Source organism: Stylophora pistillata, chromosome 6, assembly GCF_964205215.1.
Source record: "Stylophora pistillata chromosome 6, jaStyPist1.2, whole genome shotgun sequence".
Classification (NCBI taxonomy): Eukaryota; Metazoa; Cnidaria; class Anthozoa; order Scleractinia; family Pocilloporidae; genus Stylophora; species Stylophora pistillata.
Window position 1 is genome coordinate 29,048,545 of NC_142524.1, and position 140,613 is coordinate 29,189,157.

At 38.9% G+C, this 140,613-nt stretch overlaps 13 protein-coding genes, 1 long non-coding RNA gene and 1 pseudogene across 22 annotated transcripts in view; 8 read left to right on the top strand and 7 right to left on the bottom strand.

Annotated features, from left to right (window-relative positions):
- The first annotated feature begins 8,768 nt into the window (after window positions 1-8,768).
- Window positions 8,769-12,089, top strand: LOC111338237 (uncharacterized). The gene is made up of 4 exons (XM_022944677.2): window positions 8,769-9,512; window positions 9,947-10,045; window positions 10,213-10,718; window positions 10,819-12,089. The coding sequence occupies exons 1-4, from the start codon at window positions 8,807-8,809 to the stop codon at window positions 11,056-11,058; spliced, it is 1,551 nt and encodes a 516-aa protein (XP_022800412.2). The 5' UTR covers window positions 8,769-8,806; the 3' UTR covers window positions 11,059-12,089.
- A 754-nt stretch (window positions 12,090-12,843) lies between these two features.
- On the bottom strand, window positions 12,844-19,437 carry LOC111338238 (uncharacterized). Of its 2 annotated transcripts, none has more exons than XM_088725634.1 (5): window positions 19,287-19,437; window positions 16,979-18,245; window positions 16,458-16,559; window positions 13,934-14,439; window positions 12,844-13,514 (listed from the first exon to the last, which is right to left on the bottom strand). In XM_088725634.1, exons 2-5 carry the CDS (start codon window positions 18,159-18,161, stop codon window positions 13,287-13,289), a joined length of 2,019 nt encoding a protein of 672 aa, XP_088581760.1. In that variant the 5' UTR covers window positions 18,162-18,245; window positions 19,287-19,437; the 3' UTR covers window positions 12,844-13,286. The 2 variants fall into 2 exon arrangements, with proteins under 2 accessions (XP_088581760.1, XP_088581761.1); XM_088725635.1 differs by having other exon boundaries at window positions 13,411-13,514; window positions 13,906-14,439.
- A 2,455-nt stretch (window positions 19,438-21,892) lies between these two features.
- Window positions 21,893-25,210, bottom strand: LOC111338251 (uncharacterized). Of its 2 annotated transcripts, none has more exons than XM_022944691.2 (4): window positions 25,029-25,210; window positions 24,478-24,551; window positions 23,418-23,867; window positions 21,893-22,421 (listed from the first exon to the last, which is right to left on the bottom strand). In XM_022944691.2, the coding sequence occupies exons 1-4, from the start codon at window positions 25,078-25,080 to the stop codon at window positions 22,341-22,343; spliced, it is 657 nt and encodes a 218-aa protein (XP_022800426.2). In that variant the 5' UTR covers window positions 25,081-25,210; the 3' UTR covers window positions 21,893-22,340. The 2 variants fall into 2 exon arrangements, with proteins under 2 accessions (XP_022800426.2, XP_022800425.2); XM_022944690.2 differs by having other exon boundaries at window positions 24,478-24,554; window positions 25,029-25,208.
- A 42-nt stretch (window positions 25,211-25,252) lies between these two features.
- LOC111338258 (uncharacterized) lies at window positions 25,253-34,582 on the top strand. 2 transcript variants are annotated; one of them, XM_022944701.2, is made up of 4 exons: window positions 25,253-25,570; window positions 29,543-29,665; window positions 31,973-32,069; window positions 33,710-34,582. In XM_022944701.2, the coding sequence occupies exons 1-4, from the start codon at window positions 25,284-25,286 to the stop codon at window positions 33,794-33,796; spliced, it is 594 nt and encodes a 197-aa protein (XP_022800436.1). In that variant the 5' UTR covers window positions 25,253-25,283; the 3' UTR covers window positions 33,797-34,582. The 2 variants fall into 2 exon arrangements, with proteins under 2 accessions (XP_022800436.1, XP_022800437.1); XM_022944702.2 differs by lacking the exon at window positions 31,973-32,069.
- Window positions 34,583-34,721: 139 nt separating this feature from the next.
- LOC148729283 (uncharacterized) lies at window positions 34,722-37,262 on the top strand. Its single transcript, XM_088763001.1, has one exon. The coding sequence runs from the start codon at window positions 35,615-35,617 to the stop codon at window positions 37,187-37,189; it is 1,575 nt and encodes a 524-aa protein (XP_088619127.1). The 5' UTR covers window positions 34,722-35,614; the 3' UTR covers window positions 37,190-37,262.
- A 4-nt stretch (window positions 37,263-37,266) lies between these two features.
- On the bottom strand, window positions 37,267-38,727 carry LOC148729284 (uncharacterized). Its single transcript, XM_088763023.1, has 2 exons — window positions 38,261-38,727; window positions 37,267-38,172 (listed from the first exon to the last, which is right to left on the bottom strand). The coding sequence occupies exons 1-2, from the start codon at window positions 38,527-38,529 to the stop codon at window positions 37,851-37,853; spliced, it is 591 nt and encodes a 196-aa protein (XP_088619149.1). The 5' UTR covers window positions 38,530-38,727; the 3' UTR covers window positions 37,267-37,850.
- A 3,817-nt stretch (window positions 38,728-42,544) lies between these two features.
- Window positions 42,545-48,851, top strand: LOC148729285 (uncharacterized). The gene is made up of 4 exons (XM_088763022.1): window positions 42,545-42,905; window positions 46,084-46,206; window positions 46,530-46,626; window positions 47,114-48,851. The coding sequence occupies exons 1-4, from the start codon at window positions 42,619-42,621 to the stop codon at window positions 47,207-47,209; spliced, it is 603 nt and encodes a 200-aa protein (XP_088619148.1). The 5' UTR covers window positions 42,545-42,618; the 3' UTR covers window positions 47,210-48,851.
- On the bottom strand, window positions 48,175-52,003 carry LOC111338257 (transmembrane protein 179B). Of its 2 annotated transcripts, XM_022944700.2 has the most exons (4): window positions 51,715-52,003; window positions 50,750-50,884; window positions 50,255-50,345; window positions 48,175-49,516 (listed from the first exon to the last, which is right to left on the bottom strand). In XM_022944700.2, exons 1-4 carry the CDS (start codon window positions 51,972-51,974, stop codon window positions 49,325-49,327), a joined length of 678 nt encoding a protein of 225 aa, XP_022800435.1. In that variant the 5' UTR covers window positions 51,975-52,003; the 3' UTR covers window positions 48,175-49,324. The 2 variants fall into 2 exon arrangements, with proteins under 2 accessions (XP_022800435.1, XP_088619147.1); XM_088763021.1 differs by lacking the exon at window positions 50,750-50,884.
- A 113-nt stretch (window positions 52,004-52,116) lies between these two features.
- On the top strand, window positions 52,117-60,488 carry LOC111338255 (pre-mRNA-processing factor 39). Of its 2 annotated transcripts, XM_022944696.2 has the most exons (13): window positions 52,117-52,237; window positions 52,408-52,628; window positions 52,926-53,051; window positions 55,082-55,197; window positions 55,667-55,834; window positions 56,147-56,304; window positions 56,664-56,752; window positions 56,934-57,333; window positions 57,803-58,011; window positions 58,539-58,598; window positions 58,843-59,120; window positions 59,551-59,755; window positions 60,235-60,488. In XM_022944696.2, exons 1-13 carry the CDS (start codon window positions 52,168-52,170, stop codon window positions 60,310-60,312), a joined length of 2,178 nt encoding a protein of 725 aa, XP_022800431.2. In that variant the 5' UTR covers window positions 52,117-52,167; the 3' UTR covers window positions 60,313-60,488. The 2 variants fall into 2 exon arrangements, with proteins under 2 accessions (XP_022800431.2, XP_022800433.2); XM_022944698.2 differs by lacking the exons at window positions 52,117-52,237; window positions 52,408-52,628 and adding an exon at window positions 52,690-52,819.
- A 79-nt stretch (window positions 60,489-60,567) lies between these two features.
- On the bottom strand, window positions 60,568-65,252 carry LOC111338256 (glycine N-methyltransferase). The gene is made up of 5 exons (XM_022944699.2): window positions 64,905-65,252; window positions 63,203-63,330; window positions 62,850-63,106; window positions 62,114-62,280; window positions 60,568-61,358 (listed from the first exon to the last, which is right to left on the bottom strand). Exons 1-5 carry the CDS (start codon window positions 65,216-65,218, stop codon window positions 61,163-61,165), a joined length of 1,062 nt encoding a protein of 353 aa, XP_022800434.1. The 5' UTR covers window positions 65,219-65,252; the 3' UTR covers window positions 60,568-61,162.
- Window positions 65,253-68,805: 3,553 nt separating this feature from the next.
- LOC111338252 (trypsin-2) lies at window positions 68,806-71,950 on the top strand. Its single transcript, XM_022944692.2, has 4 exons — window positions 68,806-68,971; window positions 70,272-70,464; window positions 70,828-71,092; window positions 71,322-71,950. Exons 1-4 carry the CDS (start codon window positions 68,857-68,859, stop codon window positions 71,445-71,447), a joined length of 699 nt encoding a protein of 232 aa, XP_022800427.2. The 5' UTR covers window positions 68,806-68,856; the 3' UTR covers window positions 71,448-71,950.
- Window positions 71,951-73,647: 1,697 nt separating this feature from the next.
- LOC111338239 (adenosine receptor A3-like) lies at window positions 73,648-78,695 on the bottom strand. The gene is made up of 2 exons (XM_088724604.1): window positions 77,224-78,695; window positions 73,648-77,127 (listed from the first exon to the last, which is right to left on the bottom strand). The coding sequence occupies exon 2, from the start codon at window positions 76,345-76,347 to the stop codon at window positions 75,439-75,441; it is 909 nt and encodes a 302-aa protein (XP_088580730.1). The 5' UTR covers window positions 76,348-77,127; window positions 77,224-78,695; the 3' UTR covers window positions 73,648-75,438.
- A 34,446-nt stretch (window positions 78,696-113,141) lies between these two features.
- On the bottom strand, window positions 113,142-116,935 carry LOC148729286 (uncharacterized). Its single transcript, XR_015989044.1, has 2 exons — window positions 116,294-116,935; window positions 113,142-113,812 (listed from the first exon to the last, which is right to left on the bottom strand). It is a non-coding gene; the product is annotated as an uncharacterized LOC148729286 (long non-coding RNA).
- A 2,483-nt stretch (window positions 116,936-119,418) lies between these two features.
- Window positions 119,419-123,008, top strand: LOC148729287 (uncharacterized; annotated as a pseudogene).
- Window positions 123,009-136,947: 13,939 nt separating this feature from the next.
- LOC148729288 (TNF receptor-associated factor 5-like) overlaps window positions 136,948-140,613 on the top strand; it is a 12,565-nt gene continuing 8,899 nt past the window's right edge. For 2 of the 4 annotated variants that reach the window (XM_088763014.1, XM_088763015.1), the window contains exons 1-4: window positions 136,949-137,325; window positions 137,871-137,922; window positions 138,453-138,551; window positions 140,001-140,165. In XM_088763014.1, coding sequence (XP_088619140.1) covers window positions 137,156-137,325; window positions 137,871-137,922; window positions 138,453-138,551; window positions 140,001-140,165 — 486 coding nt within the window. In that variant the 5' untranslated portion in view covers window positions 136,949-137,155. Of the gene's footprint in view, window positions 137,326-137,870; window positions 137,923-138,452; window positions 138,552-140,000; window positions 140,166-140,521; window positions 140,600-140,613 lie in introns of all 4 variants that reach the window. The other 2 variants (XM_088763012.1, XM_088763013.1) reach the window with 2 other exon arrangements.

Consider the following 140,613-nt stretch of genomic DNA (forward strand, 5'->3'; position numbering starts at 1 on the left):
AGTTTTACGACGCAAATGAAACATTTAAGCTCTCTTGAACGTTTTTCCTTCAGGCCAATCGCCCTCTGCTTTGGCTTCTTGTTATTATATACTCTTTTTGTAACTCCTTTGATAGACCACCTGATAGACCAACATAACAAAAGCAGAGATGAGCCTTCCATTAGATGGTAAGTAACCTGGGAGAAGTGTTACGGATAATAATTTTAAAGATAACTTTCTATAAATTTGCAGAATACCTGGTTATGCTGCAGTGCATACACGAACCTTCTGTGATGGAATACTAACAAAATTGTTAGTTGTAAATGAATATAAGGACTCAGTCGTGTGGTAATGATAGTTGTCGTCGGAGTGACCAACTGTCTGGAAAGTTATACCGAAAGAGAGTTTCTGTGGAACATTGTTTATTTCAAGAAAATTTGGAGAAAACTGTGAGATTGTGTTAGTGATGACGTAATTAATAGTATGTAGAGGGATTTAGTGAGTTTGTTAAGGATAGTAATGCCTTTAGGAGTCGCTCCTTAGTATGAATATTGCACGTTGTTTAATAACCTAGTTATTAACTCCTTAGGATGAATATTGCACGTTGTTTAATAACTTAGTTATTAACTCCTTAGTATGAATATTGCACGTTGTTTAATAACCTAGTTATTAACTCCTTAGTATGAATATTGCACGTTGTTTAATAACCTAGTTGGGTTTGTTGAAGAAGAGTGTCCTTTCCAGCGGTTTTATTACACCAAAACATTCTTGGATACCCTCCAAATCTGTTGTTTGTAATTCGTCTTCAATCATAATCCCATTCGCTCCCAAGATCACTTCTCCTCACTGGTAAACATACCTTTCTTATAATAGTGGATCTAAAAATTCGGCATTGAACCAAATACCACCCCTTGGTCGATGTTTTTCTTTCCTCTCGATACCGGTTTCCACTCGAAAACATATTGATGCTCCCGGCCCGGGAGTGAAGCATTTCATCTTTCAACAACTTCGTGTATAAGAGAAACTCTCAATCAGTTGTTTCTTTCATCTTTCTTCTGTGCAAACAAACTTCGTTCTCTAGAATCTTGCTCCTCTACATGCAATAACTTGTGGGATGGATTTGGTCGGTGGAGGAATAGCATTTGGGGGCCATACCTTGAAGGAAAGAACTTAATTACCCGTCATTGGCAAAGTTAGTTTAGAAGAACAAGAGAAGACATTTACTTTGCTAGCATTTGTTTGAAATTAGTTTTAATAGCAAAACAATGTTATAATGATAACAATAATAATAGTATAGTCTTTATTTCAGTTCAAAGGATAAAAACACATATCCTGTGTTACAATATATTTAAAACTAAAGTAAACCATACATAAAAATTAACCTATTTACAAACGTGGATTTGAAGCATTGGGTATTGACTTTGGGGCGAAAGCACCCTTTCCTATACGTAGACTGTATGCAATATTTTTCTCTTCAGGAATGATGTGTTTAAGAGCGAGCTCATTAAGATAACCTTATCAAACATTTTTCTGTTCTGTGTCTCTAAAATACTTGAAATAATGAAGTGACAGGAACTATATCCCCGCTCGTAACATTTTTCTAAGAACTGTTGGATTTGTTTAGGATGATTCAGAGGCTCCATACGCCGGAAGGCCATTGGACGTATGACTTGAAGTAAGATTTGGAAGTAAGACTTAGAAGTAAGACTTGGACGCAAAGTGCATGGTAAATAATGAAAGAAATTCCTAGCTTAATTGAATGTTTTCGTACTTACAGAATCATACAACTGGTCCTTACCAGCACTTCTGGCACTTTCTGGGTGTACGGTGATTCACTAGGGGTTCGCTTGCATCAGTCGATCAGCTCTCGAGCCCTTTGCAGGAAGCTGTACTTTAAATGTAAAAACAGTTATAACTGGCTCTAATCAGTCACCAACGAACAAGAAAGCAGGAAGAAAAACGATAGCCTCGACTTCCGCGCTGAGGAGGTCTTAAAGGCCATTCGCGGAGTCCTTAATACGACAGAATTACAGCAATCTTCCAGCGTATTACTTTAAACCTTGAACTTCATTATCAATTTCACAACTTTCTAGAATGTCATCGGAGAGGTTATAAACTTGTTAAAAGAGACACAAGTCGACTCACAGGGCAAAGAAGGTCTAAAGTATAAGGCAAAGATCATTTGGAAATCAACTACAGCTTTATGTAAGCATAATGGAAAGAAATTTAACCCAACAGATGGCAGGTTCCTTACACCGCAGGTTTGTACATGTTGCAGGGCAACCTCTGTAATGATGATTATAAATCTAATGTCATCCTTTTTTTTCAGCGAGTCTAGTTCTCAGCCATGTGTCAAGCGGGTTTTGACATCATAGATGTGTACCCAATGACAGAGTTGTAGCCGGGGGCTACATTGGCCAATAACATAGTACCTTGGAAGCGCTTTTAGAGAAGTATAAAGTAAATAAAAGTCAAAGAATAGGAACAGATGAAAGCAAGAAAAGAATTAGGCGATGTACCGGCTGAAAACAAAAATGACATGTATTTTAAGTCTTTAGCTTGGCTTCGCACTGACGTAAAGGTTTTGAGAAAGGATGAGATTGAGTTGCTTCCAGGCCTGCTCGTGCCCTACATGGCGGTTATTTTCGTCGGCAGAGGTTATATTTGAAGATTTGGCTCGAGTTGTTTGGAGTAGGTTGGTTATTAAGCCTCCATTATATCATAGGGTTTGATAAAGCAAACTTTTCCAATGGACAGTGACTTTTTGCTCAGGAAATCTGTCTTTAACTTGAGCGAAGTTGATTCCTGTTTAAGAGAGACATTGTTGTGGAAAATTCACCAGACGACTGCAACAAGTTTCCCTCCCTAATTCCCTCAACCATTCGATGGGATGACCTGGGAACGAGATTATCCATAAGGTATACCGCAATCATGATATCGTTTTAATCCTCGTTGACCTTCATAAATTTTTGTGAACAGTGTCAAGAGGGCTAAAGGCCAACAGAGGAAGGAAGTTTACTTAATCAAGTGAACCCTTTTAAAGAGAAAGCCTGAGGCCCACTGATCGCGTAAAACCTTGCTTTGGGTTAGACCTCGTGTAAACAACCGGCCCAGAGAGTTTAAGGGTCAAAAGAGCTCTACATTAACGAAAAGGTGATTCCAAAGTGAAACAATCGACCTTTTTATGAAAAAAACTGGTAAAATTGTTCATTCTAATAGTTTGTATTAGGCGTTCAGTTTGTAAAACGGTGAGAAATAGCAAACGACGCGATAGTAGCGGCCAGCGGATGAGCGAAAAACTAAGGGAGGTCTGGGTCGAGTTGCGATAACTTTTTCAGAAATGAATGAATATTCTCTACCAATCTCAGTTTCGAGAACTGCAATAACAAAAGAGAGGTCACCTCGACTTGATTTCCACCGCTCTCTCGAGTCCAGTCTTTTTCGTTCCTCCCGGCTCCCGAACGCGGCTGGTAATCGAACCCTAGGGTCACCCTGCTCAATCTTACCCCATTTCTGCCTGTTCTGTTATTTTATTGGTCACGCGTGTTATTTGATTAACGAGGGGTAATTGTAATTGGCTAGGCTGTATTGATCTCCCTGCCTAAGATAATTAGGCGAAGCGACATGAATAAATTGGTTGACGGTACATTTTGCGGTAGCTGGAAGGATTTTTAGTGTTAAATTAAAAAAAAAAAAAAAAATACATGATAGGTAGAAGCCATGAGTGTATGAATCAATTTGATAATTGATTTTAAACGAAATCGACTCAAAACGATTCTGTGGATGTGGTACATATTTTCTTTTTGATTTTTTTCCATTAAAACAAAAATAAAAATGGAGTACTTACTGAGGACTTCCAGAGGTAGTGCTCGCACTCCCTCTGCTACCTTTAAAATGACTCTTCTAGGTTCTCCCCTACACCTGGTAAATCAGATTCTTCTGGAAAAATTTTTGTGGATTCTTTTGTTCAAATTCGTTCAAGTCCTCAGTTGCACCCTACAGTATAACAAATAATTAATGAAGAGCCGAGAACACGAGAGGAAGTCTCGATCATAAATGCCCCTCTTCGGTGAAAAGAAACAGAGGTTGTATGATGATACTAGAAGGTAGAGCTGCAGAAGATTTGTCTAGCTCACATGCGAAACAGAAAACCTGCCGCATCCCACCTGTAATAAGTGCATAACTTGCACTTATTACAAAAAGCTATACATCGGCGAAACAGGAAGACGACTTGGTGACCAATTCCGTGAACACCTTCGCGACGTAGAAAGGAATGACAAGGACGCATCACAACCAGTCGCTAGACACTTTAATCTACCTAATCATTCTAAGAAACATATAGCAATCTGCCGTCTTTCCTTACATTTAGGTAGCTCGGAAAGCCGCAAAACTCTGGAAAAAAAGTTTATCTTCCAAATCGGCACTCTTAATCCCACAGGTATCAACGAACGCTTTTCATTCTACTAATTTATTCGTTTTTTTCTCGTCGCCATGCTCCCAACAATAGCGTAGCCTCACTTTCTGCATATAAACCCAGACACAACCCACAATTCCTCCATTCGCTCTGACGAAGGGCTAACGCTCGAAACATCAGCTTTTTAACTCTTAGCGGGGGCCAATTTACAATTTCATCTTAGTTGATATTACCAAATTACCTTGTTACATCCACTGACTCAGCACCACAGTTTCTTTAGAAACTTACCCTCTTTATTTATGACTACCCTGTTCCACAAGAGAAAGATGATGATTCAGGACTATAGTGACTAATTGATACTCAACCAATTATTGAATGGTAAAAAAATAATCATACTAACCATAGTGATAATGAAAACAACAAAAATAGTAATTATAATTTATGGAAGCTAGCTCCAGAACCTCACTGTTCCTATATTGGTCTATCCTTTAGGCTCCAATAATGATAAAACTTCTTTTCTTCTAATTGTGGCTATTAATTATAGTTTTTTTCCTTGTTTCATTGCAATTCTATTTTTGTGAGACTTTTGTTTCAGACAACAATGTATTCCGCGTTATAGGATATTTTATTTATTTATTTTCCTAATACTTGCTCTCCATCTATGCGATGATTCTTAGCAAGAGATACCCACCCATCCGACCCCAGGGGAGGACGTCCATCACACAGTAATCTCGTGCGTGGGAAATTAACGTCTCCTACCCCTAGCTGACCATGCAGGAGACGGGACCTCCATTTGTTCGTCTCTATCCGAGAAAACTAGAATATCTAACCATTTCTTGATGTTATAGAAAGGTAGCATATTCTTCTCAATTATTTTAAGACCCTGAGTGTTGGTCCGGCCATCCCATCGGTCACCTGTTAAACTCAAGGTATTATATTTCGAACCTTGCTAATTTCGCAAAATTTTAGCGGCTCCAGTTCGGGCGTAAGTCGCTGATTGAAACGGAAAAATGCTCTCTCTTCGAAGAAAACCCTTTTTATTCAAAGTTTCCATGATGATCAAAACCTACTAAGATATTTCTGGGAGGAAAAAGTCTTGTTTGCAACTGAGTGCCAGAGTCGCCACCGTGAAATTATTTTGAGATTTCAGGAGCTCATTACTTGGAGCGTTCAATACCCATTCTAAGCCTATGTCACGGCATTTTCTTAGAACGGTTCCATAGAGTCACTGTGAACTCAAGGTAACGTATTTCGGACCTTGTTCGCTTCGTAAATTTAGCGGCTCTTTTGAGCATTTGCCGCTGATTGAAATGTTAAAGTGTTCTCTTTTCGAACCGATAAAGTTTTCCTTCAAAGTTTCCACGATGTGCAGGTCAAACCTATTTAGATATTTCTGAGAGACTGAAAGAGTCTTTTCAATTTCGTGCAGACTGACCCCACTGTGAAATTATTTTGGAATGTTCATCATCTTTCTTGTTTTCACGGCAAGAACTGAAAAAACTATATCTTCGGATCTGCCGGGCATAATTCGCTGATTCGAACGGTAAAATACTCTCTCTTCATAGAAGGAATTTTCCCTTTAAGTTTGCACGATGCGCCAATTACACTTTATAAGACATTTCGGCGAGGTAAAGCTGTTTTTTCAAATGCCATCCTGAAAAAATTGAGATACTTATTATTTTCTGAAGTAGTCCGAAACAAACAATAAGTAGCATTGAGAAACCGTATGGTCACGCACCAATTCCGAGTGGCATTCGAAGCGATCGGAAGAAATCGTAAGCAAGCGTTGAACGACCGAAACTGTCCCTAAACAGACGAAAGCCGAGGGCGAGGAATATCGGGTAAAACTCGACAGACTTTGCTGTGGGTGGAGAGGTCGTTCGTATTCTATTGTTACACTAGTACTCACTCTACAGAACAGCATTATGGCTCCGTCTTCATAGGAGGCAGTAGCCATAAAAACTGTTGTCCTCGCTCATTTTCATTAAGTTCGGCACATGCGAAATTCGACGTTTAAGAACGGGCTTTAAGTAGCCCCGGAAACCGGGATTTTATTGTATTTTTGAGACATCAGCTGCACTCTACGAAGAATGGAAGATTGACAAGTAATTTTAATTATCTTAAAGTTCCCCTGAGGTCAAAATTATCGTACATCACTTTTGTCATTTTCGCGTTCACCTACCCTGCCAAATTTCAATCTAGTCCGAGCGCCAGAAGTATCTCTCTTTTTTTTTTTATCAGTTCTCAAAAAAGTTTTATATGTGATTCTCTGTACAGCGAACAAAGAGGGTTGTGACAAAGAAAAACATAAGTTTGTCGAGCCTTTGACGTCATGATGACGGGATTGACTGGAACATGCTTTCAATAGCTTTTTCGTCACCACGCTTTTTACTTGGGCAACGGACTTCGCCGAAAAGGAGGGACTACTTGTAGTGTAACGTAGTTGCCAAGAATAGGGTTGGCAGTTATCATTTGCTGTAGAAAAGTGTGGCGCACTGGAGCATGTGCTCATTAATATCTGTTGTGTCGCCTTAGGCACAGCCGTGATACATAGAAGATTGTTTTCCGAGTTTGTCTCGTTGGTTTCAAGAGAAGCAGGCTGAGTTTCTTGCTTAAGAACATTGCGGTCCATAACAGCATGAGATCAATAACAATGGAAAGAGAATGGCTCCCCATGTGCTAAATCTTGGAAAAAGCTAGAACAGTGTAGAAGAGTGTATGGTGAGTGTTAACGTGTCATTTTGAAAATAAAACGACAACGTAATTTGTTTCTGAGCTGCACACCTTCTCGACATTGTGCAAAATTCCTGACCTGATTTAATGAAATTTATCTGGGAAGTGATCACCACTCTTTACTAGCGAAGTAAGCGGGGCTCGAATAGACTAAATACCTAGCTTTTAAAAACTTTCACCAAAATGCCACTGAGAGGTTCCTTCAAAATTCTAAATAGTAGTCAAGCGATTCCAAAAATCAATTTGTTTTGCCTTTTCTTGTGGGAGACGGACTCAGTGTAGTCCAGGGCTCGACACTAACGGTAGCCAACTATTTTCCCCCAGCCAGTTTGGCTAGGAAACAAACTGAAATTGTCGTAACATCTGGACCGATGGGTCAATGGAGCAATAGTCGACAAGGCTTGGATTTTCAGTATTTTATTGAAAATAATAAGACGATAGTCTGAAGCTGCAATTGCAAATTTAAAGAACGTCGGAAACAAATCTCTTTGTGACGAAAAAACCAGAAAGGACCCCAGGTAAGCAACGAAAATCGATATTTTTCTTTTAATTCTGTCGGTTCGAAGTTCATTAATTCTTATGACTCAGCGTTGCTGAGTAATACCGAGAAATGCTGACAATGTGACTTACACGATGTCTTAGAAGGAAATCAGCATTTTGTTTTTTCCGCCATTATTGCCTTCTTGTCTTAAACTGTATACATGTATGTTGAAGTACAGATCTGTGCGAATATCTCGCAGCACGTTGTTTTGCGTTGTTTTCAAGATGTTAGGAGATGAAAGCTAGAGATACATTTGTACTGAAATATTTGTATATACCCGATTTACTGCTGTATTTCATTTGTGATTCAAATAATATCTACTTATTGACTGAGTGGGAGGGCCGAAAGGGAAATTATTTGGCTCGAGTACGCCAAGTTATATCGGATGTGTTATTTAAAGGGAAAGTACGGTCTAGAAAAAGTTTACTTAGATCAAAATTTCCTTGCTTGAATTGTCCTAAGTGGCTATTCATTTGAGCTAAAAGCGTTTTAGTTGCGAACAATTACGTTCCAAAAATCGGCATTTTCAAATTGAAATCCGCCAGCTTTGTTATGATGTAGCAATAGTCAAACATGCTAAATTATATCTCTTGCTGAAGTAGATTTAAACAAAAACAACAGCTGCGATGGAGGCGCCACCTATTGGATTCTCGACTTGGATTTTAATCTAGTGAGAGGATGTAGTAAATTCTTTGTTTAATGATCCCCAGAAGCTGGCAATTGAGAAAATTCTTTTGCAGAAAAAAGATGTATTGGTAAACCTGTCTACAGGGTTTGGAAAATCCTTGATTGAGGGATCAACGAACGCTTTTCATTCCAGAGACACTGAACACGAAAATGAAAAAAAATGATGTACGAAAATTTTGATCTCAGGGGCACTTTAAGTCGAGTGTGACAAGAGCCAAGTCAGAAATGTTTTTCAGCTGGAATTTTCACCATCAACCGAAAACTTCAATCCCCGTAACGAAGCAACTTGAGACAAACAATTAAACACGAGCAAAAATGACAAAAACAGTACAGAACTAAACAGAAAACAAATCGAAACTAAAAAGTGTATGAGTTACATTAAGACCTATATTTTCTTTGCAGTTTCATCTGGAATTCCTCATTCAATTCAAGAATCAAGTTTTACGCCGCCAATGAAACGTTTAAGTTTTTTTGAAAATTTTTCCTCCAGGCCATTCGTCCTCTGTTTTGGCCTCTTGGTGTTGTATACTCTTGTTTTAACTCCTTTGACAGACCACCTGCCATTTCCCTCTTTAACAAAAACAAGCAAAGCGAATAGAATCAACGATTTTCATCGGGAGTGGCTGCGTCAGCACCGTGCACGCATGGACTGGCAAGCCATAATTAATCCGTGTTATGAAAATATGGCCTGGGGAAAAGTGAAGGATGGTTGGGAAAAACCTAACAGAACTAACGCCTCTACAAGTGACATCATATTTCAGGACATAAGGCCTGCAGGAGAGTACTGTAAGATATTCATCCAATCAAAAACGTCGGATAATAGAAGGAAAGATATTGGTGGAGACACCTGGAGGGTCTACGTACGTGGTCCATCGAGCATTGCGGCGACTGTGTTTGATCACAATAATGGAACTTATGAAGCCCTGTTCCTCATTATGGAGCCTGGTACCTATCAGCTGTTGGTTTACCTGGATTATAGTCTGTGCGATGGTTTCAAGGACCCACCACGTGACTGGTTTATTATGGGGAACGCTCAAGGGAAATTTCAGCGGGAGGGTCTTCTTGGCTTTCTGGATGATTACTTGGTACAGCCCCTTCAGAACGGAACTTATTTCGAGATTAACGTAACAAAAGCAGAGATAAACCTTGCATTAGATGGTTAGTAAACTGGGACCGGGAGAAGTGTTACGTATAATAACTGTAAAGATAACACGTTGTTTAATAAAGTATTTGGGTTTATAGAAGAAGAGTGTTCTTTCTATCGATTGAATTACACCGTAACATTCTTGGACACTCTTCAAATCTGTTGTTGGTACTTCGCCTCCGATCATAATCCCATTCGTTTCCAAGATCTAAAGATCAATTCTCTTCACTGATGGGCATACATTTCTTATAATATTGGATCTAAGAATTCGGCGTCAAATCAAACAACATCCCCGGTCGATATTTCTTTCCTCTCGATACGTTTCCACTCGAACACGTATGGATGCTCCCGGCCCAGGAGTGAGGAAGTGAAACAGTTCATCTTTCAACAACTTTGTGTATAAGAGAAACTCTCAATCAATTATTTATTTCATATTTCTTCTGTACAGACAAACTTCGTTCTTTAGAGTCTTGCCCCTCTACGTGTAATAACTTGTGGGATGGATTTGGTCGGTGGAGGAATGACACATGGCGGCCATACCTTGAAGGTAAGAACTCACCCGTCATTGGCAAAATCAGATTAGAAGAACAAATGAAGACATTTCCTTTGTCAGCATTAGTTTGTAATTAGTTTCAATACTAGTACTTGGAGGAAAAGTGTATTGTAAATAATGAAAAGAATTCCTAACTTTATTGAATGTTTTCCTACCTACAGAATCATACAACTGGTCCTTACCAGCAAACCACAGCTCTTCTGGCACTTTCTGGGTGTACGGTGATTCACTAGGGGTTCGCCTGTATCAGTCAATCAGCTCTCGAGCCCTTTGTAGGAAGCTGTACTCGAAATGCAAAAACAGCTATAACTGGCTCTATCCAGTAATCAACGCAGCAAAGAGCAGAATAGAAAACGATAGCCTCGACTTCCGCGCTGAGGAAGTCTTGAAGGCCATTCGCAGAGTCCTCAGTACGACAGAATTACAGCAATCTTCCAGTATGTTACTTTTAAACCTTGGTCTTCATTATACTGCCAGCGTAAATTTTACAACTTTCCAGAAGGTCATCAGTGAAGTCATAAACTTATTAAAAGAGACACAAGTCGACTCACAGGGCAAAGAAGGTCTAAAGTATAAGGCAAAGATCATTTGGAAGTCAACTACAGCTTTATGTAAGCATCATGGAAAGGAATTTAACCCAACAGATAGCAGGTTCCTTACACCGCAGGTTTGTACATGTTGCAGGGCAACCTCTTTGGCCGCTTGTCCTTGAACTAAGACATTTCATTGTATTTTGACCAAGAAAATCTAATGTTTTTTTTTTTCAGCGAGTTCTTTTGTTCAGCGCCTACGCCATGTCAGCCATGTGTCAAGCGGGTTTTGACGTCATAGACGTGTACCCAATGACAGAGTCGTATCCGGGGGGTACGTTTGCTGATGACGTCGTTCACTATCCAGACAAAGTGTTTAGTGCCTTGGAAACGCTTTTAGAGAAGTATAAAGTAAACAGAATTCAAGGAGTAGGAACAGATGATAGCAAGATAAGAATTAGGCGATGTACCGGCTGAAAACAATAATGACAGGTATTCTAAGTCTTTAGCTTGGCCTCGCAATGACGCAGAGGTTTTGGAAAAGGGTGGGATTGAATTGTTCCCAGGCCCGCTTGTGTTTGACATGGCACACATCTTAGTCGGCAGAGGTTACAGTTGAGGGTTTGGTTCGATTTGTTCGGAGTAGGTCGGTTGTTAAGCCTCCAAAATACCTTGAGGTTTGATAAATCGAACTTTTTCTATGGACAGTGACTATTTGGTCAAGAGAGCTGCTTGGTCAAGAGAGCTGCTTCCTGTTTAAGAAGGACATTGTTGCAGAAAAGCCATCTAACGACTGCAAGAAGTTCCCCCACCCCCAGCCAAAATCTTTTCGCAATCAAAAGGATCCGGTAGGTTATTCAGTATGTGTTCTCTGAATGGCAAGAGATTAAGACTGCAACGATAAGATAAAAGTGATCGAATGTTAGAATTAACGGAACCCTTACACTTTGAGGACGGCCAGAAGTTACACGTCGTCTTGGCAACATGGGTTTCTACCTTTCTTGATAAGTATGGGGCTTCGCTTGGTGCCCCCCGCGAGCTCCGCTATCAGCCGGGGAATGTTTTTTTGGTTTGACGCCAATTTCAAAAGAAAAAAAAATGAAATTTATGCTGATTTAATTAAATAAACTTGTTAGATTCTGGTGGGAACTCGATACGAGTAGTCCAACAGTTGTAAACAGAATGGTATCAACAAAATTCGAAAGCTTCATAGCAATTAGACTAATTTACAATTATTCGCCTCAGGCTCAGTGAGCATTATTCACTGCGTCTTCGGCGAGTGGTTGTCAAATAATATATAGGGCATAAGTTTCTTTAATAATTATTTAGGAAGGTAGAAAACGCACGCTTTTGTGCAATTTCGTAGGAAGACAACTCACAGTTCAGTTTGCGTCAATGGATTGTAAAACGCACGAATCAGCTGAATGACAACATCGCCAAAGCGATGTAACCAGCTTTGCTAAAAAGAAACATTCACCCTCAATGAAATAAAAATACTTTCAGTTAAATTTAAGTCTGTTATTTTTTTTCGAGCAATTTTTCCAAGGGCAATTACTACATTTATGATGTAATGCCCTCAATACCAATTATATTTGAACACAGGAATAAAACAAATTTGATATGAAGCTACATATTTGATATAATTTGAATATATCAACAAAGTTGAAATGGTAAATTGGCCACCGTTACGATTATAAAAGCTGACGTTTTGAGCGTTAGCCCTTCGTCGGAGCGAATAGAGGAATTGTAGGTTGTGTGTGCTTTTAAAGGCAGAAAAAGGAGCTACGTGATTGGTGGGAACATGGCAACGAGAAAAACACGAATAAATTAGTGGAATGAAAAGCGTTCGTTGATACCTGTGGGATTTAGACTGCCGGTAAGACTTAGATTTAGACTTACCGGCAGTCTAAATCCCACAGGTCTCAACGAACGCTTTTCATTCCACTAATTTATTCGTGTTTTTCTCGTTGCCATGTTCCCACCAATTACGTAGCTCCTTTTTCTGCCTTCAAAAGCACACACAACCCACAATTCCTCTATTCGCTCCGACGAAGGGCTAACGCTCGAAACGTCATCTTTTATAATCGTAACGGTGGCCAATTTACCATTTCAACTTTGTTGATATATTCAAATTATTTCGTTACCCCACCGACGCAGCCCCAGTTTCTTTAGAAACTATCAGCCTTTATACATATTTGATGCATATTCAGCAATAGTTTAACTTTCTAAAGTCTTCATATTGTTTAAAATATTCAAAGTCTATTTAAGAATTCTTCTTTGATTTAATTAGTGGCTAGGTTAGGTTTGGTAGTTATGTTTTATTGGCTGGTGACCTAAAGTTCTTAATTTTCATCAGCCGTAGCTGCTGCTCATGCTAGATTTCACGTGAAAGCATTTCTCTATTACGCTAATAGATGTATATAATGGACCTTTCGTCGCTTTTATGACTGAACCAGTTAGCAGTGATCTGAAGACCCCAGTGACACCAAATCCACATTCCATAGCAAACATTTGACTTCTTGTTCATCGGTCTTTGAACCAAAACAAAAACACACCTCTCTTACGTCATTTGATTGATTGACAGAGAAGGCCTGGAAGATAGCGCATAGTCATTTACCCAGTTTCCCAAAAGCTAAGTGGTGGAATCTTGATCACAAAAATAACTATGATCTTTTGTAAGAAACGACACAAAACTTATTTTGCTTTTAACCAATACATCTTTTTATACCACCCTCCCCGACGTTCACTCGCATATTGTTGTTTGCCTTGTATTTCTCCAGCATTGTCTCCATAAGGTTAAAGACTCTGTTAGGATAATGAACCTCATCCAGCATATCCCCTGAATACGAGTCGGTCATTGGATACACATCTATGACGTCAAAACCCGCTTGACACATGGCTGACATAGCGTAGGTGCTGAAGAGAAGAACTCGCTGAATAAAAAAAAAAAAAAAAATAAAAAAAAAAAAGAGAAGAAATTATTGAACATCCTGGTTCAAAAAAAAAAAAATGATGTTACCAGGTAACAGATGTGGGTTTAACATCGCTCATAATCAATTGCCAGGCGCCAGGATTAATTAATATTTTTGTTTTTGCTTATGATTTCGGCATTGAACTGAAAATTTCTTTAAATGGAAGAAGATTTCAATTGTCTTGGCTACCCAGCTAAATAAAACATCGCTTATAATCAATTGCCAGGCGCCAGGATTAATCTTTTTGCCAATGATTTCGACATTGAATTGAACATATTTTTAAATGGAAGAAGATCATGTTGTCTCGGTCATCCAGCTAAATAAAACCTTAAATCCATTGGTCAGAACTCACTTTTTTTGTACAACCTCTATGTGCTTACTTGAGTAGTAAAGAATCTCCAGTTGGTCTTATTTTTGACCTCGGCTTTTTCTTTGTGAATAGCAGTGGATGATTTCCAGATAACCTTTGCAGGGTATTTTGGTACCCTATCTCCCTGTGAGTTAATTCTAGTTTCCTTCAAGACATTTATAAGATCTCCAACCAGCCTCTGGAATGTTGAGAAATTAACACTGATTGGAAAATGAATACCAAGGTTTAAAAGTAGAACACTGTCCCTTCGTTGCATCTCGCGCCTACGCAAAACATCCTTAATGGTCTCGATGACCTTTTCAGATGAGAAGTCTAAATCGTCGTTCTGTTGTTTACTTAAAGCTTCACTTATCACAGGGTATATCCAGTTGTAACTCCGCCCACAGCCCCAGTAAAGACGGGAACAAAGAGCGCGCGACTGAACGGAGCTCACTAGGCGGACAGCAAGAGAATCCCCGTATACCCAAAGGAAACCAGCCGATTGGTACTGCCGTGGCATCGACCAGTGATAGGAATCTGTTTTCAAGTGACAAATAAAAACAAACCATGCATTACATTAAAATCATAGATACATAAAACAGCAAATGCGGAACAAACAGTGTATTTTTTATCCATTCCCAATAATTCCGTGTGAATGTTAACTTGAAGCGGAAGAAGACTATAGAGTGCTTAGAATTCAACGTCGTTCCCAGGGTCTCTCTTCTCTCGCTCCAGGGGGTGGGAAGATGAGAGACCCTGGAAACGAGGTTGCTTGGAATTATTATCCTGGCCTTGAGAAAATATTGTCTGATTCTAAAAAAACTTTCATCTGAATTTAACCTAATGCCTGATTTTAGGCACGAGTGTCCGATTTGAGACACTAACCGATGACTATATTTTGTTTCTCAAATATTGTCATTGTTTTCACTCTTTGCATCCCAACGTCAGTATGCATGCTCTCCGTACTGTTCTTCATTCATTTCCTTAGGTGTTAACAAGAAGAATTTGTTTTAAAAATCAACAGCTTTTTGATTGGTGATCATTTCCTTCGTTCTCGTCACCTTGATATATGATTCAGGGGTGATATTGTAAGGAGAAATTAGATGCCTATCACTCTTAAAGGTCAAATGGTTAATTGATTGGTAAGAAGACTTCGTGTTAAGGCTTTGTTTGTAATAATAGAGAGACTTAGCATCACGTTCGCTTGAAACGGCAAACACCAGCTGGCCCTTTCACGTTTCACGTAAAATATCGTGAACCTTTCTCATAGTGGATTTGAAGGCACCCCTGAATGACTTACAAGGAATAGTTTTGGCGGCCTTTTTCCGGCAATTAACTTCTACCCTGTGAGAGAAATAGTGAAGAAAATCTTATATACACGGCAAGAGCGAAACAGGTTACTTTCTCGTAGAAAGGGCAAAGCGCAACCAGCAAACGTGAAAAATGGCGGGGAAAAAAGATAACTTGGTCACTCTTGCCGTTCACGTTTCACGTAAACGCGGTGCTAAATCTTTCTAATACTCGTAAGTGACAAACTCGGATGACCGCGAAGCCGGTGTCCGATTTTGTTAATCACTCCTATAATTACACAACGGATAGGACTCCACTCAGTCCTATTATCATCACCTGGTGTCCGATTTTAGTCAGTGGTGTCCGATTTTTGGATAGGAGAGTTTGACTGATTTTAAACAATAGTGCGCGATTTTTAACAAGTGTCCAGTTTTAGACACTAGTGTCCAACTAGAATATTAAATTAGAAATCAGTGTCCGGTTTTGGACACCAGCGTCATGTTTTAGATGCTCAGTGTCCGACCTTAGATACAAGTAGTAGTAGTGTCCGATTTTTTGACACAAGTGTACCATTTTGGACACAAAAGTCCGATTTTAGACACTAGTGTCTGAATTTAGATACTAGTTTCCAATTTAAGACACTTGTGTCCGATTTTAGACTCTAGTTTCCAATATTAGACACTTGTGTCTAGTGTCCGATTTAAGGCACTCAACACGAACACTAGTAGTGTTCGTGTCGAAAAACACGGTCTCCTTCCTAATCCGGTTTCCGGTGTCTCTTGTTCTGTTTCCCTGTTCCCGGTTTAAGTAACATCCCTTACATATCCGGCTTAAAGATTGTTAAAGGCTACCGGCATTCCGGTTTGATCGCTGAAGAAATGGTGAGGGTTTTTTCTCAAGTTATCGCCGAGCTTACCAAGGCGAAATAAATGCCGGACCCAATGATTTTCGATACACAATTAGTAATTTCGAGTTTCCAGATGGGATTTGAACCCACGACCCTCCGTGATCTAGTCGGATGCTCTAACCACTGAGCTACAGGAGACTCTATGGTGAGCAAGGGTCAAATAGTGGGTATTGACTGGAACCGCATCACGCGGCTACACAGCCAAACTCAGTGGTTAGAGCATCCGACTAGATCACGGAGGGTCGTGGGTTCAAATCCCATCTGGAAACTCGATTTTTAAAAATTGTTTATTTTCATCTTTACAATTAGTAATTACTCTCTATATATTGCTATTATCTCACTATTGTCATTTTCTTACCATCAAGAAAAGGAATCCACTCATTATTTTCCCATCGGCCAAACCCATCCCATAAGTGATTGCAGGTGTAACTGCATGAGTCCAGATCCCTCCTCAGGTGTTCTTGAAAGAGGGAAAAGAAAAGACGTCACTGTTATCATGATTTTTAGTTTTTGGCTCCTTTAAGTCTCTTTTCCCTGGTGAAGTGAACGGTGTCAAGCACTAAAGTTAATCAGTCGCTGATGGGTAATTTAGATAGCTCAGATTATTCTTTACTTAGAGGTCAGTTCGCAGCGCCTAGGTAGGAAATCGTCGCCAGGGAAATATGAAATAAGAGTTAATAAGTCACACTAAATAGTCCCCATTCATCACTTTTCTAAAGATTTTCTCTTAATGACTGACTTTCACCAGAGCGTTAAAAGTGCCATGCTCGAATCAGCATTCAGTCGAATGAGTGGTGGTAATACGTACTACCCCACTCCTCCCCTACTGGTTCAATCCAGCAAAATCAAACTATAACGTATCCTAAGTTACTTACTAACCTATCAGAGATATGTTGAGCTTTGATTCTGGTACATTTATGATGATAGGATTCCCATTCTGAAAGGGCTGTATCAAGTAGTCGTCCAGGAGTCCTAAGAGGCCATCTTTCTGATACTTCCCCTGAGCGTTCCCTTTTATGAACCAGTCACTTGGTGGGTCCCTGAACCCATCGCATAAACTATAATCCAAGTTAATCATCAACTGATAGATACCTGGTTCCATGATAAGAAACAGAGCCTCATAAGTTCCATTATTGTGATCAAAAAGAGTCGCCGCAATGCTTGATGGCCCACGTAGGTAGACTCTCCAGGTGTCTCCACCAATCATTTTCGTTCTATTATCTGAGGTCTTTGATTGGATGAAAATCTTGCTAAACTCCCTCGCAGGCTTTATGTCCCAAAAAATCACCTCACTGGTAACTGCGTTAGTTCTGTTTCGTTTGCCCCAGTGATTCTTTACTTGTCCCCAGGCCATGTTGTCGACACACGGTTGAATCATTTTCTGCCAGTCTACGCGTGCGCGACGCTGACGCAACCACTGGCGACGGAAATCTTGAATTTGATGAGGAACGAACGAATCCTGAGGACCGCTCTGAATTATCTCCACAAAATCTAGATCAAGACTCTTTTTGTCAGAAATTGGAGCCGTAGTTGAAATATCTTTCACGTTACGTGCAGAATCCCTTTCAAACGGCAAATCAAACGGCCTGGCCTTGAAATAGTCAGTATAGTTTGTTGAATGACTGCTGTAGTTTTCAAACCTAATTGAACCACTTTCTTCCCCGTTTGAGGTAGTGGATAAAACCTTGGCTTTTCCAATGTTCTTCTCGTTTGACTCTCGCCAATTGTAACTTTTCACTATTCCGAAAACACCTGGTCTTAATTTTCGACCCCTAATTTTGTTCTGCAATTTCTCAAATATTTCATTTAGCGAGAATGGAGCTTTTTCAGGCGATAGTGTCTTCAGGGGTCGAGACGCATTTTCGTAGATGATAGCTGCGGGCATAGGTGCACCATAATATCTATCGTCTGTCAAATAATTCCGGAAATAGAAATAGATTATCGCGCAAGCGCAAATATAGCACATAATAAAGCGCGCGAGACTGGGTCCTAAAGCTCGAATGCGCCTCATGGAGACGTTCTGTATATCAGCTCGAAGATTTCTCACGGTACATGTTCCCATGGATGAGAGAGGCTCTTCATCTCAACCAGTTTTAATATCCTTGAGTGAAATAAACTTTCACAACGATTGTAAATTTCTGTGAATCTGTGGAGCAAAGTGAAAATTGCAGTGAAAACCTGTGGTCGGCTAAAGAAGACCGATCATTATTTAGTGCCTGAGGGGGGAGGGGGTCGAGGGATTTTGGTTGTGTCACAATAAAATTTACTTGATCACCCCAAAGACTCTTTACTATTCTAATGATTCCCCTTCATTGACAGTCAATTTTCTGTAGTCCCCCCTTTGATATTCTGTTTGCGACGACCTATCCCCTCCCCTAAAAACCATGTAATCCCCCCAAATCTTACTGACCCCCTCTACCCTGACGATAATTAATGACTGGTCCTTAGGCTTTTAGCTTATTTGAACACGATCACCATATCACCCCCTTTCCTTCTTCCTACCCCCCCCCCACTGCAAGTGCTAACATAACGGTCTCGAAGCTACACACAGAAAAAAAAATTAAGAAACTTGAAGAGTGTTATCTCCACAGACTCTAGAATAAACATCCCTGTTAGTTATGATATCATCAGTTATGTTACCATCCCATGGTAAAATATATGATAAATTCCATCTTGAAATGTGTTGAAGCCGAAAAATGCAAAGATAAAAAATCTTGAGTCTTTAATACAGACGCATGCAGTTAGTTTATTGATCTCGTAATTTGAATACTGTGATGACTTCAGTCTGTCGAGTACAAACTCGTGAACAGCCTATTCCACCCAAAAGTTGCTTCTTAATTAGTCTTCAATTCCGTGTCTATATTTTGGTCTATTTTATTGAGAAAAACATTTATTTCACATCAGAGGAACTCCGAGTATTAGAGATGGCAAAATCGGGAATCAGCTCATTCTGACGTCGCAAAAATAACAAAAACAACAAAACTGTTATCATTGGTGTCTGGGATAAAGACAAAATAGAACTTTAGCTTTGACTAATTCTTTTTGTTACAATGGACTTATTTTTCCAGCCCCATTCGCCCTCATTACAATTGGTTCAAGCCTTCTTCTGCGCCATTGCAGCCACTGAAAATAAGTCAACATGTACACAAACTATAGTCCTATAGCACGCACTGGTAACTTCACTCACCAATCGGTAAATTCCAGTTCTTTCGCCCATAACATAAACTTCTGGAACAAAATATTCTCCGGTCCGTCTTTGACTGTCAACGAAGAAACTTTTTTTTTCCTTTTTTCCTTTCACTTTGATCTTGGTGGACAAAAGCTTGCAGGTAATTAATTCCATTATCTCACACGTGCTTAGTTCCGCTTTCTAAAATAAACTACCTGTTGGAATTTCGCTTTTCCGGGTATTACCAGCTCCCGAGCGCAACACCCGTTTCCGGCTGCGGTGCTTTTGTTGACTTAACATGCAGCTATCCATTAGGTCGCTTTTACCATTAGAAGATAAAGCGATTTTATTTCATGACAGTTTTTCTTGGATCAATCAGTCAGTATTTGAGCAACTGCGTCCCTACCCCTCCCCTGACCCAAAAACAGTCAACTGATGACAAGTTAGGGGAGGGGTAGGTTCGCAGTTGCCCAGCTACTACTGACATTGCTCTGTTTTCTTTAGCAGTGAAGGTTGGAAAAAAATGCCCATGTCGAAAATCTGACATTTCAGCCTTTGTCCAGTATTTCAAGAAAACATGTGACAAATGAAATGCATTTGACAGGCAAGAAGATTTGACAAGATACTTGGCAAGGTAACGACAAAGAGCTGAAGGAAAATTGTAACCAAGAAGTGAAGCCGGAAGGATCTTATGCAACGATCAATTCGAAGCTTCAACATCCCCCCCTGGGCAACCCATGGGCATTTAACCGTCGTCGCTTCTGTGCCTGGGAGGGGTGGAGAATTTAAACCTTGCCTGGAAAAATTTGAATCGCAAGTGGCAAGTCTTCCCAGCGTTAGCGGACTAAAGGTGTTTAATGGTTAACAGTTCACCAGGAATGGCTCAGAAGAAGTGGTCCAAAGGGTCTAAGTTTTTGAAGCTTGAATACTCACCTTAATGGTTGGTCAAGGAGTAGAAAGACACGGTCACTCATCTTGCTTTTTGCAAAAAAGTTTGACCACCAAATCTGGCACTCGGAAAGGTTATTTGAAAACAATTTTTGCCCAGGAGGGTATGAATTTGACCGAACCAATCTGCATTAGTCAGATTATGGGGGTGTGGGGGGGGGGGGGGGGGGGAGATGTTGAAGCTTTGAATTGTTCAACGTGTTACGCGACAAGTTTTAGTTTAAGGTTTTTCTAACTTAAGACGAAGAATCCTTCCTTGACGACTTCACTTACAGGGAAAACTTTCTTGAAAGAGTCTCGACGATAAAGAAGAGTTCACAATTAAAAATAAGACTATTCATGAGAAAAAAACTGAAAGGAAAATCGCTTATAAAATGTCTTACATAAGTATTGTTTAATGGTTTATAGGCCCCGAACCGCTTAAATTAATTTGCCTTTAGAGGAAGCACCCGCCAAATAAGACACCCCCGCGCGCTTTTTGACGCGAAACCCTGGTTGGGCGATACAGTACGATCGACTGCCATGCTGAATCAGATTGTAACACATCCTCTCCTTGGTTGCCTGTCCCTTCGATCCTTGAGTAAAATAAAATTAAAACTGTAACACACCTCTAAACGTGCGAGAGGAGGGGGAGGGGGAGGGTGCACGTTGCCCACGTCTAACAAGGTCAACCCATTTCGTAAATGGAGCAGTATTCAGAATGTCTATCTCAGTTAAGGCGGTTTTTACGGAAAGATCATGAGCTTGTATATTTTTCCTGAGCCAATTGCATGCTGTACTCGTTCTGATGGAGGTGCCTTCCCACGAAAGTTTTTCAAGGGGAAGAGATAGCAATGCAATAACTATAATTTGCATTTCTCTTCTCCCATCTCATTAACTTACATGTCCGATCTTCTCAGTTACAGTATGAAGATTGCTTACAGAGTGAAGATTGCACCATAACCCAAAATTTTTTTTTCGCTTAACGAAATAAGCGTATTTTTTGGAGTATTTCTGTGCAAAAATTTTTTCTATTTGCTCAAATCTTCAATTTTCTGTGCCCAGTCAAAATACGGAAAATCGGCCGCCATCTTGCCCCACGACCGAGTTTAAAGAGGAATGGCTCTAGCGGGTAATGTGACGTCAAATCGAGAACACGAAAGTCTGCATTTCACACATTTTCACTTGTTTGGGAAGGTTGTAGTCGATATTTTCCGAAAATATGCCGACTAAGTGTGTTGTAGAAGGATGTAGCAACGTGCGAAATTTGCAAGAGGGTATCGCGCTTCATACATTCTTCATACAACACACCTAGGCGGCATATTTCGGACAATATCGACGACAACCTTCCTAAAAAAGTGAAAATGTGTGAAATGCAGACTTTCGTGTTCTTGATTTGACGCCACATTACCCGCTGGAGCCATTCCTCTTTAAACTCGGTCATGGGGCAAGATGGCGGCTGACTTTCCGTATTTTGACTGGGCACAGAAAATTAAAGATTTGAGCAAATTAAAAAATTTTTGCACAAGTGAAAAAAAATTTTTGGGTTTAGGTGCACTTTAAGAAATTATAATATGCTGCCATTTTCTAACAACAGCCTTCAGGCATGGTTGAAATATTAAAGACAGGGGAAAGGGATAGAATTGGGCAGAGTAGTTGGAGCTTGGTGGCTGTTTCACAAAAGAATTTTTAACAAGTTTTAGATGCAGTTCTTTTTTTGATGATTATGCTTTAGTTTTATATCTAGTGTCATGAAATTCAGTTCACAACTGTGAGTGACTAGTTACAAAAATATTTGAGTTATTGCAGTTAAAAACTAGCCATAGGATATTGCAATACCAGAGTTTTCATGGGCTCTGAGCAGATAACCTGAGTCTTTGCTAGAAAAATATTAACTGCATGGAAAAAATGACAAGAAATAAACAGTAACAGTAACTTTAAAGGTTGTGCATTGCAAAATCAATAAATACAAATAACAGAGGTATTATCACAGTGGGAAGCGGTAACTTCATATGACCATAGCAACTGGAGATGAGCCTGCAATTGGTGTCCTTTTAACCTTCGCCACTAACTTCCCTTTCGCAGGATACACCAAATATTTACGAAACATTCTGTGCTTTCAAATTTCTTCATAACTGTTGTAATCTAGTCAACAACAAGCTCAACCATTTCTATTTCCTCAAACTGAGATTTCATTTCAGATACCCAGTCGTTATCCTCTAAATCCTAAAAGAGGAAGAAAAATAAACAACCTCTGTTACAAAACAATTGCAATGATCATTGAAGAAGATTTTAGAATGGACCAGGTTCTCACGAGAGGTCAAGATGCAGCTACCACAAGATTAAGTGCTGCCAGTCTATCTCTTTCTATAGGCGGATTCATGCTGACGTCACTGTTTACATTTTTTCTCATTTGCATACGGCTTTGCGTAAAGAAGGAAGCATGTTAGATACAAATTGACTTCAGGCAGCTAAAGAGCAAGAAAACCTTAATACATGGTGAAATTTTTAGCTCTTTGGGTGTAATATTCAAAGAGAAATAGTCCATCAAAAACTGCAAAATTTCTGGGTGGTAAAAGCGCTAATGAGCTCAAACATTCTATGTAAAATTTTGAGTTTTTAAACCTGTGTTGCACAAAAAATATTCAATGCATCAGGCTCGTATTCATTGGCTGAGTTAATCATACTTTGACCTTTCGATATTCAGAACTGATTTATTTTTAGCTCCATAGAAAACTGAATTGCTTACGCTAATGAGACAAATATTGTAAACAAGGATTCCCCTATTTGGTACCATACCTGGGATGTCTAAGCATGACTGCATGCCTCCTAGACCAGACAGGAAAAATTCCTTCCATATACGCAGTGGTCTCTTTTTCAGATGGTAACTCCTCAAATTTATTGCGTGTAGTACCTATAACTGCCTAGAATTGCTTGGCATTCTTGAAAATTCAACAAGTAAAGGGATTGCTCTACCCTTTTGAAAATTTCTTTCACTTGTTGTGTTCTTAAAATAAGGAATTTCACTGGTTATGTATTGCTTGATTTTTGAAAACAGGAGTAGAGGTAGTATCATGCTTTTTATTGCAATTGAACTAAAACAACTTTTAGCCTTTAATCAGCAATTTTTTTTTAATACCACACTATCAAAATAAGTATGCACCACTTTAACACCTAAGCAGTAAACTGGTTAAATAGGAAACCACATAAAATATATCTCACCAAAATTTTGGTTGTTTTCTTTTTCTTTATCTTCTTAGTAGGTTTTTCAATTGGTACATCAAACACTCTGAGGTCAGCTTTCCTTTTTCTTGGAGAAATAGATGTAACTGATGACGAGACAGAAATAGACCCAGGAGACCTAGCAACACATGGAGGAGGCACTTTTGGTTCTCCGACAGGAGAGAAGGGAAGGGGAGATACCAAGTCATCAAACCCATAACATGATGAACTGTACACACTTCTCTCTGGTTGTATGCTTGGTGTGGAATGTTCTTGGTGAAATAAATGTGGATGGGTTTGCAAGAACTGTTGCCCCAAAGGAATGTTTTGATCCACAATCATGGATGGCAAGACACCTTGTTCAGGTTCAGAATCTGCATCATATGGATCGGCATCTTTTTGTTGAAACATGGACCTTGTTTTTCTTGTAGTACTTGCATTTTCTTTGTCCTGAAGAGTATAAAGTCAAAATATCAGACTTCACAGAGAACAAGTAATTCCTCAAAAGGTTAACCTTTAATTCTCTAGATCTGATGTTAATTCTCCCCTCTAGCTACTATACATATCCTTGTAAATTTGTTATGAGAATTTGGCACTTGATCAAGATATCAACTTTTACCAGATAAGTTTGAGTATTCTTGTTACCTATTTGCTGGATAATGGATGGATTTTAGAGAGAGAAATAACACGTTAATCACTTCTGGGAGTCTAATGGTTAACAAGATACAGGGCTCATCACTAACTTTTCAACTTACTAGCCAAGCGGCTAGTGACATCTTAGATGTTACGGCAATTTCAGTTTGTTTACTAGCCAAACTAGATAGCGGAAATCGAAAACCACTAGCCAAAACTAAATTTCTACTAGTCTGTGGCTGGTGGGCTACCGTTAGTGTCAAGCCCTGAAGATGGCAAATATATAATAGCTCTTAAACATTATTTCATCATGTCATAAACCTACTAAATTTAAATACAAGTTGAAACTGGTTAAAATTACTATAATGAAAGTTTCACCATTTCTGAGAACTACAAGATGATGAAAATTCAGATTATATTGACATACTAGTCTTGTTCTTGATAGATGTTGGGCTACTTCATGGGTTTCACTGAGTTTTCCTGATTCTGAAGATTCTGTGTCTTCTGAAAGAAAGATAAATGAATGATACTAACTTATCTGGTCACAAAAAGAATGGTCAGGGCATAGACAAAAATATTTACTAGCCCAATGATGAATGTTCTGATCACACAGTTGCATGTATATGGCCCATGTAATACTGGGTTGTCAATAAGTCGGAAAGATTTCCGTATAACCCCATACCAATCAGAAACAAAGCCGTAATCCCAAAGGTAATCTGTTGTTTTGCCTCTGTTTTCTTTTATCCAAGAATGGTATGCATAATGAAGTATGGGGTTCTACGGAAATACTGCCCTCTTTTTTCTTCATTCACTTGTTTTATGGTTGAAAAGGAGTATCAAGACCAATTTAAATAAGGAGGATTTTGAAAAACCTTCGAAAAGATTCAGTTAATAAGGATGAATTGATACACTAGCTCTATATATAGACGTATTCAGCGTTCAGTGAAGTTGTTTGTACAGCACATTGCTTTATCTCACCTTGTTCGCCCAGGTTTTTTGCTTTCAGTTTTTTCTTCTTCTTCGTGGGCATTTCCTAATATGATATAGCGCTAATACTGACGTTTAACCTCGAAAACTCAAGGATTTACCCCATCGCGAAGGCAGTTGTTTACTTTCAACGCGAACTAAACTTCGAAAAAGCGCGGTTTCGCGTCTGACAAGAAAATTACTGCGCAAGTAGAATCCTGTCTCTCACGGTCAACCTTGCGGCTTGAAGTCAGGTTTTGCCACAAGATGATGAAGAAGAAGACGATCTTCAACATCGTATCTTTATCTCGAAAAATTAATGCTAACGAAACTCTTCTCTTGATCATTTCGATAATTTTGGAGATAACCTCTTCTTCGTTCCTGTATTTTGCGAAGAAAATGTGCGGGGGACAGTGTCTTTTGTTCGCAAAGTTGTACGAGAGAGCTCGAATTCTAAGAGGTTCATCACCCAGTTGGTGCTATTTACCAATAGTTTTCAACTTAGCTGCCATCACAAGCTCAGTGTTTGTACTCAGGTCAAGAAAAGGAAGAAGGTATGGATACGTAAATTGTATCAATGTTACCGTTGTATTATAAGCAAGGGTTTCTTAAAACTTTTGACGATAAAAATCAACGGTAAAACACGACGTTTCGACCGTACTTCGGTCATTGTCAAGTGAATGGAATGAAATACAGTAAATATATGTATATATACTCGTAAGAAATATAAAAAAATTTTTGCAGGTGTAAACAAACAATAAAACTACAAAGAAAGTGCTAGTAAAAAGCTAATTAAAAACCTTAGCACGAATTGAATCAGACTGTACATTGAGAGCAGGTCTTAGCTTGTGAATAAAAAACATCTCATAGACGAGACAGTCAAATTTGTTCGTGCACTTCATTAAGGTGCTAAAGTTCTTTGTAAGATCCTTTGGAGTCCAAGAATGTTTGTCGCGAAAATGTTTGCCAATAGGCCATTTTACAGTTGTGTAATTAGTTGCCAAGCCTTTGATTCAGAGTGAGGCTAAAGATGACCTTGTTGTGATAGAGACCTGTATCTAGTTAGCATGATAACAAAGTGATTTACATTTGAAAGGCAGCAAGGTTTGTATCATAACAAGGTCATCCCTAGCCTCACTCCCATTCAAAGGCTTGGCAACCAAGCACACAACTGTAAAATGGACTATTGACAGAGAGGAGTTTTTATGTTCTTCAATACGTTGGTGTAAATGACGGCGTGTGAAACCAACATAACCTGCATCGCACAGGTCACATTGAAATTCGAGACCTCAAATTGCGAGAAGCTAAGCCGCCGATTGTGAACCAACAGTGCCTTGTTTACAAATTTCAATGTGACCTGTGTGATGCAGGTTATGTTGGTTTCACATGCCGTCATCTACACCAACGTATTGAAGAACATAAAAACTCCTCTTCGTCAATTGGCAAACATTTTCGCGACAAACATTCTTCAACTCCAAAGGATCGTACAAAGAACTTTAGCACCTTAATGAAGTGCACGAACAAATTTGGCTGTCTCGTCTCTGAGATGTTTTTTATTCACAAGCTAAGACCTGCTCTCAATGTACAGTCTGATTCCATTCATGCTAAGGTTTTTAATTAGCTTTTTACTAGCACTTTCTTTGTAGTTTTATTGTTTGTTTACACCTGCAAAAAATTTTTCATATTTCTTACGTATATATATATACATATATTTACTGTATTTCATTCCATTCACTTGACAATGACTGAAGTACGGTCGAAACATCGTGTTTTACCGTTGATTTTTATCGTCAACCATTGTATTAATATTTTAATTAAGCAATGGTACGAATTTGTCGAAGGCTGCAGCCTGGTAGCTGAAATATATCTTATTTTTTCCAAAAGGTGTTTTAACTGGAGAAAAACTTAGTATTAATTTCTGGATTCTCAATGGAATTTTGTACAGCTGTTGCTGTGCCACCTCTATGCGTAATAGTTAATTGAGTACAAAGCCAAAGGCCACGTATCTTTGGCCCGTAGAGTCCCCAATTCAAATCGCATGGGTTGTGTTTTAGCATGTGGGAAGACAACATCTTGGAGGGGCCTGGGCTAGAATCTACAACGTTGTGTAGAAGTTATGGAGCATAGCGATTGTTCGCTGACAGGCTATTCGTTTCGAAAACTAAAACTGACTAACATTTAATAACTAAACTCAATTATCTCTGCACAAAGGCATTCTTTTATTAGCTAAACTGCAGAATACCCTGCCACTCATTTCCATGTTATTGAATAAGAATAGCCTCTATTGTGTTATCTTGAATCGTTCTTCACAATAGAGGCTACTCTTATTCATTGACATGTAAATGAGTGGCAGGGTATTCTGCAGTTACTCTACTAGTCGAAGCGCTTTGACAGCTGTAACACTTACCAGTGACACCTGTGACAGGTGTTATGGGTTATGGGTTCAATTGAAAACCCTGGTATTTTTATTGAAATGCTCACCACTCATCCATTTTTACTAGAAATTCACATGAAAAAATATTCCTTCTTTCTGATTGCCTGAGAGGAATGCGGTTTTTAAATAACACATTGCAGAAAAGAGTTAATAAATATGTGTTACTAACCAAGTGAGAGGTCAAGATGGTTGTATATTGGCTGACTTCTTTTTTTGCGTATTTATGGACCGAGACAAAGTCGAGATCCATAAAAATACGAAAAAAGAATGAGGCTAATATTCGGCCATCTTGACGGAACAAGCTTGGTCAATTAAGGATTTATTATATTGCAAGAAGATTTGGCTTTTTTAAGAGTTAAGAAATGACTTGTGTCCTTTGAGAGCTGGAAAGAAGGCCAGCTGTGTTTGTAGCACAACAAACTCATGAGGGTCGTTTCTGTTTTCTTCGTTTTGACTATCTTCAGCAGCTTTTTGCGTTTCCATTGTCAAAATTGTCCAAGAATTATGAACATAGTTCTAATTCTATTTTTTTCATGCGCAGAATGAATCCGGGCAATTCTAAGCAGGCAAGATGGGCCCATCTTGCCCATTCAGGTAGCCCATCAGAACACGGGATTCACTTCACCTCACCCATGTGCACTGCGTGCGATATAATAACTTGCAATATAGAGATGAATCATTCTTAAAAATGCTATTAACTCTTCAACTGGGCTCTTAACTTTTCTAGGACTCAATAGCTTATAACAAAGATATGCATAAAAATTGTTATTTCGAGGAGATGTAGTTGTTTTGACTGGGTTCACAAGTTTGAATAAATTATTTTTGCAGGTGATTTGCTTTGCCTGTGCATACTTATGAAAAGCTACATGTACCTCAATTTTTTTTCATATAGTACCACCTGAATTACAATGTTGTTTTATTGTATCATAAGTTGTAAACTGTAAAAGATCACAAATTGCAGTAGTCCTACAGGGTTACAAGCTCTTCTTGGTCTATAAAAAAACTACTCATGCTTATAGTATTCAGTAATTAATTTATTCCAAACTGCACTTGAAACCTATAGTGTATTCCAAATAAAAGGCCAGGAACACAGTAAACCAGATCAAGATGGCGGTAAGAACTGTTTTTAATCTGAAAGAAGACCTCGTGTACAATACCAAATATGGAAAACAGGTCTCGTGACACTAGCTTCTATGTAGAACAGGGAACCCAAAAAATAGGGAAAATCTAACAAAACCAGTGACCCAAATTTGCTGCAAATACTTCTTTTAAATTGTAACAAACATTTTTTGGCCTTAAAATACATTGATTATAAAAAATGTTTGTTTCTCATTTTGAACCAGATCTGTGTGGAAAGTGAGTATGGGGCAGTCTATATTTGGGATATTATTTTCCCTTTCAGATCTGGTCCAAAATGATGTTGTATAAACCCTTTCATCAGCATCCATCTTCTCCTTACTCTTCTCTTACACTTTCTTTGATATCGTACGAGAGAATTTGTCTAACGATCAGAGCCTGTTAGGTTGGCAATCATTTCCTTTATTCTCATGATCACAATGAATAATGATAATAATAAATGATAATAAATACATTAATTGAAGCTCCCCTATAGGGGCTTTTCAGCCACAATGTAGGCTAACTAAGTGCTTGAAAATCCCCACTGGCAGGAGGCAGACCAGTGGGCTACTTACAGATTGCAGCCAAGGAGTTGAACTGGGGGAACCGAGAACAAATCCAGTGAGTGGCAGGGTAGAGGACTTGAACCTGGGATACTGGATTACAAGTTCAGCACCCTAACCACTTGGCCATGCCGCCGCCGCCTCCTCCTCTGAATGATTCAGCATTGTTACTGAAAGGAGAAATTAAATGCTGGTTGCTCTTAGGTTTTTAAGGATTAACAAGACTCCTTTCCTTGCAAAAGTTTGATTCGCTCTTACAAAGGGCTACTGCTCGAAACGTCAGCTTTTTAATCCTTTACAGTGGCCAATTTACAATTTCAACTTAGTTTATGTTACCAAATTACCTTGTTACCCCCACCGATGCAGCAACACAGTTTCTTTAGAAACTTACCCTCTTTATCCTTTCCTTGCAGGTCACGTAGCAGTGGTTTAAGAGTTCTTGGTCTTGTATCATTCTCTGCATTTCTTGTTTTTCTATCTTCTTGGATTATTTCTTCTGGATTTCGTGAATTTTGCAGGTCATTTGTCATCAATAAGTAAGTTGACACTTTTTTTTGGTCAAATGTGGTGATGTGGGAGGGGGGGAGGGGGGTTCATGCTGGTTATGAAAAACCTGGAAAGTCAAGGAGAGTGGTGGAAAATGAAACCAGTAGAAATAGAGAAAGAAATGATTGTTGTGGCATCATCTCCTGAATTAACAACTTCTTTATCATTGGTCATGAGGAACTTTAACCCATTAATGGCCGCAGCTTTTGTGGAAAACTGTGTTTTGAAGCTAGTCGAGCAGATTTCGGGTCACTGTTGTGGTTTTAAAAGCTCAAACTTACCAAAAACCCCTTGACAGCTCGAACACTCGACGGCCTTTCGATCCAAATGCAAAATGGCGGCTTGAAAATCTCGGGCACGCGCAGAAAGCAAAATTTCGGTTTTTGGGTTGAAAAGTAATGCCCCACTTACGACTTTTACTTTTCTCTCTTCTCCTGCCCTTTTTTTTCCCTCTCCTTGCCTGAAGTTTCTCCTCACTTGCTGGAAATTTAGTAGGCTTCATTTTGGTGTAGAGATTTTTCAGAAACTACTCATTATTTTCAAACCACATGCTCAGAAAGGTAGGTGGGTAATGGAACACGATTTTCATGCAGATTTTCAGGTCAAAGTTACATGGTTTTTTGGCTATTTCTCCAATCTCCTTCACTCAATTGCACTCATTCTGATATCGTTTGTAAGATATTTTCAACCTGTTCAAGTACGTGCTCAAATTCGTACTCCAGGGTTAAAAGTGATGACGTCACAAGGCGTAGAAAGGGTATGGGTCCCCATGGGCGCATACGGGCGCACTGGACGTCAATAGGTTAATAGGGTCCCGATGGAAGTCACTATAGTCATGGAATTTTATGATTTGAATGAATAAATCGTAATTATATCCAGGAGGACTCCCCACTTCACCAAACACTTTTCACTCTTGCTTTTAATTTTGTTACTAATCCACACTGAAATGGCCTTAACTTTTATTACAAGTTTTCTGGTATTCATGGAGAAGGACAAACTCTGATAATGGGTGATTGCATCATTTCTTGCTATAATCACCTTGTGCTAGGTGATTGTAGTGGGGGTACAAAAATTCAAAATGGCTGTCTTGTGTTTTTGAATAGCACAAAAGATGCTATTATTATGTTTGGCATAATGCTTTTCATAACACAGATAAGAAGTTTTTACTGATTGAATTAATTAAACTGGTTAAATCCTAGTAGAGACTGTCTGCTTATTTCAATATAAGTAATCAGAACAATTGTAACAATGATTTCAATAACAAAACAAATGTACAACAGAATTCTAATCTGTCGGAAGGATTATACTAAATAAAGCAATTATAGGCCTAAGGCTCAGCAAATAATGACAGCGTCAAGGAAAAGCAGAAAATGGTAAAAAATGTGTGTTTTTACTTGCAAGGTTCTTAACCATTCACACTACATGAGTATACATGTTTTCTGTACTATTCTCTTTACAATTCCAAGGTGCTGACAAGAAGAATTTGTTTAATATCAAGAGCTCTTCTTAAGTTGGTGATCATTTCCTTTACGCTTGCAACCGTAATGGGTGTTTCAGGAGCTAATTATTATAGGGAGAGCGTCAATGCTAGTCACTCTTAGAAGTCGAATGGTTAAGTGAGGATAGTCGAGAATAATATTAGAATAAGATATATGTATCTCATCAGACGTTTTGTCGTGTAGTATTGCTGAGTATTTTTACAAGTTGTGCTGTATATATTAATCATCTGGCATGAGGTGATTATAGCAAGAAATGACATGATCCTCCATTATCAGAGCCTGTGCATCTCCATAAATACCAGTCAAAATACTACACAACAAAATGTCTAATAAGTTATTTATTATCCAACATGCCAAATTGTTATTTCAGTGTGGGGGATTTTCGCAGATATTCATTTGTGGGGAGTGCGTGACAGAAGTATGCAAAGTGGAATGGAATTGGCACATTGTTGTGTTGCTGTCCTATATTCTTCAATAAATGATGAAATTTCATTGTCGTCTAACTGCTTTATCTAGTAAACTTGGCTCAACATTCACCAGCCATTCCAACCACTTGTTGTTCAAAAACTGATGGAAATTGTTTGTCATTTTTTTTTTGTAACTTCAATCCAATTAATCACTTGCGCAATGTGAGTAAACCTGTCTAACCGGTTATATGAAGTACAAATGCAGTGTGATATTTGTACTCATCTTGGGTGCTATTTATACTCTACAGAGTGTAGTTGGATAATAATACCTGTTGTTATATTTAGATTACTATTTAAAAAAAAAAAAACTGTTACCATGTCATCTTTGCAGATGCATTCATGAACACATAGATGCAATGGATTGGAAAAATTTCTCTCCCAAGTACAGCAATGGGAGCTCTTCATATCTTTTGTTACTATCAACTGAGGTAGGCATGCCTTTTAAGTGAAGACTCTTAACATGTTGGATATTAGGAAATTCTATGTTTATGTGAAATGTGGCAGAGGGTTAGGTTTAGGATTAGAGAGGCCTGGGTTGGAGAACTGGCTGGGACGGGGTGTTGTGTTAGACTAACAGCTGTCCTTCCTTTCTGGTGAGGTCTGTTGCACGGGGAAAAAAAAAGTCATAGGCTTAGTCCACAGTCCCTGCTTTTTAAGCACCTAACTCATGGAGCCCCTGCGGCACATCAGCAACACTCCAAGAGTTCCCCCCAATGTGCTAACGTCAAATTTTTTCACAGATTGTTTTTTTACTCGCCCTATGGACTTTTCCGAAAAAAGAGGGACTGCTTGTTGTCTAGTGTTGTGTTCTTGGGCAGAATATTTTATTTTTGTCAAGTTTCTCTCCACCCAGGAGAATGCTGGTGGGTTACCTTGTGATGAGCTGGTATCCTATCAAGGGGGGAGAAGTAAATGTAATAGCGGGTAATACCCCTTATTATCCAACTACACTTAGACGAGTACAAATAATGCCATGGACGAGTACAAATATCATGCGGTATTTGTACTCGTCTATTGTAGAGTACCGTTAAACAGGTTTTCTCGCATCGCGCAAGTGAAGAATTGGATTGTAGTTATGAGAAAAAAATAAAGTGGCGGACAATTTGAATCATATTTTCGACAATGAAGAGTCAGAATGGCTGGCAAATATAGGTCAAAGTCTATTAGATGAATCGAACGAAGAAAAACAGCTTGACGACCAGAAAATTTCTTCATTTAATGAAGAAAATAGAAACAGCAACACAACAATGCGCCAATTCCGTTCCGCTTCGCATAATTCTGTCACGCACTCCCCGCAAATAAATATTCGCAAAATTCACCAGTACTGAAATAAAAGTTTGGCGTGTTGGATAATAAACAACTTATTAGATGTTTTGTTGTGTAGTATCGCTGAGTATTTTTACTCATTATTTGTATTTTGCCTCACCCTATGGGCTCGTCAAAATACGGCACAACTCGTAAAAATACTCAGTGATACTACACAACTAAACGTCTAATAAGACATATATATTCCTTAGGTATGGGGCAGAGCCCCCATACCCATGGACTATGGTCAACCTCTTTTCGTTTGGTTGTCACGTGACTGACCGAGCATACGTATGTACGTGCCTAAGGGAGGGGTGACTCAGGCGAGTCTTGGCAAATGCACATCTTTTATGTTGTCATTAATATTTTGAACTTGGGAGCTCTGCTTTTAGGCTTGGTTAAATCTATATATTATGGTATATACCCATGTATTGTGTGTTATTGTACTCCCCATGGCTTCTTGCTTCATGCTGTAGTTATACTGTTCCAGGGCTTTTTCACATGAGGGTGACCATCCTTTTTAAGTGCTAGTTGTCAAGTTATCTGACTAGAACTCTAAGAATCCACTTATAATTATTTTTATTGTTTTTTTGTTGTACAAATGAGAGGGGATGACAGTGAAGTAAAAAGATCCAATTCAAAAGCTTCATCAAGTTTGATCTAATTTTTTTTTTTTTTAGGCGTGTGGCTGGTCTGCCACATGCAAAAAGATCCAATTCATAAGCTTCATCAAGTTTGATCTAATTTTAATGTTTTTTTTTAGGCATGTGGCTGGTCTGCCTGTGTACTTTTATGTGTTTTATGGGTGGCCCATGCTCTGCGATTGTTCACAGGATGGCAGGCGACTTAAACTTTGTAATGAGTACCCCTTTTACAAAGGAGTATATTTCAAAATGAAAAAATTAATCTCAGAAAGAAAGAAACTTTAAAAAAGCACTCTGATGAAACCGCCCTATAATTTGAAAACCCGAAAAATTCAGTTATTTCATTATAATTATATGAATTTTTAGTGATTAATAACGCCTTTTCAATAATAATTTTAGTTGAAAGTCAATTCTAGGGCGAGCAATTACGATTTGAAAACCGTTCCGCCATTAATTTTCGTAATCACGGCCAACTTATCTTCGGTCAGCGGTCACTCCCATTGTGTCGTAGATTACTCAACACACTTTTATACTCTTATATTTATACGGAAACCTCGTGAAATTTAGTGAAATAGTCTTAGTCTTAGTGTTATAAAAAGCAATATATACGATAAACCTACTGGTTTTGAAAATTTGCCACGATCACGGCGCGTCAAATGAGTAATCTACGTCACGGTCCCTCCCATTGTGACGTAGATTACTCAACACACTTTTATATTTATACAAAAACCTCGTGAAATTTACTGAAATAGTCTTAGTTTTAGTGTTATAAAAAGTAATTTAGACGATCAAAATACTGTTTTTGAAAATTAGCCACGGGCATGGCGCGTCAAATGAGTAATCTCCAAACTCGTTCAGTAATTACTGTGTCGATAGAATCGCCAATGCAATATAGGGTGGTATTATTAGCATACATGTAGGTTGTCGCAGTAGTTGTAGCTTCAGGTAAATCACTTGTGTAAAAAGAAAATAAAGTCGAGCCTAGAACGGAACCCTGCGGTATTCCAGCTTTAACAGTGTTAAGATCTGACGCTATACCATTTAAAACAGTACATTGTTTTCTATTGTCAAGGTAACTGCGCAGCCAGTCCAGTAGCACTCCATTAATTCCAAAATTACTTTCTAATTTACGTAATAGCACATTATGGGAGACACAGTCGAACGCTTTCTGGAAATCTACCAGCACTATCGCTATTGGCCCGTCTTCATACCAGTATGATTTCCATCTTAATGATTCTAATGTCCATACAAAGGATACACTCAAAATCCTAGGGGTGGTCCTAGATAGCAAATTAACATTTAAAGCGCACATAAAGCAACAGCTGAATAAGGGATGCGCAAAGGCTTCGGCTTTGCGGAGAATACGTAAGTTTATTTCTAAGGACGTGTTAGTTCGTTTATACAAGGCCTATGTTCTCCCTCATCTTGAGTACTGTAGTCCCCTTTTACTGGGAGTAGGTAACGCGGAGACGACTAAAATAGAGACAACTAATTTCTTTATATTAAGAACTATATTAGGCTTCTCGAAGTCTGTGTCATACGACTTCCTCCTCAAGTTGGCCGGCATTAAGTCCTTGGAGAATCGTAGGCAGATCCTTTGTCCGGTTTGCCTCTTTGAATAATTTAAATCTGCGATTCATTTTGTGCCTAATTGTGTTCTTAATCCACGAAGCGGACACACTTCTCACTTTCACATCCTTAAACGGGGTGTGAGCATTACATATATCTTTAAACAATTGTTCCCATCCCCAGAGCACGTCGTCTTTGTGATGGAAAATTTCCAAGATATAGACCTTATTCATAAATGGCCGCCGCGCGGGAACGGACTGGTTTCGAATGCATGAAAGCGAGGCTTGGTAGGCCAGAAAATTCTTGGAGAGCACATTTGTGACCGTATAATTTCTCAAATAATATTGTTGAAGTAGTCTAAAGGTTTTGAGGATATTGGCAGGAAAAATATTTCTTAGTCACTAAACGGGATATCCCTGAGTTAAAGAAAGATTTCCGCGTGAAGAGCCTTAGAGATGCCGACAAATTGCTGTGTCCCGCTCTGTACGAAGAAGGACAAGCGGGACAAGGAGACGGGTGAAAAAATTTCTTTTTTCCGTTTTCCAGAGGAGGAAAACCTAAAAAAGCGATGGCTTCATGCTATAAGAAGAGATATCGGAGCGAATTTTTCCTTAAATGGGGCAACTAGAGTTTGTTCCAGGCATTTCAGGAAAGAAGATTTGCAGAGAAGTCTTAGTGGAAAAGTTAGCCCCACACCAGGAGCTGTGCCGAGTCAATTCGTGTGGAAGCGAAGTTCGCCTCGTAAACGAGCACCACCGACACCACGCTGTACGGCTACAACAGCGACAAAAAAAAAAGCGCTTGAAGTTAGGGAGGCTGTGGATTCTTCCACCGAATGCAGCGAAATTATCAGTGAGCATGCTACATCAACAAATATGGCGGACTTAACAGTGGAAATGGAAAACACAACACAGGAGCGTGAGTGCAGCACTGATTTTGTCAAGAAATCAGAAAAAGATTCATGCATAGCTGAGCTTAAGGACAAAGTTGCCGCAGCACTAACGAATAATGAAGAACTGGAGAAAGTGGTTTCAAAACTTAAAGAAAAAGTTGTGGATCTTGAGCGGAAATACGAGAAATGTGAGGAGCGGTTGTTTTCCTTTAAAAACATCGCCTCAAATGACTCACTAGTAGCATTTTACACCGGCTTTCCAAACTACCAAACAATGATGGTCCTGTACGAATTTTTGGATCCTGGTGAGCAGGGTGAGAACATTAACTATTGGCTGTCTGGAAAAGGTTTTGATAGCACCCCCAAGTCTGTGAAAAAAGGAAGACCACGGATCTTAAAACCAGTGGACGAGTTCCTTCTCACTTTGTGTAGGTTGAGACAAGGTTTTGCTGAGTTGCATTTAGCCCAATTATTTAATATTTCTCAGCCAACTGTTAGTCGCATCTTTATCTCCTGGATAAACTTTTTGTATTTAAAACTTGGCCATATTAATATCTGGCCATCCAGAGAACTAGTTAATGAGACAATGCCTGATGATTTCAAGGCAAAGTATCCTACCACAAGGGTAATCATTGACTGCACAGAGGTGTGCTGTGAAATGCCTAGTAGCCTCCTTTTAAATAGTGAGCTCTTTAGTTCATATAAGAACCATACCACTTTAAAGGCATTAGTGGGGATTTCACCTAAAGGGGGTTTCACATTTATTGGGCAGCTGTATACTGGAAGCATATCTGACAGGGAAATTGTAGAGCGGAGTGGCTTTTTGAATCTTCCCTTTTCGAAAGGAGACACTGTGATGGCTGACAAAGGCTTCACCATTGATGATATTCTTCCCCTAGGAGTCTCCTTAAACATCCCCCCTTTCTTGGGAATATCTGAGCAGATGTCAGCCGAAGATGTGATTGCAACACAAGAAATTGCTAGCTTGCGAATCCATGTTGAGAGGGCCATTAACAAGGTGAAGAATTTTCGCATATTTGATGGGGTTATTCCATTCACCTATTTTGGGGTAGTAAATCAAATGTGGTGTGTGTGTGCAATGTTGTGCAATATGCATGATCCCCTCATCAGTGCTTGACCTATTAACATAAACTTAATAAATACCCCTCGTTGTTAATAAAAATAAAATTTGTGCTGTTTTTCCTATGCAAGAGATTGGTGTAAACACAACATGTATTTTAATGCCTTTCAACACTTGTATATGTTGTAGTTCAGTTTTATCCTTGGTTCAAATTTTATTTTCCTTTGTTTCCAACTCATTATCATACATAAACATGACTGAGAACAAAGGAAAATAAAATTTGAACCAAGTATAAAATTGAACTACAACATATACATTTCATTTCTTAAGTCCACATAACTTCTTCTTTCAAATTTGTTCCTATTCAATAGTTTAAGGACATTACTTGAGCAAAATTTTTCTGATCATATTTTGTGAGGAAATTTGAACTGTAACTCTTTCCAACCAATCAAGCTCTAATAAAATATTATTATAACAAATTCACCTTCTTAGGTTTATAAGAATATATATACTGGTAGTTGTCATAAATATTTACAGCTGAGAGATTCTATCAAACACGAGTCTACCTTTGAAGATCACTCACTTTCACAATTGAGATTATAAGAAGTTTAGCTGGTAATCACTGTCATAATTGATTGGAGCTTGCAAGTCAGCTGATCTTTGATACAAAATGTGAATATTGGCAAGTTGTATCAAAGTTAGGTGTATGTGAAATACATCAATACATAATTATAAGGTATTCGTCCTTCAGAAATGTTTTTGCCTTCTTTAAATTAGTTGGAATTGAGTGGTGCTCGGCATTTGCAACTCGCTTTCCAGAATTTGCCACGTGCTGGTTCATTTCGGCTCTTGTGAAACACGGCATCCTTTCAAGCGACTTTCCCCATCCATCGCTCGGGTATTTCACACTTGAGGTGACAGGAGAGACATAATCGTTTGGTAGTAAACTCGAAAACCTTGCCTTCCTTTTCGTGTAAATTTTATCTCCATCAGGGTCAACCAGCATTTTATCCCTTCCATTTTCAACATAGTCTTGGACTCTGTAATATAATAAAGCAATAATTCTCAACTGCACGTTTTCGTAAACTCTAAACTCCATGTGATATCACTCACGAACTTAGCTCTCACCGTTTTACGAGCTGTGCTTTCGTCTTAAGACCCTTGAGTGAATCGCCACGACATCTCAACCAAAACTTTAGCTCGTCATTTTTCAGTGAAGAAGGATTTCTACCAGCTAAGGAAGCTCCAGGAATATCGTCTTCTGTGAGTATCACGCGCACAGTTCCATCAGAAGATCTGTGAGAAGCCATTGTGGTTTTGTTTTGATCTGTGAACCTTGGCCTACCAAGCCTCGCTTTCATGCATTCGAAACCAGGCCGTTTCCGCGCGGCGGCCATTTATGAATAAGGTCTATGAAAAGGAATCTTTTCAATATCAGCCTTAAAATTCGTTGCATTAAAATTTTTAAAATTTCTGGTGCGAATAATCTTCGGCGGTGGTCTTTTGCTGCCCAATTTAAGCGTAGCATACACTAGGCAATGGTCGGATATTCCAAGTGGCATTACTCCTGTACATCGCACAACATCCACCTTGGTGGTAACAATAAGGTCAATCAGTAAATTGTGGAATAAGTTATGCGAGTTGGTTCAACAATAACATTTTGCATTTTAAAATCTTCGAAGAGCCTCAGCAAATTCTTCGTTTTAGATGTAATTAAGGTGGAGCCAGGATTGTTTTGGGCTTCCAACATGCAGCAGTTTAAGTCACCAAGGACGAAAATATTGTCTGTTTTCAACCAGGCTTTCTCAAGGACGCCGTAATAGTTTTCAAAAAAGTTCTGAGTTGTGAGTTCAGATCGGTAAACAACTGAGAATAAAGTAGTGTGGGCTGGGAATTTCACCTGTATCCATATGGTCTCAATATCTCTGATTAATAAATCTTTATGGTGTACAGCCGTTAGATGTTCAGCATAGTACAGGGCAACACCTCCTCCTTTGCATTTAGTTCTGTCACGTCGGATAAGTTGGAGACCATCTATTTGCAAGAAGTTATCAGGAACAGAAGAGTCTAGATGGGTCTCAGAAATTCCCAAAATGTCAAATCCACATATTCTCTGTAGGAGTCTTAATTCATCAATGTTATTTGGAAGGCTACAAATGTTCAAGTGTGCAACTCTTAGATCTTTGGATGAATAGTTCAAGATCCTTGAGAGGTTCTCAAGGTAATCTTCAGAATCTGATGTCTGTTGAGAAGCCGGTTCAGTACAAAAGTCATGACCATGAGAAGTGAAGGAGCCATCGCTGGAGTCTAAATAGGCCATTTTACAGTTGTGTGCTTAATTGCCAAGCCTTTGATTCAGAGTGAGGCTAAAGATGACCTTGTTGTGATAGAGACCTTTATCTAGTTAGCATGATAACAAAGTGATTTACATTTGAAAGGCAGCAAGGTTTGTATCATAACAAGGTCATCTCTAGCCTCACTCCCATTCAAAGGCTTGGCAACCAAGCACACACCTGTAAAATGGACTATTGCTCATTTCAGCAAAAGGTAAAGGTTTTAGGGTAGATATACAAGATGGACAAGCCCAGTCGAAATTCTGTATGTTTTGCAATCGTCGGTATTCACGAAGCGAAATTTCGCCGCATTTGATGTGGCACCAATGTTTACACATATCACATTTAATAGCTTGGTTATTACTGCGGACATTCTTCTGACACACGGAGCACAATGTAATAATTTTGTGGTTAATAGCAAGACTAGTATTAGATTAAACGTCACCGCTAGTTGAAATTCTTGTCAGAGTAAAACTGACCTCATGGTTTGGATAGAGCGAAATGCGAGCGGATAGGTATCTTCTTCCACCTGGCTGAAAGGTCCAAGTTGAGAATGAAATATTTCGCTTGGACTTTGAAGGTATCCATAAAAAGTAATTCTGCATTCAAAATCTGTACTAAATTGGCTGTGTGAACTAAAAGAAACCTTGTATAGGCAAAGGAAGATGTAAGCAAACAAGGAAATGGAGGAGCGAAGAAATCTTCGACCGGAAGGCAGTTCTTAATCAAATGCAGTTCTTAATCAAATGCATCCCTGGACGGTGTTATTGTTTTCTATAAAAGGAGTGAAAGTGGATATAAAAGAAATATTTTTATTTTTATTCATTTATTTGGTTATAAGTTTACAGTTTTTGTACATTTTAACAGCCACAGCAGAAAGAAGAGATATCTTTGTTTTGCTGTTTTAGAATTGCAAAGCAGGGAGAGAAAATCATGATTACTAGCTAGCTAGTCCAGTGTAGTTACTGGTTTTAAGGTGGCTGGTACCAGTTTTCATCTTTTTGATGGTTTGTAACTTTGAAAGAATACAGCAAAAAGACTGACCAAGGCCAGTTGAACACTTTTACAGGGTTGAATTTTATAATAATTGGTTATCCAAAAATAGGTGTAATTTCGTCACTAGCAGTTTCCATGGCAACGCTTTCATTGGCTTATTCAGACGCATTTTTTAGCTTGTGGCTTAAATAATTCGAAAACTAACCCGGTGATCCCGTGTTTTTTGTCAGTGATTGCATTTGGCTCTTGTAAAGGAAAATGCACAAAGATTTAAAAAAAATTCTACGTAGCGGAATTTCAGAAAATCTAGAAAAAAAGGCAATTTTCACACCTCGCAAATTTCCTTCCGTAGAATTTTCTAGTTTTTTTTCCTGATGATTCCTTTCGACGTTATTATCATATTGGAACAATAAAAAGAAGGGGTCACCGGACTTGTTTTCATGCCGAATAGCTGTCGTGAGTTTAGCAATTTCCACGCGCGTTCTCGCGCATTTAAAAATCTGGATTCTATAAGATCGACATTTGCTCATGATCTGTTATAGCTACCGCTGACAATTGCGTGTGCTCGTGCGAGCGCCTACGATCTGATATTTACATACGTAAATTCGCCTTTACTGCTAAGAAAATCATTAAACAGCTGTCAAAGACAGCCTCCCGGGCACATCTTAAAAATCCTACACACGACTTCTGGCTACATCATATTATTTTCCTTGAAGTTTCAAAGTCGTCTTTCACTTCAGGTAGATTATCGTTCACTTGAGTTCTTCTTTTTTCGCCGTCGCAAGATTTCAAATCGGTTGAATATTTCTTTTAGATATGAAGTGAAGCAACCCTTACTTCTCCGAAAATCGTCTTCTTTATCTTATTTTCTTTCTCCTGCATTCACAGTGGTGAGAGCGCTCGCCTTCCACGGCGTCATAAGTGGATTGAGTTTGTTGGTTCTCTACTCTGCTCCGAGAGGTTTTTCTCCGGGTACTCCGGTTTTCCCCTCTTCTCAAAAACCATCATCATTTGAATTTATCTAATTTAGAGTTTATTTAGATTTACACACGACCCCACAAGCTGTTCAGCTTTAAACATTATCGTGTCTAAATAAAGGTGTTATTATGATTATTATGATTATTATTATTATTATTATTATTATTATTATGATTATTATTATTATTATCAACACATCAAATACGCGCTCTTAGGTAAACTTTTCCTCGCGCTTCTTTCGCACGTTTCTCTCGCGCGTCACGCAGGAGTGACCTGTTCCCCGCGCGAGGAAACTGGTACCAGCCACCTTAAAGTGGCTGGTACCGGTTTCCTCAATTTTGGATAACCAATGATTATGTAATTCAACCCCGTAAATGTGTTCAACTGGCCTTGGTCAGTCTTTCTGTTGTATTCTTTCAAAGTTACAAACCATCAAAAAGATGAAAACCGGTACGAGCCACCTTAAAGCTACAATTTCTTGTTTAGTGTAATATTAGTGATCTACTCTAATTATATGCTGGGTGTTTTTTTAACCCTTTAACTTCCAAGATCTGATTGTTGATTCTTTCCTCTAGCTGCTACACATTTCTTTGTAAATTAGTTGTGAGAATTTGGTGCTAGATAACAACATCTTCTCATTACCTGTTTGCTGGATAATGTACAGATATTTTAGGGAGAAGCTACATGTTAATCACCTCTGGGATTTAAAGGGTTAGCCTTTTAAACCCCTCATATCTAATAGTTGATTCTCCCTTCTGAGTGCTGAGTGGATTCTTTATCAGGTCATAGAGCCGGCATGTGACTTTTTGTTTTCTGTAACATGATAAAGCCACTTGCCAGCTGTAGGGGTATAAAATCTGATTGTATAGAATGATTATATATCAATGGAAGATTGTCTGATTATATCTGATGAATAGATATTATAATCTGTATATATTGTTTTTCCCTTTTTATAGTGGAATTTCACGAATATCACTCCTTCCTTTTAATAAAGATTAGAGAAATACATGTTTTTATGAAGTCCAAGTTTGATTGCAGTAAGTTTGCGAGAACTAGAACTATTGTTTAGGACCATTAGAAACCAGTCTCCCTCTGTGACTTCATTTCTTTTCATAATTATTATTATGGCGGACTGGTGAGGTTGCCACGATTGTCGGTCGCAAAGGAAAAGTTGGTACAATGGTGCTAAACTTCACGGGACTTTCCAGTCTCAAGTATCAATTTCATCTTAGTGAAGTTGTTCTCTTGCTCTTGTCGATGCTTTTGGGGATTTTATCCTGTCTGTGGCTAGATGAAGTCATCAAATTGTGCGCTGGACAGTGTTTGTTATTCGCGAAGTTATATGAGCGAGCTCGAATTCTACAAGGTTCTTCCCTTTGGTGGTGCTATTTGCCTACATGTTTGCACTTAATAGCGGTTTTATGCTCATTGTGTGTACTCAGCTTCGTTAGAGGAGGAAGATATGGGTAAGTATATTGTTCAAATGCCAGAAATGAGCTTTCAGCAATGAATCGCAAACCTGTGGTTTCGCGAAGGTATCTGGGGTCGGGCAGCAAGTATTTCTAAGTATTTGGCGTAACGATATTTTTACGTCCAAAACACGATTTTGAATATCCACTAAATATATTGTGAAATATAATATTATTATCTAATTGCGCTTCGTAAAGTACAAATAACGCGCTAGACGAGTAGAAGTATCATGCGATATTTGTACTCCAGAAATATCCGCGAAATTCGCTCGCACTGAAATAACAATTTGGCGTGTTGGATAATAAATCTCTTATTAGACGTTTTGTTGTGTAGTATCGCTGAGTATTTTTACTCGTTACGGCACAACTCGTAAAAATGTTCAACAATATATTACACAAAAAAACGTCTAACAAGATTTATAGTTCACCACCAAATTTTCTCAGATTGTTATTGGTTGAAATTGATCACGTGACACAAGAGTGTTCATCCTTGGAGCGACACTGGGGAACTTAAGCAGTCGTGACGGCAACAAATGGCTGCATGTGTTTACCGTCTCACAGGGCACCAGACCTCAAACTCAACACAACGCATAGAAGTAGTGTTGAGTTTCAAATGTAAATTAAAATAATTTTCCGCCGTGGTTTTGGTTTGCAGACGAGGCAAATTTTAGGGATTTCACGTTGTTGTTTTGCAAAGGACGGCTAAGAAATGTACAAAGTTTTAAAACGCACGTGCTGGGCTATTGTTCTGCCAATTAGATCTATTTTTTTTCCACATTCTTGTTGCTGTCACCATCGTGGTTTGCTTAAATTCCCTACTCTCAGCCCATAGTGCCTGTCTGCAGAAAATACCCGGATGGATAGTACTCATTCGTGAAAATTTTTGAATGATTTGACGGCTGCGAAGTTAGGCAGATCGGAAAAACAGTGACTTTCTGACAGGTATAATGTATTATTTAGCCGATTTACAGTTGGGAATTATTGACATTTGCGACAGGCTGTACGCATGAATAAATATTTGTTTGATCTGCATTTAGTGGGGTTTGACTGTTTTTCAACTGGTGCACAGAAGAAAACTTAGTGGTGAACAATAAAGACAATGGAGTGTTTGTCTCGGAACTACCGCTCTGATAGTTGCCCCTTGGAAATTTGATGTTCTTAGAACTAGCATATTTGTTTTAAGGACATCAAATTTCTGCAGGGCAACTATCAGCTGATAGTTCCTCGACTGAAACACTCTATTGTGTAAATAGTTATTATCCAACTGTGACTTAACAGATGATGTACAAATGAGATGAGTACAAATATCATGCAATATTTGTACTCTAGAAATATCTGCGAAGTATCACCCATACTGAAATAACAATTTGGCATGTTAGATAATAAATCTCTTATTCGACATTTTGTTGTGTAGTGTCACTGAGTATTTTTACTCCTTGTTTGTATTTTGATGAGCCCGTAGGGCAAGTCAAAATATGGCACAACTTGTTAAAAATACTCAGTGATACTACACAACAAAACATCTAATAAGATGCATAAACTTATCTCCTTGCTTAAGGGTTATGGTAAAATCGGTGTCATGATCTTGCCACTTATTTCCTTTTAGCAACTTGCAGTGTTTGCCTCGTGGCAATCCCAGAAATCTTTGTGCAAACCTTAGGATCCTTATTTTTTAGCAACTCATTCATTAGCTTGCTTTTTTTGTTGCAAAACTATTTTACATTTGGATGACTTTCTAGTGGTAGGATTTTTTGAGTGAGGACTTATTTCATGTAACTGTTGTCACCAATGACACAGAGATTTTTAGAAGGTATTTCCCAGTAAAGATTTTCCAGGTGAATGCTACCAATTTTGGGGGGTCTGAAACTATTTTCTGAGTAAGGGCCTGTTTACATGGAGGTGGGGGACCCCAGGTAGGTGAGGTAACCCGCCTAGCCGTGGTCGAAAAATGGCCCACTTTTACATGCAAACTTACAACCCTTGGGTCCCGGGGTGATATTACTAGATGTTGTTGCATTTGTTGCCTTGCGCTGCTTATGCTATCCACGGCCGATTAGGCAAAGTAACGTTGTTGACAGTGGATGCTTGGGACTCCATTGGGTCATTTTCACTCTTAATCCCAGAATATGCTTGATTTTTATCGCTCTAGTTGCACGTTACACAGATGAAGCCGGCGAAAAAGCTCGCCAGGTTTGTAAGCGCGGGCGGCCATATTGTTCTGGTTCAAATTTGGCTTGCTTTGGTGTGCTTGCAAACGTAACATGAACTTGACCCTGGCTAGGCAGGTTGCCCCACCTTGAGTTGTTTACATGGCAAAATGCGACCCCGGCTGACAGGGTTACCCTACCTGGCAGACCAGGCAACCCACCTAGGCGGGTTACCCCACCTATCATGTAAACATGATCAAATAAAAATGAGAGATTATATGGAGAGGCGGTTACCCCACCTAGGCAGATTACCTCACCTACCTGGGGTCCCCCACCTCCATGTAAACAGGCCCTAAGTAGGATGTGACAATGGTGTCACATCCTGAGAAATTTAAACCCTGGCTTGGCTTAGGTTGTGAACAAATCTATCTATTTGCTATGCTGTGCTAGACAACATATTCTATAAAATGTCTTTCTTTTATCATCGATATTTTGCCAGCCTAAGCAAACAAGAAACATCCCACTTGGGATGTTGGGAGATCATTGGAAAAACTTAGAAATCACTTGCCTTTGGCTTGTGATTTATATACTTTCCTTTTGTTCTCCCAATATCCCGCATGGCTCTATCATGTTACAGAGTGCGGAATAATGTGTTCTGTTAGTTTCATATTTACATACTACACCCTATCAGGTAACATGACATACCTGGCTCCTGCTTTCTCCTTATGGGATGACTCTGGAGACCAATTTAGTTGTGCAGTTGGACATGGTGATTAAAGTGTTTCTTTGATGGTTTCTCCTAGACTGAGGATTGCCGTGATTAAAGTCTCTGTGATTTTCAACTCTAAAGATTTTCCCTGCCTAATCTTAAACCCCTTCCTCACTGCATCACGAGAGTACTCCAAATGGAATTTAGCATCATTTTCCCCCTTCCTGAAAAGTGTACTTGATGTAACCTTGGAATGAATGCATATATTGTGTTTTACTGAAAGAAAGATTGTGAACAAATCCAAGTCCTCTTTCCTCAGGTCACAGAGCAATTGTTCAAGAGTCCTTGGTCTTATATCATTATCTACAGTTCTTGTATTTATATCATCTTGGATTATTTCCTATGGATTTCGAGAATTTTGCAAGTCCTTTGTCATTAACAGGTTAGTGCACATTCCTGCATGTTGAACCAGTATTATCCCTTTTGCTGCTGAGATCAGAACTGTAATTTTCTTTACTGTTGACCATTCATTTATTATGGATATATCAACAAAGTTGAAGTGGTAAATTGGCCACCGTAACCATTGGAATTGTTACGGTGGCCAATTTACCACTTCAACTTTGTTGATATATCCAAATTATTTCATTACTCCCACCGACGCAGCCCCAAACAGTTTCTTTTGAAACTATCAGCCTTTATTCATTCATTTATTAATTGATAAATTGTCTGTAAAACTTAAGGTCATTTAGCATTTCCTTTCTGTAGATGCAACAGGAATCATATTCACTCAATGGATTGGAAAAATTTCATCCCTAAGTATTGTGATTGTGGGAATTCATATAGATCACTACAAGAAATTGAGGTAGGTTTAACAGTTGAACCAGGTCAAAGGCACCCTCCTGGTTCCTTTGGTCAATTGTTCCACTCAATGAATTTGTTAGTTGTAGCTAACACTCTAATGGGAGGGGGGTCTGAATACACTGCATCCCTTATGAAGGTCTTCTCTGCTCATTATAATTGTAATGGCTTGATCGTTCCCATACTAGTGGTCAACCTTGCAAAGACTACCGGTACATGTTTCAGATTTGTTGTTAAGCCATGATCATAATCTCAGGGGGTACACCTCAATGAATTGATATCAGGAAATTTTTACAGGCTTATTCCATGGCTGCTTTTTTGCAGGGACAAAGTAGATGTGTGAAACTTGAAAATTCAAAATGTCCTTAATTTTTTCAAGTTCTGTTATTTTCAGTCTGTGCAAATTGTCTCTGTGCTAGAGTAGGTGACTTGTGACTTGTTTGAATTCTTCTTCTCACTTTCTTACATACTTACATTTCTTTTCTCATTAGGCATCTAGTTGGGCAGCCTGTTTGTTATTATCTATGTTATGTGTGACTCATATTGTACGATTGTGTGGAGGACTCCAGACGACTTCAAGGCAATGATCATAGATGACTCCACATAAATCAAATAATATATACAAACAATTTATTTGTATTCCATTCCGGAAGTATTTTATGGAAGAGGAGAGGTACTTACTGACTCATCAATGGTTAAATCTGCTTTCTACAGGTTCAAATTAAAGAAAAGTGTCCAGCTAAGTTTTGACCAAAAGGGTACAAAGTGAAGAAGTCCACAGAATGTACACAAAGGCCTGATATTCATGCAAATAAGCAAACATCCTTTGAATTCAGAGAAAGACTTCTTCATTGGGATCATTTTGGCAAGCTCATGCTGACAGATTTTCTCTTGACCCTTTCACTCCCAAGATCTCTTAAGTAATTCTCCATACTGTCTACTATACAATCCCTATGTTATCAGTTTGGAGAAATTGGTATTGGATCAACTAACGATCCCCCATTTGATGTTTTCTTTCTTATCTATTGTCTGATTGATATTGTAAGGAGAAATTCTGGCTTGGTCACTTTTGGGAGTTTAAGTGTTAAGTGTCATTTGGTCTGACATGTATCAGCTCAAGGATCTTATCCTCTAATTAACAATTATTCCACGAGCGCGCGTTGGATATGAGATGACAGATAGCCAACGAGGCCCCTAGCGCCAAGTTGGCTATAATCATCTCATATCCAACAAGCGCGAGTGGAATAATTGTTTTATTAAAAACGTTAAATTAAATTAAATTTTATTCAATTTTTAGCTCCCTTTTAATTTTAATCTGACACGTACGCTTGCCATATTTGTAGATTATGGTATATTGGCTGATATACCATAATGGTTAAGCCAATAAAAAGTCTTGAATTGCATTATCCAATGATCTAGTTTTTAATAAAACAGAATAGACTATATCATTTCTCAGAAGAGAAAAATAGCAATAAAAGTTTATCTATTTCTTAGAATACATAGTGTGCTGCATATGGGCCCTTATGACAGTCTACCAGACAAAGGCTTGTGCTTCATGGAAAGAAAAGAATAAAGTTTATTTTTTGTGTCGTGTGATTATAGTTCAATAAAATTTTATTTATGTTGAATATACGTATCTAACTTAAATAGAATTTATTATTTGCAAAAGCAAGCTGTGCAGGCTACCACCAACTCAGACAATCGAGACCACTCTGCCCCTTTATTCTCCAAACTAGGAATTTTAGATATTTTCCGAGTCAATACGTTTGAAATCGCTAAATTTATGTTTTACTTCAAAAATAACTTATTGCCCCCATTGCTTCTCGATCTTTTTGTAAGGAATAGCCAAATTCACAACTATGGTATCAGAACAGCCAGTAATTATCGAACGGATTTGTGCCGTACTAATGTCAAGCAGTTTACAATTCTCTACCAAGGTCCTAAAATTTGGAACTCTCTCCCTATTTTAGTCACTCGTTCGTCAAACTTTCTCAGCTTTAAAGAGAAATTGCAAGAGTTTTTACTTAAATTATCACTGAATTGGCCAAGCCGCACATTTGCAGCACTTTTTCTTTACTTAATTTGTTATTGTAAGTGAGGTGGCTCTCCCATAAGCCTGGTGGCTTCTTGGGTCTCCTTGCCTTCTAACTGTTATCGCTGTAATTAACTATTTTTTAATTGTTAAAATAAGGCAAATAAAGATGATGATGAATGATTTAACACACATAATTCACTGATGGTTCCTCTTGATTACTTAATAACTTTGTAATCAATCTCTTAGTGACTGGGTCAATTTAGCTGGCCATCTCTGCTTGGCTTGCTGCAAGTTAAGAGTTTTCTCCTTGTGTGAAAAAAGGTTCAATACACCATCCACAAAAGCAGTAAGCAACAAATGAAAATCTGTGAATTATGCTAATGATGAAAGCAAGGATAGCATTCAGTGGGTCACACAGTGTTCTACTTATGTTGGAGTAAATGACACCCTGCGAGGGTTGTATGCTGGTAAGGGGATAGAAAGTGTGGTCTTTTGCTTTTATAAAATAACTATATAGGTTTACCATGCATTAAAAGAAGGTTATTTTATATTGTTAGTAATAATTTAGGATGAGAAACTTCTCATTTGGTTTTCTTACTCAATGAATATCTACATTATCAGTGTTCCAGAAACATTTCTTAACATTTGCCAACTCAGAAGAATCTGTTTAAAGATATCTTGATCCCCTGTCACTTGTAACCTCATAGAAAGGAATTTCTTGGATGGGTGATGAGTATGCCATTCTCTCATCGGTAAGGTAGTTTTCAGAAGCTTTCATCTTGAACAAGTTTTTCTTGAAATTTATACCAGAGAACATTACGATGATAAACCAAATCCCAAGAGCAGAATATGATGCAACCTGATGTAAACAAAAAAATAAGGAATTAACGTTTTTTTTTTAAGATTGTTAGAATAGGACTTTCTGTTATATAGTTGGAATTTTTTCATTGACAGCATACCCTCTCATTGGTTACTTAGAGGTCACATGGTGTGTAACAATAAAACTGTCTTCAGGAAATTCACTCCGACGAAGGGCTAACGCTCGAAACGTCAGCTTTTGTAATCGTTACGGTGGCCAATTTACCATTTCAACTTTGTTGATATATCCAAATTATTTTGTTACCCCCACCAACGCAGCCCCAAACAGTTTCTTTTGAAATTATCAGCCTTTGTCCTCAGGAAAGTCTCTGAGGGAGTAATATTGCCAATTTTTTTAACATTGGAGGGTAAAGGGCACTCACTGATGCTTGTGAATGTTGACTGCTGGGTACTGGTGCAGTTGAACAAAGTATCATGAAGGGTGGTGTGAGATACTGTTAAAATATAAACTATCATTGCGTTTTGTTTACTTTCATGGAATTCTTCTGTCTTTGTTTTGCTATAAAACAAAGCGCTTGATGACTAGTCTCTCAGGTGGTTTGTTTTCTTCAAATTTAAATGTACTTACTAGGAAACCAAATTAACATTTTTTTCAAATGATCAGTCATTATGTGATTTGTCTTACAGCACAAGGAAGACATTGCAAGAATTAGGGACCAATTTTTCAGTGTCCAATGTTAATATTGTCTTGAAATTCATATTCAATGACATCACAAACCTCTGCCATAAAGAGGTGGGTGTAAAAGTTGCTACCATCAATGCTAGCTGGTGTGTAAACAGTCCAATCCCAGTTTTCTGCATTTTTGCACCTGTAGATGAAACAAGCTTTGCATGTGAATAGTCAGAGATCATCATTGTTCAAATAGTTATGATTAGATTAAGAGGGAGGTGATCCAAGGGTGATATTGTGGGGAGAAATTAGATGCTGGTCACCCCTGGGTGCTGAAGGTTTAAATCTTCAAAGCAGGAAGAAGAATCAACAAACTCAGCTTGCATGTGATACATTAATTGCCTGAAGCAGAAATTTAACACACACATCAGTGACAGATGGCAAGTGTTCTCTTCAACATTGCACCATCCTCATCTAAAAAAAAAAAAAAAAAAAATGGCTTGGCTGGTTGAGACCGACAAGCAGCTGGTTTTGAAGGACTACAGGACCGTCTGTTCCACCAAAATAATGCAGCTTGTGAGATAAACTTAAGATTTAACACACCTTTCAATGTTTCCATTGTTGGTTACAGAGTTACACCATTTGTTGAAGCCAGTGACAATAAATATAGTACACACCAGACAGTTGATCCATGCAATTGCTGCCAATATAGTGGCCATGAATTTGAAATACACTACACTGGAAAAGATGGAAGGTTGAAAGAAAAGAAGAGCGGGGCTAATGATACAAATACTGATAATTCCTTGTTAAAGTGTCAAAGTTGACAGTTAGTATGTGTAATAGGACTACATGTTGTCCAATTTGTGAAGTGAAAATCATTCTGAGGAAAGCCAGTCGGAGAAATGTTTTGAATCCAATTGTTTCCAAAATTGGACAAGTCCTCTTCCTTATTAATTCTTTAGTTGTAATAGGGCATTGTTCAGTGAAGCTGTTATTCTTCAGTTTTTTAAAACTGTCCAATTAAGGATTAATTTTGATATTTTCGAACTATCTAAATTAATCCTTAATTGGACAGTTTTAAAAAATCAAACAATAATTATAGCTATGCTGACAATTTTGGATTAGCTACCAGCTATACAATTAGGGGCATAAATATACCTAAGTACCTTGAGAAATTGTCAAGTGTGAGTCAAAAATCGTAATTGAAAACTTAACTAGAACAAAATTTTCAAAAGTTTTCGTATCACCCTGTAAACTTGATAGATCGATAAAGAGTGAAAGTGGGTTAATTAATTAGGAAGCGGTATGTTTAACCTAGCTTTGTTTACTCTTCAACAAATAAATTAGTTCTATGTTTCTGTGCTTCTGTTTTGCAATTTTATATATCACATTTTTAAGGTCTTTGATCAGACGAACGGCAACATGGAATCTATGTTAGAGAGGGAATTGTTAATCTGGAGAAGAGAATTGTAAAGCGAAATATAAATTAATGAATATATGTGACGATTAATAAAACAGCATTTCAATCGTTTAAACTTGCCATCGGTTTCATTTAATTCGCACCTTACCTCCAATTGTAGGTGTGTATATTACAGCAACAGTTGCCCAATCCGAGAAAAATCGCCAAAATAGCGTTACTCAAAGAAGAGAAGAATGTAAGATTACAGTACGCTTGACTTCCCATGAATATAGTGTTTGTTAGAATATCCAGCTTTCCAAAAAGTAAACAATCGCCATTGAAATTAATTTCGTTAAGTCTCAGAGGAACTGAAATGCAACAACCAGCGGCCAGGGCTAGGATATAGAGGAAATTCTCAAACTTCTGCATATTTTGTAAAATACATAATTTCTCTCGATGCAAACACTGGTTTACAAGAACTAAGAGACATCGGTACGCAAACTATTCGAAAAATGCGCTCCGTTGTGTCTTCGGCTCTCTTCGGAAAGCTTCGGGAAACGTTTGTTTCATTCTTTAGTGACCAGTTTCTTCCGCTCTGTTGGTTCAACTAAACCTAGTTAACATGGCGGCTGTCGGGGATGGTTTGACAGGTAACGAGGTTGAATCCAGCGAATATCATTTTCATCCTGATGGTGGGTGTCTTAAGTTCTCTTTCATTGTGAGGCATTATTCTTATTCATTCGTTAGGTGACAACTTACGTTTGAGAATGGTGACAGAAAGGTGGTAGAGTAAATGTTACTTACAACATGCTTTTTCAATGAGCCCAGCTCACTTATTTTCTTTAATGGAATTGAAATACAGGGGCAAAGAATAATGGTGAAAATACGGCAGAGGGTGATAATGATGCAAACATGACTGAAACGAAGGAGAATGGTTCTACTGGTGATGAAAATTCTACAAACGCCCCAGTGGTCGAAGGAGAGGTTGTGAATGAACAAGAATTGAAGTATTGGAAGGCCGTGAAGGAAAACCCCGCGGATTTTACAAGCTGGACGTATCTCTTACAGTTTGTCGAACAAGAGGTATGTACTGAAAATATCCATCGTTCGTTGAACACTTTCATATAGAAGTCTTTGTAAGCTGAACTTCATTTGCTCTGAATGTTATCATTAATTAAAAGTTGGTCGATGATTCTCTTTGTTTAGGATAATTCTAGCCTTTACTTGGAAAAAACCGTGCAAGTCACCGTTTGTAGAACCCACAGTTTGAGGAGGTTTATATTTCTTGTTGCTTTTTCAGCCTGCACTTTGCTTTCACAACCTTTTTGAATTTGATTTGTGCTAATTTAGTTTTTTTTTTTCGTTTGTACTTGGGTGTAGAACAAACTGTCCTCTGCAAGGCAAGCATTTGATGCCTTTTTTAAACGTTACCCTTACTGTTATGGGTACTGGAAGAAATATGCAGATATGGAAAGGAAAAATGGAAACAATGACAGAGCTAGAGAGGTATGTTGTGTGTAAGTGACATGGAAAAAAACCAAGTGAAATTTGCTCTATGGAGTTGGAAATTTAACAGCTGGAAGTTGCAGCTAACAGATGTGTTGAAAGGATTTACTTCTGTTTTTTTTGAAATCTTGCAAATCAACATCAGTACGAGTCTGCTTTAAAGTGCACCTAAACCCAAAAATTTTTTTTTCGCTTAACGAAATAAGCTTATTTTTTGGAGTATTTCTGTGCAAGAATTTTTTAATTTGATTAAATCTTAAATTTTCTGTGCCCAGTCAAAATACGGAAAATCGGCCGCCATCTTGCCCCACGACCGAGTTTAAAGAGGAATGGCTCTAGCGGATAATGTGACGTCAAATCGAGAACATGAAAGTCTGCTTTTCACACATTTTCACTTGTTTGGGAAGGTTGTGGTCGATATTGTCCGAAATATGCCGACCAGGTGTGTTGTATGAGGAATGTATGAAGCGTGATACCCTCTTGCAAATTTCGCACGTTGCTACATCCTCCTACAACACACTTAGTCGGCATATTTTCGGACAAAATTGACTACAACCTTCCCAAACAATCAAAAATGTGTGAAATGCAGACTTTCGTGTTCTCAATTTGACGTCGCATTACCCGCTAGAGCCATTCCTCTTTAAACTCGGCCGTGGGGCAAGATGGCGGCCGATTTTCCGTATTTTGACTAGGCACAGACAATTGAAGACTTGAGCAAATAAAAAAATTTTTGCACAGAAATACTCCAAAAAATACGCTTATTTCGTTAAGCGCAAAAAAATTTTGGGTCTAGGTGCACTTTAAGGGTTTCATTTCCTCTGGCTGCTGCAAGTTTGTTATTCATCAGTGGCCATGTGTCAGGAATCCAGATATGCCAGTTATAACCATAGGCATGCAGGAGTTAATTTTTTGGATATGTGGGTTGAAATGGGAAACTAGGTAACAGATATTTTCTGCATTGGTGCCACGCTTCTTGCAGTCTCCTTCACGACCCAAATTTGGACTTGTCACGCAACATTCTCTCTCCCATGTTGCACAACAAGACTAAACAGTGACCTGCTGTGATAATGCTTACTGACGCTCCTTCGGCAGAGACAGTCTCAATTATTATTCTGGTGGTAAAGGGCCAGAATCAGAAATTCTGTTTGGTTTTTCCTGTGCAGGAAAATAAACAAGAAAAAAATAACTCAGAAAGATGTGTGACAAATTCAACCACAGTGTTGTTCTAATGGACAGAAAATCTATTCAGGCTAAGTTACTGTATGTCCAGTCTCCAAGGTTTTTCTTGACCTCAAATAATTTTGATGGAGTGGACATCTATATTTATACAGGATAGCTCCTTCAGTATAGGGAAACACTGGTATCAACGGGGGTCCTGTTACCCAGCCATCCTATCCCAGGGAAGGACATCCATCACACAGTAATCTTGTGCGTGGGAAATTAACGTCTCCTGCCCTTAACCCTGCAGGAGATGGGACCTCCATTTATTCGTCCCTATCCGAGAAGACTAGAATATCTAACCATTACTTGATGTTATAGAAAGGTAGCATATTCTTCTCAATTATTCTAAGACCTTGAGTGTAGGTCCGGCCGGGGCTCAAATCCCCGACCTCCCGCACTTTATCCATTGAGCCAACCAGGAGGCTCAATGTTTCAGGGAATTCCCTGAAATAGCCAATTGATTTGTGTTGATTCTCACTAGGGGCCCACTTCTCCAAAGTCACTGTAACTTAATGGGCCTGTACAGTTGTTCTGTTTTCATTCAAGATGGGGATTTCAAAATTTTGAAAATGATAGAGTAAAACTATCAACTAAAGAAACAAAAAGCCCTGGTTTGGGTACCAGAACCTGCTTTCTTTTCTCTTAATTTTGATTTTAAAACATGACTTGATGGGTCCATTACGTTACTGGGACTTTTGAGAAACAGACCCCAGGACATGACAAAGCTAGTTATCAGTAAATTAGGCTGTGAAATCCTCAAAAACAAGAATCTTGAGCACACTTTTACATTCTGTTTTTATTTACTTTAGGTATTTGAGGGTGCCATTTCATCCATTCCTCTCAGTGTGGATTTGTGGGTACATTACCTCAACTTTGCTTCTCAAACTACCAAAGGTCAGATTGATGGCCCAGAGGTCATGCGAAGGTAACTTCAGTGTTCATAATGAACCTGAGTACTGACATTGCTGTCTGTTCTCCAGGAAAACTGATCAGCCAAGGCTTGAGGAGGGCATTAACCTTTCCATTGGGGATAATCTGACCACTGTTGATGAGTGTGTGTTTCAAACTTTGAGAGTTCTGTTTTTGAATTTCTGATTTGTTTCAATTTTTGGCAGTTCATCTAACCCCGATGATTTGTTGTGCCATGTATTTCTTATTAGTAACAGTTAGGTTGGTGTTGATAAACAGTTTTGAGTGGGCATCGCAACCCACGCTGGCTTCTTGCGGGTCAATTGGTATTGGGTACTATACTGATGGACAAGGTATTTTAATGCTTCAATCCATTCAGTCCTGTTTTAAGTCCATTTTGCATAGAGAAGTCAGCCAATGCCTTTTTGTCAGACTAATCTTTTACTAAGTTATTTTCCCCTTCTTCCTTTGGTTGATTTTTGTAGTTTATTTGAGAGAGCCGTGTCATCAGCTGGAGAAGAGTTTCGTGCAGACAAACTTTGGGATGCTTATATTGAGTGGGAGAAAAATCAAGGGCAACTGCAAAGAGTAACAGCTTTGTATGACAGAGTCTTCAATGTTCCTACACAGAATTATAGCCAGAACTTTGAAAAGTTAGTAGTTTGGTATTTTGAAAAAGTAATTAATACATGTGCTGCCATGATGTCAAAAAGCATACCAAGTTGAACTTCATGGTTCTTTTAAATCCACTCCACTTAAGACTTGTTCACTTCCACCAAGTTTGGCTGTGGTCATTAGTTGTTGTATCAATTTCATCTTAAATTCTCCCAGCTTATAACTAAGGAGATGTGAAGCAACTTGGAGAAAATTGCAAAGCAGTTCTAGAAAGTGAAAGGGTTGAGAAAAACAATAATGAAAAGTAAAAATACTTCAAAATTCGTTCTTATTTTTATCCTTTTCTTCAGGTTTAAACAGCATATAAACTCTAACCCTATTGCTGCTGTATTGTGTACTGAGGAACTTCTTAAGCTGAGGGCAGAAGTTGCAGCTGCTCCTCCTGGTCTATCGTCAGCAGAGGTGGAACCTCTTATAAGTGTAACTTCTTCCTCGGCTAATCCACCAGGTATGGGCAGTGCATGTTGAGTCTGCAGAATTTTATATGTCTATTTTTATTGTGTTATGCCCCTCGATACTTGCTTTCAAATTTATTATAGTGGTGAAGCATTTGCTGGCATTGAAATTGATAAGGAAAGAGACATCAGAATGTGTTCAGTTTTAGTTTTCTTTTGGTTTGCTATTGACTTTGTTTTGTTATGTTTAGGATAGGTTGAATATTCCTAAAGCAGTGATGTCTGAGAGAAGATAATTATTATTTTTAAGGATTTGTCTATAGTTATACTTGTTTCTCCTACTTCTTTGATACTTTCATTATGAGTTATTGTCAATTGCATATCATAGTTTATTTTTAATTGATTTCTGAAGGTGTTGATGGAGATGCTGATGCCGATGAAGTAGCTCCTGGAACTGAGGACCTTACTGTTCCTGGGGCAGAAAGTTCTGTCACTTCCCAGGTATGGTTTCCTACAACTTCCAAATTGTGTGCTTTAGATAGCCACTTCTGGTGATGATAGAATAAGTATAGAATCAGTGGTAACAACTGCTGTTACAAAAAGCTGTCAAGAGAAAAGAAGGTATATGTTTAGTTGGCCTTGTGTTGTATTGATGCTTATTTCGCACATTCTCTTCACTCAGGATGATGCTGAAACTATTGCAATCAGAGAAAAGGTTATTGCAGCACGGCAACAAGTTTTTGCCGCATTAGGAGAAGAAGTGAGAAAGCGCTGGACATTTGAGGAGGCCATAAAGAGACCGTACTTCCATGTGAAACCACTCGAACGTGTCCAGTTAAAGAATTGGAGAGAATATCTGGATTTTGAAATCGGCAGTGGTGATCATAGAAGGGTTGTGATTCTCTTTGAACGCTGTGTTATTGCATGTGCATTGTACGAGGACTTTTGGCAAAGATTTGCAAGTTACATGGAAGGGCATGATATGGAAGCATGCCGCCATGTATATGAGAGAGCATGTACAATACACCTTCCAAGGAAACCTTCCATTCACCTAGCATGGGCTGCTTTTGAAGAACAGCAAGGTGACTCAATGTTTTTGCACTTGGAGCTAATACAATAACGGTCTACATGTATAATATCATGTTAAGGTGTCAAGTAGGAATTCTTCTCTCTCTACATGGAGAGGATGAGTACCTTGAACCTTGAAGAAATAATGTAAAAATAACTGAAGACTTCACATGTTATGATCAAATTTGCTCAACTTCTAGTTCCAAAATTTTAAACTTCATGTTCTTTTAGTATGCATGTGCTTTACACAGCACACAAATCAGATATCTTTAACAATTCAGTTTCTTATTTATCTTTAAATCCATATATTGTGGATTAAAATTATACAAGGTAGATTAGAAGGTTTGTAAGTAATTTTTTGGCAATTGTGATATTCTGATGTCATTGTTTGTAAGATTATGTCCCAGGTATAACTGCTGTCAGATTTGAAACTCTTATAGACAAAGGGGTTATTGGTATTTATTTATCACTTGTTTTTATCAGGAAATGCTGCAAAGGCATCAGAGATTTTGGCTGAGTTAGACAAGGGTGTTCCTGGTATAATAATGGTCAAACTAAAGAGGGTAAATCTGGAAAGACGAAGGGGTAACTTTGAAGCTACTTGTGCTCTGTATGAAGAGACTATGAATGAGACTAGTGAGCAGGAGTTAGCCACATTCTTTGCCATTAGATACTCGAGATTTTTAGCAAAGGTAAGGAAAATTTTTTTGAATAGCCAAACTTGCATTTATGAGGCATCTCTTTAATGCTCTTACTCCCAAAGGGTACTAACATGTAACTCTTTCTTGCAATATGAAATGTTACAAGAATAGACAAACTTGTCAGTTGAAGGGAATTGTTTCTTAAGGAAATTTTTTGGATGCAATATATTGATTTGTATAGCATCTAGAACGGAAATTCTAGGCAGATCATGGGTTGGGAAATTCTAGGCAGATCATGGGTTGAAAAATTTGAGACACTTTTCTAAGTTGTCCGTCGTAATGGTTTTCGGGTGATAAGTTGGCTTGAGTGGCTCAGAATCTAATGACAAATATGAATTTAAAAAAGTTAACATCTCCTATAAAATTTAAGTTAATCTTATATCGTGCAAAGTAGATTTGATTTTAGGACTGACTCTTGATGTTGCCAGAATTGAACTTCATTCTTTCTTCAGTTAATGTTGCCTGTCTTTGTTCTTGTGTTTGCTCTCCCTGAGTATAATCTTTTTTTCTCTCACTAGGTCATGGGTAATGTGGAAAAAGCAAGGGAGGTGTTGAAAATTGCTCTGGAAAAAGATAAGGTATTTATAAATATTTAATGTATCATTTCAAGAAGGATGAAAAAAGTAGAGAAAAATTAAGTCGTACCAGTTATTTCTTCTCTTGATCCTTAAGCTAGGTTTTTCATTTCAATTTTTAAGTTTTGTTTGGCACTAAGGACACTGAAATTTTCAGAATGGTATTAGAAAAGTGTATTTCTTTGAGTCAAATCATTGATCTGTTGCATTTTTATTGTTGAACGATGTATTTTTTTTCCTTCTCTAGGACAATAAGAGGTTATACCTTCAGCTTTTGGACATGGAGCTTAGTTCATTTCCAATAAAAGAAGGAAAGGTTTTAGAAGTCTTTGATATGGTAAAAGACAGTGAGCTGGACACAGAAGTTAAACAAGGTTTTTCTCAGAGACTAGTTGAATATCTTGAAGATTTCAGTGCTGACATAACCAAAATAATGGCTGCGCAGGAAAATCATACAAGACTATATAAAGGAAAATCAGCTTTGATCCCATTGACTGGAAGTAAAAGGTCACAAGAGGGAGATAGGTAAGAAGAAAAGAAGAAATCAAATTATCAGATGCATTTTTACAATTGCCAAGTTAGATGTCACAATAGGGAGTTGGTGAAAATCTCTTCAAAACAAGAACTGTCACTGAAATATAATGGTGCATGCTGCAAGATGATGAAAACTAACTTGGTAGCGGAGGAGTGGGGCAACCTTTAGCTAGTGGATGTGTCAACTCCATGACCCTTCACTCGTTCCCTGTTGCCAACAAAAAATGCACTTTGCAGAATTTTATTTCTTTGCCATTACTTGCAAGGGAATTGTATGCTACCTGCTATAAGTATCTTCCCTATGATAAAAAGTTGTTGCATAAAAATTCATTGAATTCATCAATATTTTATCTAGCTCAAAAGTGATTAACTGTATTGCACTTCAAAATTATGTTAAAAGGTATTTTTCCCTTTCCACTAGTTCAGACATCAAATCCAAAGTATCTAAAACAGAAGATGGAATAGTGGACAGTAATCAACATGCCACAAGCACTGCACTGACAGGAGCAGAAACATATGATACATCATATCCATCAGCATCTGCTTACTCTGCTGCTGCAGCGTCTGCCTATAACTATTCCACACCTTTACAGAACCAGTGGGCAGCCTATTCAGCAGCACAGCCGGTAAGGTGTCATTCCCTTGAACGTGAACTCCTGGCAACTTTGCTAGTAGACATGTCTGATCAATGATTGTTTGCTCGTTCCCTGTTGCCAATAGTACATTTAATTGTATCATTCTGTTATAAGGAAATCTGTTCTTGTTATGAGCAGATATGAAGCAGATGTACTGACAGTCTATTTTGGATCATAGATTTTGATTTCTTATACTGTTTGATATACATTTTGCAAAGATTATTTAATTTCATTTTAAAACAAGTAGCATTGCTTTTAGCTCTAGGTGATGACAAGTGCTCTATACTTGACTACCTCATGTCCTACCCTTTGTGGTTTTAACTTCAATGCAAAAGCCCTTACTTCCAAAACCTTAGCTGCCCTCAGAAACATATCAGTGTACACTGTGTCCCCCTGAACAGATAACTAAAAAGAAAAACCCTCTATGATCCAGGGGTCAACATTAAACACTTGTTTCCTCATTTGTTCAGAATGCATACAGCTATAGTCAGTGGTATCAGCAGTACGGGGCTGCATATGGACATCCTCACCAAACTGCCACACAATAGAGGACCCAAGTCTACAATGATACATGTACATAGCTTTGTCTTCCAATGAGGACTTGTACTACTTCATAAATAATGTTTAGTGAGCAATTTAAGGTCCTTTCTGTTGTAAAGCAGCTTACTGTGTTCAGTATGTATTTGAGAAATGTTGAAAATATAATGCTTTTAGTTTTGCCTCAGTTGGGTGTTCCAGTGCCTTTTTCGTTTATTAACATAACTAGAGCAAAATTTAATGTACATCAAGGAGAGTTCCACCAACACATTCCAGCATTTTTATTACAGCAAGTTTGAGGATAATTAAATCAAAAAATATAAACATAAGATTTCCTTGTAATATACTTTGTTTAATGTTTGTGTGCCAACCAAGTTATGGCTGATGTAGATGTAAGGCCAGTATGACCACTTGTTAAAACTTTTTACTTTGAGAAAATCAATTATGTCACTTTGTCCCACTATGTACAAATATCACAGAGGTGTTTTAACTGGCTACACAAATCCAAGTGAGGCGTGTACACCTGCCAAAAGAACTAGCAACTTGAACCATAATTATCTAAGTAATAATACTAAGCCACTTCACACAAGGATTAGGAAAAAAACTAAAATTACACACACTATTGTTTGCCATGCCATATCCATATGCTGCTTATCAATTTCACAACTGAAGCAATGACTATACATTTAACTGCAGTGTACACTTTACAAGAAAAAATTTTAAAACATTCCATGTGCCTGTACACTTCCTCTGGATAGAGAGTGACACAGGACATGGACAGTATTACTAAATACAGTGTACAATTAATTCAGATCTACTATTAAATTTGGTTATCTTTGATGTGACAAAAATGCCTAGTGCTCAGTGTTCTTCCACACCATTCACATCTTCACTGGTCTGTTTCCAAATCATGTGGACATAATATGCTGGGCATTCAACTTGTCCCAGAGGTTCAAAGTCACCAAAAACTTCATGCCTTGCAGCTTCACCAAATATGCCTTTCAGGAGATTAGTAAAGGTTCTCAGGCGTAGAGGGCAGTAAGAAAGACGGAACTTGCTGTAGTTAACAAAAATAATGAAAAATTGAGTTAGATGCTTACTGAATGACAAGAATGCAAATTCCAAAATTCTTTTGTGTGAAGAGAAAAAGACTATTTAAACCCACTTCATTTAACCAGTCTTCAACTAAATTTTGTAGGTCAGAAATATCCCAGTTGAATTTCAAGTAAAGCTTGAATGACATCTTAATGGAATGATAATTCAGTGTGACAGATACCTGGACGGGATTGTGCAATTAAACACCCAGACTCCTGAGTTTTTGCTCTAGTTATTTAGCAAAGTCTAGGACATTTAATGGAAAAGGGTTAAAGCCTGGCCATCTAATAATAATAACACCTTTATTTGGACACGATAATGGTTAAAGCTGAACAGCTTGTGGGGTCGTGTATAAATTCAAATGATGGTTTTTGAGGAGAGGGGAAACCCAGAGAAAAACCTCTCGGAGCAGAGTAGAGAACCAACAAACTCAATCCACTTATGATGCAGGGTCTGGGAATCGAACCCAGGACATTGATGGAAGGCGAGTGCTCTCACCACTATGCCAACCCTGCTCCCTGATGATCTATTGGCCCAAGTCATCGTGAGACCATACTTGAAATAAAATATGATTTGTTGAGCCTTTAAAACCTCAATAGCCTCCCCCAAAAAGCCAGTGGGGTGATACATTAAATCATAGACCCCTTCCAATTTTATCACCACTGTATTTCCACTTGATGAAACAAATGACTCAAAATCAAATGTGTGTTGAGATACCTGATGTCTCCCTCAGTTGATTTCCTCTTTTTTGCTGCTGGTTCTTCTCCCTCCTCAGTGAAATCATCTGAAGCCTTTGAAGGGTCAACAGTGTAATCCAATGTTATCATGCTCTCTCTGCCATCCACATAGAGGACTGATGTCTTGATGCTCTCGATACAGTCACTCTGAAGAGAAGTGATTGGCTTTGAGCTGAATTGCTTAATTAAAGGTTGACTCAAATGGCACCATTATTCACTTTACTCCCTGGAATGATCTGTATTGACATTCCCCTCAATTTTAACACATTCTCAAAGTAAATCATGAATTTAGGGAAATACTGTGTGGATAAATCAAAAATGTTTTTGTTAAAATGGGAGAGTTACATGTAGTTTTCTCTTCAGATCTAGGAGTCTGAAAAGGCTTTATTGGATGCTCAATATGGCATGGTATTATGTAAGCCTTCAATGGCTCAAGTTATCTGGGTCAACCCTCTGACTCTGATTGTCAATTCTCCCCTCTGGCTGTCACATAATTCCATGTATATTGGTTACAAGAAGTTGTTGTTAGATCAGGATAACTTCAACCTAATAACTTTGAGTATTCTAATTACCTGTTTGCTAAAGAATATTTGGACTTTATATGGAGAAGTTACATGTTAATCACTTCCAGGAGTTAATGGGTTAAAGATGTGGCCTCATTGGCTAAGGATACACCAAAACAAAACCTACTTTACATTTCGCATGAATTAGCTTACATTGTAGTACAAATTTCGCTGAGGGGCTTTGCCAGTATCAAGAATAGCATCATAATTGCGGTGATCGATAAACAAGACTCCACCAGGCTTTAACATGTCTTTGAAGTTCTGAATTGCCAACTTCTGATTGGTTAAGTCACCTTGGAAATCTGGCAAGTGAGCAAACGAATTTCCAAGACAAATGACTGCATCAAACCCTTGTGGAGGGACATCAATGTTAGCATCTTTTAAAGAAAGCCAGTTGCCTTCCTCAATTTCTGAAATTAAATGACAAAAAATTTTGAATAGTAAAAGTTACAATGATTTGCCACACAAATGCTTGTTTATCTTTTTGGTCATTGGTTACTCCCTACCCCACTTGTCAAAGGCTTGTTCCTTTCGACGTTGCCACCGTATCTTCCACGCCTGTTTTAACATTTTGTCACTGGCATCTGTGCTTGTTACTCTAAAATTGTTTTCCAGCAGCATAATGGAGTCCACTCTGCGAGAAATAAAGATACTCTGGTACATTACTTCATGCAAGAAAAATAATGATTTCCCAGTGGACCTCTCAATGTAACATGCACACAGATGTATTACTCTGATATAGTAATTTAATTGTGATAATGTTATTAGCAGTTATTGATCCTTGGAAATGAAAGATGGTCATTGAATATACTTGTTTGGTTCAGCAAATTTTTGCTAAAAGTTCAAAGCAGACGAAATTTTCAGTCTTTGAGTTCTAAAGAATTTTGTACTTCCATGAGTGTGTTCACAGAGATCAGAAAGATTATGTTAAGTAAGAATTCCAATTGCTTTATCTTCAGATACCATTTGAACAATCTAAGGGGAATGATTAACTGACTAACAGCTTGTTTAGAATTAGGGTGTCACTCCTCTTCAAACAATCTGATTGCCACCAACATTACTTGCTCTTGACTTTTACAATCCTAGCCAGTAGGGATTTTGCAGTGCACGGTCTCCTTAAATGTAAAGTGATCCTACCCTCCCCCCCCCCATCTTCCCTCCAACACTCACACAAACAGGAAGTAAATTTTGATTTCAGTGCACAAGGACAGAATTGGTCAGAATCACTCAAGTAACATTACCTCAACTTTGTGGAATCCTTCCTTTTTTATCAAGTTCTACAGCTTGAAAGGTGAAGGAAGGGCAACCTTTAACTGACAAATGACAATTGAGCGCATGCATGCATCTTGAAGTTCCCCAGGTTTGTAGAAGCATGACCTCAAGTATGTGTGTGTGTGAGGTGTCTTATCTGTAAATAAATATTAACACCAATGGAAGATTTAAAAGAAGCTGACTAATAGAGGAAAAATTTATTCAGAAAATGTGAAAGCTTTGTAACTCCCTCTCCCCCAATTCATACCACCAACAGGCAAAACTTGCTAAGAATAACAGCCTTACTGAGGTTCAGAGCACAACATTTTACTTGATCAAATTCCCAAAGCTCATGAAAGAAAAGCAGGCTCATCGTTGACAGCACTTAGGCGACAGAATTGATCTATTATTAAATTGTAACATCAGGGAATTTGCATTTTCTTTTGTTTTATCCGGCCTTATGCTCGATGCTCTCATCAACATGCTAGCATATTTATCTGACCCTGAGTATATGAGTACAATAAACTTCAGTTGTGGAAAGAGGAATACGATCTTTAAAATTAGCGTAGCATGTGATTGCCTTGTGAATGTGTACTTCAAAACAAAGAGTTAGTCACGTCCGAACTATTCCAAGACAAGAAAAAAACCTGACAAAATCTTGGCGAACCGGCTTCTCAATGAGAGAGTGACAGGTCATATGATAATGAGTGACATAATCTACAATAATCCACGAGGTAAATTTCGAAGACAGCATCAAAACAAATTTGCAAACGTTTTATCCCAACAGATCCCTGTTGGGTACTATTTGGTGATTTATAAACGCTAACTTAAAATGTAAAAACGTTGCATTTTCAAGAGCACAAAATTATCGAAGCTAACATTTCTTTTAATGGATTTTCGATTTCGTGACGTGTCCATTGTCTATTTTGAGTAGTAACTAAAAGCCGTTTTTCTTACCCTGTTCCACAAGCGACATCTAGGATGTGTTTGACACCGTTGTCATTCAAGAGATTACAGAAGAATTCTCGGTAGGATTCTGTTCGTTTCTTGTGTCCGCCGATGTAGTGCTGCCAAACTTTCGCGGCTTTACCATCGGCGTACTGATCTGGAATGCCAGAGACACCGATTCCCAAGGAACGTGTACGGTACACACTATCAACCATGGCGATTTCAGTGTTCTTCAAGTTCTGTATCGCTGTAACCTTTTCTCTACGTCGCAGTGTTAATGAGAGAGATTCGCAAGGTGTGAGTTTGTTACTCCTACCTAACATGAACTCGTACTTGTAGATACGTTGTAAAGCAGCATGACTGGAAAGACTTGTTTTGATTTCCTAATATGGTGTACTTTTGTTTCAAATAAGCTTTTTATGGAGATGATTACCAAATATGGTTAAAGAGAGGTGGGGGTGTGTGCCTTGTCGAAAAAAAGCGCGAGATTCCAGTTTGGCGGGAATAGATTTCCTTCAAGATCCTTCAACACAGCCAAATCAGTCAAATCAAAGAACAGAACATTTGCTTTTTATATATTTTTGTTCGATAAATGGAAATGGGAAAAACTGCTTTTAAAGAAACGTGGAATTTGTATTAGTCAAGAGCTTAATTCAGATGATATCCTCTTGTTGAGACGGCGATCCTTTACTGCCTTGATGGCATCCTTAACCCAATGTCACGTGCGTTTCCAGCTATTTTTAGCTTAAACAGTGCGATCTTCACGCGACAAAAATTTGCGTTATAAGCACTGCAAATATCGTCAATATTCTTGCGATTAGTCACATCTCGGTTAAGTGTGAGGTCAACATATTCAATAAACCAAGCAATTAAGAATAATTGCGATTTATATTTGTGCTGAGGAAAAAGTCTACGTGACAAACTAAATCACTGAAAAAGGTCACCGAAAATCAGGTTTTAAAAACGAAACTTCCTCGCTCGCTCGCTAACAAAGTCTGAAAACATTTCCGTCCTCGTGACGTTTTCAAATGAGGTAAATTTACATAGCGCGAGGCTGCTAAGTTAGCTGGTCATGAATATCAGGCCAGCAATACAATGAGACAATAGCCTCTATTGTCTTATTGTATTGAAAATATGCGAAAATATGCACTGATATTTGACCGCGCACAGTATCCATTCTGAGATGCAAACAGTTTTCCGAGGGCTTCGCTCTCTGAAAACTGTGAGCTTCGCGAAACAGATAAGGCCCAAGGACAAATATAAGAGCATATTTTCGTGCTAAATAGACGCTACTGTGTTTAGTATCGACTTCTATTATTATATAATTTGGATATATCAACAAAGTTGAAATGGTAAATTGGCCACTGTAACAATTACAAAAGCTGACGTTTCGAGCGTTAGCCCTTCGTCGGAGCGAATAGAGGAATTGTGGGTTGTGTGTGCTTTTAAAGGCAGAAAATGGTGGGAACATGGCAACGAGAAAAACAAGAATAAATTAGTGGAATGAAAAGCGTTCGTTGATCCCTGTGGGATTTAGACTGCCGGTTTGAAAGATGAGGTTTTGTTCAAGATTTTTACGGTTTTCCGTGCTACCTAAGTGTAAGGAAAGACCGCAGATTGCCATATGTTGCTTAGAATGATTAGGTAAATTAGAATGCTTAGCGACTGGTTTCGATGTGTCCTTGTCATTCCTTTCCACGTCTCGAAGGTGTTCTCGGAATCGATCACCTAGTCTTCTGCCTGTTTTTATGGACCGAGACGAAGTCGAAGTCCATTAAAACGCAAAAAAAAAAGAAAAGGAACTCGGCTAATACGCAGCCATCTTGACCCCACGCTTGGTCAATAACGCAGACAAAGCGCGCGAAAAAATGTTTACGAACAGCTTACTATTTTCTTTTGAGTGTTCTCTGAAACGGCTTTATGAACAAACACATAATTCCCTTCTTCTGACAACTACAAAACGATCTCTCATCTTGAATTAAATTTCAAACGAAGACTTATCGTAGTGGACGTAACTTTTGAAAATTGGTAACTTTAGCTGAGAAATATTTGGTCACATGATGTAATTTTGATCCTTGCTTCCGAAAAACAACAACAATCCCGTCTGAAATGAATTGAACTCTTCCCTTACGTAGTGATCCCTGTTTGCTGGCCGTGTCGGAGAGGCTCAAACATTGTGTTGGACATGGCCATTCACCGGCATGCAAATTTTTCACCAAAACACTTCGCTTGTCTTTACGTCTATCTTAGTCTCCACGGGGCTGTGACGACTATGAACGTGATCTTCGACTAAAACTAGTACCCTACTGGTGAAATTATTAAATGGAGACACAAGAATGAGACTGCTTCAATGTAAATTCAAAATATGGACTTTTTGATTACACGAATCAAATTAACATAAAATAATAAAAGGAGCGAACCCCTTACACTTTAAGCTACCATGACGCAACCCCGGCAAGCCACTTTTTATGACGAATGCGTGGTGTGCCTTTATTTGTCCTTCTGTCAAATTTACTTCTTTGTAAATGAAAATATTATGACAATATGAGTTAAAACCTTCATGATAATCATCTCCATCTTGTTAATTAAATTTAGTAAAAATTTTATTTAGTAAATTTTCCCATACAAAACCACCAGAGGGCAAACCACTCGCAGTGAAGTTGACAAGTTTTTCTTTTTTTGTTACTCCAGAAAGAGGTATTTATTGAAACTTCCAATATTCCACTCTTCTCCTTCTGTCGGGTTTGCTCTTGTCTTGAATCCTGAAGGTTCTACATCGATTGATTTACTTTCCTATCTTGTTACAAAATACAGTGGTTCTGAGTTTTCTCAGACAATAATGAACGGAACACCCCAACTGTTTTTGGTCTTACTCCTCAGTCCAATGAATGCACTGAGCATCTTTTTCAAGAAAAATGGAATGGTCTCTATCTCCAATCAACAAATATCTTGGTGAATATGTTTTTCCGCGGACGGTATCTGTCCCGAGACGCAAACAGTTTTCCAAAAGAAGTTCGAGGGAAGCTGTGAGCTTCGAGGAACAGATTAATTCCAAGGACAAATATACGAGCATATTTTCGCGTCATATCGAGGCTATTGTGTTCATTATCCTTCAAATATTTTGCAACGCATACAAAAAATGTTTACGAACAGCTTACTGTTTGCTGCATGGGATATTTTCTTTTGGATGTTCTCTGGAACGGCTTTATAAACAAACAAATATTCCCCTTCTTCTGTAACAACAACAAAACGCTCTCTCTCACCTTGAATTAAATTTCAAACGAAGACGTATCACGGTAGTGGACGTAACGTTTGAAAATTGGTAACCCCCAGTTTTTGCAGGGAAATAGTCAGTCAAGTGATACGTTTAGATAAATCACACGCGGGAAAGAATATTATCATAAACGAAAAATATTCAGTGCAGGTGTGCTGTGTCAACGCAATATGTTGATATGAATTAATTGGAAGAAGCATCAAACTTTCAAATTGAGTACAAATAGATGCATTATTTCTTGCGGACTTGTGGACTTACGATTCCATTTGGAGTCACTCGATATTCTTAAAGAACATCTGATACTCTCAAAAATTCTGAGAGAATTTTTCAGTGGAAATTCTGTGAACTGAAATTGTTTGACCGCCGGGCACTGCCAATGTGTATTTTTGTATATGCTAATATTCTCTAATTTTTTGATTTTTGCTTCCGTTCTTTGACAGCGATATTACTTTTAATGTGAACAAAGCTCGTCATGTGGTAATAATAAGAAAGATTCGGTGCGCGTAAGCTTAGAGTAGCTCCTTTACAACCTTTCGGTTGCGATCAAAAATGAAGAAATGCCACATTGGTACGATCTACCTCCCTCACCGTAATTTTTTGGGCGGGTAAGTGGTAGGTACTGCTTCATGTAAGCTTGTTTAAATGTTCGACATATGAATTGGTTCCACGCCTTTCAAATTCATCACGATGGTTCGTCGCAGTGGTAAAAACTGTGGTAGAGCTTTTTCGAAGGTTGGTTTCTTCCTTCTTAAGCTTCTAAGACTTTTTCTTACCATCATGGTCTGTGTAGTCTTTATAGCAGGTAAGCTCTCATACACTTTAAATAGAATATCTTCACGTCCATTCAAATTGCCGTAGTGCCGGACTTGAACAGATCGTAAAGGAACAAACTCAATTGACGAACTTCAGAGTACTCAAAGCAGAGTATATATTATAGAGACTATAGATAATCCAAGCCAAGCGAGTTCACACCAGCGTTACGTTTTCATAAAGAATTTTTGATGTGTTCTGTCGGAGACTATCGTTTTTGTTGTCCTCATCGTGTAGTTAACATTAAAAAAAATGTTTTCGTTCTCGAGAGGCCCACGAAGGTAGTTTCTCCGCTCTTTGCAACCTGTTTCTTTCTGCCTCTATCGTAGATTTGTTCTTGTAAAATGTTTCCTTAAGGGCAACAGTAAGAGCACAAATATGTAAATGCTCCACCAAATCTTAGGAAATCCTACAGAGGGAAACGAGCTGAATCTTATTAGAAAGATTTCTCCTTTGACTCAAATTATAGTACCTTAGCCAAGATCGATGTCTGATCATGCGTAAACTTTCGAATCCATCGCCTTTTCGGAATCTTTTCCCCGTATGTTCTTTTCTGTTGGTCTCTTTTTCGGGCGTAGAAGGCGTATGGATATTTTGGGTGTCGTTGCTTCAAACCCTAGACGACTGGGGCGATTAGTGTATAAAACCGCCGATACTTGGCATGTCCGATATCGGTAATGATCAAATTCGCAGCGAACGGCGGAAACAATTGCGGAGTGTGTCAATGGTTTTGTACACCGTCTTAGATAACAAGTGCGCGATCGCATCAAGCCCCAAAACTCGCCTGGATCCCAAGACTGTAACGGATAATAGTAGTTGGTGTTATTATAACACATTTCTAAACGATAACTTCATCTTACCTGTGTATGTTCAGCTAGTTATTGTATTTTCTGCTAAGAATGTAATCAGTTTTGTATTGCCAGCGCAAGTAACTCGTCTTATAAGTGAAGTAAGAATCGTTCTATAGGTAGAGTACTGTAATGAGGCCTGCTTTGTAAGTAGTGTATGTAGTAATTGTGTTTTTTAAGTTAAAATTATTAAGAAAAAAAATTGTAGTATTTTTCTCGTCTCTAATTGGCTCTGACTTTCTGCAGTTACCACATTAATTCGTGTCCGCGGCCAGCAATAGTTCAAAACAAAGGTTCAAAGTTATATTTTCCAACTAAAATTTAAGGAAAAATGGAGCTGAACGATGGGAGGCTTTGGCGACGAAAATAGTTTTAACCCACTTATAATAATATTTGAGATAATACATCTAACATGTTAAAGATAAATGTACTTTTCGTTTGAAGATGGATGCGGTATTCGCACGCGCTCTCGTATAGTGGGAGGCTACCAAGCTGCACCTCATTCGTGGCCTTGGCAGGTCATGCTTATGACTCCTAACCATGAGCCTTTCTGCGGGGGAACATTATTAGATCAATTTTGGGTTGCCACCGCGAGCCACTGTTTGGACTATTTGAGAGAAGGAGATGTTATAGTTAGGTAAGACAAATTCTATGTCGAATGCTGTGACAAGTAATAAACAACATTCGTTCGATCCAATCCTTTTTTTCGCTCATAAAAAATTATTATTCTTGAAGTGCAAACGAAAAGACGTTTATCGCTTTGCCAAGTTGGTGAAACTTTGAACTTCACTGCTTTAAGAGGATTCATGGTTGACGCATCAAAAATGACGGGCTGAAATACACGCGTTATCGTTTACAATCGTTGTGGTTTCGCAATCGAAATCATTAATATTTGCAACTTTTCACTTTCATACATGAGAATGGTGAAAGAAAGCTATCAATTTTTCTTGGTAGAGGATGATATGAAAAAAATTAGCTACCATAATTATTTGTCATTTAGAGCTGGTATTCACCACCGAACCAAGATAAATAAATGGGTGCAGGACTTACGGGTGCGACGGATTTATCGACACCCGAAGTACAACGATCCCGTTATGTTCGCAAATGATGTGGCCTTGCTCCTGCTGGACCGACCCGCCCAGTTAAACAGCGCAGTCCGCCCAATTTGCTTGCCTGACAAGGATGACAAACCTGGAACAGATTGCACGGTGACCGGTTGGGGTCGCTTGGGTCATTCTGGTACGCATCCAGACTTTCTCATGCAGGTAAACGCACCATTCAAGGTTGAAGATGTATTACTTTTAAAATGTATTAAAAATTTTAGAGATAAACACGGATTTTCGAATGCAATATAACTTTCCTTTTCAGACGAACCAGCAAAGTCTCGAAAAACAGCCTTGCAAGACTCAGTCACACATTTTTAACTGCGGTTTGTCGTTGACCTAAAGATGCGAGTTTTCTTTTCTTTCCTTCTTTTTAAAATCTTTTTGTCAGGTGACCATTCCCATCGTGCCCTATTCTACCTGCCAAAAGATCTACCCAGGAGACGTCCACGAAAGTATGCTGTGTGGAGGACATCTGGAGGGCGGAAAAGATGCTTGTGTTGGTGATAGTGGTTGACCATATGTTTGCGAACACAAAAATCACATTTGGAAACTGGAGGGAATCGTTAGCTGGGGTTACGGTTGTGGATGGGAGAACAACCTGGGTGTTTATACCAATGTCACTCATGTACGTGGGTGGATAAAGAGTGTATCACATATATAATAACATCAGTGAATAGCTAAAAATTAATGATTTTACCGCTTTTGATCGATTGACTCTTATTGACGAAAAACGCCTCCTGTTTGCTCAATATTAGAATAAAATTAAAGATGTTTGTGCTAGTATTTGAAATGCAGCCTATATAAGTGAAAACGTAATTGTTAATAAATATTGATGTGATATCATAATTTCTCTTGGTATGTGGTATTAGGTATGTAGCATTAGGTATTGGACAATTTGTGAGGAAAATTTAAAAGTACGTCATGAAGTTGGTAGACATTTTAAACTCTTAATCAGGTTGTACTTCACTAGAATTGATTAATTATAATTACAGTAAAGTTAAAATTTTTGGGCAGTCATTCCTATTTCAAGATTCATTACTAAATAATTTACTTTGCCCAGCTGTTTCTCACTTTCCTTCCTACTATCAGTATATTATTGAATCCAATATCTTGTTGCATCCGAGAGCCTCTCCTGTCCACACATAAAGATTACTGAGGCTGAAAGGCTTACTAAAGTAAAGAACGAAGCAAGTTATTGGATGCAAATGTTTGTTTGTAAAGCCTCGGAAACCTGACGTATCGAATACGTAAAGTAAACTCGCCAAAAAGAAAAAAATAGCCCAAAACTTGGAATCACTTCATGCTTCAGAATCCTAGTTAACACGCGTTGATTAATTCAAAGCTTCAACTCCCCCCCCCCCCTTCTCCCCTGGTAGGCCCTGAGTAATTGAACTTGTAAAGATCGGTTCGTTCAAATTCTAACCCCCCCCCCCCCCTGGGCTAAAATTGCGTTTAAATGCCCTAAAATCGTATGGTTGTTAGAGTATACTTTCCTTTACAAACAGGGTTTCTCGATCCTTACTGCCGGGATCTGGAAATTTAATTGAATTCCACCGGCCATGCGGGTTTGGCAATGCTTTTGGCTTAAAATCATTATTTTGGAATAACACAAAGGTGTCGGGTCAAAACAGAAATTATGTTTAACAGTAAGAAAAACTGAGGGCATGAGATCGTTCAGATGAGATAATATTTGTAAATTCTTATGGAAGACAGCCAGCTACTACTGTCATCTGCAGCCACAGGAAACTAGAGACTGCCCTCTTATAGCCCGTATATGTGGTCGAGTATGTTAGCGGAGCCTTCTGAAAATCTTCGACTAACAAAAAGTTGAGATCACTAAACACAATGGTATACCGATGTAGTTGTACCATGTTGTAATAAGATCACTCCATTTTGAGATCATTGCAGCGACTGAAAATTGTATCCAAACGATAACACGAGTCAAAGATGTTCGTTTCAGTCACGGATGTTTGCACGAATGTCAGGACTTTTCTATATCGCAGCCCTAACTAAAGGGCGAGGAGCCTTTCTGCGGTAATTGTTTTTAGCGTCAAAAAGATACGGAACCTTATAAATGAACAATAATAAAGCGTAAGATGCTCGACTAACAACAAAAACTCCTGTTTTGGAGTGCAATAGAGACCCCAACTGGAACACAGAGACGGCAAGAGATAGGATCGACGCATGGCTCAGGTTTAACCAGACAGAGAAGCAAGAGTTTGGACAGTGGATTCATGGGAAGATTCGTTTGGAACTGCAACTTAACACTGAAGAATCGGTACGTCCCCCAGGATGCTCCAACTGAGACGAAAGTAATTGAAAAGTAAAGAAAGTAAATTGAAACGGAAAGAAAGGTTAACTACAGGTAGAAATCTCCTGTTAAGTCTGCCGAGCACGAATCGTTTAATTTCTGCCGTGTCACTTCAGTGTAGTGTGATGTTGACATTTCGATGCAATGACTTTACAGATATTTGTTCACGCGTTGTTCACCAGTATCCTTCGATAACTCTAGTTGTCACAATCGAATGACAAATGTTTCATTAATTATTTACCGCAAGTATTCAGTAAATAAAAGCCTTGAAAGACTGATGAAGGGGAGACGCAGACGGAACAATTATCGCCAATTGAAGGATAAAAGAAATCATTTAACTGCAGATGAAGCGAAAATTCAGTGGAATGAAATGACATCTGCCCAGCATGTTCGATCAACACATTTATTTATATTAGACCAATTTTTTATTTCAGTTCGCTTTTACGGTCTTCTTGTTATCAGAAACTTCGTTTATCTGCATGGTTTTCTTTCTTCCACCCATGGCAATAGCTTTGGACATTCATGGTATGAAAATTTTGAGTAACTCATTTGCAATATAGCCGTCCTACTGACCGCAGAATTATCAATTCAGTGGCAATTTGATTTTAGAGTGCAAAAACGCCATACGGTCTAATAAAGAACCAGAGAACGGTAAACTTGAATTAAAATAACTAAAGCATCAACAAAACCCTTTTCCCGAGGACAGAGCTGAATAATGAAATGCTACGTCAGCGGGTATGCGGTCAACTACGCGGGCTCAAGTGTCCTAGGTCTAAAATTTAGCGAAATTAGCGGAAAATAATAAGGGCTGACCTTTAAAACCGAGGAACTCTGTTTTCGTCGAAGGCACTTTCCTATTTCCAAAGGTTGAAAGGAGAAAATTAATTTTTGAAAATTTTTAGGGGGTGTACCAAATTTTTGGAGGTTGTTCTGTAAAAGAAAAGCGGCAAGGAAAACGACGCCTCGGAGCAACAGAATAGGAAATCAACCATGCGAACGACTCAAAATCCGTGTTTCCGCGGGAAAACCTGGCGCATGCGTATACGTTATTCAGCTCTGTCTTTCCCGAGTGATTCTTGAATCAAAACTATGAATCTAGGAGAGATGACAAGTTAAATGATGAAGTAACCGTGTGATGAACTTTCTCGATTTGCATGATAATTTTAAATCCTGCATGAACGAAAATAGTCTTAATATCTTCCTAATATCATAGGATAAGGTAAAGGAAGCAAGCAGTAGTTGTAAAAGCGGTTCGCTTATGGTGTTCGCCATAAGGAGGTAATTATTTTTCACCGTCTCTGCCTATTATAACGAGATTCTCAGCAGCCATTCTTCGTCCGACAATCTGTGACCCTGATCTCTAATGGGTGTGGCCAAAATTTTAAGCACCTATTGTACTCATCCTTCTGAAAGTCCTCAAACCTAAAAGCTACAAGTTGCAGCGGAGACCCTAATATAATCAAAGATGATAGGCTTCGGCAGTTCAACTGACTCTTATTTGATCGTCATCCATCTCTCGGCGTTGTTAGGTTCGTTCTGTGTCCCTGCAGTTCTAGTTCGTTTAGTTCCTCGGTCACGGCAGGTGTTAAACACGAAGGCGCGCTATAAAAAGAGCCTTATGTCCCACTGGACCATTTGTCAATCAACCGTCGTGTGATGTAGAACTCTTAGAGTCAAGTCAGCTTGAGCTACAGCTACTCCAAAGCAGTGAACAGCGGGCGCATTCCTCAAAATTGTTTTATGTCTTCATCACGATACAAGAATTTTTGAGATTTCTATTTCCTTTCTCCAATGGAAAACTGTCTTTATTTGTGGCGGTAAATTTGAGATCGAAGTAGGTGGAAGTAAACAATAGATATCTCATTAGCTCCTTTTGTTCGTCTACCAGCATTTGAATTTGACCCGCACACGTCAACGGGGAGTGACAAATGAGCCTAGGTCTTCCCAGGGAAGACTTCCTTATATAGCGCGCCTTCGTGTTTAAAAGACCCTAGAGCAGCCTCAAGGAATCCATTTCTGTGCATTGTGCCACTTCAGTGTGGAATGCTCGACTGACATATTAATAAATAAAGGCTCATAACCATTCCGCGTCCTTCCTTTCTTCGTAGTTTCCCCCGAGCGATAAAAACAATTGCCGCTTTAAATTGATGCGTAAGATAGCAGAACTATCTTTCCTAATAAATGACATTTTGATTTAGTAGCACAATTTCCTTAATGTGTCCTTCAATGCTTGTCTCACTTCAGCGATCTTCCAGCAATAAAAAATGGGATTTAATGCTGAATTCAAGTAGATTAAAATGATACTGTATTGAGCAGCGAGAAAAACTGATGGTGTGAGATCGTTCAGATTGTATATAATATCAGTAATTTGGTATGGTAGGTAACAAGTTATTAATGCCAATTGCAGCCACAGTGCACTCGCGACTACCCTTTTATATCGCGTGATGTTCAGTGGACTTGTCTCATTTGTCTGCACTTGTGGTTGAGTTTGATGTTGGCGGAGTCTCCAGAAAATCGTTGAGTACGAAAAAGATGACAACACTAAACACAGTGATATTCCAATGTAGCCATACCATGTTGTGATACGGCCGTTCCATCGTGAGATGACTGCAGCGAATGTGGAAAGCACCCAAATGAGAACAAGAATCAAAGATGTTCGCTTTAAAGTGACAACATGTCTGTATCTCAACTTTAACAACAAGGCGAGTAGTCTATCAACGCTGATTGCAGTTAACGTCAGCAAAGACACAGATCCTAGGAGGTAACCCAGGATAAAACGTAGCACTTTAGAATATCGACACAAAGTCCAGTTTTTTACTAAAATTGATATCCAAAAGGCACCACAAATAGGCTGGAAGATCAGTCCAACGCATAGATCACTCGCGGCCAAACCACGGAGCAAGAGTTTGGATGGCGGATAAAGGGAAGACTCGTGATGTAGGGCAACAAGAATCAGCGTATTCCCCAGGATGGTCACAATGGCGAGGAAAATGTTCAAAACCAACAGTATTGTCAATTGCAGTTGTAAACCCTCTTGTAAAATTTCCCAGCATGAATCTGTCAGGTTTTGCTCCGTCGTTTTATTTCTGTTTGATGTTGACATTTTCGTGGTAAGAAAATCCTACTATTTCACTCCAAGGGTTTAATTCTACAGGAATGCTGGTCGGTAATAGTTAACTGTCGGCGCCTGGCCTTAGAATCGGCTTATGTTTCGCTGATCGTCTTTCACTGATATCCAGTGAGTTAAATCGTAGATGCTCTTGCTCATAAAGAAAAACACTGCAGGCTGATCAGTTGTAGCCAATCAATTAATAAGAGAGCCAGTTACTTGACGACAGTTAAACAGAGGGCCCCCCAAGGGATCGCTGGATTATAGTTTTCACTTAAATTGGTTCAAAAAAAGAAAAGTGAACTGAAAGCAGCATGCACCATTTGTAGAGAAATACGTTCGACTAGTCGTTAATTAATCAGTGTCACCAGCTGGAATTATTCTAATTTGCATGCTTTTACAGCTGATCAATTCTATTTCCATATTTGCACACGGAAACAACTACTGCCGAGTCTAAGTACGGTTAAATTGATTATATGAAAATTCTTATTTTCCCAACACGTATGCAGTTAGTACGTCTGTACGTATTTGTGGCAATTTTGGTTTTTTTCTTCGTGTATCTTTTAAGTGCAAATTCACTAGTATAGTTTCGAGAAGAATCTTCTAAAAATGTGGACTGTCATGTAAATTCAAACTGCTGAACTCTTATGATTGGCATGTAAATTAGCGTGAACCTGGTGACGGATAAACATACCTCGCATAATTATTTGTAAAGAAGTAATAAAAAAAAAAAATAAATGGCTCTCGTCGAGGATGGCCGTTTCAAGGTGTCTCCTGTAAATCAAAATAGATAAATCCGTGTGTGTTTCAAAGTCTAGCGACAATTTTAATACAGAAAATCATATCACAAACTCAGTAAACTATACAGACCTGGTACAAAACAATTCTGTTTGCGTTTGATGTTGACATGTTGTACAAAAAAATCTTCCTATCTTCGTACAGGAGTGAAATGCCAAATGATCGTGGTTTGGTAATAGTTGACAGCCAGAGCCTTAGAATCGGTCCTATCCACAAACTCAAAATGCAGATCTCCCTTGGATGAAAGCCTTTCTATGTGTTAACAAATTAGTGGGAAACAGCCGAAATTTCTCGTATTTGCATGCTTTATTTTCATAATGTTACACAACAATGATTTTTCTGATAATCAGGGTCATTACTACCAATTTTTGTTACGTCTAAATTCGTTGTATCTGATACAGAAATTAAAAACCCTTGTTTATCCAGCAGGTGGTTGTTATGTAGTTAGATCTTTTCGTTAGTAAACTTTATAAATTGCTGGCCAATCCGATGGCTGTTGTAAGCTAAAGTGGAAATCGATTTGTATGGGCACGAGAAGAATCAACTTTAAATGTTTTTGACTGTCAAGTAAATTGAACCGGTGAAACTCCGGTTGATTGGCAGTTGAATTAGCGAAACCCTGGCGATAGATGTTCGTGCTTTGAATTATCAATCACTAGAAAAAAAGCTATTGAAGAAAGTCTCTTGGTAAAAAAAAAGTATCAACGCTTCACCTTTGATTCTTAGGCCCTGTTTATACGTCGCATTGGAGACGAATTTAATTCACACGAATTTAATTCTAGCAATTTTCTTCGACGGTAAAGCGACGTCTAAAACGAATTAAATTCGTCTGGCGAATTAAATTCGTCCTAGACGTTTTATCCGTATGCCCCAGACGGATAAAACGTCTGAAATGCGAGTCAGTTTTATACGTCGCTTTTCAGTCGCATCGAAGTAAATGCATACATTATTTTTCGACGACACAATATATTCCACCGGTTAATTTTGAGCCCACGCTCACAGTTTTCACCTGCATGGCATGCGTAAGGGGAGAAGAGTTCCCGCGAAAATAGAAAACATGGCGACTGCTGGAGCCCTTTTCCGAAAAACGTTGAGTCAGACTTGTTGGTCATGCGAGGCTAAATCGAAATACAGTTGTATTTCATGTGACAGACCTGTATGTGTTCGTTTGGAATGTTCTGTGGCTGAACTGGATGAAGACGCGGAGGGATGGGAGCCGGGGAAGCGAGTTGGGTACTGTCTTCCTTGTGCAAGAAATTATACACGAACATCCACTCCTCGGAGCCCAGAAGCATCTATCTTGGTAAATTTGGTAGATGAAACATCTTCGCTATCAAAACAGAATGATCAAGATTCAGATTTAAGCAGTGACAGCGAGGAAAAGAAGCCACAAGTCCCCAACAAAAAACGCAGAAAGCAGCCTAAAGATGGTCATTGCGAGAGCCCCGAGGAAACCGCGGTAAAAGTGAAGAAGCGTGGCAGAAAAGCAACGTGGTTGGAGACCCAGAGAACCTTCTTGGGAAGCTGGTTTTCACGAACACCAAGAAAGCATACAACACTGAGGCTTATCAGTCTGTGCTAAATAAACTGAACGAAAAATATGAAGATTCATTCCCATTCACAGTAGAGTAGATGAGAACCAAGCTTAAATGGTGTGTAACCACATGCAAGAGGATCTGTCTTACCGTGAAGACAGCAACTGGAGTGAAGAGGCTGACTGACGAGAAAGGATATGGGAAGTGGTTCGACGTACTCTACCCTACAGTAAAGTCACGTGATTCATGTCAGCCTGAGCAAGCTCGTGAACCTTCAGCCAATGAGAGTAGTGCCAAAGAAATCATTGAGAATGGGAGCAGTGATTGTAGTACTGTCGAAGGTAGTACAAAGGAGCCTCCTGAGAAGAACATGTTTGTACCAGTTAAGAAGAAAGGTAGAAAACATAAATCAGACCAAATTGCATCAACTGTAGATTTAATAAGATCTGTAATTGAGAATGACCAACAAAACACCTCTTGGAAGGCATTCACGAGGAGATGAAACTAGCAAGAGAATAAGAGAAAAGGTATTTGGACATACTGTTGGGTTCAGGTCACCACCCCTTCCAACAGTATCAACATCATGGCGCATATAGCAGCACACCTATGTTTTCCAACAATGGTGTGCCTGGAAACCAAACTCAGACAGGGATTATGTACCCCCCTGAGACTGCTGATGGTTTCACTCAATACATTTATTGACTCAGGTTTTCTGACATTTGCATGTTTAAGAATGTGTTGAACAAAAAATGCAAGATCCATTTTTGTTGCATTTTCTACTTGGTTTAGGCTTATTTTGATAATAAGCTTCTCATGAAAACAGTGGTTTTGAAAAGAGCGAATACTCCTCAAACAACATTGGAGGTCTTTGTTAATATGTTTCATTTTGTTTCATTAACAAATATCTGTTGCAAATTTAATATTTTAAAGAACTCAAAACAGCTATAAAGCTACAATAAAGTTTGGCTAACATAGTTACCCATGTTTGTTTCCTAAGGCCTTGTCAAATGGTAGACATGTTGTAGGTAAAATCTGTTCTCAGGTTAAACTGGAGTTTCCTTTGTTTCTTATCTCTAATTATTCATGATCGTGAGTAATTAGAGTTAGGAGACAAAGGAAATTCTGAGTCAACCTAGGTTAAAAACGGTTTTACATATGAGAACAGGTTTAACCTACAACAGACACACCATGCCAACTGTCACGATTTTACGGTCATTGCTTTCAGACTTTCAGGCTTGTGAAACCACACAACATTTATACAACAAGGTATAATCTCCCTAACTCAGAAGTCCTTTGGAACAATTCCTCATAGAGGTTGTTAATATCATACTTAGGGGTAGTATGCTTAAAATGTTTGTAGATTATTTCACCCTGAATTGAAAACTCAACTTTCAAAAATACCATAATTTTTTTTTGCCCTTCCACACTTCTGCATGAGCATTGTTTTCAATTTCTTGTGGGACTTTAAACTCTCGCCAGATACTGTAATTTATATTAAAAACATTGCTTATGCAAAGTTATGGATGGAAAAAGGAGTATTATGGTACTTCTTGAAAATGCCCAATACTCAAATGGCTTAATTCAGTGGTCCAGCAAGGTCGACAAGTGTAACAGCATATTCACAATCATGATGTATTGCATACTTTTTAGTGGGAGTCCCACCCCCTCATTAAAGAATGCTCGCTTTATTTCATAACTATATCAAGCAAACTCCCTTGCCAATAGGAAATCCCCACTTAGCAAACAGCAAAAATTTAAAAGTAAATCAAAGACACTTAGTTTTCAGGTTGAACAGTTGATTTGTTATAGGCTGTTACTTTTTAGCTCTTTTTGAAGATCCAGCAAAAACATAAAAGTTAGGGCTGACAGATTACTGCCCTTCTTTCTCTTCCCAAAATTTGTTGAGAAGTGCTTTTCTTATCTCTTCTGCATGATGCGATTTATCCTTCTTCATGGTGCAGTTTCTCATCATAAGCAGTTCTCTGACCTCCTTCCTGCTTCTTCTCCCATGTTGTGCTGGATGCTCTGTTAAGTCTAACTGTGATGGTAGGGAATCACCCATGTCTATACAAACATTGTGAAGAACAACACATGCTAATGTAAGGCATTTAACGGCATCAGGTTGACAAGATGATTTACGGTAGAGAACTCTCCATCGACTCTTCAGCTGGCCAAAAGCTCTTTCTGATACCATCCTTGCCCTGCTGAGGCGCTAGTTGAAATAGCGCTTTTCAGCACTCAGAACAGCATTGGAGTGAGGTTTCATCAACCAAATACCAAAAGGGAAAGCTGAATCCCCTAGAATCATAGGATAAATGTTTGTTACTTGAATGTTCTGTGATATCTGGGGATAACTTTCTCTTCCGTGATATCAGTCCATGGCTGTGTAGACTGAAAAATAATTGAGTCGTGTGAGTTACCCTGGAAAACCTTCGCTGACCCACATGAATCTTGCCGCAGGGTCGACAATGGCCATAACAATAGACAAAAAGTTTTTAAAGTTATGGTACTCTTTACAAGCTTCCTCTCCACCAGGTGGGCACTGAATTGGGATGTGGCAACCATCAACTGCTCCCCAACACAAGGAAATTGCCAAAGCTGGTTCATGTCTACCATGGCTTCTGTAAAATCCTGCTCAGAAGTTGGGAAATGATTTGTCGCAGCCCTCCTCCATAAGTTTTTAATGATTGCCTCGCAGACTTCCTTAACAATGACATCCACAGTTGCTAGCCCAACGCCAAACAATTCTGCTATTGTGTACAGGTAATCACCCCTCCCAAGCCGATAAAGACATATTGCTAATCTGCACTCCGGAGAAATTGGCATTTCAGTCAGCTGATCCCTTGTGATATCCTGCCTGATATACTCTAATATATGGCAATTGTTTGGCGCGTCGTACGAAAGGTTTTCTTGAATCTTGAACTGTCATAAGTTGACCACATCATCTCCCACCACCTAGCATTTCTCTCACACCTTCGGACACTACGAAAACGTCTCTCTTCTTCTCTCACTTACTGTAGTAATAAACATAATAAAGCCAGCAGTCGAAGCCTGAATTTTCGTCTTACTGCTACAAGCGTTACCATCTGAACAGACAAATTCCTACGCCTTCGCCTCGCCAGAGCAATCTTTAGCATTAATGCCTCTCTGAGCGCCGCCATGTTGTTTTTGGAAGTTTTCCGCCGATCAAAGTCAATGCAGGCACAAAACGACATCGAAATTATATTTGAAGTCTAAAATGAACTGACATTTAATTTCGTCTCCCAGACGAAAAAAATTTATCAATTAAATTGGTTTCATTAAATGCGACGTATAGACAGGGCCTAAGGTTGTAATTAGTAAGCTAGGCCAGTGACATGAACATAAGGAATGGATAATTTGCCATTATTCCTAAGTTTATGCTTATGTCATAAGTCTTAGTCACTTGTTTGAGCCAAAAGAAACGTTAACATGGTGGCATTCTAGGCCTAAACTGTGGTCTTATGTTTATACAAGCAGTGTAGCACACCTAAAGCTGCATATTTATAATAAATAGTTTTTTCAATAAATGACAGTAACTGATTGCTGTGAACAACATTATGGTAATTATTGTAGTCAAGATTGCAAGAGTCTTTATTTTATTTCTGTGTCCATTTTGCCAAAAAGACAAAGATGTGACTGAATGTATGAAAAATAAGAATTTTTGTCTCGAAAGTACCCCAGATGGTAAACATCAGCTGAAGCGAAATCATCCATACTTTCACCAGGTAAACATTAATAATTTCTTTTTACTGTGAAAGTTGATTGTCTTTTTACTTGCATTAATTATTAAGTCTTTGTTTTGGTATTTTCAATCTTTCAGTGCAGGAAGAAAATTTTTGATCATAAATGAAATGACGTAAATTACAGCTATCCTTACCAAGCAAACTAAATTAATTCTGTCAAGCTTATGTCACTTTTTTATCGTACAGGTACAAGCTCAATTGTTTTGCACCGGTCGCAGCTACTGTGACTTCATAGTATAGACAGAAAAGAGTATCTATGTGGAAAGAATAATTGCTGATGAGAGATTTATGGAAGCAAATGTACTCAAAGTGAAAGACTTTGTCACCAGGTGCCTTAGACCAGAAATACTTTCCAACTGATACTGAAAGTCAATGGACAAATGCAAAGGAGGAAAGACTTCAAGAGCAGATTAATGAAATGATAATAATAATAACTACTGATAATTTTTCATGAATAGATAATTGTTAAAAAAAATGAGTTATAGATATTACTGAAGGTTTTTATTTAAAAATAATATTTATTATTAAAAACTAGATCATTGGATAATGCAATTCAAGACTTTTTATTGGCTTAGCCATTATGGTCTATCAGCCAATATACCATAATCTACAAATATGGCAAGCGTACGTTTTAGTTTAAGATTAAAAGGGAGCTAAGAATTTAATAAAATTTAATAATTTAATTGAACGTTTTTAATAAAACAATTATTCCACTCGCGCTTGTTGGATATGAGATGATTATAGCCAACTCGGCGCTACGCGCCTCGTTGGCTATCTATCATCTCATATCCAACGCGCGCTCGTGGAATAATTGTTAATTACCCTGAATAACATGCATTTTTGAAAATTTTGACCGTTCCAAAAACTGACTGAATCTTGGTAAAATAGATTTCAAATCAATTTATTGTTCAAGTTATTGTTCTACTGCGAGGATCGTGCATCATAGGTATCTAATATCGCAGTTCAAAATATATGAACTTCATATATACATTGTATCTGATTTATCATCACGGGTTTATTACGAATCAACTCAACGGCCTGCTCCCAGTTGGCTTGTTAGCTCAATTGGTAGAGCGCTGCACTAGTATCGCAGAGGTCAGTGGTTCGAATACCGTACAGGCCTGATTTTTTTCAGGTCTGTTTTTCGCTATTGCATAAATAGCGCTTTCTACTGCGAAGATCGTGCATCATAGGTGTTCATGCTTTGTTATCTATCACAACTTGTACAAAACATGTAATCATCAAAATGAAGGATAGCTTATCCATCCTTTGTACAACCAAGCTTTTGATTACAAATGATGTGCATAGGTAGGTAGATAGACTTTATTTAGTCAGGGTGGCCCATTCAGCAACAAGGCTGATATCCAGAGGGGCCCTGGAGTAAAAAATTACAATAGTTAAGAATACAAGACATCTTGAAAGCTGAAAATACAGGATAAAATTTAAAATACAAAAAAAATTTATAAGTAAAGGTATGAACAAACATGCAACAGTTTACAAGAATACGGTGTCTATAAAATTTTAAAATTTGTAGGTATTAATTAAAACTTTGTAGGAAGAAAGTGACTCGGCGTTTTAAATACAACGAGGTAAAAGGTTAAAAAGAGCTGAGCCCGAATACCTTAAAGTTCGTTTTGCAAGGCTTAGTTTCGGTTTGGGCAGGTGCAAATCTGTTCTCCTACGAGTATTATAGCTATGTACATTACAATTTCTAGTGAAATAGTCACTCAAGTATTCAGGTACTAGATTATTTAGGCATTTAAATACTAAGGTACATTTATGTCTTTTCCGTTTTGTTTCTAGCTCAGCTCACCCTAAAACATTAAAAGTGTGTTTAGAAGAGTCAATCCTTAAAACGATGCGGGCAGCGCGATTTTGTAACCGTTGTAGGGTTTTGCTGGAGGTGGCTGACAATTCTCCCCACACGGTGTCCGTATAACACAAGATTGGCTCTATAAGTTTATTGTAGACACAATTCGCTGCTTTAAGAGTAAGGCAAGATCTTATTCGGGCTAAGATTCCCATTCGCTCGTTGACTTTGTTACAAATCGTGTCAATATGCTCTTTCCAGTGAAGGTGCTCGTCGAGCATAACCCCGAGATAATTAAACCTCGTCACTCTCTCTATGTCCTTTTCTTGGATCTGCAGTACAAATTCTGATGAGTTTTGCAGTAATTGCCTTGTTCCAAAAAGTAGTCCTTTCGTTTTGCTATGATTTAATATTAGTCTGTTACTCGTCAGCCAGTGCTCAACTCGTTTGAGATCTACTTGTAGATTTTTCCTGATGGCGTTGACATGGGACCCAGAGTAGTAGATGACTGTGTCGTCGGCGTACATGCTAATTTCGGAGTGCATCAAACACTTAGGCAGATCATTTATGTAAATAACAAATAGTAATGGTCCTAATAAGGAACCTTGCGGAACGCCAAAGTCTACAGGAAGGCTAGATGATAATTCGTTTCCATATTGAACCCTCTGCGAACGAGTAGTTAAATAATTTCTAAACCAAGTTAAACTGTGTCCTATAATACCAAAGTGCTGTAGCTTATGAAGAAGGCAATGGTGATCAACGAGATCAAAGGCCTTTTTTAGATCTATAAAGGCAGCTCCGGTTAACTGTTGCTTGTCCATGTGTTCTAAAATATGATGAACTAGTTATCAACTAAAATATGATCAACTAGTGATCATTCAAAAGGTACCACAAAATCGAAAAGGTTGGTCAGGGGACAGCTAACAGCAACAATCTTATCTAATGTGGTCTTGTCTCCGTCTCGAGCAACAGCAGAGTCAATTGGCAGTGTTTGCGAAAATCCATTGGAAGGGTCTTTAGTCATTGTTTTCTTTCTGGCCAGTAAATCAAAGGGTTAAGTCTCAGGTATAGTACATCAAGAACATTAAAAAATGTCCTTAACAGAGTTGTTTCATCTACTCCTCCAAATCTAGAGGCCAAATCTTTGCCAGACAAGTTCAGCCTAAGTCTTATTAGAGTTAGCATAAGTCTTTGAAAGGGACTCAAGGTACATTTGGCTGATTGTGACAGATATGGTACAAGAAAGTTGTAAATACAATACAGCAAGTTCCAGCTCAGTAGACCAGTGTAAAACAAGACTTTTTCGTTGTTGTCTCTGTAATATTCCTAGAAGCAACTAAGGCCAATAACTCGAACAGCACACCGTCATCCTTCGAACTCCTGCTCTTTTTCACATACACGCACACTCTCTCGGTCACCTGACCACTGTGTATAGTCCCGGATGTCCACAGGACACCACATCTTCCTCTTTCTCCGTTCATAAACTCTGACATAAATTTCAACAAAATAGCATAAAAAATGTCAACAATGTCCGATCGGGTAAATAGAAAACTGTAAGTACAATATGATCAAAGTCAGCGACACTTGAAAACCATAACCACCATCAGGTGGTGACATAGTCACTGAGTCTCTCAGGTGGTCGGGTGACTCTCCCTGATCTCCTTGGTAACAGCTGTGGCTGGATAGGGCTCTGGTCCTCCACTGGCCATGCACTGGCTCCCATCTCTGGGCTGGGTGTGAGTCCTTGTCCACACCCTTGTTCACAAGATACTTCTGCAGGCTCTGCAGCGCTCGGTCCCTTTGGCTCTGTAGCTGGTGTAACAAACTGCTTGACATGCTGAATGTTTCGCTTGTATTGCACGCCTTGAGGTGACTTTAACTGGACTTGATCGCCATGACATGCTATCCCCTGGTATGGCTCTTTCTAGTAATGTGGTGATAATTTATTCTCCTTCCTCTTCTCCAGTAACACAAAATCTCCTTTTTGTATGCATTTCTCTGCTGCCTGATGCCTCTTGTCGGCATGGTCAGCCCCAACCTGCTTTTTTTCTGCATCGCGATCTCTGGCCTGCTGATATCCCAGGTCCTCAGATTCTTCTAGATCAGCAACCTCTGGCAACTTAGTAGACAATTTCCTCCCAAGTAACAGTTCTACTGGGCTCTGGCCAGCTGTTACATGCGGGGTGGAACGGTAGGCCAGAAGATACTTATTCAACTCTAGTCTCCAGTCTCTCTTCTAAGCATGGGCCGCTCTCATTGTTTTCAAAAGGGAACGATTTTGTCTTTCGACTTCCCCATTCGCCCTAGGCCACAGTGGTGTGGTCAATCTATGATCGATGCCCATTTCATTCAGTATTCTTCCATTTCTGCGGACACTAGGTTGGTTCCGTTGTCCGTTCTCAGGGTATTTGGTACCCATATCTGGAGAACTGTTTATCTAAACACTTGATGATCGTCTCAGAAGTGGTAGATTTAATGATGTCAACTTCCACCCATCGGCTGAAGTAATCCACTAAGACCAGCAGATATTCTCCTGTTGGCATGGGCCCAAGTAAGTCCAGTGCTAGATCATGCCATGGCCTCTCTGGCATCCTGGTTATTTTCACACGCGGAGTAATTGTCTCCTTTGTGACAAGTTGGCACCCTTAACATTCCCGCACTTCCGTTCCACAGCCTTATCAACTCCTGGCCACCACACTTTAGACCTAAGTCTCTCCTTCATTTTGACGATTCCCTGGTGACCTTCGTGTGCAAGTTCCAAAACCCTTAATCTCAGCACTCTGGGTATCACAATTCGTGTTCCACGTAGTATAACTTGACCAATGAACGTCAATTCGTTGCGCACCATCACAAATGACCGTGGGCCCTTCTCCCAATTTCCACTAACAAGGCAATTACGCACTGCTTGTAACTCTTCATCCTCTGCAGAAGCACTCTCTATCTCCTGGATCTTAATGGCTACGGGGACTGCTTTAAGAGCAACCATCCGAACATGTTCATCGTCATAACGACATTTCTCTGACGCTTGGAGCGTTGTCAGGCGTGACAGGGCATCAGCAATATTTTCTCGTGATGCGACGCAGCATACCTTGTAACTATATGGTTGCAGTACCCTGCGTTCAATGCGTGCTGATGGCTTGGATCCTCCAGAGTAAATCACCTCCAAGGCCTCATGATCTGTCACCAAGTCAAAGGTCTGCAAGCCGTACAAGTATTGGTTGAACCGTTCGTACGCCCTCACTAGTGCGAGCGCTTCTTTTTGTGTCTGACTGTATCTCCTTTCTACGCTGCTAAGGCTCCAGCTGGCGTAACAGACGGCTCTGTCCATACCGTTCTTCTCCTGGACTAGCACTGCGCCTAGCCCCACTGGACTTGCATCAGCTATCACTCGAGTATGTGCCTCTTTGTCAAAGTATGCCAGAACAGGCGCCTTGGCTAACTGCTGTTTCAGTTCCTGAAATGTCGCTTCTTGCTCACTGTCCTATACAAAGGGTACTCTCTGCCTAGAGATCGCTCTTAGAGGTTTTGCAATGGTGGCAAAGTTGGGAATAAATATCAAAACGTGCACTGAAGCCGACCATCCCCAGGAAGCTCCTAACCTCTGTTGGTGTGGTTAGGCGGCTTGATTCAAGTACAGCACGGAATTTGTCTTCTGTTGGACCGATATCGTACTTTGACACTAGAAGTCCCATTAAGACTACTACTTTGTCCATCCTGAATTGACACTTCTGAGGGTTGAGGGTGAGATTCTTCTCCTCTAATCGCTGCAATACTTTATGAAGATGCCTGTCATGCTCCTCATTATTCTTGCCATGCACTATCAAGTCATCGGCAATGTTCTGAACCCCACCGATATCAGAGACCACTTGTCTTATTATCTGCTGATACTTCTCAGGCGCTGAGTTTACTCCGAAACTCAGCCTCTTGTATCTGAATAACCCATCATGTGTGGCAAATGTGGTTATATCTCTGGAGTCCTCATCTAGTTCAATCTGGTGGAATCCTAGACAAAGATCCAATTTTGAAAACACTGCACTGCCATTGAGATTTTCCAACACCTCGTCCACCGTCGGGATGGGTATCCTTTCACGAATGACAGCTGCATTTGCCCTCCTCATATCTACGCACAACCGGATATCCCCTGATGCCTTTGGCGCAATCACCACAGGACTAACCCATGACGTCGGCCCATTTACTCGCTCCACTATATCCTTAGCAATGAGGTCTTCAACTTTCGCAGTTACTTTCTCTCGCAGTGCAAATGGGACACGCCTTGGTTTCTGAGCTACTGGTGTCACCTTAGAGTCGACGTGTAGTTTCAGTTTGTAGTCTTTCAGCTTGCCGACGCCAACAAACACTGTTGGATACTTAGCCTGAAGAACTGGGGCTAAGTTCTCGCCAACGACATTGCACTCCACAAACTCACTGCTGACACTCGAACTAATACGAAGCAGACCCAGAGCTTGTGAGGTTTCGTGGCCCAGCAGACACCTTCCACTCTTAGTGACTACCAAATGCGAACCTATCCTCTTATCACCTGCCGAGATCTCAACTTTAATCTGGCCAATCCCTTCCAACTTCCTCTCGCTATATGCATACAACCGCTTGTGGCAATCCTCCATCTTCGCGTTAAGGCCTCGGGCCGTAAGTTCTTCATATTCTTCCATTCCTATGAGGTTACTTACTGACCCTGAATCAATGAGTACTCTTGTTGCAATACCATTAATATTCACTTCCAGCACTGGTTCTTTAAGACGGGTTGCATTGCATGTTTCTCCTTGATTCTCCGTAACTGCAAATGCAAAAGCACAGTTCTCCTCGCTGTCAGATGCGTTCTGATCGCCCACGAAATTAGCATTGTAAGACTTACGTCTATCAGAATCCCTCCTTCGCTGATCCGGTTTACTTCCAGTTGCATAATTATCACTCTGTGCCTTACAACACAGAGCAAAATGACCATACCTCCCACATTTTGCACATCTCTTTCCTTTCGCTGGACAACTCCTATCAATGGCCAGATGCCCCTCTCTTCCACAATTGTAGCACTTTTCTGGGCTTATCATCTCTTTTTTCCTTGTCTCGTCCTGATTGCATTGACGCTGTCTCCTTCAATTACCACTGCGTTCACAGTCATGTTTGTTGCTTGTCTCCCAGTCGCTTCCCAAGCACGAGCTTTATCTAAGGCTTCTTCCAGTGTAATATTCCTATGTTCCAACAATTTCCTCTTCAGCTCAAAATCCGTTAACTTCTCAATCAGCTGATCCTTCAAGTTGTCGTTCAGACTCGTTCCGAAATTGCAATGCCTTGCTTGTTTTCTTAGGCGTACCATAAACTGGTCAGCGGTCTCCCCCTCCTGCAGCGACAGCTGACGAAAAACATGGCGCTCGTAAGAAATATTCTCTTCGACGCGAAAGTAGAAATCCAGCTTGCGAATAGCGACCTTATAAGCGTTATCACCCTCCGCTGGGATAGGACCAGGATCTTGTAAGTCTTCGAATATGTCTTGCACTTTCATACCGGCGAAATGCAAAAGTTGAGACGTCTTGTTACGAGCATTGTCCATGCCCTTTCCTTCGGCGTAATATTCCAACGCGCGCTTCCATTTACGCCACCTGTCCGCGACTTGGGAAGCCGGTCCGGTTAAATCCAACGGTGGTAAGTGCTTCTCACTCATATTTGGACCATCCTCGTCCCCAATGTAATATTTCTAGAAGCCACTAAGGTCAATAACTCGAACAGCACACCGTCACCCTTCGAACTCCCACTCTTTCTTTCATACACGCACACTCTCTCGGTCACCTGACCACTGTGCATAGTCACGGATGTCCACAGGACACCACAGTCTCGAAACCCATTTTACATCAAGAGAGACTTCATTTAGTTGTTTTCTAACCTTAGAGTTATCTTCTCCCAGAGACTTGATTTCAGCTTCTAAAGCCTGGATATCGCTTGAGTTTGTATCGGTCTGAGTTTCACAAGGTTTTATAGAAGTTTTACTTGTTTCTGTAGTTGATTCGTTGACACCAGTCGCGGTAACACAATCTGTGGCCTTCACAGGTTCTTCTTGTAGAAATTCAGTTAGATTCTGTTGCTCAAGTAGCGCTTGGGCACCTTCTGATTTTCTCCTTTTCTCCTTTATTAAATCATAACGATCTTTCCTTTTTCCATCCACATTCTCGTCGAAGTTATGGCCAAGGTTTAAACTAGGAGCCCAATCGGCATTTTCGGTATCGTACAGATCTGTTGGTTGCCCTGGTGGTAAACAAACTAGAAGCTAGACGAACTGCAAGCTACTAAACAGACTAGAAGCTGCAGATACCAAAACTAAACAATCGGTATCGATTCAACACCACTATAAATAAAGTACTTGTACCCTTAAGACTTATATTGGTTAGTTTGAAAATAATTGTAGCATTTTACATGATACGAAGTGAACACTACAAACACGAGCGTTCGAATACTTGTCTGGAGTCAGGTCTTCACGTTTGATCCTCTTTACCCACTCGCTTTGGCGTTGTTTTTGAAGCAATTTCAAATTATCTCCGACATTACTCTTGACAGTAGGTATTCCTAAGAAACGCTTGTCTTTGTTACGATTTGAACGGTTAGAACAGCCACATACGGCACAAAAGTTGACCATGATTGACGTCTCTTCATATATTTCTTTCGATCTATCATGCTAGGTTGTCCTCCAGATGGAAACTGTCACGTGATCCTAAATCGCTGGTGACGTCATGTGCAAGGGGTCTTATAGAAAAAATTTTTATACCTTAATGTTTTTGACCATATTAAATCTCTCTATTGCACCAAGCAAAGTGCCGCAAATATTTTTGTGTTTGGTTAAAACCGCGATTTTAGTCGTGGAAAATCGCATTTTTTCAAAACACGACCGAGGCAGGGAATTATCAACAGATGGGTCTGGGTCGAGCACAGTTTTTGACGTCATTCCAGGCTTTCCAATGAGTTTGCTTCAGGGTCAAGGACTGGATGAAGTATCTTGACGGATATGCCTGATAAGTACGTTGTTTTCGGGTGTAGCAACACTCCCAACAAAGAAAAAAGAATAGCACTTCATCCGATACCTTTTTATGGGGCAGATGACCCGCAGGAAAAGAAACAGAAGAAAGAAGTGGGTTGACTTTGTGCAATTGAAGCGTACACATTGGAAGCCCACAAAATACTCGGCCGTGTGTTCCAACCACTTCCGAGAAGAAGACTATTCAGTCATGTTTTCTGCTCTGACTAGCGATACCATGCAATGAAGGACAGGTTGCGAAAAGATGGATTTGGAATTTGCGTCTTTCCGACTGTTCCCACGTGGAATGTTGAGGAAACGAAATCAGCTGAAAGCGAGCGAAGTAAGAGAAAGGTGAGAAAAATTTACCAGATCAGGCTTTAGTGAAGGTTTCATCTCGTTGGGGACGTATCGCTTTATATAACTTACTTGCTGTTTGTGAAACTTTTGATATGCCTGGTTATCTCTACTTGTTTGTCAAGAGGATATTCCACTTATTACAGTTCACCGTTCTTCTCTTTATCATTTAGAGGACCAAAGATGCGCTTGAGAGTCCGGTAGTTTACTTCAGGTGAACATACATGTGCCTGTAAAAGTTTCAAATGACTGTGTAATAAAAATATAATGATAATAATAATAATAATAATAATAATAATAATAATAAAGTGGATTTCATTGAAAATGCTTTCGTGTAAAACAATTAGAGCTGTTTGGGAAATTAAAGTGGCTGTTGTTGCAACAGAAAAGCGCTTGTTTAGTGATGTTTACAAAGGAAGTGGAAATCGAAGAAATTGTGAATTGTTTCCTGCGCTAAGGCTCGACAAAGATTATTATTTAGGCGATTTATTGAGGGCGCTGAAAATATGCAATATTTGAGACCGTCCAACATGATCGGTTCATTTATAATTTATCTTGAATTAAGCCTTTATTGACAGCAGTTGATAGTAGATCTCTATTACATGTTTTTATTACGTTTGGTGTGCCTGTTCACGAGATAACTTGTTGATAAACTGCAAGTATATGAAATGAACGAATGGTTTCATATTTTGATTACGGACACCCGTTCTTAAAGGCACAGAAAATCAGAAGGGTGGAATGGCGAAAAATCAGTCTATAAAGCGAATAATTACCAAAATGAAAAGGCACCGCAAGTCGGCGAAAAGTGAGTGTATGAATATTTTCACAACACAATAATTACCTGTATCGCTTCATGCTTATAACACTTAAAAATCCAACCAGTCTTCAGACTCGCTGGAAAAGTATCTTACAGAACTATTTTCCTGCTTTTTCTGGATAACTATCGCTGTTTTTGACAATTCTGAAGGCAAGGGCGACTGAAGAACCAAGATCGCGCTTCGTAACTGGACGGCCAGCCTAGGTCAGCAAACAGCACACAACTCCAAACAAAATGACTCCCCTATACCGCTATTTGTTAAGACGTGGTTTTAGTATTAAAAACCCATTCAAAGGATCAAATATAACAAGCAAGGAGAAATATCATGCATATTTTCTAACTTAAAACCACGCAAAAGGCCGATGTCTTCATCGATCTCAGTTTACAAACATGTGGAAGCACTTGGCAGCCTAAAATTGATGACCACTGACCAGTTACTGTGACGTGACGAAAACGTATTTCCGCGGTGTCGTGCGAGCGGGGCTGAACGGGTCATATAATAACACTGAGCGAGAGTTCATTTGACAAAATGAACGATACCGCAATGGAACTCGGCGCACCTATTTGGCTGTTCAAGTCAACTAACGAGGACATGTTATGTGATCTTACTTCTATATGTGTTCTATCAGATAATAAAGTCCAATTCTAAGTTGATTGTTTTTGGGGCCAAAGAAGTTACTTGGTCTTTTCCGGTGGATATCATCCATTAATTTTTTTCTCAGTTCGTGAGCGGGCGATTTATATTCTTCAAACCGTGCGATCTGATTGGTTCCGAGAGCGGGCAGTACTCTCCCCATCCAGCCCGCTCACAGCGGGCGGTATCCGTTTCGCTTGAGTCACTTTGTAGAACATCTCAAGCTTCGTTGCAATTTTTCACAAATACATCTCATTTTGCTGGCTGGGCAGAATTTTTAAGCATAGACTTCGGTCACGACCTTTTGGCGATAAATAATAGTAATTCTTTCTCCTCTCTCACTCTCAAATCACTTTGGTTTTTCCGCAAAAATTGATTTCGAAATAAATTGTGTGGTACTAAATTTGTTTTTAAAAAAATTGAATCGCGGCCTACAAACAATTTGTAATTCAATAATCCTTCCCAAAAAGTCACTCAAAAAGTTAAAAAGAGAGGTAGTTGCAGTTAACAATTACGTTAATCAATGTGACTCTCAATCGCTAATATCTGAATTTCTTCAACGCAGTTTGTTCGTTTGTGAAACGTTAAGCGATGTTTTGAGTTCTTCTATAAAATACACTTTCGCCTATTCTTTGCAAGTCCCTTGAATTTGGACATTACTACCGCAAATTTCACAACAGTAACCGAAGGAATCCGATGAATATAAGTCGCATTAAATTCCTTCGTGTCTAGCTGGAAAGAGTCTCATCGACTTCAGCTTTTCGGTGGAAGAAAAACCGATTTACACACACCATTATAGAAAACAAACAAGCAGACTGACAACTCCAAAACAAACATTTGTAATCACTTACAATTTGACTTTCCGTGATATTTTAAAACGGAACAGAGGTAAGTCTTCGGAGATTAATCGTCGTTGGAAATAAACAATACTTTACGTAAGATCTCCGAGTGTTTTTTTTTTTTTACGAGAAGATCGTCCCATAGTTATCACGTTTGCCAGTGCTGTTATTTATTCAAACGCGTACGCTTCTTTCTTCATCAATTGACAGGTGTCACATCATGACAGTTACTTATCAAAAAATGTTTCAAATTTTGCTCGAAAGCCTTTTAAGTTACCTTTACAAATAAAAATGTTTCCGTGAAAGCTTTCTCTTTTGGTTAATGTCTGTTTTTTTTTATCATTCACTCGCTAACAAATTGTTAAGTTTATGGAGGATTTTCCCGTAATTAAATTCGTAATTGCAGCCCTAAATCATTCGGGTTCTTATGGCAATCACTTTTTTTATGTGTTAGAAAAAAATAAAAATGTTATTGACCAGCATAGGTCGGTCCGTATTGGGAAAACTGTGCCCTCTGTCTTGAATACCGCCCTCGGCCTACGGCCTCGGGCGGTATCCAAGACCTCGGGCACAGTTTTTCCCAGTATGGACCTCCTGCTGGTCGATAACATATATTTATTGGCATTGGCTAAAGCAGTGGATTGACTATTCAAACTCTGGATATCCTTTGCATTACTCCTTTGCGAGGGATTTGCACCCGAAAATACTGAATTCGTTGATGGAATAAATAAGCTGAAATCATCTTTTAGTAATATATTATTTCATTGTTTCAGTACATATACCAAAACAAGTATTCACCTCATTGCCGATCGCTAGCTTGGATATTTACCTCGCAGCTTCGCAGCACGGTTAATAACTACCACTAGCCACCTCCTGTTTGGTAAATAGTTGATGATTATAATCCTTTAATGCGATTCATCGCATCCCGTGATCGAATTTACCCTGGCTAAGACGGGGGAAAAATTCAATGATATACAAAGAGTGATACCGCCAAATTTTCAAACGTTACATCTGATCAAGAGAAAATAATAAAATTATTTCCTTTTAGTCCTCTACTTCAAATAGTTTCCGTTTAAAATTCAATTCAAGATGAGGAAGCGTTTTGTGGTGGTTACAGAAGAGGAGACATGCTTTTTTGCGCATAAAATCGTACTAAAGAACACTGAAAAGCAATGTGGAATTTCACGCAGCTAACGGTAAGTTACATTTGGTTGGAAAAGTTTTTCCCTGCACGTTGCAAAAATATTTAGTGGAAAATAAACAAATTAGCCTCTACTTGGCGCTAAAATATGCTCGTGGCTACCAGTTTTCTTCAAGCTTTGCTCACGAAAAACTGTTCGCATCTCCGAACAGATAATGTCCGCGTACAAATGTCAGAGCATACTTTCGCGCCAAATGGAGGCTATTGTTTATGTATAAATGAGATACAGTGAAATATATGAAGTTCATATATTTTATACTGCGGTATTAGATACATATGATGCACGATCCTCGCAGTAGATAGCGCTATTTAAGCAATAGCGAAAATCAGACCTGAAAAAAATCAGACCTGTACGGGATTCGAACCACTGACCTCTGCGATACTAGTGCAGCGCTCTACCAATTGAGCTAACAAGCCAACTGAGAGCAGGCCGTCATTGTATCTCATTTATCACTTTCACGGGTTTATTACGAATCAACTTCACGGCCTGCTCCCAGTTGGCTTGTTAGCTCAATTGGTAGAACGCTGCACTAGTATCGCAGAGGTCAGTGGTTCGAATCCCGTACAGGCCTGATGTTTTTCAGGTCTGATTTTCGCTATTGCTTAAATAGCGCTATCTACTGCGAGGATCGTGCATCTTATGTGTTTATGTATAAGTAACAACATAATCAAGACCCCTACCCTTGGACTTCTTCCGGTCAAGCTTGTCAACACTGACGTTAGGTGCTCCCATCTTGTCTGACTGGCCCTTACTCTCCTTATTTATTTCCTTTGTCTGCTTTGCTTGATGTTGAACTTGGACCGTCAATCGTTGTATCTGTTGCGCCTGACCTTGTACAGTAGACGTTAGACTTGCCATTTGCTATGAATGATCTTTTACAGATGACATCAATCGCTCCATCATTTGTGACTGGTTTATATCTTTGGCCATAAATCTGTCTATCGATATATCCGTGCTGTGACTGATCATTCAACTGCTGCGACTGCTCAGACAAAGTGGATGTCAATCTCTCAATCCGCTTCGACGGATGTTTAACCTGATTCTGAGTGATCTCAAGGCTGCAAAGAGCTAAGCTCAAGGGGCTTTCCATATGTGATTCCAAGTGAGATTTGGCCCTATTTCTTGGAAACTGAAAAAAGGATAGTGAGGTAATTTAAACTCAGAACAATCCTAACTCGGTAGATTTTATATCTAGTCGTTACTTTCAATAATACACAGTAATACGTATAATGCAGAAGAAAGGCGATCGAGTAAGCCTTTCAGTAAAATCAACGATCCAAACTTTCGAAAATATGGAAAATATGTATGCTTCAATCGTTCGATCCCCCCGACTCTAACACCCAAATTAAATGTGTTAGCTAATACCGTGTTAGCTATTTCTTACCACTTCTTTGCATCCTAAGTTCTGGTATACACAAGTAATTTCAGTTAAAGGACAGTCATCATGAATATGACCCACGAACTAAACAAAAAGGATAAAACAGAGTTGGGCTTAAGTGAGCAGACAGAAAAAGAGCTCGTTTGTTGCATGAAGAAACAAATCATTGACGTCTCAAAATTATTCCTTGTGACTTCGTCTTTAATGAATCTCAACCAGAAAGTTAAGACAACTTTAAGTATTAATCCAAGACCTTTCATTTCTCTTAAGAAAAACTTTCCTCAAAGGGATCTTCACACTGTGATGGCAAAGAGGATTGATTCTCAACCATGGATCTATCATGGATCGGGCTCAGTCATGAAAGAATGTAATGATCTTTGTGTCCTTTGCCTCAGATTGAAGCCAAAATACTCAAAACATATCACCCTTTCTTTAGAGACTTAAGCAGGGAACACTTTCCTTTGCTCCCATAAAACAACACTTATACTGAATTGTTTCATATAAAGCATCAGTACCATTTCTCATGTGGGCTGTGTGCATGAATGTTCAACTGAACTCTCGTTAGAATTTATCACGAAGGTCACCCAGAATGGCTCAAGACTTTAAAACTATCACCGCTACCTTTTCTCGAGGAATTTCTCCCAGACCACAATTGTTTGTACATTGAACAGGGAACTTTTGACAGACACCATGATGTCGCTGAGGAGAAGCGAACAGAAGTTTTAGAGCCCGAGTACATTTAAAATTATTCCAATTGCATTACAATGCTACTGTAACAAATAGTCTGTTGAATAAACAAAGGCACGAGGTAAAAGAATTTAACAGTCTTAATTAATAAGGAAACAAAGTTTATGTATTGAAACACACTAACCTTTGAAAGATGTTTGTTTCACATAAATTCGCTCTAGGAAAAAAAGGGGGGAAATGGTGACTAGTTGTACGGAGACTTCATTTAACCAACATGTAGGAATATCGTCCCTCCTTACAATCGATTTATGCCCACAAACCTGCTTGGTTCTTACGATGTATGATTCTTCACAGTATTTACAATTGACTTTTCACCAAGAACATTCAGATTCACTGTGATTATTCATATCGTGCTCGGCGAATCTCTCTTGACATCCTGCATTTGGACACTCCACCACTTTTAAGAGGCATTCTGATTGATGGTTCTGAATGAAAATGGAGAAAAGAAATCAAAATTCCATAAAAAACTCGGTGAAAATTTCCACCAATAGAACGTGATCAGTTAGATACCGTCGAAGTCAAAAGAAACCATAAAAAAAGCAAAGCAGGAGAAAAAGATTAAGTTTTCTCAGTTGATTGTCCGATACATTTTTAAAATGTGAGAAATGAAAGGAGTGGGAGGGGAGAGAGAGGACAAATTTATTCCTAAATAAACGAGTGAAAATGCACAAACAAATTTCAAGTGATGGGTTAAAGATGTATGTAACACAAGCTGTGTTTTCATGCAAATACTGTACTATCTTTATAAACACCTCCACAGCTCGCAGTTCTCCTGTCCATGGGCATTCAGCATTCGAGCACTTCACCGTAAGATTCAGAATTGTGCGGTGACAGGCAATATCTGAAAATATCTGTCCACAACATAAAGGTATCATTAATTCGCGCTTTCATAACTTGGTTTGGAGATCAAAGCTCATGGAGCACACATTTGGCTTCAGTGCTTTCGTGTAATCATCGTATTTAAAAAGTGGTTTCCGCCCAAGCAAGTTATGGACTCCTTGTTAGATTTTTAGATTTCCTGTTAGATTTCCTTTATTCTAATGGAATAAAGGAAATCTTTATTCCATTAGAATAAAGATTTGCCTTAGTTTCCAGTCTTAGTTTCTTAGTTTCCAGTCTCCCTTTGCCTTAGTTTCCAGTCTTTATGCCAACACTTTTGTCTCAAGAATAAAATACTTTTACTCGGATTTATAATTAATCACTGATCATAAAGAGCAGTTTGAACAAATTTAAAGCTAAGGATACCTGAGAATTCTGCAAGTTTGTTTCAAATAAGAAAATACGAAAATTAACCATGTTCGCGTATTAAGTTATTTTTTAAAGAAATTGTTGTTTCATCATAGCTCAACAATTTGGTTACCAATTTTGACCCGCAAAGCTGACAGAACCCCACACTGTCAAGAAGGAAGCGTGATAATAAGTTTACGTGACCTGGAACCATCAACGCATCCCTAATCATTACCTTGTCACGCGATAAAGGCTGTCTGTCAACTGGACATTTCGGAAAATGGCTCCTGAGGAAAAGAAAGTCGCACAAAGTCAAAGATGAATCATCGTTCACTGCGTATGTTACTTATTTTCATTGTAGAGGAGACTAATATCATGATCGTTTGAGAATCTTTCCTGCTGCACAACCTAACACCCGTAACGCTTTATCATGAGGACTGAAATAAATCGAATATCGCAAACAAACTCTGAATACTTTTTAAGTGCAATTAGTTCTACAGCCCTTATTCTCATTTGACGATAAAAAATTGCGATAAAACATTTCATAAAAGCATATTAAAAATTCGTTGACGACATTTCGACGTTTGGCTAACGTCATTATCAAGTCAAAGAGTGAAAGATAACAAATGTTTAAATACTAAATAAGCAGATGAGCAAGTCTGGAACCTTGGGTGAGAGTGAATCGGTGATGTTCTGAGGTAGTATTTTACGTGGGTTCATGCTGACATATTTGCCTTTCTTAAGAAGCGGATGAAAGTGCTTTGGTAGACGACCGCGGGATTTTGGTCGCTTGTCATCAACACGCAAGAATTTGGAAGAATCATCAATTGAAGCTGCACTTAAAAATATGTCGGCTTTAAAGCCCGACACCTCCATCAACGTATTGCTGAACACAGAAACTCTGCGATCGGTAAACACTTTTCGACAGCCCGTAGGGATACAAGCCTCTTCAAATAAAGCCAATTCCGCTTTCTAAAAAAGTGCCAAGGAAAATTTGGCTGTCTTGTCTACGAGGTGCCTTTCATCAAGCATTTCAACATTCATTACCTATTGTCCTTTAAGTATTTAAACATTTGTTATCTTTCACTCTTTATCTTGCTAATGACGCCGTCATTAGCCAAACGTCGAAAAGTTGTCAAAAAATTTTTAATACGCTTTCACGAAATGTTTTATCGCAATTTTTCATCGTTAAATGTTTTAAAAAACCACTTCTTTTTCGTATAGTTCTTCTCATTAGTCGATTAATCAGCTCGATTTACCTTTGCCGAACTAAGTCCATTCTGCGGTTTGCATATGAATCAATCAGGCCGTATACAAAACTCGGAGCAAGATACAACTCTATTTGATAATTTTTTATCAACTCAGTCAAGTTCGACTTAAAATCAGTTGGTAACGCTACCAAGCGGATGACTATCACCTTAAAAAAAAGAACATTAGTCTCCTGGAAAGCATTTTACTTGATCGAGAGCACCATACCTCAACAAAACCTCGTTGCATGACGCTACAAAATCTGTGACCACATCCTTCGATCTGTATGGGATCCTTCATTGTTAACTGACACACAGGACATTCCAACTCTTCAGGAACTTTACTTGTGAACTCGAAATCATAGCCGCCAAGTTCTGGAACATTCTGGCCAGCCGCCATTGTGATTTCAGTTTCAGAGCGAAACCGGAAATGATAATCAGTCTTGCCTGATGACCAGAGAAACAAACCTAGCTCCCAGAATCTCTGTATCAATTGGTGTAAAAAGTTAATAAATAAATAAATACTCCGACACGCCATCATTTTGTCTCGGTTTCAAAATGTAACCAGAAGGGAATCCGGTCTTGAATGATAACAACGGAAACAGTGAACCTTGTTACCATGGTATCGGCGTCTTCAAATAAAGCCCAGAGAGATTTAAAGACAGTGTTTGTCAGCCACATTCTGGGGAAATCATCCTTCATTTAGGACCCACAATTAAAGTTGGCAAACTGAACAGTAAACGAGGGGGGAAAAGTACAAACAGAGCGAGGTATAAATCACAGGCGTAAGAGATGAAGGCGTTACATAGAATATGACACCTTAAAATACAAATTAAAAAAAAAACAACAACAACAACAACAATACCAAAAAAGCACTAAAAACAACTAAACAATTAGTTGTATTGTAAGAATAATCTTTTGTCGCATGATGTAGTAATTCCTGATGTGGATTGCAAACTAAGACATATCTTTTGATTTAAAACAAAATCTTCAGAGCTATAGCTGTAAGTATTGCCGTGCACTCTGACCTTAAATGTTCGAGCCCCAGCCGAACCAACACTCAAGGTCTTAAAATAATTGAGAAGAATATGCTGCCTTTCTATAACATCAAGAAATGGTTTAGATATGCTAGTCTTCTCGGATAGGGACGAATAAATGGAGGTCCCGTCTCCTGCAGGGTTAGGGGTAGGAGACGTTAATTTCCCACACACGAGATTACTGTGTGATGGATGTCCTCCTCTGGGGTGGGATGGGTGGGTCGTTGTCTTGCGTTTCATGCATGAGCCTCTGGCTCGGGCAATATGGGTAATCATGCCCCACGTAAATACATTAAACTTTGATTACTATTACTATTTCTATTAAGAGCATTGCCATTACGATTTCAAAATGAAAGGGTTAAAGCCAGAAGTAGACTATTATATGCTTCCACTTAGCCACAAGATACCCGACTCCGCATCTGCAAAAATCTGTTAAAATATAGTCACCTACATTGAAGCTGATACTGAGTTTCTTGGGAAGTGGTTGTTCACCACATCTGAACACGGTGTGGATCCTAACACTCACGGGCTACGACGAAAAACAGTGAAAAAAGAGCAAGACGTACAGAAAAACTCGAAGAGGCAAGGTTCTCCTCAAAGTTTTAGTAAGTGCAGTTTTCTAAGACTTAAAACTGTTTACTTTCAGGTCGATTTGATACTGAAGACCCTTTTCCGTTAACTTTCTACTTCGGGGTACCTCAAAAGGAGGAGGACATTGGGGCCTCTGGGAAACCGCAAAACTGGAGAAAAAAACCTCCAAAACCGAAAAACCGACAAAAAAAGGCAGCAAAACCGTAAACCGCATGCAAACCTGACATAACCGCTACATTTTCACCTTTAAAGGGGTCAAAGAGGAAAAACCGAAAACCGGATCAGAGTTCTTGTGAAAACCGAAAACCGAATGCAAAAACACGTAAAACCCGCAAACCGCTCTGAACATCAAAACCGCTAAACCGAACCTTTTTGGCCCAAAAACCGAAAAACCGATATAAAAAAACAGTCAAAACCGCAAAACCGAAAATCCCAAAGCCCTCCCCCAAAAGAGTAGTGTTTTAGTTCCACAGTCATATAACTCGCTCCATGTTCTTCGGCAGGCTCAGTAAAATCAAGATGTAAATTGTCATTCACAACATGCGAGAATTCATCGGCAAAATGTTCCTTGCGTTCCACAGAATCACTTGATTCACCAGCAACGTGAGAAATATGAGAAGCACTTACCACTCCTTCAGCAATTGTGTTCTCAGACCTCTGACCCGACTCTTGATACATGACGAGTTCCTGAATCCAAACTGATTTTACGTACGTGAACTTCTTCAGTGAGGAAATAGACCTCAAAACCACTTGAAAATCCGATCCGAACCTTCTTCACGGAAACGAGACCCACAAGCATCCAACAAGTTTAAAACTCTTCACCTCGACCATCCTCGAGTCCTCGACGAGTAGGATAAACACTTTAATCTTCAGCTAACAACTTAAGTTCTCCTTTACAAATACAGATGGCCAGAGGGTTACATTGATGGACAACTACGCATCACACTTGTGATGAGACGAAAACATAGCCGCCCTCGTGGTTGAGCGGTCACCTGGCAAACTGGTGAGAACCGCTGACCTTACTAATCGCTTACTACAGTACCGCTGTAGTACCATAAGGAAATATAGCCCAACAGCAAGAGTTGCAAAAGGAAAAGAGGCTGTTTTGCAATAAACTTATTGAAATTATGAAAAACTGTGCGAAAATTGTGAAAACAAAAAACAAATGAAGCGTGCACGTTTGATTGGAATATTTTGGAATAGACGCACATCTCTAGCTACAATAATAACAGATTGATATAGGCTTGAAGCCCTGTTTGATAGTATCACTTGTAAAGATAGGGGAGAAATTATTTTAATCAAGAATAACAAAAGCAATAGATAATTAAATCGACCATCGCACTAAATACGTTGCTATTATCATTTCAAGTTCATTGATGTTTTTAGGTCATCAACGGTCAACGTTGCTCAGTAGTTTTACTCGAAGTTCAAATGACGTAGCTCCTTGTAACATTTGCTTATGAGTGAATCTTCCCCTCCCCTCCCCCACACACAAAATTTCTATTAAATACTCACCTGTGTCAGATACGAGTTGTTGAGACACGAATAATAGCGAGCTTAAGATCCGACGACGGCAGACATCTGGGACGGTAAGCGGAAGTGAAGTTACCGCCAGAATTAATTCCGGCTGCCGTCGTTGTGAGGTTTCCCGCCGTAGCGGCCTTGTCTGTGACGTGAAGAAAGCCATTTTGCCGTCGTGGCTAAAACGTGAGTAAACTTTACCAACTAACGCCATTTTAACTTACTTTGGGCGAAAATTGTTGGCAATTTTTAACAGTTTATTATTATGAGAGGATGTCTGTGAAATGGCTGAGAAAAATAAACGATTTGTTCATGGAAATTTTAAATAATTCGTTTGCCTTTCTCATAAATAGTTCGTCACTTAAACTAGCTTGATGTCAAAAAGCAACCCAGTAAGTTTTACAATTTCACCATTTCTCTTTATTTCGATGGAAAATTCGTAGACTAGTTCGGACATAAATTGCTGGCCATGGTATTATTCCAGGAGTCTTTTCTGGAGTCTAACCGACCACTAACTATGGTTCATCTGAGAAAATTTTCATAGTCAACAGTTTCGGTAACGTTTTTCAGCCATAAAAAACGTCCTTGATTAAGCGTAAAAAAGTTTGCTTCAGGAAATTGGTTTAACATTTATCATCATGATAAGATCATACCTGTATTATGCTGCTTTGCATACATGTCTATGCTTAGATTCAGACTTTTCCCGTGTTTTAAAAGGTCACTTACGAATACCAACGAGGGTACGCCAATCTTCTCAACAAAAGAGAAAGGCATTCAATTCCATCGTTTAGAGTCCCTTGTTCACATGTATACGAATCAAGCAGCCCCATTACGTCTGCGAGAATAGGTATGTCCCTTTTTCGGTAACGATCTCTGCCAAGCACTCACTTCCGTCCTGACCTTCTTAGTCAAAATGTTTGAATTCTGGTAGGGATAATCGAGATTATATGAAATGCTGGCATCATTCAGTAGTAAAAATTCATTTTCTGAATGTCATCACCATCGAAACTTTCGATCAACAATCCACGAACCTTTCTATAGGTAGCAAGTGCTTTTCCTAAACTTCGAAGAGGAGAGCGAGTCAAGCCGCCGTCGCGCGCGTTATCTTAAGGCTATTTTTCGTGCCATTGCAACGGCGATCTCTCCCCAAGCCCCCTCGACCAAGTCTGCCGTCCCAGATGTCTGCCGTCGTCGGATCTTAAGCTCGTTAATATCGTGACCGTGACGTTGCATTACCCTAGTTAATGATTGACACGTTATCCGAGATCATCAGTAAGTGTTGTTCGTATACCGCCTTTTTTAAAGGTCACCGTCAAACGATTATAACACGAGTAAGAAAGTACATTTAAGTTAAGATTATTTCATTTTCCCGCATATAAAACACACGCAGCCCAAGATTTCTCTCTATTCGCTCTGACGAAGGGCTACTGGTCGAAACGTCAGCTTTCGAGAGTCTTTGCTAACTTGCATCATCAACTCAGGTGATGAAACCAAGTTATCTTACTATACCTCATCCATATTTACATTCGCAACTTACCCCCTTTAACCTTGACATTAGTTGCCCCTAGTCACCGTTGTCTGTGACAGCGGTGACTAGAAGATAATTAAGTGATGGAACGCGCTTTTAATCGTTTTACCGGTGTAATAACACACGTAGGATGTTGACAGAAGCCGTGAAACGGTTGTCAATCACGCGCCTTCGCCACCTCGTAATCTACAAACTTTTTTTTCGTGTTCTCCAGTCTTCAAACATCCCGAGTAAGTTGTTAAGCTGGTTGACTCAAATAGAAGTAAAATAAGCTTCGATTTTCCATAGGTTTACTGTTGAATTATAATGATAATAGTTTAAAATTTTTAGTGCGCAAATTCAAATTAAAGGATGAGTTTTCGACCAATAAGGACGCTCGAAGTATTTACTTATGGATAGAGCGATTTATGGATTTATGGATAGAGCGCTGGACTGTTGTGCAGGAGGTCGAGGGTTCGAGCCCCGGCCGGACCAACACTCAAGGTCTTAAAATAATTCAGAAGAATATGCTACCTTTCTATTATATCAAAGAAATGATTACTAGATATTCTAGTCTTCTCGGATAGGGACGAATAAGTTGAGGTCCCGTCTCCTGCATGGTTAGGGGTAGGAGACGTTAATTTCCCACGCACGAGATTACTGTGTGGTGGATGTCCTCCCCTAAGGGTGAGATGGGTGGGTTTACTGGGCCCGCGGTAATTAGCGCAAGCTGTCGCGGTGTCCCTGCCCATCGGCGAAGTTAAATAAATTAAATATTTGATAACGAAACATCGTACAGTATGTCCAAACAAATTTCCACGTTTATGACAATCGAAAGAGGCGTTCTATTCCTGCGTCTCACATGTTTTGCCTTGACTTCATTTTTCAATAAGGGCCACCCATCTGACAGAGAATGGGTTTCGAGTTGTGAGTTCAATGCCTAAGGATCTATAACCCGTAAGGACAACTTGGAATCATTAATTAGCGTGATCCACGAGTAACAAGAAATGCGCTTTTACTACCTTGTCAGGCAAAAAAGGCTGTCTGTCTACCGGACATTTTGAAGAATGGTTCCTGAAGGTATTAAACATTTTACAAAAGTTCAGAAAACGAAAAAAATCTTCAAAACTTCTTATCATATTTATTATTTGCTATCATGTCGCGTTTTTCTTCGCTACGCCATATTGCATAAGGAACCCATAGCCGTAGATTTGCATATTACGTTTGCATCTTAGAATAAAAACAAGTTTGAGACGATTCATTTTCAAAAAAGGTAAACGAGAAACATCATATCAGTCGTTAACTCTAGATGCACTTGGGGTTAAGCAATCGAAGTAACCTATAAGGTCTATAAGGCAGCCACCAGTTATTTGATGAAATATTTGATAGCCTTCTGTTGCATTCAAATAAGCGACTCATAGCGACCGCCACCTCGAATCTGTTGCCATTGTTTTCCGCCGAATAGAAGGCTCTAGTAGTTACTTATGGCTTAGGCACACCCTGATTCCCCTTGGAAAGTGACTCAACCGGTCTTTGTCGTCATTCAACTTTCAAGTGAGCTGATTGTTTTCATTTGTAACATGTTTCAGCATTCACTGATCTGCCCTTACTTGAATAAGTTCTCTAAGCAGATGTTGCAAAGTCTGTGGCCACATCCTCCAACCTATATGGGATCTTTCATTGTTAACTGACACACAGGACATTCAAAATCATCGGGAACTATACTTGTGAACTCGAAATCATAGCCGCCAAGTTTAGGAACATTCTGGCCAGCCGCCATTGTGGGTTCGGTTTCTCAGGTGTCCATAAGGTTCTCTTCTCGAGTATTTTGTTGCCTTCCGTCTCCATATATACTGAAGGAAATTGAAGGCTTTTGGTGGTTTAAATGTCGTAAGTAGCTTTCTACGTTGTCACGTGCCAAGATAGTGAAGGCGTCGTCTACGTAGCGTTTCCAGATTCTGGGTTTATACAGTGATGATATTACTGCTTGTAAGGAATATTATTAAGATTCGCAGTTGAAATTCATATCCAAGCACTGTTTGTAATTTACACGTTTTCCATCAGCTCGGAATATTACAACTCAGCCCTAATGTTAAGGCGAGCAGCCTCTCAACGCTTATTGCAGTCAGTGTCAACAGAGACATGCCGCAGAGAAGATAGCTTGCTGTAAAGCTTGTAAATAATGTATTGTAGCAGTCATCCCATCGCTTTCTAATGGCGGACATCCAGTAGGTGATAGTAGGAGGCTCAGAAGTCACACCCAGAAGGAGATCGGTTGTAGCCAGGGATCGGAAAAACAGTTTGGACGTTACATGAGGAGACGTCTCTTTGTGCTAAGCAATTAGGATCAGAATATTTCCCAAAGATGAAACGGTGAAGGGCCAGCAAAACTTTGAAAGCCGAAAGAAATATCAGATTACCGTGAATTCCTGCAGTTAATTCCTGACAGCAAAACAACCGCTCGTAAGTTTTCTCCTCTCCATCTTCAGTAATGTTTTGGTAAATCGTCATGTTCTAAGCAACAGAAATGAATTAATGAGTTTGAATATACTCATCCAGACTTCTATATCACTTTGAGCTGTCTGCTTATGGGTCTTCACCCAATTTTAACGCTTAAACATGTCAAAATCAGATTATTTATCTTAAGGCAAGTGAATTTGAGAAACAACTTCCTTTTCATTATGCTCTCAATGGAATTTTTAATTTAAGACGTGTGATCTTTCGTGAAGAAGGAAGGTTACAGTGAGGCCCTTTTCAAACCACTGTAATTTATTTCTCTCGGAACCACCGTAGAATATTTCAGATTACATTAACATCGGAAGTTAATTTTGTATTGATGAAACAGCAACTTGTTTGTAGCAATTAGGCATCGTTTCAAAGTCCAAAAATATTTCTTTGAATTCATAACACTATCAAATTAACAAAATTAAACTCAGTATTAGCATTTCTGACGGTTGAAACCAAAGCAAACAGCCTATGATATTGATCACGAAACTGACTTGATGAGGTTATGTATATCCATTTGGTTATTTATCATTGTGACCTACCTGCATATAAATTCTCAAACATGTCAAAACGGAGTATTCACTTCAATTATGTGAATTTGAGAAACCACTTTCTTTCAATCAAATTATTTATGGAATGAATAGTGAGGAGCCTGTTATAAAGTTTTTTTTTTTTTTTAACAAGACCTCGATCTGCTAAACGATTTATCTACAACACCGGTTACTTCATTCAATGACTTTGGAAAGATGGTTACCACTATATGTATCAGATTAAAGTAAATCTAAAGTTTGGATGGATACTAACGATGATATACACTGATTCTACATACTACGAGCCGTACTTCTTCGAATAAGCGCCCATGCTCAGATAAGCACCCTCCCCCGAATATAAGTACTCATCCCCTAAGCCATAATATCAAACAAGCACCCGTCTCGAATTAGCACTCCTTCCATCCTCATTTTCTTAGATGAAAAGGGATACTGTTAAAACCTTTTTCTAAGGCCAATTTATTTATAACTTTTTGAAGTCATCAACTACAACCGAATCAGTACAGGAGAATAATTTTTTCCGCTAGGTCACATCCAGTTATTTCTATCTCCATACTGACTTGAAGTCTACGTGAATCACGCAGTTTTTCTTTTTTTCTATTTAGAACATAGCCAAAATAGGTAACAGTTCGCTGAAAGGATAACTTTATAAACCCTCCACCTTCTTTGGCCGAAATTTTAAATACGCCCCTAGGTGCTTATTCTAGGAAATGCGGTATAACCTAATTGATGTTTTGTTGTATTATCAGTCCTGAGCAGCTGTTATAAACTCGGTCCAAGCGTCAAATTCCGAAAGTGATGCAAAGTGAAGCTCGTCAGGTGTGGCATGTATTGAGGCTGAGAAAGAAATTCCAACCACCTCTCACTGACTTTACTCTCCTGTTATTCAGTTAACAGTTAATCTTTCTATAGTGTGTGTCAGCTTTTATCAACCGATCAGGAACGATAAAAAATACAATCAGAGTACTTTTAGTGGACAGTGTAAAGAACGAACCCAGCGAAAGCGACATTTTGATCAGGAGCTTTGAGAGCTGCTCAGTAAACTGGAGTGACTACCAAAGGGGCATAAAAGAGAAAATCAAACCGGATCGTGATAATTACACAAGCTGCCCTTACGCACGGTTTCCCCAGCTTTCGGCGCAAACTATCCCAGTCTACCCTAGCATACCTTAACGGATATCTTTTCTAAGCGCAGATGTGCATGATTAAATTAGCCATTTTTCCTGCCACCCAGATAAGATACTATTAAATTAACCTCATTAGTGTATGTTTATTTCTCACTTGAACTGAACAAAAATTCTAAATTTAAGAAAGACTATACTTTGCGTTTCCTGCTCTTGGGGAAATGATGGAGGTTTTTGCTCTTTCGGGAGTATAGTTCTCGTTCGCAAATTTATCATATCATATTGTCGCGCTATGCAAATAGCGTAGGGTAGTTCAGTTAATTGAAAACCATCGAGACCTCTTTCCTGTTTTGAACTGATTTGATTAAAAACTTCGGAACAACGATCGTCAAAAACAAAAGAAAAGAGACATATGGCTAAAAGAGCCAATCTTGGCCACTGAAAACACCTTATCCACCCTATGTAACAATTACTTTCACGAACTCTTGCTCAGCCTGATATGCAAATTTTGTGTTGCTTTTCAAGCAAGATGTAATTTGCATAAAGTCTCAAAACGGTTCACGTAAACTGCATGAGAACACATGCTTGAACTAGTTGGCTTTGTTGTCAGCCCTTTTATGGCTTCCTTCAGAATTTTCAGAAAGATTTGTATTAACAGCGTAAAGAGTGCAAATGTGAAAAGTGAGCTACGAAGAATTCGTTGGAAATTAAGCCGGTTTTGATCGTAGCTGCAGCGGCGGGCTTCATGATAAACCTCACGAGTGAAATAAACCGAACGGTAAAATGAAGCACTATAAAATTCGAGAATATCATATCCAAGTTGGGCTCAGTATATTTGCATTGTTATTTACGCTTTTAGAGTTGTCATGATTTCTAAAGCAAAAACGATATTGTTTTTGTTAATGTTCACGCATACACAACATGGCGTGATTTAAGGTATTTCGTTGACGATTTCCAACAAATTCTTAAAAATCCCACATTCATTTCCCCCAAGTAAACTTTACATATTTTGAAAGATCGTTAACTCGGGTAGTTTCACTCTTAATCTTGCGAAATTCTAAACAAAGGCACAGGCTCAAAATTATCGTTATTTTTCCCCTACCGTTTTACGAAGAACTTGAGAGCAAAAACTTATTTACTTCTCTTGAATACTCAGATAAATCTAATGCTTAGGAAATCGTGTTATTTAGACCATGGCAAGTTATAAAACAAATTGGAACTAAGACGGCTTTTTCTGGCGAAGCAGTTTTGACAAGCGAGTCAAGTGAATCATGACTAATTTCCCCCCTGTTTGCACGTGTTTGGGATCGCCAAATTGTGCCTAAGTTGAAAACGGCTTCCATCAGATCGTTTTTCTCAAGAATTAACAAATAATTCAAGAAAAAAACTGCATGGCATTCATATACTCACTAAAGGCTATCTATATGCAAAATACAATTGAATTTTATTTTTTTCACCTTTGCCAAAGATTTGCGATTTTGTTTGATTCTTGCACGGATCTGCTCTTAGTTGATTATTGTAGATTAAGAGCAGCCAGTGAAAATTAAATAGCTGAGAACTCTGCCAGATGATAACTAAAGGTTGTTGCAAATCAGGAATACAAACTCAGCCATGTTTACATAAGCTAATTCTAGAAACAATATTGATGTTTCATTATAGCTCACCAATTTGAGACCAGATTACCAATTTTGGCCACAAAGCTAAACAGATATTTCAACATTGGTATCAATTAAAAAGTGTGATCATAAGTTTGCGTAAACCACCACCAACAACGCATCCGTTATTATTACCTTAGCAAGCGATAAAGACTTTCTGTCAACTGCCTCACTGTAACGACTCCTGAAGAAAGAAAATGCGCACAAAGTCAAAACAGAATTCTTATTTACCATGTATGCTCGTACTTTCATTAATGCGCTGATATCATTACAGTTTGAGAATATTCCTCGGTACAAAATCTAGCACCTGCGACGCTTTATGATTCTACAATCCCGGGACCATTTCTCATCGTGTGATAAATTAGCTCGATTTAGTCGTGCCGAAATAAGTAAATTATTCAGTTTACATATAAATCAATCGGGTCGTATACAAGACTCGGAAATAGAACAGCATTCTTTAAAATTCTGGCCAGTTGCCATCTCGATGTTGCTTTCAAAATGAAAGCGGAAGAGAAAGTCAGTTTTGCGCATGTGTGACTACCAGGGAACAAATGTAGTTCCCAGACTCCCTTTATCGGTATAGCTAGTACAAAAAAGGGATGATGATGAAAAATACTCTGACTTGCCGCCATTTTGTCGCCGTTTCGAACCGTAACCGGTAGTTAATCTGGTCTTGCGTGATAACGAGGGAAACAGTTAGGAACACTAACCCTCGTTTCCAGGGTATCAGCCTATGGAGATTAAGTTCGCTCATATGGAAATTAACTTCGCTCCGACGAAGGGCTAACGCTCGAAACGTCAGCTTTTGTAATCATTACGGTGGCCAATTTACCATTTCAACTTTGTTGATATATCCAAATTATATGGAGATTAAGGAAGAGGATGTTTTTCAGCCACATTCAGCTAAAATCACCCTTCACTTGGTACCCAGAAAGCGGGAAAATGGATCGCGAATAGGGGAGGAAAGTACAAATTCTTTGTGAAATATCGCAGGCATAAAAGATGTAACGTTGAATATGATATAAAAAAAAGGATAACAAAAACCATAAAAACGCCAAGAACAGCAACCAAACGTTTAGCTGTTCAGTAGGAACAATCGTTTGTCGAATGATGTAGTCATTTCTGATGTGGATCGCAAGATAGGGAATATCTTTTGATTTCAAATTAGAAATAGTAAAATCAACAACGAAACAAAGTTTCCGTGAGTCTTAGTTTCATGCTTTCGCAATCATCACCGTCTGATGATTGCGAAAGCATGAAACTACGAGTCGCGGAAACTTTGTTTCGTTGTTGATTTTACTACTTCTATTTACGCTCTACTTTATGTATTGAGCACTATACAGCCAGCTAAAGTATCTCCTCCAGATGATTGATTTCAAATTAAATACTTAAAGCTAAACCTACAGTTGTAGCTGTTGTATGACAGACGGTAGAGTATTGATATAAACATTTTTATTAAAATGGTTTCAGCCAGAAATAGACTATCCAATGCTTTCGCCAAACCACAAGAATCCCGAATCCTCTCCAAAACTTCCCTGGGAAGTGATCACCTCAGATTATCATGGGGTGGATTCTTACATCTCGACACCGGGCTAAAATAAAGAAAGGAGAAAAAAGAGCAAGACAAATAAACTTTATCATCAACAATTTAGACCCTAAGTCAAACATTTGATTTTACTTTGACATCTTTGGCGAAACTTAGCTATTTCTCAATGGCCAGTGTAGAAATAGGAGAAATGTATATGATCACTGTGGTCCTCAATCATCTTACTTCTTTCAAACCATAAGATATTGTTTAATTTCAAGCAAAATCATCAGCTGAAACACAAATACTTTGCGGCAGAAGGTGAAAGGATCTCCCATAGAACACACCTTTGACAAGTTTCTTTTGGTTTAGAAAATCACACAGGATGATTGTAGGCAAGCTTCCTTGGTCCTTTAACCCCTAAAAGTTACTAGCATCTAATTTCAGCAGTACATGATAAGCTTTTTTTTCTTGTCACCGAGATCCTATGGCTTATTACACCTCGCGTGGGTCTTTTCTTCTCTTTTGTTGGTGTAGAGGTGATGTTGTGACAAAATCTCCCCTTGCAAGTTGAGTCATCCTCTTTAAGAGGCATTTTTATAGGCGCACATTGAAAGTATTACGCGAAATATGAAGGTGAGAGTTAAGTTCAAGCAAACAGCATTTGCTAAGAAATTCTCCACCAAAGGTGATCTTGAAAGAACATTTGCACGCTGTATTCATAAATTATTGTCAACGAAACCTTCGTAGGATCTCAGTTTAATCCTTATGTAATTTCCGTGGCATGGCAAGATGCCTCCTGAAAATTATGGTCGATCCTTTTTCATTAAAATAACAATCTCGAACGACCGAGAAAAGGTTCACAGAACTTCGGATACTCCTAACATCGAGAAACAAATAATAATAATAACAACGAAAATAAAATTTAGCATAACAACTTTAATCACTATCATTGTAAGGTCGAAGGTTTGTCTCCAACTATCTGGAAGGCTGTAGATCTTGAAGCTGTAAACACTTCACGACATCCCTACTAAATGTTCTTTTCTTCACATTTATAATAATTGTTTACGAGTGTCCTTCAGTAGAGTGTTACATCATTGAGTGGTTCATCTGAACATAAAGCTGTTCATAAACCTTTGGCACTTTCCGTTTGGTTTTCCGGAAAAATGCATCTTCACCATAGAGGTCATTGAGGTCATTGAGGTGGTTTTGCACGAATAGAACTTGTCATGGAGTTGAGATGAAGCCTTTAGAATGTTTTAAATTTAAAAGGAAATTAAAAATAAAATATCAAAAGGATGTGTGGGAGAAGGGTCACCTTACTTATTTCTGTGGTTCGAAGCTGGCGAATACTGGAACGTATTCGATATCATTTGACATTTTGCAATACTCATGTAAACTCAAATCAGAGAAAAAGAAAGGCTGTTTTATTTATTTATTTATTTGTTTTCATTGTCTATTTAACACAGTTCTTTTTTAATCATTTATTTGAGAAGCTGTTGTCATGACGTATGTTAGGCAGAAGGAAAGTATAACAATATTAATTGATCGGGAACTAAGAGATTCGTCAACGGTTTCATTTATCCTCGTTATGTTAATCGATCACAGTACAAACTATTTGCGGTTTTGAAACCCAAATACTGCGACCCTAACAGAAAATGTATCCACGTTTTTCCTCCCACTTTGGTGTATAATGCTGTCTCGGCTTTTAAAAATTACAATTAGTTCACATGCTTTGTTTTTTTTTTTTGTTTTTACAAACGTCTGGTAGCTAAGGACAAAGTATTTACTTAATTACCATACTTTCGTAAATTCTACTTGCCTTAAGACAAGCCTGCTAACTTCTACTGAATTTAAAAACTGATGGTAGACCAAGTTGCAGTTACTGTGATAGGTAGACGATATGCCCTTTAATCAGTGGACGAACATTAATATCAAGATGGTGGACAGACTGTTCCGGCGTTTCTTGTTCTCTCACAAAGGAAGCCGAGAAAACAGCAGTCATTTTATTGCCATCGTCATCTGTAGCACTCGATAACATGACCAAAGGGGACAAAGTAGCCTCTACCAGGTCCACTGAGGGTTGATATAACAAATTAAAAAAAAAATCGTTTGTCAATTTTGAAATGACCAATCGATAACAAATGTGCAAGATTTAATGGAGACGTTACAGAGTTAATAGTTCCTGTTATAACATTATACCTGTTATGTCATCTGTCAGTCTGTGTCAAATGGCAAATACATCAAATACGAAATATTTCAGTCACTAAAACTCTCTTAACCCTTTAACTGCCATGAGTGACCAAAAAGAATTTCTCCTTACAATATCAACTCAAAATCAAGCAGATACGTGATGAGAATAAATGAAAGTGTCAATTAGGGGATTATTAGTTGATCCAATACCAAATTCTTCCATCCAACATCATAAGAATTGTATGGCAGACAGTAAGGAGAATTGCTACTGAGATCTTGGCAGTGAAAGAGTTAATCGTCATCTGTCAGCACTCGACAACTTGACCAAACCCGATGGGGATGCATACCTCTACCTGATGTACTGAGGGTTCATACAACAAACAAGAAAGATCCTTATAGACATTCTTTACGAAACCAGCCCAAAAAATTTGTGTAACAGGATGCAGTGGTAGAGCGAGTACGAACGGAGAAGATTCAAGGATTTCCAAAGTAATTTATGGTAAATATAAACTAACAGCTGAACAGCTGGCAAATCACACGAGACAGAAACCCAAAATAAAGTAGACGGCAGTAAATAGTATAAAATAAACGGGAACAACTAACAGATGTTACCTAAAAAATTATACAAAATAATCCAATGTTTTTACATGTAATAAAGGAAACATAAACAGAAAAGGCGTGTGACGGATGTGACTCATGGTCACACGACTGAAACTGGAGAGCTACTGACAAAATTACTCGACGCGTGTGGCACAAACGAATCGCGTGATCGACAAACTGAACGGCTGAGAACGATGACAAACGCTACATCAAAAACGTGTAAGCCGACTACAGCTAAACAACAAGAGGATTCTAAATAGAAGTTTGCAAGGTTAGAGCGTATCTAAGAACATCAAATAGAACAGGAAAGCACTAATTCGCGAACAAAAGGTTCTGACCTAATAAATGGCAAACTATGAAATTGAAGGTGGAACTAGGGCGAAACAAAACGAACGAAACGTGAGAACAAAACTGAGGAAATATAGCCCAACAGCGAGAGTTGCAAAATATACAGACGTTGTTTTGCAACAAACTGATTGAAATTATGACAGACTGTGCGAAAATTGTGCAAACAAAGAAACCAATGAAGCGGGCACGTTTTGGAACAAACGCGCATCTCCAGCTACAATAACAACAGAATAAAATAGAGTGAAAAATGTCAGTAAAGAAAAAAACGAATTTGCCCGCTTTTTCAACACGAGAAAGCAAATGCAGAGGCGAGCTAGAAACAAAATGACGGCCAAGTGAATTTGGAGGTTTTACACTCTAGATAACAAGCTCAGCGATCCAGTAATAAAAGGGTCAAGCACATATACTTAAGGTAACAAACAGCATGAACAATCCTACCTTGCCAAGAGCAAGTTTTCTAGCTCTCTAGGCCTCTCTAAGTCTAACAGTACAGGACGGCAGCAGAAACTCAACTAAGTTACACCTAAAGGTTACTTTTACTTAAGAGTGGATCCATGCACGATCGAGGGCACCGTGAAACCACTTTCTATGGCCCTGTGAAACTGCATTCGAAGGCTCTGTGAAACTACATTCGAAGGCTCTGTGATACTACATTCGAAGACTCTTTGAAACTACATTCGAGGGCTCTGTGAACGTATTTACATTCGGCAGAACTAAACTGTAAGTGGCAGTGACAAAGAATGTAAATATTTTCCTATTGGTATGTTAGCGCGTGGGCAGCTATGGCGCTAATTGAGTCTTTTGTTGTATGGTGTCTTTAAGGTTTGACATTTGTAATGTATTCATCTCAGCTCTCGAACTTTCCTAGTTTTATGTTAAAATTTTATCTTGCACGTAATTAAGCTGTTTTACCTCTAACCCCCAGAGGTCGGTGCGCCTGCATTTGGATGGGGAATACGTTCCCATTTTTCCCATTGGATTTTTTGGGTTTTCGTATCAGGCGGCGGCACACTAAACGTTTAAGCTTGAGAGGTGATGACTAGTTGTTTACTATTTGTGTAACTTTGTCGGACGGCATTAAATACTCGGGATCCTAGTTCGAGCTGCACACCCACCCTTGTGTATGAGTCGTGAATTTAAATAGGAAAACTACATTCAAGCTACTGTTAAAGATATTCCTAAAAATCATACCCCGCTAAATCAAAAACTTCTAATAAAAAAAACAAAATATATAGAAATTATATATCGAGTGACTGTCACATGTGCATGAGTAAACGGAAAGGTTGCAGAATTAATTCTATCCTTATCAATATATCAAGTGCCATAGATGTCTGATTACGTCAAATGGCGTAATCATCAAATAAGAATTTCTCGGTCACAAAAATCTTCTTAAGCGAGAGACCTAACATTACCCACCAGGTAAAGTATCTTTTTCCACTACTTGTTCCGTTGTTTCCGAAGGTACTCGCTGAATAAAGAATAAGCAGTATTTTCGTTAAAAAAAAAAAAACTTTTAGCATAGAGGTATCTAAAGTTAGAGAAATTCAAAATAAAAGTTGTGTCTTATTTACTGCTAAAAAAACAAGCTGACAAAATTTTAACCTAATTGCAGGTTTAGTTCTACTGTTCAAGGGAGAAGCTTTTCCGACAAAACTTCAACATGGAAGGAAACGGTTTTGATCTTGGGGTCTACTGTCTCGGCACTAAACTCCACTGAGTATCCTCGTTTTAAAACCTTCGGAATAAATTGCAATGATGCTCGTCAATGTTTGAGCTTTACTCCGGGACAGTTCCCTAGACATTGTGTAAAAATGAATAAAGGCTGATAGTTTCTAAAGAAAGTGTTTGGGGCTGCGTCGGTGGGGGTAACGAAATAATTTGGATATATCAACAAAGTTGAAATGGTAAATTGGCCACCGTAACGATTACCAAAGCTGACGTTTCGAGCGTTAGCCCTTCGTCGGAGCGAATAGAGGAATTGTGGGTCGTGTGTGCTTTTAAAGGCAGAAAATGGAGCTACGTTATTGGTGGGAACATGGCAACGAGAAAAACACGAATAAATTAGTGATATAAAAAGCGTTCGTTGATCCCTGTGGGATTTAGACTGTCGGTTTTAAAGATTAGCTTTTGTTCAAGAGTTTTACGGCTTTTCGTTATCGGCCTAAGTGTAAGGAAAGACCGCAGATTGCCATATGTTGCTTAGAATGATTAGGTAAATTAAAATGTCTAGCGACTGGTTTCGATGTGTCCTTGTCATTCCTTTCCATGTCTCGAAGGTGTTCTCGGAATCGGTCACCTAGTCTTCTGCCTGTTTCACCGATGTATATCTTTCTGCAATAAGTGCAAGTTATGTAATAGATTACATTGGCGGAGGTGCACGTGAAGTGATCGGTGATTTTAATGGATCGTATAGGTCCCGATATTTTATCAGGTCTTTCTCCTTACAATATCAACTCAAAATCAAGCAGATAAGTGACGAGAATAAATGAAAGTGTCAATTAGGGGATTATTAGTTGATCCAATACCAAATTCTTCCATCCAACATCATAAGAATTTTATGGCAGACAGTATGGAGAATTTCTACTGAGATCTTGACTGTGAAAGAGTTATAATTAGTCGTCATCTGTGGCACTCGACAACTTGACCAAACCCGACGGGGATACACACCTCTACCTGGTGCACTGAGGGTTCATACAACAAACAAAAAGTATCCTTAGTCGTTTTATAAGAAACCAGCTGCAGCCCGAAAACATTTCTGTAACAGGATGCAGCGGTCGAGCGAATAGGAACGGAGAAGATTCAAGGATTTCCAAAGTAATTTATTGTAAATACAAACTAACAGCAAAACAGCAAGCAAATCACACGAGACAAGCCCAAAATAGAGTAGAGGGCAGTAAATAATATAAAATAAACGGGAACAACTAACAAATGTTACCAAAATATGATACAAAATAATCTAATGTTTTACATGCAATAAAGGAAACATGAGCAAAAAAGGCGCTTTTAAGGTGACTTATACCGGTTTTCATCTTTTTGATGTTTGTAACTTTGAAAGAATACAACAGAAAGACTGACCAAGGCCAGTTGAACACTTTTACGGGGTTGAATTAAATAATCATTGGTTATCCAAAAATAGGTGTCATTTTGCCACTAGCAGTTTCCATGGCAACGCTTTTATAGGCTTATTCAGACGCATTTTTTAGCTTGTGGCTAAACTAATTCGAAAACTAACCCGCTGACCCCATGATTTGTTTTCAGTGATTGCTTTGGCACTTGAAAAGGAAAATGCGCAAAGATTGTTAAAAAATTCTACGGAGCGGAATTTCAGAAAATCTAGTAAAAAGGCAATTTTCACACATCGGAAATTTCCTTCCGTAGAATTTTCAAGTTTTTTTTTCTGATGATTCTTTCGACGTTGTTATCATATTGGAAAAATAAAAAGAAGGGTTCACCGGACTTGTTTTCATACAATAGCTTTCGTGAGTTAAGGTGGCTCGTACCGGTTTTCATGTTTTTGATGGTTTGTAACTTTGAAAGAAGACAACAGAAAGACTGACCAAGGCCAGTTGAACCGTTTTACGGGGTTGAATTATATAATCATTGGTTATCTAAAAATAGATGTCATTTCGTCACTAGCAGTTTCCATGGCAACGCTTTCGTAGGCTTACTCAGACACATTTTTTAAATAATTCGAAAACTAACCCGTGACCCCATGATTTTTGTCAGTGATTGCTTTTGGCACTTTAAAAGGAAAATGCACAAAGATTTTTAAAAAATTCTACGAAGCGGAATTTCAGAAAATCTAGAAAAAAGGCAATTTTCAGACCTCGCAGATTTCCTTCCGTAGAATTTTCTAGTTTTTTTTCCTGATGATTCCTTTCGACGTTATTATCATTTTGGAACAATTAAATGAAGGGCTCACCGGACTTGTTTTCATGCAATAGCTTTCGTGAGTTAAGCAATTTCCACGCGCGTTCTCGCGCATTTAAAAATCTGAATTCTATAAGAACATTGTTTCTGTATCTGTCGCATATATCGATGATTCATACTTACAAGGCAACACCATTAAAAATTGCCAAAATAACATTCAGCAAACAGTCAACTTGTTTACTTCTCTGGGATTTCTGGTGCACCCAGAAAAATCAGTGTTAGTTCCAACCCGAAAACTCAAGTTCTTGGGTTTCATCCTTGATTCTGAGTGTACGGTAGTATCGCTAACTCCCGAGAGAGAAGGAGCTATCAAAGAGGCAGCAAAGAGTCTGCTAGAAAAACCAAACCCCACGATACGAGAACTCGCTGAGGTTATAGGAAAGTTTGTGGCTGCTTTTCAGGGTTGCCTTTATGGACCTTTGCATTATCGTCAACTAGAAACTGATAAGATCAGGGCTCTGAAGAAGTCACAAGGAGATTACGATGCTCCTATGACCCTTTCCAACTTAGCACAACAAGATCTACGGTGATGGATTCAAAACATTCAAAACGCTAAGAATCCAATCAATCATCCTAACCCTCTTATAATCCTTAAATCAGATGCCTCTAACATGGATTGGATTGCTGTTTATCAAACAAAATCAACTGGGGGTAGATGGACCCACAATGAACAGCAACTACACATTAATGCCCTTGAAATGAAAGCTGGCATTTTTGCATTACAAACATTCTGTCAGGACCTGAGGGTTCAATATGTGCGCGTTATGATTGATAACACTACTGCAATTACGTACATGAATAACATGGGTGGAAGTCATCACAGCATGAAAAACAAATTTAAGTTGGCGTAAGGTTAGCGTAAAGTTTAGCCATAAAGCCATAAAGTTTTACTATAAACAGCTTTACGCCACATTTACATTTCGTAAAGGCCCGCTTTACGCGGCCTTTACGCTTTAACGTAAAGTTCGAGTAATGAGACTTCTTTAAGAGGCCTTTATGCACAGCGTAAAGTTGGTGTAAAGCCAGGTGTAATACCTGGTATTTCTGTTGTTATCAAGTATAACAAGAAAACAGTGAAGTTAAGATGGACAGTCTCGACGATCTATAGCTAGTTAAGTCAATGAGTTTACCCGGGGTACCTCAGTATGTGTGAAGCGTTGGTGTTAGAAGACTATGGGGAGGACCCGTTGAGAGAGATTTGACTAGGGTCCAGGCCTAGGTTTGCATTTACGGTGCTCAAAAGCAAGTCCAACTAAACCACTATACAAACTCTTTAATTATTCACTGTGAAAGAGCCTGTGACAGAGCTTGGGCCACCTGTGCAGATTGTAAAGCACTTTTTCAGCTCTTGTACGAACGAGCCTTAAATCGGGGCCGAAACTGGAGCTCGAATCGTTTAGTGTGACTATCTTGGCCGCTATTATTGATGTGCGCGTTGTATGGTGAAGAGCTCCAAAGGAAAAGCACAATGATAAAGCGATGATTTACGTACTTACCAATACCAACGCCAACACAAATAAGTTAGCTCAGCCTTTCCTGTATGGCGGCCTTGATGGTCTGTCTCGTGCACGTGATGGCATGAAAAAAAAACCCGGGGTCTGGGGTCCCCTTAGTTGCGAACATTCCGGCTTCTAAATCCATATTGCGATTTTTAGAAGTTCCAAAATTATGACTTATTGTTTTTTTTAATTACTACACCATACAAACATTTATTTTATTCTTTGCACTTACTGATTAAAACGAAATCGAAGTATATCTGGACTCAATAAGCCGAACGGAGCAGGGGTGGAGAGGAACATCACAATTCCCTTCCTGTGCAATATTCACTTCCGTCTACAGAAAGTGTCTACAAAAAATGTCTACAAAAAATGTCTACAAAAAATGTCTACAAAAAATGTCTACAAAAAATGTCCACATTCGGCCCGTAACTATACTCATTCATTGTGCAAGCACGTGAATGAGCTAAAAAGTGGATTACACGTGGACACGAAGAGATCTTATTATTTATAATCACAATTCACGAATGAGAAAAAAGTATGATTCACAAGAAAAAAAAATCATGCTTTACGTAAAAAGTATTGACGGCAAAATGAATTTATTTTTTCTGTATACACATGTGAGGATTTTTTTGGCTGCTCGCTCAAAACTAAATATTTTTTCTTTGTTTTTGTGTGGCTCGTGGCTCATGTTCGCGATGACTGTTCCCTAACTGAAGTTCATTGTAAATACAAGAACTTAGGATGCCAATAAGTGGTATAAAACAGCTTTTAGTTTATTATAAATTGCAGGTTTGGAGGGGGGGAGGTCGAACATTTGAAACAGACTTTCTTGAGCTTTCTGTCTACGTACTGTATTTCCATACCATATTTAAAAATGAGTTTCAATGGAATTAAATGATCCGTACCTCCCCGCCCGTGCAATCCTATAGAAAAGCATGATGGGAGATGACGTGTGTAGGAGCGGACGGGTTCACGTGAGCCGTTCCGGGAAAAGCCGCTGGGCCCTGAAAGCAGGGGTCAAACGCTGCGCGTTCACGAGTCTGAAAACAATGATACGGATTTACGAACTCGTATCTTGTGGAAAGTGTGGAAGAACAGGTTAAATTAAATCTACTCCAATACGTAAGACAAATGAAAGCAGAACTTGGTCATATTTTACGATGAGATATCTCCAACTGTTTTTAACGTGGACGCCGTCGTATGATAAAATGCTTGTTGACTGAGTATGGTCGCGTGGACAGGAAATATTAGGCTCTCACTCAACACGCAGGACCTCACTGCGCTCGGTCCGTACGTCATGAGTTCGGGCCAAATTTTCCTGCTCCGGCCCTCTCACTCAGTCAATAAATATACTTTTAAACGGTGTATTTCTGAAAGTAACATTTAGATCAAAGATTAAAAATTTGAATTTTAGGATTGTATTAAAATAGTTTGATGACATCATCGTCTGTTTTTCAGTTTCAAAGAACAGAGACCAATTCTCACTTGGAATCACACATGGAAAGCCACTTGAACGTAGCTCTTTGCAGCCTTGAGATCACTCAGAATCAGATTAAAGATCAGTCAAAGCAGATTGAGAGATTGACGGCCAAAAATGTAGAACAAACACAGGAAATGGAGAGGGTGATGTCCACCTACAATGATTAGTCACAGCAGTTGAATGATTATTTGCAACAAATAGACAGTTTAATGGCCAAAGATATGAATCAGTCACAAAAAATTAACCGATTAATGTCCTCTCTGAATGATCAGTCACAGCAGATAGCCAGTTGAACGTCCACCGTGCAGGGTCTGGTGCAGCAGATGGAAAGACTGAAGGGCCAGGATCAATATCAAGCTATGCAGGTGAACAAAACGACCAACAAAGCCATGGGCGGGCCAAACCAGAAAGCGGCAACTAATGTCGAGGCTGACGGGGGTAAGTTCCTAAACAAACTGTGGTGCTGTGTCGATGGAGGGTGTACTAGGATAACTTAGTTTTTTATTACCTGAGTTGATAATGTAAATTGGCCACCGTAAAGAGTTTCTACAGCTGACGTTTTGACCAGTAACCCTTCGTCACAGCGAACAGAGAAATTATGGGTTGCTTGAGTTATGTATGGAGAAAAATGGAAGTCTCACCAATAATCGAAACTTAAACGTACTTTCTTGATCGTATCTGACAAATTTTTATCCGCAAGTGAGTATTTAATAAGATTTTTTTTCAGGTGGGGGATACTGGTGTGTGGATTCGCTCAGGAGCTAATGTTAACCCGAAGTTAAGTCATTTGAATTCCGAGTAGAACTACTGGGTTATGTTGGCCTTTGATGACGTAAAAACATCAGTGAAGTCTAATTAGTGTTTTTTTTATCCTTTCTTTTGTTATTCTTGATTAACATAAATTTTCTGTTGCCGTTAAAGGTGATACTATGAAACAGGGCTTCAAGCCTGAATCAATCGATGTTATTGAAGTAGGTATGAAGGTATTGTTAAGGGATCCTTGGCTTGCCGGAAGACTTCGAGGAACAGTCAAATACGTCGGAACTATACCTGTGCTATTTGGAAATCATCTCGGCGTAGCGTTAGATCCAGACCAAGGTATTATGATTATTTGGGTGTACTAATTTAGATAACTTGTGAGTACATGGCTCATGATGAAAGTGGATAATATCTAAACTTGAAACTTTTAAAGGAGCACTCTGATGAAACCGCCCTATAATTTGAAAACCCGAAAAATTTAGTTATTTCATTATAATATGAATTCTTAGTGATTAATAAAGCCTTTTCAGTAATAATTTTAGTTGAAAGTCAATTGTAGGGCGAGAAATTACGATTTGAAAACCGTTCCGCCGTTAATTTTCGTAAGCACGGCCAACTTATCTTCGGTCAGCGGTCACTCCCATTGTGACGTAGATTACTCAAGACACTTTTACATTTATACGGAAACCTCGTGAAATTTAGTGAAATAGCCTTAGTCTTAGTGTAATAAAAAGCAATATATACGATCAAAATACTGGTTTTGAAAATTAGCCACGATCACGGCGCGTCAAATGAGTAATCTACGTCACGGTTCAACCCATTGTGACGTAGATTACTCAACACACTTTTATATTTATACAGAAACCTCGTGAAATTTAGTGAAATAGTCTTAGTCTTAGTGTTATAAAAAGCATTATTACACGACTTGGGCAGTCAGAGGGCCAATAACTAAAATCAACCAATCAAAATGCTCTATTGCCGGTCAATATTCTCCCAGCATTGGACCGGGTACTATCTCCCGAATGGTCCCCAATGATACCGCAGTTGTGTCCCTTTGAACTCAAGTCGTATAATAAATCTCTTATTAACCAAGCTTGCTAGGGACCGTACTGGAAGAATATCGGCCCTCGGTCTTTTTTGTACGGACCGAGCGCAGCGAGGTCCGTACTGTCAAGACCTCGGGCCGATATTCTCCCAGTGCGGCCCTCGCGCTTGGTTAATAAGATATCTATATATATATATAGACGATCAAAATACTGTTTTTGAAAATTAGCCACGAGCACGGCGCGTCAAATGAGTAATCTCCAAACTCGCGCCAGTCTTCTTGAGCCTGCGAAGTGATTACGAAAATTAATGGCGGAACGGTTTTCAAATCGTAATTTCTCGCCCTAGAATTGACTTTCAACTAAAATTATTATTGAAAAGGCTTTATTAATCACTAAAAATTCATATTATAATGAAATAACTGAATTTTTCGGGTTTTCAAATTTTAGGGCGGTTTCATCAGAGTGCTCCTTTAAATAGACTTTTCACCGACTACTGCATTAAGTATCTTTCCTTCAGAAGAAATATTCTTACACAGTGTCTCAGGAACTCCACCGGAGTAAAGCTCTAACGCTGATAAGCATCACTGAAATTTTTCTGAAGGTGATAAAACGAAGGTCCTCAGTGAAGTTTAGTGCCGAGAAAGTTCACCCCAAGGTCAAAACGATGTCCTTCCATGTTGTGGTTTTGTCGGAAAAGATACTCCCTTCACTCACAGTAAAACTAAACCTAAAGTTATGTTAATTTTAGTAGTAAATCGGGCTCGCCTTTTATATTGATTTTCTCTTACTGTAGATACCTCCAGACTGAAAGTCGTTTCTTCACGAAAATACTGCTTATTCTTTATTTAGAGTTACTGACGCCAGAGCACCTTGGAAGCAACGGAATATTATTTGGAACAAAATACTTTAACTGGTGGGTAATGTTAGGTTTCTAGCTAGAGAGAATTTTTGTGAGCAATAAATTCTTATTTGATGTATGCGCTATTTTGACATCGATGGCATTTGACATGGTGATAAAGACAGAATTCGGCATCGTTTCCGTTTACCCTTACACATGTGACAGTCTCTAGATATATAATTTCTGCATATTTTTTTTTTTTTTTTTCAATAGAAATTTATGACTTAGCAAGGATATGATCTTTAGGAATATCTTTACAGTAGCTCGAATGTAGTTTAACAGAGCCTTCGAATGTAGTTTCACAGAGCCTTCGAATGTAGTTTCACAGGGCCTTGAAATCTTTTGTCACAAACGGCCTTCGAATATTGTAGCACACGGCCCTGAAATGTGGTTTCACGGCGCCATCAATCGGTTATTCACCCTTAAGTAAAAGTAATTTTCAGGTGTAATTTAGTTGAGTCTGTGCTGCCGTCCTGTACTGTTAGACTTAGAGAGGGCTAAAGAGCTAGAGAACTTGCTCCTGGCAAGGTAGGATTGTTCGTGCTGATTGTCACCTTAAGTACACGTGCTTGAGCCTTTTATTTCTGAAACGTTTTTAATCACTCAGCTTGTTATCTAGAGCGTAGAACCCGCAAATTCACTTCGTCATTATTTTCTTTCTCGCTCGCTTCTGTATTTGCTTTTCCGTAGTAAAAAATTAGGCAATTTCGTTCTTTTGTTTTACGGCATTTCTCACTTTATTTTAATCTGTTGTTATTGTCGCTGGAGATGCAGGTTTGCTCAAAAACGTCCCCGCTTCATTGGGTTTTGTATTTGCACAATTTCTGCACAGTTTGGGATAATTTCAAACAGTTCATTGCAAAACAACCTCTGATCCTTTTGCTACTCTTGCTGTTGGGCTATATTTCCTTTGTTTCACGTTTCGTTCGTTTTGTTTCGCTCTAGTTATAGTTTCGATTTCACAGTTTGACACTTATTAGGTCAGAACTATTTGCTTGCGAATTAGTGCTTTTCCGTTCCATTTGATGTTCTTAGATTCGCTCTAACCTTGCAGACTTGTATGTAGAATCTTCTTGTTGTTTAGTTGTAGTCGTCTTCCACGTTTTTGGTGTAGCGTTTGTCGTCGTTCTCAGCCGTACAGGAGGGTCTGGATGGGGGGGTATGAAAATCAGTTGTCAGTTAAAATTTCGGCCATTTATCAGTTGTCAGTTAAATTTTCGGCCATTTGTCAGTTGTCAGTTAAATGACTGTTAATGATTAACTTGGCAAGTTAACTATTACTTTCCGACCCTATAATTTTGGCTGAAGAGAACATATAGCGTAAACTCGAAAATTTAGTCGAAAACTGATACAATAAAAACTGCTTTTTCTTAGTTCTGGGATGAAATAAGATTTTTCAAAAGACTTTCAGTCAGTTACGACTCTTCTGAACACAAACGTCTGTTTTCCCGTGCGCAACATTCCTTTGCAACCACTTAACGGGTCAAAATGTTGGAAAGAAGATCATCAGAACGAAAACAAACTTGTGAAAAGTCTTCTAGCACAATATATTGGATTTATGTTTTGTTTAACAAAGCTTCGATTGCGGTTGGCTCTGATGAAATGATCGGAAACGAACGTTCTTTTGTCTACTTTTCAACTAGGTTATTAGAGAAAGCGTACCTTAGAAATCCAGGCGAAAATGAGCGCGAACTGGCCGCCCCGATCTAGAAACCATAATTGAGGTAATTTCTTCATCCTCTTGGTCAGAAAAGTCGTTTTCTGAGTCCGTGTCATATTCGTCTGCATTTGTTCGCACCTCAGCAACTGCCACTTCAACGATACAGTCGTCAACGAATGTGATATCTGTCACATTCCCACCTTCCAAAGTAGCTTGAACAGCTCCTTTGTCGCTGCTCAACCCTACTGACTGATCTCCCGAGTTAAAATCGTTACCTAGTGATTTTGATTTGATTTATAAGATTCGTCGACAGGCAGGGACACTGCAACAGCTTGCGCAAATCACTGCAGGCCCACTAAACCCACCCATCCCACTCAGGGGAGGACATCCATCACACAGTAATCTCGTGTGTGGGAAATCAACGTCTCCTACCCCCAACCCTGCAGGAGACGGGACCTCCATTCATTCGTCCCTATCCAGGAAGACTAGAATATCTAACCATTTCTTGATGTTATAGAAAGGTAGCAAATTCTTCTCAAAGTCAAAGTCATCTCTTTTTAGGCAGGGTGGTCCTTTCAGCACTATGCTGGTATCACTAGGAGCCCCTCAATTATTTTAAGACTCTGAGTGTTGGTCCGGCCGGGGCTCGAACCCTCCATGCGGGCCACCTACGTGGGTAGAGCGTCTCTTCGTAGAGTTAGATCCAGATCAAGGTACATGAGTACATGGCTCATGACGAAAGTGAATAATTTCTAAACTTGAAACTTTTAAAAGACTTTACATCGACTTCTGTATGTATCAAGTATCTTTCCTTCAGACGAAACATTTTTACACAGTGTTTAGGGAATTGTCCCGGAGTAAAGCTCAAACATTGATAAGCATCACTAACATTTATTCTGAAGGTAGTAAAACGAGGGTACTCAGCGAAGTTTAGTACCGAGATAGTTCACCCCAAGGTCAAAACCTCGTCGTTTCATGTTGAAGTTTTTTCAGAAAAGCTACTCCCTTCAATCACAGTAAAACTAAACCTGCAATTAGATCAAAATTTGTCAGCGTGTTTTTTAGTAGTAAATCAGGCTCGCCTTTTAAAATGATTTTCTCTTACTGTAGATACGTCCAGACTAAAAGTTTTTTCTTTACTAAAATACTGCTTATTCTTTATTTAGCTTTACTGGCGTCGGCGTTCTCTAAAAGCATAGGAATAGTCGGTGCAGAAAAGTTCTTTACCTGGTGGGTAATGTTAGGCCTCTAGCTCAACAGAATTTTTGTCACCGAGAAATTCTTATTTGATGTATACGCTATTTGACATCGATGGTATTTCATATATTAATAAAGACAGAATTAATTCTGTAATGTTTCCATTTACCCATGCACATGTGACACTCACTAGATATATAATTTATACATGTTTGGTTTTTTTTATTAGGAATTTGTGATTTAGCAAGGTTACGATGTTTATGAATATCTTTAAAGTAGCTTGAATGTAGTTTCACAGAGCCTTCGAATCTACGGTAGTTTCACAGAGCTTCCGAATGTAGTTTCACAAGGCCTTGGAATCTGGTTTCACGTTGCCCTCAAGTAAGAATAACCTTCAGGTGTAATTTAGTTGAATTTGTGCTGCTGTCCTGTACTGTTAGACTTTGAGAGGGCTGAAGAGCTAGAGAACTTGCTCCCAGCAGGGTAGAATTGTTCGTTCTCTTTATTACCTTAAGTACATGTGCTTGGCCCTTTTATTGATGAATCGCTTTTAATCGCTTAGCTTGTTATCTAAAGCGTAAAACCCCGAAATTCACATAGTCATTACTTTGTTTCAAGCTCGCTTCTGGATTTGCTTTTCCGTAGTGAAACATTGGGCAATTTCGTTCTTTTGTTTACTAGCTTTTCTCACTATATTTTAATGCTTTTATTGTAGCTGGAGATGCGCGTTTGTTCCAAAACGTGCCCGCTTCATTGGTTTTTTTTGTTTGCACAATTTTCTCACAGTTTGTGATAATTTCAATCTGTTCATTGCAAAACAACCTCTGTTCTTCTTGCAACTCTTGATGTTGGGCTATATTTCCTTAGTCTTGTTCTCATGTTTCGTTCGTTTTGTTTCGCTCAAGTTATAGTTTAAGTTTCATAGTTTGTCATTAAGGTCAGAACTATTTGTTCGCGAATTAGTTCTTTTCCGTTCCATTTGATTTTCTTAGATTCAATCTAACATTGCATACTTGTATGTAGAATCCTCTTGTTGTTTAGTTATAGTCGTCTTACCCGTTTTTGCTGTAGCGTTTGTCATCGTTCTCAGCCGTACAGTTTATCAATCACGAAAATCGTTTGTGCCACAAGCGTCGAGTAATTTTGTCATTAGCTCTCGAGTTTCAGTCGTGTGACCACACGTCACATCCGGTCTAACGTTATCTTTAAACGCGCATTTTCTGTTCATGTTTGCTCTATTGCATGTAATACATTAGATTATTTTATAACATAACTAAAGCAAAGCGCGCGCTCTGATTGGTTAATTCAGCATCTACTATTTGCCCATGGGTGTATGCTACTAACGTGAGCAAATGCTAAGACTATTTTTCCGCGCGCGCTTGTTTTTTTCTGATCACGTAAGATTTGTTAAATAAAAGGGAACTCTTGATACAATGTTTCAAAGTTATGTTAATAAATCGAAAGGTAAACACCACAATTTGTTCATAGCTCTGCTGAACTCTTTCACCGGTTGTTGGATACAGAGCTTATAAAGGGGATTTTGGTCAGTATTTCAGGAAGCGTGATTAAACTTTATCTTTTATCTTTAACTTTATTTTTAGACTCAAGAAGCTAGAGTCGCACTCGGCTATCGCCTCGTGCGACTCTTACGCTTCTTTCGTGCTTAGCAACCTCCCGCGTGCATCCATAACTCAATAGTACACGCTATGGTGTTCATCATTTGTTAATTGTATCATTTTTTAGGTAACATCTGTTAGCTGTTCCCGTTTAATTTGTACTGTTCACTGCCGTCTACTCATTTTGGGTTTCTGTCTCGTGTGATGTGCCTGCTGTTTTGCTGTTAGTATTTGTTTACGATAAATTACTTCAGAAATCATTGAATCCTCTCCGTTCCTACTCGCTCGATCGCCGCATCCTGTTGCACTGGTTTCGTAGAAAATGAATTAGGATCTTTTTTGTTTGTTGTATGACCCTCAGTACACCAGGCAGGTGTGTATTTTCGTCGGGTTTAGTCAAGTTGTCAAGTGCTACAGAGGACGATAAGTCTTTTCACTCCCAAGATCTCAGCAGCAATTCTCCTTACTGTTTCCCATACAATTCTTATGATGTTGGATGGGAGAATTTGGTATTGGATTGGCTAATAATCCCCTAATTGACACTTTCATTTATTCTCATCACTTATCTGCTTGATTTTGAGTTGATATTGTAAGGAGAAATTCTGTTTCGGTCACTCATGGCAGTTAAAGGGTTAAGAGAGTTTTAGTGACTGAAATATTTCGTATTTGATGTATTTGCCGTTTGACATCGACTGACAGATGACGTAGCAGGTATAATGTTATAACAGGAACTATTAATTCTGTAACGTCTCCATTAAATCATGCATATTTGTCAGTTATTGATTTCAAAAATGAAAACGATCTTTTTCATTTGTTGTACCTCAGTGTACCTGGTAGAGGCCATTTTCTCACGTTTGAAGATGTTATCGAGTGCTACAGATGACAATGGCGATAACATGGCTCCTGTTTTCTCGGCCTCCTTTGTGAGAGAACAAGAAACGTCGGAACAGGCTTACCATCTTGAAATGTTGATCCACTGCTTAAAGGACACTTCGTCGACCAGTCACAGTAACTGCACCTTGGTGTACCATCAGTTTGTAAATTCAATAGATGTTAATTAAAGTAGATACTGTATGTCCTTATCTTCCAGACGTTTGTGAAAAAAACATTATGAACTTTTTAGCTAATCGTTAATCATTAATTTTCTTTGTCAATCAATTTTGTTGATTTTTTTAAACTACAAAATTTAATTGGATGTTTTGTAAACTAATTGCAATTTTAAAAAGGCGAGACCGCATTATATCAGCGGTTAAATGGAAGGAAAAACGTGGATACATTTTCTGTTAGGGTCGCAGTCTTTGGGTTTCAAAATCGCAAATAGTTTGTATTGCGATCGGCAAACATTACGAGGATAAATAAAACTGTTGACGAATCTCTTAGTTCCCGGTCATTAATATTGTGATAGACTCTCTCTTTGTAGCATATCCATAGAAATAGCGTCTCATACAAATGATTAAAAAAGAACTGTGTTAAATAAACAATTAAAAGAAAATAATTTTCATTTTTAAATTTCGTTACTTTGAGCTGCACACTCTTCCCTCCCTTTATATTTCAAATAATACTAAAGAAAAACGTCTAAATGACGATAAGACTCAACTCGGAACTCGTAAGGGCAGATTTTGTCGCAATACTTCAACATCAACAGATGGCAACAAAAGACTTACACTGAGTACAACCAGCACAAAATTAGTCATCGGATTCAATAGCTAATCATGCGCATCTGCACGTAGAAAAGATATCCGTTAAGGTATCCTAGGGTAAACTGTGATAGTTAGAGCCAGAAACTGGGAAATCTACAGAAGGGCAGCTTGCGTAATTATCGTGATCCAGTTTGATTTTCCGTTATGCTCCTTTGGATGTCACTCCAGTTTACTGAGAGAATCTCCAACCTCTCTGCCGCTTTTCCTGCGTTCATTCCTTTAACTGTCCACGGAAAGTAATCTGATTGTAATTTTTTATCGTTCCTGATCGGTTGATGAAAGCTTCTACACACTGTAGATTAAAGCTTACACACACTACTGTAGAAAAATTAATTTCACCATTGTCTACAACGACAAGGCATACGCGCTGTAATCAAGTGAGAGACTACATATATCTTATTAACCAAGCGCGAGGGCCGTACTGGGAGAATATCGGCCCGGGGTCTTGCGCTCGGTCGGTACAAAAAAGACCGAGGGCCGATATTCTTCCGGTACGGTCCCGAGCAAGCTTTGTTATTAAGAGATTTATTGTACGACTGCAGTTCAAAGGGACACAAGTGCGGTATCATTCGGGACCATTCGGGACAGTGCCCGGTCCAATACTGAGAGAATATTGACCGGCAATAGAGCATTTTGATTGGCTGATTTTAGTTATTGGCCCTCTGACTGCCCGAGTCGCGTAATAAATATATCTTATTAACCAAGCGCGAGGGCCGTACTGGGAGAATATCGGCCCGAGGTCTTGACAGTACGGACCGAGCGCAGCGAGGTCCGTACAATAAAGACCAAGGGTCGATATTCTTCCAGTACGGTCCCGAGCAAGCTTGGTTAATAAAAGATTTATTATACGACTGAAGTTCAAAGGGACACAAACGTGGTATCACTCGGGACCATTCGGGACAGTGCCCGGTCCTATACTTAGAGAATATTGGACCGGCAATAGAGCATTTTGATTGGTTGATTTTAGTTATTGGCCCTCTGACTGCCCGAGTCGTGTAATAAGTAACGATTACACCACGCCTCTCACTGGTGTCAAGTTTTGAAGAAGGTTGTAGTTTGAGTTCGGTGTCGGTTGTTACTATGATTGCAATCAACATGGACAGACTTTCTGCCTTGTTACTGGGGATAAAATACAAGCTAGTTGTCTCTTTAAAGCGTACAGTTGTTGTTACAGTGATAATTTGGTTCGTATGCATCCTTAATTCTGCGATGAACTTCTGGAATTATCTGATCTTATTATGGTGCAGCGATTCCTCTTTGCTTATTGATATCCGCCTTCTGTTATACCTGGATCTTCTTCACTCTTCAACCGTCATCATCAAACGCAGGTACAGACTGTACTTCATCCGCATAACCCAATAATTCCTCATGAAACTCCACCAAACGTGTCGCGATACAGGAAGGCAGTGGCCGGCGCACTGTGGCTGCAGTTGGCTTTAGTCGCTTGCTATCCGCCTCACGGAGTAGTGGAGTCTTTGTTTACATACAGAGAAAATCTTCATTAATTTTGTTTTTAAGGCAATTTACAGGGACATTGGTTAATTTAAACTCAACCCTAAACCCGATTCTTTATTTCTGGAAAATTAGGGAAGTGCGACAAGCAGTGAAGAACATTATCAAAAATAATCCCTGTTTAAGAAATTACGGTTCTCATTCAAAGCTGTCAGGCGCCAAAGGAAAGGAAAGGAAAGGGAACAGAAATTTATAACAATACATTAGTAGGAGTTCTACAGCTCATGTATGTCTTCACTTGCAAATCACATCTGAAGTGGTATTTATGGATTGCTTTGATTCTGTAGGTTTTTAAGTTGTCACAGACTGAAGCGGTACAAATGATGAACACTGGCGTTCGTTTGTTCCAGCGGATCAGTGTTTTTCAGAACGGAACAATGTGTCTTATGACTAAAAGGTCAGGTTGTTCTATTGTAATGCAGTTGGAAATAATCTTCACCAACTTAAGACATGTACATGCTTATTCGCCTTACTTTATATTAATAATGTTCGTGGCTAATTTTCTGCCAGCTAAGCAAGTAAAGGCTATTACTGCTGGATTTATGAATTACACTGAAACTTGTCTTTGGAAAAACTAATTCAATTTAAGGGCTATTTAAGACACATTCCCTACTCTGGGGTGTTTTCCTTAGCATACTCGCTCTAAGCAAAAAATTTAACTAAAAAATGTTCTTTTCGCCTACACCCTTTAGAACAGCAGTGCACAAAGAGACCTTAACATTTAAATATTAAATATAAGAATCTTTCTTGATGTAGCCTGGGGGTGTGCTACGCCCCAACGTTGTAAATTATGGCAGACAGTGAATGGCAAAGTGAAAGACTCACCCTTTTCACAATAAAAACCTGAATACCAGGTACAAATTCAATTACTTTAAATGCTTACAACGCTCCTGCAGGTCTTTAGAAGCGTTTTAGCTTTTAATATTGTACACTTTACTCCCGGGTATTATTCTTCCCGGGGCATAGTATTCTACGCATTTTCTGAATTCGTTGTCTTTGGAAAATTCAAATTTTCCTGTTTCCTTTCGATCCTGCACGCTGAGCCAGTTAGTGCACAAAACATATTCGTGACTTTCACGTGACGTCACAGGCATATCCAATTACAGTGTCCGCCATTACTTTGCCCCTCAGTAGCTAGGAAATGTATGTAAAGTAATGCCATTTCGGTAGTGTTTGTTAATTTTCTCGTTGAAAAGCGCTTTTATAGACCTGTAAATGTCAGTACCAGTATTTTCGAAATATGCTACATCACTGGAGGGTAATATAAAGAATCGTTACATCCAGAAAATTGAAAAAATCTATTATTCTACTATTCCAAATGAAGACTGATCGTGTTTACCGCCAGTAGAGCAGTCGGGCTTGTTCAGTTTCTTGGTTTTGGAAACAAGTCATTATACTGACGACCAGTTCAAGAACTACAGAAGTCTCGAAGCATACATCCAAGTGGCTTCTGGGTCTGAGGCGTCCGTGAAGGGAAGAATTGTTTCTAGTACGACATTAATAGCGTATGAATGGTCCTCTCTTCGATATCTGGCTTATTACAGGAAAAGATAGAAGAATTTTCTCCGCTCATTGCTTAGGCTGTAAAGCAGGTCTAGCTGAATCGTGCTCACACGTTGCCAGTGTTTTATTTTATATCGAAAGTTGGACTCGAATCAACAAAAAGTTGGCTCGTACGCAAGTAAAATGTTCATGGCTTCTTCCAACTTATGTAAGTAATGTTACCTGCTAAAAAGTTAAAAGAAAAACTTGACAATCACACTGAATCTTTTGATGGATACTCCAATCAAACTCGAACTACATGTAATAGAGTGCAAACAACGCAGCCATTTAGTTACCCACAAAACACTAGTAATACTAAATAGTGCAATCTGTTGTTTACTATCCTTAAATTAACACTATTTTGTGCTATTTATTAATTTTCATTTTGCAGTTAAATTGTTTGCAATCTAAATGCAGGAGAAATCACTCAATTTTGTATACCAAAACATTTTTGTTGGTGTAAAATAATGTGAAATCACTTACATTGATACTTAGAATTGTATATTTTTGTCATAGAATTAGCCAGAGGTAAGAATTTAAAGACCAATGCTGCAATTTATTTTCATAAGAATATATTGACCATTTCTGAATTTTATAAATAGCATAACATATCTATTGGTGTAAAATAATGTGAAATCATTCACATTGATACATAGAATTGTACAACTTTGTCATAGAATTTACCAGAAATATGAATCTAAGCACAAATACTGCACTTCATTTTTAGAGGAAAATACTGCCATTTTTGAAATAATTTTGCAAAATATTGAAAACATTTTGTTCTTGTTTTTCATATTATTTTGACAACATGCAAGATGACTTTTACTATTTAAAACATATTTGATTCAAAAATTGAATAATTTTTGTTTTTGTTGCTTTTTAGTTAAAGCCACATGCAATCACTATGAGCTAGATATTTGCCATCCTTGACATGCATTTACATCACAAATGTTCTCAATTTAAGTGTTAATTTATTTGTTAACAAGACATTTCTCTTTGCTCTTTTAGTTCACTTAATCAGCAGCTAAATAATTTTGTCCATTAGTTAGAATGGTTTTCATTAACCTGTGAAACAAAGTATGATGAGTAGAGTGTAAAGATAAAAAAAAAAACCAGAAATGGAACTATGGTGTATTACCCCAAAGTGTATTTAATGAATTAATGAAAACCATTCCACTAATAGATACCAATAATTAGTTACCATAGTGGCAATGCATATGTTGAAAGTAATCAAGCTGTAAAAAATTGTATTTAGGTATCTGCCCAAAGCGTAGGTCATTAGAAGTGGTTGGTCACTAATATATTACAAAGTTCTTGCACTACCCTTATGAAAATATTTTCCAGGACCCTACAGGATTCTATCAGGATCCCGAACAGGATTCTGTCCAGGATTAGGATCCCCATTTATAAGAGTCTTAGGATCCCACAGGATCTTGACAGGATAATCAAGGTTCCAATATCCTGTCGGATTCTGGGAAAGATTTCCACCAGGGTATTATTTTAGAAAACAATAAAAACTGACTTAAAAACTAGCTAGTCAAATGGTGCTATTGGTGGGCAAAACTTTATAAGGGCTGAACAAACTCTTAGAATATGATCTATTATGAGTACCTGGTTCTCTGTGGGACCATTTAGGTCACAACTCAAGAATTTAGTGGGGAGTGTTCTTTCTAATAGTGTATTTCCTTTGTGGTAAACCTATAACTCGCTCCACAAGGATCCCAACATTGGATATGCTTCTTGAACGCTCTACATCTACTGGGTCTAGTTGAGCTTTTCCTTTGGTGAACGCAGGAATCACTAGCTCTCTTGCTTTAACCCAACACTCTCAGAAATTGTGAATCCTCTATCTGCCATTAGTATCTCCTGGTATCAGTTTTTCTATGATTCCAAAGTTCTCGTTTAAGAATTTATCCGAAGTTTTTCCTACCCAAGCTTCAGAAACAAAAGAGACAGTTCCTTGGGGTGTAATTCCAATCAGAATCTTAACAGTGTTATGATTCTTGTATAAAGAAAAGGTCTGAGCTCTGGCTATAAGATTTGTTGGTTTCTCAATGAAAACCTCAAAACAATCAATTATTACAGTTACCTTACGACCAAAGGTATATTGAAAACACATTGGCATAGTCTTCCATAGCTGCTCCTTTTCTGGCCAATAAATGAAGTCTGACCACCTCGAGTCCATTGCATGTATCCATGAGGTGAATATCCTTGACACACTTGTTAAGGACACCTCAAACGGTATGCTAAATCTTGAAATAGTACATTTAACCGTAGCTTCATCAAAGTTATGATAAATTCTTGAAAGCTGTTCAAATTGGTTAAATTAGATCATCTTGATACGTACGGTGACGTACATGTTCGAATACTACCATTAAGTACTTCAAATGGAGACAACCCGGTTTAAAGGCGAACTTTATATGAATGGAAGAGGTCCTTGTCTGGAGCATGATACACAGAGTTCTTAAACAGACATTTGAATTCTAGTGCCTGAATTCCCCTACTTCTCCTGCCTTCAGAAACTATTTCAAAGTCCTCAGTTGAAGAAGAATGATCAACCATTATGTGGACGACCGTTCGATTTCCCTTCTCTGTCTCGTTTCCGTCAGAATATCCATAGTTTGTACTGCCACAAGCCTCATCAGGGTCTAAGCTTGAAACATCGTCAGTAGATGCGCTAGCAGTGGTAAAATCTATGTTTTGTACAGCCAGACCACTTTGTTCCAGCTCTTTTTTCTTGTTAGCTGCTTCGATTTGTTGACGCTCGATGTTTCTCTTCCTGCGCTCTTTGGCCCTTTCGGCCCTCAAACTCACTTCTTCTTTGACTGTAGGTTGCTTCGCTTGTTCTTTTCCGAGGTTTAGATCTGGAACCCAGTCGATGTGATATCTATCCCAGGAGGCTGCAGCTCTTCCAGTAACAAAATGTAACCCACATACTCGTTCACTGTCGAGGATTCTCTTCGTCTCTGTAATCGCCTCGACTGATCGCTTAAATCTAGCGCCTTCTTCTCTCTCTCGTGAGCTTTTCGTGCTCTTCTCCTTGATTCAATACAATCTTGGGTATTTTATGACAGCCACGACGAATTTTCCGCTTTCAGAAGTACATACAACCACTATACAATGAACCATATTCAGTAAAAGTACTTTGCATCTCTTTGGTTGTTTACGCTTGAGGGGCACACTAATGGCGGATAGCAACCGTTGTCAAGTGTGGTGTCACGTGGGTGGAAGTCAAGAATTGACTTTATGCAGTGCTTTTTCTTCCCCCGCCTCTGTTATTATTCACTGATTTGTTAATGCATCTTTTGCCTCACGAACATTAATTATCAAAAGGCTTACCTAGAGTCTCAGAGAGTCTGGGAATTAGGTTTGTTCCTCTGGTCGTCACGCAAGGCGTACTGATTATCTCCTCCGCTTTCGTTTTGAAACCCAAATCACAATGGCGGCTGGCCAGAATGTTCCAGAACTAGGCGGCTATGAGTTCGAGTTTACAAGTGAAGTTCCTGACGATTTTGAATGTCCCGTGTGTCAATTAACAATAAAAGATCCCATACAGATTTTAGGATGTGGCCACAGACTTTGTAAGATCTGCTCAGAGAGCTTGTTGAGGTAAGGACGGATTATTGAATCGAATGCTGTAACAAGTTATAGAACGATCAGCTTTCACCAAAGCTTTGTTTGTTGGAAAGCTGAGTAACAACTTGACCGGATGAATCACTTTCCAAGGGGTATTTAAGTTTTCTTTGGCTGAAATTATCTGTTGGCTAGCTTTATCGGGCGGACAGCAAAACAAACCGATTAGCGACCGAGAACTATGATACACTTTACCTAATAATTGGTAGCTGCGTTATCATTTAGTAGTCAAATGTATAAGCAATAAGCAACATCGGACAAACTTACCGAAAAAATATGGTCATTCTAGTTTGTTTCGGTTAGATTGAATCACCACAAAATGATTTGTATTTTCGTATGCAAATTTACCACAGTGGGTTTATTACGCAACAGTGAATATGGCTTAGCGACAAACCATAGTTAATCGATTAACTATGGACAAACAGAAGCGAAGACATGAAAGCTCATGATACATGGGGTAAAAGATTTTTAACCTTTTGCTTTTGACTGTTTGTTTGTTTTTGCATTTTCCCTTACCTCAGGAACCAATCTCCGAAATGTCCAATTGACAGAAAACACCTGTCGCGTGACAAGGTAATAATAGCGCATGTCTTGTTAGTTGCTGGTCACGCAAACTAATGTGTCGATGTTCCACCTACTGTAATTATTCAGGATTCCATTAAAAGGAGAATAGCATTTATTACGAGGGGAGTATACTGCTTATGGACCCCATGTCTGACTAAGAAAATATGCACCGGCCATGGAATTTTAGCTCTAGAATTCTGAGAGAGCCGGAGAATTCTCCGATCACCGATGGCTTTTCAAAACTCACCTTTTATTACAGTAACTGCACTTTAATTTCATTTTACTACTGCCAGTCCATTTAAATACTGCTAGTTCATTGTATTACTTCCAGCCAAAGTTAGGGGCATTTCTTTCTTCTCCTTTTTTCCCGCTCAAGATCTCGCTCTGTTCCTACCTTACCATAAGTCGTTCATGTCGTCGTTTACGTATATAAAATCATGATTTTTAACCACAATTATCTTGACATCGATGTAACCGGCTGATACTTTATTAGTGTTACTGACCTTAAATATTTTTGATGTCTGTGTCTGTGTTGACAGATATTTCCAGATGCCGCTTGTCATCGTAAAATTCTGGATCTTACAGTGAAATGTTCCTATGTCGGGTGTCCTTGGACGGGAGAACTTCGTGCCGTGCAGGTATTAATATTTATGTTGTATCTACAATCAGGTTACTCTCCATCACATCATCTACAGTCAATCACAAATTTTTGCAATTCTCTCAAACATTTTACTTTGTCTCCTGAATAATAAGCAAGCGTTGCACTTATTCCTGTTACTCTTAATCACCAAGGCAACCAGATAAAAGGTTATAGGAAGCAGATAAAGACTACTGGTAGGGCTCGACAAGACAGTTCCTTGTACAACTGTCACTGTCTGGACTGGACAGTGGTGTTATTTTAGTATTTGTATTCTGTGGAGGCATGGTTGGCAGTTTGATACAGCGGGAACAGTTTCTTCGAGTTTGATCTCCTTTGATAGGTGCTTAGTTTAGTACATACATACATACATGCATACATACGTTAGTCGACCACTCCCCATGGGGGATTTTCAGGGCCAATTCCCACCCATCCCACCTCAGGGGACGACATCCACAACACAGTAATCTCGTGCGTGGGAAATTATCGTCTCCTACCCCTAACCCTGCAGGAGACGGGGCCTACGGTTTATTTGTCCTTATCCGAGAAAACTAGAATATCTATCCATTTCTTGATTATAGAAAGGTAGCAAATTCTCCTCACTTATTTTAAGACCAGGAGTATCGGTCCGGGACCACGAGTATCGGTCCGGGACCACGAGTATCGGTCCGGGACCAGGAGTATCGGTCCGGGACCTCGAGTATCGGTCCGGGACCTCGAGTATCGGTCCGGGACCTCGAGTATCGGTCCGGGACCTCGAGTATCGGTCCGGGACCTCGAGTATCGGTCCGGGACCCCGAGTATCGGTCCGGGACCACGAGTATCGGTCCGGGACCACGAGTATCGGTCCGGGACCACGAGTATCGGTCCGGGACCACGAGTATCGGTCCGGGACCACGAGTATCGGTCCGGGACCACGAGTATCGGTCCGGGACCATGAGTATCGGTCCGGGACCACGAGTATCGGTCCGGGACCACGAGTATCGGTCCGGGACCACGAGTATCGGTCCGGGACCATGAGTATCGGTCCGGGACCATGAGTATCGGTCCGGGACCATGAGTATCGGTCCGGGACCATGAGTATCGGTCCGTGACCATGAGTATCGGTCCGTGACCATGAGTATCGGTCCGGGACCATGAGTATCGGTCCGTGACCATGAGTATCGGTTCGCGACCATGAGTATCGGTCCGGGACCATGAGTATCAGTCAGTAGACGTACATTTATTATTTATTACTTATGTTAGACATATCATGACTACCGACACATCACACTTTAATTTCACATCTCTTTGCTTAGATCCTAAAAATGTCATTCAACTGTCAGTTGACCGATTATTGGGCTCTAAATTATGTCTTCCCAATCTCCCTTAGCCAGTTTTATTTCGTTTCTCGTGGCAGATTGGTTCATGATTAAACTGCAATTTATTATAACGATAATTTTTATTTAAGAAACATCAATCACATTGCCTGTTCAAAGTGGTGGAGTGTCCAAATGCAGGATGTAAAGAGAAGCTCACCAGGCGAGATATGAACAATCACAAGAAAAGGGAATGTGTCTGGAGGAATGACAATTGTGAATTTTGTAAAGGACCAGTGATCGTTAAAAACAAGCAGGTTTGTTAGCGTAAATCTATTCTTTATATAGCTTCTAGAAGGGGAACCTCCACAACTTCTGCTTTTTATCCAAACTGGAAAAAGTGGTGACGATTTCCAATCTTTATTAAGTCAAAATTTTGTAGAGCTCGGGACAATTTTTCTCAGTCGAGAGAAAATTGTCATACAGAAACATCTTACAACGGTTGAGCGTAAATGCTTGGTTATTAAACTTTGATTCCTTGCTGCTAAAAATGTACGCATTTTACTCCAGCAGATTCGTTAATACGGCCTGTCTGTATTCGTCATATTTTGATAAGGTGGTACGAATTTTAAATTTACTTATGCTGTAAAGACGTCATTACGATTTTCTTCAGCAATATCATAACGTCTGTCAACGGTTTCCAGTTCAATGTAACAACAATTGTGGTTTGAGGAATATTCCACGAGAAAAGGTAACATTTAATTT

Excerpts from the sequence above, each read along its gene's own strand:
- LOC111338237 (XM_022944677.2), top strand. The coding sequence starts at position 8,807 with ATGAAACGTTTAAGTTTTTTTGAAAATTTTTCCTCCAGGCCATTCGTC. Across the intron at positions 9,513-9,946 it reads GATAAACCTTGCATTAGATG|ACAAACTTCGTTCTTTAGAG; the intron begins GTTAGTAAACTG and ends TCTTCTGTACAG. Across the intron at positions 10,046-10,212 it reads ATGGCGGCCATACCTTGAAG|AATCATACAACTGGTCCTTA; the intron begins GTAAGAACTCAC and ends TCCTACCTACAG.
- LOC111338238 (XM_088725634.1), bottom strand. The coding sequence starts at position 18,161 with ATGGGAACATGTACCGTGAGAAATCTTCGAGCTGATATACAGAACGTC. Across the intron at positions 14,440-16,457 it reads GTGGATTCCTTTTCTTGATG|ATTCCTATCACTGGTCGATG; the intron begins GTAAGAAAATGA and ends ACTTGAAAACAG. Across the intron at positions 13,515-13,933 it reads GGAGATTCTTTACTACTCAA|CGAGTTCTTCTCTTCAGCAC; the intron begins GTAAGCACATAG and ends TTTTTTATTCAG.
- LOC111338251 (XM_022944690.2), bottom strand. The coding sequence starts at position 25,080 with ATGCCCACGAAGAAGAAGAAAAAACTGAAAGCAAAAAACCTGGGCGAA. Across the intron at positions 23,868-24,477 it reads ATCTATCAAGAACAAGACTA|GACAAAGAAAATGCAAGTAC; the intron begins GTATGTCAATAT and ends TATACTCTTCAG. Across the intron at positions 22,422-23,417 it reads AGAAAACAACCAAAATTTTG|GATTTAGAGGATAACGACTG; the intron begins GTGAGATATATT and ends TTCCTCTTTTAG.
- LOC111338258 (XM_022944701.2), top strand. The coding sequence starts at position 25,284 with ATGATGAAGAAGAAGACGATCTTCAACATCGTATCTTTATCTCGAAAA. Across the intron at positions 29,666-31,972 it reads AGGTCATTTGTCATCAATAA|ATGCATTCATGAACACATAG; the intron begins GTAAGTTGACAC and ends TCATCTTTGCAG. Across the intron at positions 32,070-33,709 it reads TTTTGTTACTATCAACTGAG|GCATGTGGCTGGTCTGCCTG; the intron begins GTAGGCATGCCT and ends GTTTTTTTTTAG.
- LOC148729283 (XM_088763001.1), top strand. The coding sequence starts at position 35,615 with ATGCCGACAAATTGCTGTGTCCCGCTCTGTACGAAGAAGGACAAGCGG.
- LOC148729284 (XM_088763023.1), bottom strand. The coding sequence starts at position 38,529 with ATGGCCGCCGCGCGGAAACGGCCTGGTTTCGAATGCATGAAAGCGAGG. Across the intron at positions 38,173-38,260 it reads AAAGCACAGCTCGTAAAACG|AGTCCAAGACTATGTTGAAA; the intron begins GTGAGAGCTAAG and ends ATTATATTACAG.
- LOC148729285 (XM_088763022.1), top strand. The coding sequence starts at position 42,619 with ATGGTGCTAAACTTCACGGGACTTTCCAGTCTCAAGTATCAATTTCAT. Across the intron at positions 42,906-46,083 it reads GTTAGAGGAGGAAGATATGG|GTCACAGAGCAATTGTTCAA; the intron begins GTAAGTATATTG and ends CTCTTTCCTCAG. Across the intron at positions 46,627-47,113 it reads GATCACTACAAGAAATTGAG|GCATCTAGTTGGGCAGCCTG; the intron begins GTAGGTTTAACA and ends TTTTCTCATTAG.
- LOC111338257 (XM_022944700.2), bottom strand. The coding sequence starts at position 51,974 with ATGCAGAAGTTTGAGAATTTCCTCTATATCCTAGCCCTGGCCGCTGGT. Across the intron at positions 50,885-51,714 it reads ATACACACCTACAATTGGAG|TGTAGTGTATTTCAAATTCA; the intron begins GTAAGGTGCGAA and ends CATCTTTTCCAG. Across the intron at positions 50,346-50,749 it reads AACAATGGAAACATTGAAAG|GTGCAAAAATGCAGAAAACT; the intron begins GTGTGTTAAATC and ends TTTCATCTACAG.
- LOC111338255 (XM_022944696.2), top strand. The coding sequence starts at position 52,168 with ATGGCGGCTGTCGGGGATGGTTTGACAGGTAACGAGGTTGAATCCAGC. Across the intron at positions 55,198-55,666 it reads GGCCCAGAGGTCATGCGAAG|TTTATTTGAGAGAGCCGTGT; the intron begins GTAACTTCAGTG and ends TGATTTTTGTAG. Across the intron at positions 58,599-58,842 it reads TTGCTCTGGAAAAAGATAAG|GACAATAAGAGGTTATACCT; the intron begins GTATTTATAAAT and ends TTCCTTCTCTAG.
- LOC111338256 (XM_022944699.2), bottom strand. The coding sequence starts at position 65,218 with ATGTTAGGTAGGAGTAACAAACTCACACCTTGCGAATCTCTCTCATTA. Across the intron at positions 63,331-64,904 it reads GATGTCGCTTGTGGAACAGG|AGTGGACTCCATTATGCTGC; the intron begins GTAAGAAAAACG and ends TATTTCTCGCAG. Across the intron at positions 62,281-62,849 it reads AGCGAAATTTGTACTACAAT|AGTGACTGTATCGAGAGCAT; the intron begins GTAAGCTAATTC and ends ACTTCTCTTCAG.
- LOC111338252 (XM_022944692.2), top strand. The coding sequence starts at position 68,857 with ATGGTTCGTCGCAGTGGTAAAAACTGTGGTAGAGCTTTTTCGAAGGTT. Across the intron at positions 70,465-70,827 it reads GAAGGAGATGTTATAGTTAG|AGCTGGTATTCACCACCGAA; the intron begins GTAAGACAAATT and ends TTTGTCATTTAG. Across the intron at positions 71,093-71,321 it reads ATCCAGACTTTCTCATGCAG|GTGACCATTCCCATCGTGCC; the intron begins GTAAACGCACCA and ends TCTTTTTGTCAG.
- LOC111338239 (XM_088724604.1), bottom strand. The coding sequence starts at position 76,347 with ATGTCAACATCAAACAGAAATAAAACGACGGAGCAAAACCTGACAGAT.